Source organism: Rana temporaria, chromosome 5, assembly GCF_905171775.1.
Source record: "Rana temporaria chromosome 5, aRanTem1.1, whole genome shotgun sequence".
Classification (NCBI taxonomy): Eukaryota; Metazoa; Chordata; class Amphibia; order Anura; family Ranidae; genus Rana; species Rana temporaria.
The window spans coordinates 418,560,286-418,704,464 of NC_053493.1; the positions used below are offsets into that span (position 1 = coordinate 418,560,286).

The 144,179-nt window shown below is 47.8% G+C and overlaps 1 protein-coding gene across 1 annotated transcript; it reads left to right on the plus strand.

The window, feature by feature from the left end:
* The first annotated feature begins 3,674 nt into the window (after positions 1-3,674).
* Positions 3,675-116,499, plus strand: TMIE (transmembrane inner ear). Its single transcript, XM_040355212.1, has 4 exons — positions 3,675-3,929; positions 47,753-47,870; positions 92,134-92,283; positions 116,148-116,499. The coding sequence occupies exons 1-4, from the start codon at positions 3,816-3,818 to the stop codon at positions 116,255-116,257; spliced, it is 492 nt and encodes a 163-aa protein (XP_040211146.1). The 5' UTR covers positions 3,675-3,815; the 3' UTR covers positions 116,258-116,499.
* Positions 116,500-144,179: the final 27,680 nt, after the last annotated feature.

A 144,179-nucleotide genomic window follows, 5' to 3' on the forward strand; every position in this document is an offset into this window, starting at 1 on the left:
GTTTTTCAACGAACGGGCGAACACCCGATGTTCGAGTCTAACCTATGTTTGACCCGAACATCGAACTCATCCCTATTTATGGATAACTCGAATAACAATTCACCCCAGTGACCTACATGTACATTGCAAATGGTGTAAAAAAACAAAAAATGACAAATCTTATTAGGCTATTTTTCAAAGCTGGTCAAATGTTTTACATTGATTTAAAACAGAAATGACTACACTTGACCACTAGATGGCACTAAGTATCCTAGAAATTTCCTATAGTGTTTAACCCCATCTACTGTATTTTTCCGGTACAGTGTTTTTTTTTTGGAATGCAAAAGAAAAACAGATGTCAAATTCCAACGCACGGGATATAAACGGCAGTGTGGGCTGCCTCAAAAAGGCGGGGGGAGCACCGCCGGCAAGAAGCCATTCTTTGCAGACTCTTACAGGTTTTCTTCTAAGATTGTCCTGTATTTGTCTCCATCCATCTTCCCATCAACTCTGACCAGCTTCCCTGTCCCTGCTGAAGAAAAGAATCCCCACCACATGAAGCTGCCACCACCATGTTTCACGGTGGGGATGGTGTGTTCAGGGTGATGTGCAGTGTTAGTTGATAGTTAGTGTCAGTGTTCCCCTAGTAAGTCCCTTCCCCCCCTACAGTTAGAACACCCTGAGGGAACAAAGTTGACCCCTTGTGTTAACCCCTTCCCTGGCAGTGACATTTACACATTAATCGGTGCATTTTTATAGCACCGATCGCTGTATAAATGTCAATGGTCCCAAAAATGTGTCGAAAGTGTCCGAAGTTTCCGCCATAATATCGCCATTACTAGTAAAAAAATAAATAATAATAAAAATGCCGTAATTCTATCCCCTATTTTGTAGACGCTTTAACATTTGCGCAAACCAATCAATATACGCTTATTGCGTTTTTTTTTTTTTTTTACCAAAAATATGTAGAAGAATACGCATCGGCCTAAACTCAGGAAAAAAAATGTGGGATATTTATTAGAATAAAAAGTAAAATCGCTGATAACTGCCATTACTAGTAAAAAAATAAAAATAAAACTATCCTCTATTTTGTAGACGCTATGAGTTTTGCGCAAACCAATTATTGCGGTTTTTTTTACCAAAAATATGTAGAAGAACATATATTGGTCTAAACTGAGAAAACATTTTTTTTGGGGGGGAAATTTATTTTAGCAAAAAAGTAAAATATATTTTTTCAAAATTTACGCTCTTTTTTTGTTTATAGCTCAAAAAATAAAAACCGCAGAGGTGATCAAATACCACCAAAATAAAGCTCTATTTGCGACCGCGCAATTGGCAGTTAAAGTGACGCAGTGCCAAAACGCAAAAAATGGCAAGGTCATTGGGCAGCCAAATCTTCCGGGGCTGAAGTGGTTAATATGTTCAGGTGCTTTAAATAGCCTTGCAGGATTTAAATATAATTTTTGTATGTGTTGCGCTGTAATCTTCTGTTCTGTTTGTATGGTCTTATAGCAGCACCATCTTTAACCACTTCCCGTCCGGTCAATATACAATTGACGTCCGGGAAGTGGTTGTGAAATCCTGACTGGACGTCTATTGGCGTTGTGCAGGATTTCATGCCGGCGCGCGCCCATGGGGGCGCGCAGCGTAGCGATCGATGATGCGGGGTGTCAGTCTGACACCCTGCATCTCCGATCTCGGTAGTCCAATCACGGCTGATCACGATGTAAACAGGAAGAGCCGTTGATCGGCTCTTCCTCACTTGGGTCTGACAGACGCGAGTAGAGGAGAACCGATCGGCGGCTCTCCTGACAGGGGGGGGTTTGCGCTGATTGTTTATCAGCGCAGCCCCCCCTCGGATGCCAACACTGGACCACCAGGGAGTGCCCCCCGGTTGCCAAATGGAGCAAAACAAAAAAACAATAAAAAAATAAACGCAATCGATGCCAATGAGTGCCCACAAATGGGCACGGACTGGCAACATGGGCACTGACTGTAATGATGCCCAGCAATGCCATCAGTGCCACCCCTCAGTGTCCATCAGTGCCACCAAGTGTCCATCAGTACCACCTCTTAGTGCCCATCTATGCCCAGTGCCCATCTATCAGTGCCTATCTGTGCCACCCATAAGTACCCATCAGTGCCACCCATGAGTGCCCATCAGTGCCGCCTATGAGTGCCCATCAGTGCCGCCTATGAGTGCCCATCAGTGCCGCCTATGAGTGCCCATCAGTGCCGCCTATGAGTGCCCATCAGTCCTGCCTATGAATGCACATCAGTGCAGCATACCAGCGCCGCCTATCAGTGCCCATCAGTGCCGCCTATCGGTGCCCATCAGTGCCACCTCATCGGTGCCCATCAGTGCCGCCATATCAGTGCCATAATTGAAGAAGACAACTTACTTATTTACAAAAAAAATTAACAGAAAAAAATAAACTACATTTTTTTCAAAAATGTCGGTCGTTTTTTAGTTGTTGCGCAAAAAATAAAAATCGCAGAGGTGATCAAATACCACCAAAAGAAAGCTCTATTTGTGGGGAAAAATGATAAAAATTTCATTTGGGTACAGTGTAGCCCGACCGCGCAATTGTCATTCAAATTGCGACAGCGCTGAAAGCTGAAAATTGGCTTGGGCAGGAAGGTGAGTAAGTGCCTGGTATGGAAGTGGTTAATGTACAGTAAAACCTTGGTTTGAGAGTAACTTGGTTTGAGAGTGTTTTGCAAGACAAGCTACATTTTTAAATAAGTTTTGCCTTGATATACAAGCGACGTCTTGATATAAGAGTAGCGTCATGTCACCACTGAGTATAAAAGAGAAGAGAGGAGCCTCTAAGTGTAGCAATATGGTTACATTTAATGAAGGTGTAACATTTAGCAACTTATTGCTACACTTAGAGGCGCCTCTCTTCTCTTTTATATCCTGTAAAAAAAATGCTTTGATATACAAGAGCTTTGGATCAGGAATTATGGGGCCCCTTACACAGCTTCAGGCATGGGCCCCCTGGAGCGGGGGGGGGGGGTGCTGCCGCCTCAAATAGAGAAGCGGGGGGGAGGGGCTGCTGCGAATTGAGGAGCGGGTGGGTGCCACTGCTAATTGAGAAAATTGAGAAGCGTGGGGGGGGGGGGGGGGCTTTTCAAGAAAAGTAGTGTGTGTATATATATATATAAAAAAAGGGGGGGTTGCCATCCGGGGTCCTGGGGACCTCTGGGCCCTTTAATAAAAAAAAAAAAAAAGGGGGGTTGCCTCCGGGCCCCTTACAGGTGTTCTGCCTGTACCCCCCTGATGGCGGCCCTGCTTTGGATTACAAGCATGTTTCTGGAACGAATTATACTTGCAATCCAAGGTTTTAACAATGCATTTTAAAACGCAATCAGTCGCAACATCCGTAGGTGTGAATTACTTGAGCTGCATTCATTTGTGTCTTTTATATCTTCCCGGGATTCGGCTTCGCTCCATGCGCGGGTCTGACCAATGATCCTTCGCGGCGTCCTCCTCCTCGATGTAGAAGGTCTCGGGAAGTTGGCGGAATCTCCGAACACCTGAGAGATACTTTTCCGTCTTTACAGTAAGAATAGGGAAGAGCGCGCGTCTCTCCGGGAGGAGATCGGAGGGATGGCTCCTCGCCTGTATTGTGTCCTGGAATGTTCTCCACCCCCCCCCCACTCACCCCCCCCCCTCCAGCCAGTGTAAGTGACACTCATTAATAAGTGATCCCCCTGGGAAGGAAGCTCAGTCTGCAGGAGGCTGTGCTGGAGAAGGGAGGTTGGTGGCCATCAATCACCTGGCCTGGGAAGACAGAGAGGAGGAGGAGGAGAAGGTCCACAGAGCAGGGAACATGGCGAGGATGTGGGATCAGCAGCAGCAGCACACCATCCTCCCTGTACAGCTCCAGAGATTCCTATGTTTCCTCTCCGTCTCCATCAAATGTGCGCGCTGCCAGATGATACCGGTAAGTGCCGGAGGGGGGCCCTGGGGGCATGGATGCTCATGGAGTTATTTAATAAGGCAGTCCAAAGGGAAGGATTATGTGCAAAGGGCAATGATGACGTGCAAAAGGGTAATGAGCATGTGAAAAGGGCAATGGTGACAACGTGCAAAGGGCAATAGTGACGTGCAAAGGGCAATAGTGACGTGCAAAGGGCAATAGTGACGTGCAAAGGGCAATAGTGACGTGCAAAGGGCAATAGTGACGTGCAAAGGGCAATAGTGACGTGCAAAGGGCAATAGTGACGTGCAAAGGGCAATAGTGACGTGGAAAGGGCAATAGTGACGTGGAAAGGGCAATAGTGACGTGGAAAGGGCAATAGTGTCAGGACCATTAAGGTAAGTACTCACCGAGGCCGAGATGCTGAGGGCGGCTCACCTTTGCGACCCTGTGCAGACCACTCCCTGGAGTTAGAACAGAGGAGGGACGGCACAAGGAGGCACCGGTGCCGGGAACTGGTAGGCAGATTTGGTGCAGCTGACGAAAACAGGGCAGGTGCAGGGGACTGGAGACAGTCGTTGATCAGGCAGGAACAGGCAGGTAAGTCCAGAAGGGACCAACAGGAAACAAAGGCAAATCCGGGTCACAGGCCGTGGGTCAGGAGTTGGAGAGATCAGAGGAAGTCCGTGAGAGCAAGCCAAGGTCAAGGGGCAGGGGACAACAGCAAATCCGATAAGCAGGCAGGGGTCAAGTGTAGGAGATGGCAGAGAATCGTCAAGGTCCAATCCGGGTCAAGCAGGTCAGGGTATTCAGGTTTCAAGGTTCTCTCACAGGGTAAAGCTGACAACGAACCAGCAATTAGCAAAGGGGAAGGGGCTGGCTTAAATAGGCCGCACTGGCCACTGATTGGTCCACAGAAGTACAGGTTCAGAACCAGGCTCCAACGGACAGCAAGCAAAGTAACCCTTGAGCAGTGGCTCAGAGGCAAAGAGCTGGACTTGTAATGGATAGGTCCTAGGTTCAATTCCACCCAGAACCAACTGGGGAAATGTGACCGTAAAGGGCAGTGCCCTGACAAATAGTGACGTGGAAAGGGCAATAGTGACGTGCAAAGGGCAATAGTGACGTGGAAAGGGCAATAGTGACGTGCAAAGGGCAATGATGACGTGTAAAAGGGCAATGGTGACGTGAAAAGGGCGGTGACAATGTGCAAAGGGCAATAGTGACGTGGAAAGGGCAAGTACCTGGGCCCTGGAGGCATATACACACACAAGCAGTTGCTTGATAAGGAGGTGCAAGGTGCAGTAATGATGCACAAGGGGCGGTGACATGCGAAAGGGTTGTGATGACGTGAAAAGGTCAATGATGAGGTCGCAAGGGGCAATAGTAATGAATAAAAGGGTAACGAGCAGGTATTTTTTTTAGTGGGAACACGTGGGGGGGGGGGGGGGGGCGGGGACGTAGGTCCGGCACCTTCAGCGTGGAATTCATGTGATGGCGAGGGGGTACTAGAGTGTGCTGGAGGGTCTCTTGAGGCTGGTTGATGAGGGATCTACAGTCGCTGGGGGATCTATTGTTGTGTGGGGTGGCACTAGCGTTGCTGGAGAGGTTTATTGTTGCCGGTGGAGGATCTATTGTTGCTGGAGAGGTTTATTGTTGCTGGTGGAGGATCTATTGTTGCTGGAGGGGGGTTCATTCTTGCTGGAAGGGATCTACTGTTGAGAGAGGGGTCTATTATTACTGGCTGCTGTGAGATCTATTGTTGCTAGTGGGGGTTTATTGTTGCTTGTGTGTGTGTGTGGGGGGGGGTTGTGGCGGCTCTATTGTTGCTGGGTGAGTCTATTGTTGATAGGGGGTCCATTGTTGATAGGGGGTCCATTGTTGATACGGGGGTCTATTGTTGATGGTGGGGTTTAATGTTGTTGGCTGCAGGGGATCTATTTTATTGTTTTTTTTTATTAGTATCAAATTCCATACAAATTACTTGGTTCTGTATTCTCTACTGGAAGGTGTGGAGACAAGGGGTGGTGCTCAGAGGTGGGTAGGGGGTGGAGACAAGAGATGGTGCTCAGAGGTGGGTAGGGGTGGAGACAATGGTTGATGTTCAGAGGTGGGTAGGGGGTGGAGACAAGAGATGGTGCTCAGAGGTGGGTAGGGGGTGGAGGTAAGGGATGATGTTCAGAGGTGGGTAGAAGATGGAGACAAGGAATGGTGCTCAGAGGTGGGTAAGGGATGGAGACAGGAGATGATGCTCAGAAGTGGGTAGGGGATGGAGACAAGGGATGGTGCTCAGAGGTGGGTAGGGGATGGAAACAAGGGATGGTGCTCAGAGGTGGGTAGGGGATGGAGACAAGAAATGATGTTCAGAAGTGGGTAGGGGGTGGAGGCAAGGGATGATGTTCAGAGGTGGGTAGAAGATGGAGACAAGGGATGGGGCTCAGAAGTGGGTAGGGGATGGAGACAAGGGACAGTGCTCAGAGGTGGGTAGGGGATGGAGACAAGGGATGGTGCTCAGAGGTGGGTAGGGGATGGAGACAAGGGGTGATGTTCAGAGGTGGGTAGGAGATGGAGGCAAGGGATGGTGCTCAGAGGTGGGTAGGGGATGGAGACAAGGGATGGTGCTCAGAGGTGGGTAGGGGATGGAGACAAGGGATGGTGCTCAGAGGTGGGTAGGGGATGGAGACAAGGGATGGTGCTCAGAGGTGGGTATGGGATGGAGACAAGGGGTGATGTTCAGAGGTGGGTAGGGGATGGAGGCAAGGGATGGTGCTCAGAGGTGGGTAGGGGATGGAGACAAGGGATGGTACTCAGAGGTGGGTAGGGGATGGAGACAAGGGATGGTGCTCAGAGGTGGGTATGGGATGGAGACAAGGGGTGATGTTCAGAGGTGGGTAGGGGATGGAGGCAAGGGATGGTGCTCAGAGGTGGGTAGGGGTGGAGACAAGGGATGGTGCTCAGAGGTGGGTAGAGGTGGAGACAAGGGATGGTGCTCAGAGGTAGGTACGCGATGGAGACAAGGGATTGATGCTCACAGGTGGTGGAGACAAGGGATGGTGCTCAGAGGTAGGTACGCGATGGAGACAAGGGATTGATGCTCACAGGTGGGTAGGGGGTGGAGACAAGGAATAGTGCTCAGAGGTGGGTAGGGGATGGAGACAAGGGATTGATGCTCAGAGGTGGGTAGGGGTGGAGACAAGGGATGGTGCACAGAGGTGGGTAGGGGTGGAGACAAAGGGCAAGTGTTCTGGGGGTCCTGTTGGTATGGATGCTCATAGAGTTATGTAATATGGCAGCGTAAAGAGCAATTATGACATGCAAAGGGCAATGATGTGCAAAAGACAGCAATGATGTGCAATTGAGGGCATGCAAAGGGCAATGGGATGTGCAAAGGGCAATAATGATGTACAAAGTGCAATAGTGAAGTTCCAAATCAATAACCTCAGACATGGCATTGTGGGATGTGGGGTCCTGAATCTCAAGAAAGGCTAGGGGGGCACAGGGGTCACAGGAGCAAAAAAAAAACAAGCTGAGAGGGCACAAGGGTCTCAGGAATAAGATACAGGCTGGGGGGGGGGGGGGGGGCACAAACTCATATATTTGAATCTCTCTTCACATTCACCGCTGTGCACCCAAACATGTGACATCGATTCTGCTTACCGGAATGTTAGACCCCCAAAACATAAGAGGTCTAACAGTGCCTGCAAGTGAAAATCCATGCGCCCGGCCCCTAATCTACATGCAGGGCGTCGGACACATGGATTTCAATGTTTGTATTTGGTTTTTGAAGTACATGATTAGAGCCAGAGGCTCGGGGCGCAGAGCATTGTGCCCTGAGCCCGCCCAGTTGTGTGACAATAGCTGTGACGGGAGTCACTTTGGATGGGGGGCTTGTGGAGCACATGATTATAGCCAGAGGCTCGTGGCGCAGAGCATTGTGCCCTGAGCCCACCCAGTTGTGTGACAATAGCTGTGACGGGAGTCACTTTGGATGGGGGGCTTGGGGAGCACATGATTAGAGCCAGAGGCTCGGGGCGCAGAGCATTGTGCCCTGAGCCCACCCAGTTGTGTGACAATAGCTGTGACGGGAGTCACTTTGGATGGGGGGCTTGGGGAGCACATGATTAGAGCCAGAGGCTCGGGGAGCAGAGCATTGTGCCCTGAGCCCACCCAGTTGTGTGACAATAGCTGTGACAGGAGTCACTTTGGATGGGGGGCTTGGGGAGCACATGATTAGAGCCAGAGGCTCGGGGGGGAGCAGAGCATTGTGCCCTGAGCCCACCCAGTTGTGTGACAATAGCTGTGACGGGAGTCACTTTGGACGGGGGGCTTGGGGAGAACATGATTAGAGCCAGAGGCTCGGGGCGCAGAGCATTGTGCCCTGAGCCCACCCAGTTGTGTGACAATAGCTGTGACGGGAGTCACTTTGGATGGGGGGGCTTGGGGAGAACATGATTAGAGCCAGAGGCTCGGGGCGCAGAGCATTGTGCCCTGAGCCCACCCAGTTGTGTGACAATAGCTGTGACGGGAGTCACTTTGGGCGGGGGGCTTGGGGAGCACATGATTAGAGCCAGAGGCTCGGGGCACAGAGCACATGTGTAAGTCACCCTGTGTCTATTAGGGGCACAGGGTGACCGAGAACCCCAGTTGGGTCTGCCTAACCCAACTCGCCCTTCAACCCCCCCGGACTCATCGTTAACCTTTGACTCTGGCGTCCTGGATTCTGTGGGTGTGGCTTGTGCTGAAGGAATGAAGGGGCTTTTTCACTTTGGGCAGTAATATTCCCGAACAATATCCCACCACTGCCACCAATGTCATGGACCCCCCATGCTCAAGATGAGTCTGTTGTTTTACCCTACACTGATAGAGGCCGGGGCTCTGAGGAAGAAGGTAATCCTTCGAAACGCGTCGGCCGGCAATGGCCCTTGTCATTCTCTCTGTGACCATCTGGAGTTCATTTGGTTCTGACTAGGCTGGGGCGCCCTTTTTTTTCTTCTTCTCGTTTACCTGCTCACAAAGCAAGGTCCATAAAGACGTTTGAGGGGGAGGAACTTGACTGGCCTGCACAGAGTCCTGACTTCAACCCGATAGAACACCTTTGGGATGAATTAGAGCGGAGGCCTTCTCATCCAACATCAGCGCCTGACCTCACAAATGCTCTTCTGGAAGAACGGTCAGACATTCCCATAGACACCCTCCTAAACCTTGTGGACGGCCTTCCCAGAAGAGGTGAAGCTGTTGCAGTTACTACATTACCAAAAGTATTGGGACGCCTGCCGTAACACGCACATGAACTTTAACCACTTCCATACCGGGGGGCACTTATACTTATACACCTTCCTGCCCAGACCAATTTTCAGCTTTCAGCGCTGTTCCACTTTGACTGACAATTGCGCGGTCGTGCTGCACTGTACCCAAAATACATTTTTATCATTTTGTTCCCACAAATAGAGATTTCTTTTGATGGAATTTGATCACCTCTGCGATTTTTATTTTCTGCTAAAAAAAGACCGAAAATTTTGAAAAATAAAACATTTTTTTTTTGTGTTTTGTTTCAGTTACAAAACATTGTAAATAAGTAAGTTTTCTCCTTCACTGATGGGCACTGATGGTACTGCACTGATGGGCACTGATGGTACTGCGCTGATGGGCACTGATGGTACTGCGCTGATGGGCACTGATAAGGCGGCACTGATGGGCACCGGTGAGGTGGCACCAATGAGGTGGCACTGATGAGGTGGCATTGATGGGCACTAATATGCGGCACTGATAGGTTGCACTGATAGGCGGCACGGATGGGCACTGATAGGCAGGATAGATGGGCATGGATAGGCGGCATGGATGGGCACTGATAGGCGGCATGGATGGGCACGGATAGGCGACACGGATGGGTGTGGAGAGGCGGCATTGGTGGGCACTAATAGGTGGCATAGATGAGCACTGATAGGTGACACGGATGGGCACTGATAGGTGGCACGGATGGGCACTGATAGGTGGCATGGATGGGCACAGATAGGCGACACGGATGGGCGTGGAGAGGCGGCATGGATGGGCACTGATAGGTGGCATAGATGGGCACTGATAGGTGGCATGAATGGGCACTGATAGGTGGCACGGATGGGCATAGATGGGCACTGATAGCTAGCACTAATGTACTGCAATGTGTTGTACTAATGGATGCCAACCAGTGATGCCCATTGTGGGCACTGATTGGCATCCATTGTGGGCACTGATTGGCATCCATTATTCATTTTTGATCGTCATCCCTGGTGGTCTAGGGTGGCATACCTGTGGTGGGCATCCCTGGTGGTCGCCGGAGCCAAACGGCGGCGATCGGAGCCGTTCGCAAATGCTCGGAAAGGCACGGAAATACTCAGTTCGAGGTTTGCCAAGGTCAGCCGAGCTGTCGTCGGCCCTTTACGGCTGTTTCTAAGGTCCTCCGGCGCCCCCCACACCTCTGGCCACATACGGTATTTCATGCCATTGAAGTCAATGCAGAACAAATTATTTTTGTTTCCATTGACTTCAATGGGGAAACTCGCTTTGATATGCGAGTGCTTTGGATTACAAGCGTTCTCCTGGAACGGATTACCCTCGTGATCCCGAGGTTCCACTGTATTTGGTCCACGAGGTGCGAGAGCTGAACGGACTGAACGAGTTCTCTACAGAAACGAATTGAAGTGCATGAAATGAAGATGAGAATATTACTCCTCCCTCGGCTACAATGTATCAACATCTAATCTGTTACAATGTCATGTTTTTAGAGCTGCGCGGCCGTCCTCGTCTTTTTTCCAATCTTTATTGTCGCTCGGCGCTCCTATAATTGATGGCGCTATGAAGATCAGTGTCCTGTGACATCCCTGGAATTCCCCTCTGCGGCGTTCTCACCAGAACAGGCGGCGTAAATCTCCGGTGACACCGCTTAAGCGCCAAAAAAACTCTCTCCGGTTTGATCTGCTCTTATCCCCCTTGGCGCTCTCCTGCGAATCGCCATCATGGTGGAGCAGGAGTCCTGAGCGCTCTCCTGCGAATCGTCCATCGCGGTGGAGCAGAATCCAAGCACTCTCCTGCGAATCGCCATCACGGTGGAGCAGGTGTCGGAGGCGCTCTCCGCTTTTCTGCGTTTTATGACTTATTTTATCACAACAGACGCGGGTTCTGCATATTTAATCTCAGCCTATTAATAATGTTTATTTTACGGAGACATCTGCCGTGTCGCAGAGCCGGGGGTCTAATCAGAGAATGTTCAGAGAGGGGGGGCTCTTTGAGGAGAGATTTCTCACTCGCTGGATGTTTCTTCGGTATGGATGGGCATGACAAACCCCCCTCCATTAGTACAGCCCCTCCCTGGACAAACCACCCCCCTCCATTAGTACAGACCCCCAGAACAAACCACCCTCCCCCTCCATTAGTACAGACCCCCCCAGGACAAACCCCCCTCCATTATTAGTACAGACCCCCCCCCAGGACAAACTATCCACCTCCATTAGTACAGACCCCCAGAACAAACCACCCTCCCCCTCCATTAGTACAGACTCCATCCCCAGGACAAACCACCCCCCATCATTAGTACAGACCCCCCAGGACAAACCACCCCCCATCATTAGTACAGTCCCCCCAGGACAAACCCCCCTCCATTAGTACAGACCCCCAGAACAAACCACTTTCCCCCTCCATTAGTACAGACCCCCAGAACAAACCACCCTCCCCCTCCATTAGTACAGACCCCCAGAACAAACCACCCTCCCCCTCCATTAGTACAGACTCCATCCCCAGGACAAACCACCCCCCATCATTAGTACAGACCCCCCAGGACAAACCCCCCTCCATTAGTACAGACCCCCCCAGGACAAACTATCCACCTCCCTTAGTACAGACCCTCCCAGGACAAACCACCCCGCTCCATTAGTACAGACCCCCAGAACAAACCACCCTCCCCCTCCATTAGTACAGACTCCCTCCCCAGGACAAACCACCCCCCCATCGTTAGTACAGACCCCCCCAGGACAAACCATCCCCCTCCATTAGTACAGACCCCTCAGGACAAACCCCCCCTCTATTAGTACAGACCCTCCCAGGACAAACCACCCCCCTCCATTAGTACAGACCCCCAGAACAAACCACCCCCGCTCCATTAGTACAGACCCCCAGAACAAACCACCCTCCCCCTCCATTAGTACAGACTCCCTCCCCAGGACAAACCACCCTCCCCCTCCATTAGTACAGACCCCCAGAACAAACCGCCCTCCCCTCCATTAGTACAGACTCCACCCCAGGACAAACCACCCCCCCATCTTTAGCACAGACCCCCCCAGGACAAACCACCCCCCTCCATTAGTACAAACCCCCCCCCAGCAAAATCCAACCTCATCAGCAAGCCCTCCCCCGCCTGTTACAGCACAAGCTCAGGTGGCTCTGGTACATAAAAACATCCAGGCGGCAGCTGGAGAGGAGAGGACAGTGTGCAGGCTGGGTGGAGAGCAGATCGTGAGTGTGGCCTGGGCAGCAGGCAGGAGTGAGACACAGAGAGAAAGAGGAGAACACATGCCAGGCACGGCCACGTCACCCTCCGGATAGTGTTACCCGGGTGCGGACTGCACCCCCCCCCCCCTAGCGACGCCACTGGCTGATTGGTAACCATCCACAGCTGCACCAGATTCTGCACTCTGCAGTTTTAGTAAATCAAACCTAAATGGGTAATTAGAGATAGTAGGCCTGACTGGTGTGTGCCTAACTTTTACTTTATTCTCCGGATAGGGGCGTGCTGTGAATGTGAGTGATTCTTGCCTGTATTTATTTTATTTTTTAACCACTTCCCGTCCGGCCTATGGCCGATTTACGTCCGGGAAGTGGTTCTGAAATCCTGACAGGACGTCCATGAACGTCCTGCAGGATTTCATGCCGCGCGCGCCCGTGGGGGTGCGCAGCGCGGTGATCGGTGATGCGGGGTGTCAGTCTGACACCCTGCATCTCCGATCTCGGTAAAGAGCCTCCGGCGGAGACTCTTTACCACGTGATCAGCCGTGTCCAATCACGACTGATCACGATGTAAACAGGAAGAGCCGTTGATGGCTCTTCCTCACTCGCGTCTGACAGATGCGAGTATAGGAGAGCCGATTGGCGGCTCTCCTGGTAGGGGGGGTTCGCGCTGATTGTTTATCAGCGCAGCCCCCCCTCGGATCGCCACACTGGACCACCAGGGTGGACAAAAAAAAAAAAAAAAACATTGAAAAAAAAAAGTCTTAAAAAAAAAAAAAGATGCCAATCAGTGCCCACAAATGGGCACTGACTGGCAACATGGGTAGATCAGTGCTGCCCCACAATGTCCATCAGTGCCACCCCAAGTGTCCATCAGTGCCACCCCACAGTGTCCATCAGTGCCACCCCACAGTGTCCATCAGTGCCACCCCACAGTGTCCATCCATGCCCAGTGCCCACCTATCATTGCCCATCTGTGCCACCCATAAGTATCCATCAGTGCCACCCATAAGTGCCGCCCATGAGTGCCCATCTGTGCCACCTATGAGTGCCCATCAGTGCCGCCCATGAGTGCCCATCAGTGCCGCCCATGAGTGCCCATTAGTGCCGCTTATGTGTTCCCATCAGTGCCGCCTATGTGTGCCCATCAGTGCTGCCTATGTGTGCCCATCAGTGCCGCATACCAGCGCCGCCAATCAGTGCCTCCTCATCTGTCCCCGTCAGTACTACCTCATCGATGTCCATCAGTGCCATGTCATCGGTGCCCATCAGTGCCGCCATATCAGTGCCCGTAATTGAAAGAGAAAATTTACAAAAAAAATTACAGAAAAAAATAAAAACGTATTTTTTTTTCAAAATGTTGTTGCGCAAAAAAAAAAAAAATCGCAGAGGTGATCAAATACCACCAAAATAAATCTCTATTTGTGGGGAAAAAAGGACGTCAATTTTGTTTGGAAGCCACGTCGCACGACCGCGCAATTGTCATTCAAAGTGCGACAGTGCTGAAAGCTGAAAATTGGCTTGGGCGGGAAGGTGCGTAAGTGCCCTGTATGGAAGTGGTTAAACAATGTAGCCACCTGCTGTAACTTAACGGCAGCTGGATGGTCAAAAAAAAAAAGGTTTGCCATAAACAAGACAGCAGCTAAAAGGGACCCCAAAATTGGTTGATTTCCCAAAGAGCTAGCAATCAGAAATAAAGTACGGGTTTCGTAACTGACCCAAATCTCTCCCTATGAAGTTTGTTTCAGCTTTTCCTTCACACTGAGGCCTCGTACACACGACAGAGAAACTCGACGTGCTTGGCACGTCGAGTTCCTCGTCTCGTTTTGGGATGAAGCCGCCGAGGACCTCGGCGGGCCGCCTTCTCCTATAGAACAACGCGGCCAACGAGAAAATAGAGAACATGTTCTCTATTTCCTCGTCGAGCTCCTCGGCGGCTCCATCGAGCCAAAACTGTACAGACGACAGAGTTTCTCGGCAGAATCCGGGTTTTGACCGAGTTTCTCGGTGAATTCTGCCGAGAAACTCTGTCGTGTGTACGAGGCCTCACACTATGCATTGGCTGCCTAGAAATCTGCTGTGGATGGTGAATATCAAACCCATGGTGGTGGGGGGGACCTGAACCTCCTTAATGGGAACCCCGGGGGGGGGGGGGGAGGGGAGCTGTATTGGAGGAGGCTGTGCGCTCTGCGGCTCATCCAGCAGTCACCAGTGTATTTCTTCTCATTGAGTTTCCAAATCGAATTATTGTATCATTTCTGGTAATGATTAGGAAATGGCAATTATCTGTGAGCACAGCAAAGCATCTATGTTGTTTATTTTCCAAAAGGAGTAAAGATATTCCTCTGCATCCAGTAGCGGCTGGTGCTCCATTTTTTTTGGGGAGGGGGGGGGGGTGCAAACAAACTGAAAAAAAAAATCATCAATTGCAGCCACTGTGCCCGTCAAACGCAGCCAGCCAGCCACTGTACCCATAAATTGCTGCCACTGTGCCCACCAAACGCAGCTACTGTGCCCATCAAATGCAGCCACTGTGTCCATCAAATGCAGCCACTGTACCCATAAATTGCCGCCACTGTGCCATCAAGCGCAGCTACTGTGCCCATCAATTGCTGACACTGTGCCCATCAATTGCTACCAATGTGCCCATCAAACGCAGCAACTGTGCCCATCAAACGCTGCCACTGTGCTATCAAACGCCGCCACTGTGCCCATCAAACGCCGCCACTGTGCCCATCAATTGCCGCCACTGTGCCCATCAAAAGCAGCCACTGTGCCCATCAAATGCAGCCACTGTGCCCATCAATTACCGACATTGTGCGCATCAATTGTTGACACTGTACCCATCAATTTCTGCCAGTGTGCTCATCAATTGCCGTTACTGTATCATCAAACGCAGCTACTGCACCCATGAATTTCTGACACTGTGCCCATCAAACGCAGCTACTGTGCCCATCAAATGCAGCCACTGTGCCCATCAAATGCAGCCACTGTGCCATCAAGCGCAGCTACCGTGCCCATCAATTGCTGACACTGTGCCCATCAATTGCTACCAATGTGCCCATCAAATGCAGCCACTGTGCCCATCAAACGCAGCCACTGTGCCCATCAAACGCAGCCACTGTGCCCATCAAACGCAGCCACTGTGCCATCAATTGCCGCCACTGTGCCCATCAAACGCAGCCACTGTGCCATTAAACGCAGCCACTGTGCCCATCAATTGCTGACACTGTGCCCATCAATTTCTGGCACTGTGCCCATCAATTGCTGCCAGTGTGCCTATCAATTGCCGCTACTGTGCCCATCAATTGCTGCCACTGTGCACATCAAATGTAGCCACTGTTCCCATCAACTGCCGCTACTGTGCTCACCAGTTGCTGCCACTGTGCATCCCCCACCCGCCCGGCACTTACCTTGTCTTGGTGGGGCAGCGGGTCACGGCGATGTCCTCCATGCTCCTCATTGTCTTCTCTCGTCCTCTCTTTTCGTCCTCTGCTATGATTGGACACCTGATAGGCGGCGTCCAATCACAGTGCCTATCGTTTCAGCCAATCAGGTGACAGGTAACAGACCCGAGCATCCTGATTGGCGGAGAGGCGGTTCAGTGTTAGGAAAGTGATTCATTCGCTTTCCTAACACAACACTGAGTGAACAGCGAGCGCCCAGCATGGCGCCCGCTGTTTACCTTTTTGGATGCCTATTAGAGCCTATGGCTCTAATTAGGCACTTCCAAACAATAACTTACCGCTGTAATTCAGGTGCCCAAAAAGGGGCCGGCACAGGAATTGGGGGCGGCAAAGGCGACCATAGATAGATTCATGCAATGTTTGAATCTATCTATGGTGAGAGAGGTGGCAGGAGAAGGGGGCGGCGCCAGGGGCCCTTAATGGACGCACCGCCACTGTCTGCATCATTCTTCCCAAGAATCACAAGAAAACATATTATACATGACTTCTTCACTTTCTCTGTTTTCTATCATTCTGCTGGAGGACTCTGCTCCTTCCTCTACCTAACTTGTAAGCAGGCGCTACCTAAGAGGGTTCTAAAGGGTTAACATTTTTTTTTTTTGCTGCGCTCATGCCCTCAGGACTCTTACCTTCAATGGGATTGCTTTTTTTGTACTTTGCCATCTGCCTAAGGTACAGTCACTTTATGGGGCACTAGAGAGCTTTGCTTAGGAAAGTGTGTGGAAGATGTCTTTGAGAACTGTTACTTGCAACTACTTCAGATCTTTATCTGTTCATCTGAATTGCCTGATCTGAAGTCTCTAAAGCAGGGGGTCTCAAACTGGCGGTCCTCCAGCTGTTGCAGAACTACAAGTCCCCATGCGGCATTGCAAGGCTGACAGTTCTAGGCAGAGGCATGATGGGACTTGTAGTTCTGCAAGCAGCTGGAGGGCCGCCAGTTGGGACCCCTGCTCTAAAGGGGTGCGGCATGGATGGCGCATTAAATAAACACGGCTTACTACAGGGGGCAGAAGAGGGTAAAGAAGATACAGTACAGAGTTTAATGAGGAGAATGCTGTCCCAGCCAGGAGGAGAGAGAGAGAGAGAGAGAGAGAGAGGGAGAGAGAGAGAGAAGAGACAGAGAAGGAGAGACAGAGAAGGTACAGAAGAGGGCGCTATCATACTGGGACCACCTACAAAACAGCAGTCCCAACTCCTACCACCATCAAGCCTTACTGGACAGTAAGAACCAGTCCAAGCCGTGTGGCCTGCAACAACTCATCAACACCTTGTCTCCCCAAAACTCTCAACAATGCGGCCTGACAAAATCTCAAATAAAAATAATAATTTATAACTCCAAAGAAAAACATGTTGGAGAATGGAGACACGAAATAAAAAACTCCAAAAAACTAAAAATTTACCAGTCACTGCAGAGAGAATACAAACTGGCCCCGTACCTGGAGGTGCTACAAGACACCAAAGACAGACAGACAATGAGCCTGTACAGACTGAGCGCCCACAGCCTGGAAATGGAATTAGGGCGGCACAGACAGACCTACAAGCCTAGGGAGAGGAGACTGTGCCAGCAATGTGACCGGGGGGTCCCGGAAGATGAGGAACACTTCCTGCTACATTGCCCTAAGTACTCATCAGTGAGGCACACTTACTTCCAGAGACTCTCCGCTCTCATCCCGGACTTCAACTCTACAGAAGAGAAGAGGAAATTCCAAATTCTACTGGGAGAAGAGGAGCCAATGGTGAAGATAGCTGCCCAATATGTGACAGCGTGTCACAGACTGAGAGGGACATGAAAAACTGAGGACTTTCACAGACGTATGTCCTTTCCCCTTTATATTACCCCCCTTCCCCTTTATATTACCCCCCTTCCCCTTTATATTACCCCCTTCCCCTTTTCCTTGCTTTGGCAATGCTAACATGTATTTGGTCCTGCCAATAAAGCTTATTTGAATTGAATTTGAATTGAAGGAGAGAGAGAAGGAGAGAGAGGAGAGAGAGAAGGAGAGAGAGAGAGAGAGGAGAGAGAGAGAAGGAGAGAGAGAGAGAGAAGGAGAGAGAGAGAGGAGAGAAGGAGAGAGAGAGAGAAGGAGAGAGAGAGAAGGAGAGAGAGAGAGAGAGAGAGAGAGAAGGAGAGAGAGAGAGAGAGAGGAGAGAGAAGGAGAGAGAGAGAGATAGAGGGGAGAGAGAGAAAGAAGGAGAGAAGGGGAGAGAGAGAAGGAGAGAAGGGGAGAGAGAGAAGGAGAGAGAGAGAGAGAGGTGAATGGGAAAAGAACTGAACACTTCCGACAGGCCAGAGGAGTCAGACAGGGCTGCAGCCTAAGCCCAACCCTCTTCAACATCTACATCAATGAACTGGCGGCAGCTCTAGAATCCTCCCCAGCACCAGGACTGACTCTACATGACACCGAGGTGAAGTTCCTGCTGTATGCGGATGACCTCCTACTTCTGTCACCAACAGAGAAAGGCCTTCAAGACAGCCTGGAAGTTCTGGAGAAATATAGCGCCACATGGGCACTACCAATCAACTCCAGCAAAACAAAAACCATGGTGTTCCAAAAGAAAAATACAAAACAAACAAAGAGCCCTTCCTTCACAATAAACAACTGCACTGTGGATGAAACTAACAGCTACACATACCTTGGCCTAGACATTACCCAATCAGGAAGCTTCAAGGCAGCCATAGAAGCACTAAAAGACAAGGCATGCAGAGCCTACTATGCCATCAGGAGACGGCTGTACCACCTAAAACCACCCGTGAGAGTCTGGCTCAGAATATTTGATAGCGTCATCGCCCCAATTCTTCTTTATGGCAGTGAAGTTTGGGGTCCTATCACCTACCCAGACCAATCCAAATGGGACCCCAGCCCAACAGAAATATTCCATCTGGAATTTTGCAAGCACCTCCTCCAAGTCCATCGGAGCTCCTCCCACAGTGCTTGCCGGTCCGAGCTGGGCAGATTTCCCTTACTTCTTGCAGTACAGAAGAGGGCGCTATCATACTGGGACCACCTACAAAACAGCAGTCCCAACTCCTACCACCATCAAGCCTTACTGGACAGTAAGAACCAGTCCAAGCCGTGTGGCCTGCAACAACTCATCAACACCTTGTCTCCCCAAAACTCTCAACAATTCGGCCTGACAAAATCTCAAATAAAAATCATAACTTATAACTCCAAAGAAAAACATGTTGGAGAATGGAGACACGAAATAACAAACTCCAAAAAACTAACAATTTACCAGTCACTGCAGAGAGACTACAAACTGGCCCCGTACCTGGAGGTGCTACAAGACCCCAAAGAGAGACAGACAATGAGCCGTACAGACTGAGCGCCCACAGCCTGGAAATGGAATTAGGACGGCACAGACAGACCTACAAGCCCAGGGAGAGGAGACTGTGCCAGCAATGTAACCAGGGGGTCCTGGAGGATGAGGAACACTTCCTGTTGCATTGCCCTAAGTACTCATCAGTGAGGGACACTCACTTCCAGAGACTCTCCGCTCTCATCCCGGACTTCGACTCTGCAGAAGAGAAGAGGAAACTCCAAATTCTACTGGGAGAAGAGGAGCCAATGGTGAAGATAGCTGCCCAATATGTGACAGCGTGTCACAGACTGAGAGGGACATGAAAAACTGAGGACTTTCACAGTATATTACCCCCCCTTCCCCTTTATATTACCCCCCCCCCCCTTTATATTACCCCCTTCCCCTTTTCTTTGCTTTGGCAATGCTAACATGTATTTGGTCCTGCCAATAAAGCTTATTTGAATTGAATTGAATTGAATTGAATTGAGAGAGAGAGAAGGAGAGAGAGAGAGAGAGAAGGAGAGAAGGGGAGAGAGAGAGAGAAGGAGAGAGAGAGAGAGAGAGAGAGAGAGAGAGAAGGAGAATGAATGAATGAATGAATGAAAAATGTATATAGCGCGGCACATGCGAACTGAATCGCCTCTGGGCGCTAGTTGTTTGTGTCTCATGTCATCAGAAAAGCAGGGTTTTGATCTGCCCTCTGAAGGACAGGTGGTTTTGCTCCAACCGAATGCTGGTTGGTAAAGCATTCCAAAGCCTGGGGCCCTGGAAAGCAAACCTTCTTTCTCCTTTGGACTTGTATTTGGTTTTAGGAACCTTGACCAGATTTTGGTCAGTGGATCGCAGAATGCGGTTGCAATTGTGCGGTTTGATCTTGTCGCATAGATATTGCGGAGCCTTCCCATGGATGCACTTATGTGTCAGGCAGAGTGCTTTAAATACAATTCTGTCCTTTACTGGCAGCCAGTGAAGGGTTCTCAGTGAAGGTGAGATTGATTCCCATTTCTTTTTCCCAGTCACCAGTCTGGCGGCCGTATTCTGTACGACTTGAAGACGAGCGATTTGGTACTTTGGGAGCCCGAGGTAAAGGGCATTTGCATAGTCCAGTCTGGAATTCACGATTGTTCCCACCACGACTGCTACGTCTTCTTTGGGGATAAATGGAATAAGTCTGCGTAGTAGGCGCATCAAATGGTGCGCTCCGCTGACTACTGACCCTATTTGTGCGTCCATTGTCATGAAGGTGTCAAACGTGACTCCTAGACTTTTGACTTTGGAGCTAGGGGAGATGATTTGTCCCAGAATGGGCGATGGTGTCCAGTTTGAGAGAGAAGGAGAGAGAGAAGAGAGAGAAGGAGAGAGAGAGAGAGAGAGAGAGAGAGAGAGAAGGAGAGAGAGAGAGAGACATAAGGAGAGAGAGAGAGAAGGAGAGAGAGACGGAGAGAGAAGGAGAGAGAAGTAGAGAGAGAGAAGGAGAGAGAGAAGGGAGATAAGGGGAGAGAGAAGGAGAGAGAGAGAAGGAGAGAGAGAGAGAAGGAGAGAGAGAGAGAAGGGAGAGAAGGAGTAAGAGAGAGAAGGAGTAAGAGAGAGAAGGAGAGAGAGAGAAGGAGAGAGAGAGAAGGAGAGAGAGACAGAGAGAGAAGGAGAGAGAGAGAGACGGAGAGAGAGAAGGAGAGAGAAGGAGAGAGAGAGAGAAGGAGAGAGAGAGAGAAGGAGAGAGAGAGAAGGAGAGAGAGAGACGGAGAGAGAGAGACAGAGAGAGAGAAAGAGAGAGAGAGAAGGAGAGAGAGAAGGAGAGAGAGGAGAGAGAGAAGGAGAGAGAGAGAAGGAGAGAGAGAGAAGGAGAGAGAGAAGGAGAGAGAGAGAGAGAGAGAGAGGAGAGAGAGCGAAAAGGAGAGAGAGAGAAGGAAGGAGAGAGAAGGAGAAAAGGAGAGAGAAGGAGAGAGAGAATTGGAGAGAGAGAAGGAGGGAGAGAGAAGGAGGGAGAGAGAAGGAGAGAGAGACAGAGAAGGAGAGAGAGAAGGAGAAGGAGAGAGAGAGAGAAGGAGAGAGAGAGAGAAGGAGAGAAAGACAGAGAAGGAGAGAGAGAAGGAGAGAGAGAGAGAAGGAGAGAGAGAATGAGAGAGAGAGAAGGAGAGAAAGACAGAGAAGGAGAGAGAGAAGGAGAAGGAGAGAGAGAGAAGGATAGAGAGAGAGAGAGAGAGAGAGAGAGAGAGAGACGGAGAGAGAAGGAGAGAGAGAGAGAAGGAGAGAGAGAAGGAGAGAAGGAGAGAGAGAAGGAGAGAGAGAGAGACGGAGAGAAGGAGAGAGAGAGAGACGGAGAGAGAAGGAGAGAGAGAGAGAAGGAGAGAGAGAAGGAGAGAGAGAAGGAGAGAAGGAGAGAGAGAAGGAGAGAGAGAGAGACGGAGAGAAGGAGAGAGAGACAGAGAGAGAGAGACGGAGAGAAGGAGAGAGATACGGAGAGAGAGAGGAGAGAGAAGGAGAGAGAGAGAGAGAAGGAGAGAGGAGAGAGAAGGAGAGAGAGAGAGAGAGAGGAGAGAGAAGGAGAGAGAGAGAGAGAGAGAGAGATAAGGAGAGAGGAGAGAGAAGGAGAGAGAGAGGAGAGAGAGAGAGAAGGAGAGAGAGAGAGAGAGAGAGAGAGAAGAGGAGAGAGAAAGAGAGAGAGAATTAGAGAGAGAAGAGAGAGAGAATTGGAGGGAGAAGGAGAGAAGGAGGGAGAGAGAAGGAGAGAGAGAGAGAAGGAGGGAGAGAGAAGGAGAGAGAGAGAGAAGGAGGGAGAGAGAAGGAGAGAGATAGAAGGAGAGATAGAGAAGGAGAGAGATAGAAGGAGAGAGAGAGAAGGAGAGAGAGAGAGAGAGAGAGAGAGAGAGAGAGAGAGAGAGAGAAGGAGAGAGAGAGAGAGAGAGAAGGGGAGAGAGAGAAGGGGAGAGAGAGAAGGAGAGAGAGAGAAGGAGAGAGAGAGAGAAGGAGAGAGAGAGAAGGAGAGAGAGAGAAGGAGAGAGAGAAGGAGAGAGAGAGAAGGAGAGAGAGAAGGAGAGAGAGAGAAGGAGAGAGAGAGAGAGAGAGAGAGAGAGAGAGAAGGAGAGCCAGCCGGGCACTATTCTTCCCATTAACACCATTGGTGGAGCACTATTTCTTACACTGACACAAATGATGGGGCACTATTTCTCACACGGACACCAATGATGGGGCTTTGTTCCACTTACTTAAACCAATGATGGGGCACAATTCCTCATACTTACACCGATGATGGAGTACTATTCCTCCCACTCACAGAAATGATGGGACACTATTCCTCATACTTACACCAATGATAAGGCACTATTCCTCCCACTGATACCAATGATGGGACACTATTCCTCCCACTGACACCAATGATGGGACACTATTCCTCCCACTGACACCAATGATGGGACACTATTCCTCCCACTGACACCAATGATGGGGCACTATTCCTCCCACTGACACCAATGATGGGACATTATTCCTCCCACTGACACCAATGATGGGACACTATTCCTTCCACTGATACCAATGATGGGACATTATTCCTTCCACTGACACCAATGATGGGACACTATTCCCTCCCACTGACACCAATGATGGGACACTATTCCTCCCACTGACACCAATGATGGGGAGTTTAGTAAAAAAGTCAGTTGTCCTTTAAAACAAATGCCCATTAGGAGGTCCCCGGGGGAGTAATGGGATGACGGTGTTTAGTCTACATATGTACTGGAGAGTCTCCATTGTAATGTGCAGAAAGCACAGAATCTAATTACTTGACTCGCCTTCCCCTGATCATCTCCTCTATTCCTATCAGGATTATGGAGCATTTCTTCATCTCTGGCCGCTCTGCTGAAGATCACATGAAATATTCCTCCATCCAAATCACTCAGCACACAGCAAACGCCACACAAATACATTGTCATATTGTATCAGTTTCAGAAAAAATAAAATAAAAATATCTACAATTTTCCGGAAAACAAAATAGAGTTGATGTCATTCGCAAGAAACAAATGATCAGGGGATTGATTTATGAGCCGGAAGGGAGAAAATCAACAGAGGATCTCATACTGTAGACCAAAAAAGATTTTGCTGTAATGGGGGGCGGGGGGGAGTTGTTACATTTAAAGTGTGAAGTGTATCTACATTATAGAGAAAAGATTTCTATCTAGTGAAATCCTCATCACTCTACAGCAACATCACAAATACACCACTTAGTTACATAGTTACATAGTTACATAGTTAGTCAGGTTGAAAAAAGACACAAGTCCATCCAGTTCAACCACAAAAAACAAAATAAAAAAACACAGTAAAATCCTATACACCCAACTCCATACCCACAGTTGATCCAGAGGAAGGCAAAAAAACCCCAGCAGAGCATGATCCAATTTGCTACAGCAGGGGAAAAAATTCCTTCCTGATCCCCCGAGAGGCAATCGGATTTACCCTGGATCAACTATACCTACAAATCTTAGTACTCAGTTATATTCTGTACATTTAGGAAAGAATCCAGGCCTCTCTTAAAGCAATCTACTGAGCTGGCCAGAACCACCTCTGGAGGGAGTCTGTTCCACATTTTCACAGATCTTACTGTGAAAAAACCTTTCCGTATTTGGAGGTGAAATCTCTTTTCCTCTAGACGTAAAGAGCGCCCCCTTGTCCTCTGTGATGACCGTAAAGTGAATAACTCAACACCAAGTTCACTGTATGGACCTCTTATATATTTGTACATGTTGATCATATCCCCCCTTATTCTCCTCTTCTCAGGAGAGAATAAATTCAGTTCCTCTAATCTTTCCTCGTAGCTGAGCTCCTCCATGCCTCTTATCAGTTTGGTTGCCCTTCTCTGCACTTTCTCCAGTTCTCCGATATCCTTTTTGAGAACTGGTGTCCAAAACTGAACTGCATATTCCAGATGAGGTCTTACTAATGATTTGTACAGGGGGGGGGGGCAAAATGATATCTCTCTCTCTCTCTGGAGTCCATACCTCTCTTAATACAAGAAAGGACTTTGCTCGCTTTGGAAACCGCAGCTTGGCATTGCATGCCATTATTGAGCTTATGATCAACTAAAACCCCCAGATCCTTCTCCACTACAGACCCCCCCAGTTGTACTCCCCCTAGTATGTATGATGCATGCATATTCTTAGCCCCCAAGTGCATAACTTTACATTTATCTACATTAAACCTCATCTGCCACTTAGTCGCCCAATCAGACAGAGCATTGAGGTCGGCTTGTAAATTGGAGACATCCTGTAAGGACGTTATTCCACTGCATAGCTTGGTGTCATCTGCGAAGACAGAAATTTTACTTTTGATCTCAGACCCAATATCATTTATAAATATATTGAAAAGTAAGGGTCCCAGCACTGAACCTTGGGGTACACCACTGATAACATTGGACCATTCAGAGTAAGAATCATTAACCACGACTCTCTGAATTCTGTCTTTCAGCCAGTTTTCTATCCATTTACAAACTGATATATCCAATCCTGTAGACCTTACCTTACACATGAGCCGTGTGTGCGGAACTGTATCGAACTCTTTTGCAAAATCCAAATATATCACGTCCACAGCCACGCCTCTGTCCAGGGTTTTACTTACCTCTTCATAAAAGGAAATCAGGTTTGTCTGACAACTTCTGTCTTTCATGAATCCATGCTGTCTGCTGCTTAAATAGTTTGTTTCCAGCAAGAACTCATCTATGTGGTCTTTTATTAAACGTTCCAGTATCTTCCCAACTATAGAAGTTAAACTAACAGGTCTATAGTTACTTGGTAAAGACTTTGTTCCCTTTTTAAATATAGGCACCACATTGGCTCTACGCCAATCCAGTGGTACTATTCCTGTCTTTAATGAGTCCCTAAATATTAGATACAGTGGCTTTGAAATGACAGAGCTTAACTCACCTAGGATCCGTGGATGGATGCCATCAGGTCCAGGTGCTTTATCCACCTTTATTCTGTCTAAATATTTCTGGACCATATCACTTTTGAGCCATTGTGGATTTGGGGCTGTGTCACTCCCACCCCCATTTTGGACATGAGCTCCCCCATGCTCCATTGTATACACAGAGCTGAAGAAAGCATTTAATAAATTTGCCTTCTCTTTGTCACCAGTCACCCACTCTAGATTATTTTGTAAGGGGCCTACATGCTCAGACTTCACCTTTTTACTATTAATATATTTAAAGAATTTTTTGGGGTTTGTCCTACTATCTTTTGCAATCTGTCGTTCATTTTGAATTTTTGCATCCTTGATTTCCTTTTTACATATCCTGTTATATTCTTTGTAACATTTAAACAACACCAGTGTTCCTTCATTTTTATATTTTTTAAAAGCTACTTTCTTATTGTTTATAGCTTTTTTAACTTTGACCGTGAGCCACATAGGTTTTATTTTTAGCCTTTTAAACTTATTGCCCATGGGAACATACTTTGCAGTGAGGTTCCACACAGTCTTTTTGAAGAATTCCCATTTCTGTTCTGTGTTCATCTGTGCCAATAGTCCCTCCCAGTCCAAGTCCTGGAGAGCAGCCCTCATCCTTGGAAAATTTGCTCTCTATATTTATATAAAAGTATATCTGTGGCAGAAGACTATATATACTGTGTATGTATATATTATAAATAAATAAATATATACATATATACACATACACACATATACAGTACAGACCAAAAGTTTGGACACACCTTCTCATTCAAAGAGTTTTCTTTATTTTCATGACTATGAAAATTGTAGATTCACACTGAAGGCATCAAAACTAAATATAAAAATAAATAAAATATATTTCATATTCTAGGTTCTTCAAAGTAGCCACCTTTTGCTTTGATTACTGCTTGGCACACTCTTGGCATTCTCTTGATGAGCTTCAGTAGGTAGTCACCTGGCGCAGCACCCCATCACTCTCCTTCTTGGTCAAATAGCCCTTCCCCCGCCTGGAGGTGTGTTTGGGGTCATTGTCCTGATGAAAAATAAATGATAGTCCAACTAAACGCAAACCGGATGGAATAGCATGCAGCTGCAAGATGCTGTGGAGCCATGCTGGTTCAGTATTCCTTCAATTTTGATTAAATCCCCAACAGTGTCACCAGCAAAGCACCCCCACACCATCACACCTCCTCCTCCATGCTTCACGGTGGGAACCAGGCATGTAGAGTCCATCCGTTCACCTTTTCTGCGTCGCACAAAGACACGGGGCTTGGAACCAAAGATCTCAAGTTTGGACTCATCAGACCAAAGCACAGATTTCCACTGGTCTAATGTCCATTCCTTGTGTTCTTTACCCCAAACAAGTCTCTTCTGCTTGTTGCCTTTCTTTAGCAGTGGTTTCCTAGCAGATATTCTACCATGAAGGCCTGATTCACACAGTCTCCTCCTACCAGTTCTAGAGATGTGTCTGCTGCAAAAGGTGGAAGAACCTAGAATATGAAATATATTTTCAGTTGTTTCACACTTTTTTGTTATGTAGAATTCCACATGTGTTACTTCATAGTTTTCATGCCTTCAGTGTAAATTTACAATTTTCATAGTCATGAAAATAAAGAAAACTCTTTGAATGAGAAGGGGTGTCCAAACTTTTGGTCTGTACTGTATATATATACACACACACATATATATATATATATATATATATATATATACACCGTGATTTCCGGCGTATAAGACAACTTTTTAACCTATGAAATTGTTCTTAAAAGTCGGGGGTCGTCTTATACGCCAGTAACCTAACATGCAGACCGCGGCCGTCCATTTTTCAAAAGCCGCGCCTCCTCCTTCTTCTGTTCCGTGATTTTAACCTCATCGGTCCACAGAACTTGTTTCCAAAGTCTATATGTTCATTTGCAAAGTTCAAACGCTGATTTTTGTGGTGAGGACGTAGAAGAGGTTTTCTTCTGATGACTCTTCCATGAAGACCATATTTGTACAAGTATCTCTTTATAGTGGAATAGTGTACCACAACTCCAGTGTCTGCCAGATCTTTCTGGAGGGATGGTGCCATCACACGTGGGTTTTGAATTGCTTTTCTCACAATCCTGCGAGCTGTTCTGTCTGATATTTTTCTTGGTCTTCCAGATCTTGCTTTACCTTCCACTGTTCCTGATGACTGCCATTTCTTAATTACATTCCGAACAGAGGATATTGACATCTGAAAACGCTTTGCTATCTTCTTATAGCCTTCTCCAGCTTTGTGAGCGACAACTATTTTCACTTTCAGTTTTCTAGACAACTGCTTAGAAGAGCCCATGGTGCTGATTGTTGGGGGAGGGTCAGATGAGTCTGGGCATTTAAAACCTTTGGGATTGACATCACCTGGTCTTCCCAGACGATGATTGAGAACAATCCATGACACTGGCAGGTCTCAGCTTTGCAAAGGCCCCTTTCAGACTGGGGCGGGAGCTGCGGTGGCGGTATAACGCCGCTAAAAATAGCGGCGCTATACCGCCGGAATTGCCGCGGGTATCAGCCGCTAGCGGTACGGTATTAACCCCCGCTAGCGGCCGATAAAGAGTTAATACCGCCCGCAATGCGCCTCTATAGAGGCGCATTGCGGGCGGTATTGCCGCGGTTTCCCATTGTTTTCAATGGGAAGGAGCGGTGAAGGAGCGGTATACATGCCGCTCCTCTCACCGCTCCAAAGATGCTGCTGACAGGAGATTTTTTTGTCTCCCGCCAGCGCATCGCCTCAATGTGAAAGCCCTCGGGCTTTCACATTGAGTCTGCAGTGAAGGAGTTTTTCAGGCGCGATAGCAGCGCTATTTTTAGCGCTGTACCGCCTGAAAAACTCCTCAATGTGAAAGGGGCCAAAGGGGGCAGTGCATGCTAGAAATTCTGCAGGGTGCCCAAACTTTTGCTGACGCCATTTTTTTGTTTTCTGTCATTTTGAAAGTGTAAATGATGGAAATAAAATCTAACTTTTTTTTGACATATTATAAGAATGTCTAATCTGTAATTTGATGCCTTTTGGAGATTTTTCCATCTTTCCTTGGCTTCGTTATTCACATTAATACAAATTTTTACCTGGGTTGCCCAAACTTTCCATCCCCACTGTATATATACATACACACACATATATATATATATACCGTATTTTCCAGCATATAAGATGACTTTTTAACCTATGAAATTGTTCTTAAAAGTTGGGGGTCGTCTTATACGCCGGTAACCTAACATGCAGACCGCGGCCGTCCATTTTTCAAAAGCCGCGCCTCCTCCTTCTTCTGTTCTGTGATAGGTGGAACACTCAGCTTCCCAGCAGAGCCTCTGTTTAGTGTTCTGCCTATCACGGATGCCCTCTCGTCCTCGGTCTCGGGCGAGAGGGCATCCGTGATAGGCGGAACACTGAACACAGTGTCTCCTGGTTAGCTGAGTGTTCCGCCTATAATTGAACAGCACAAGGAGGAGGCGCGGCTTTTGAAAAATGGACGGCCGCGGTCTGACAGATTCTGCATGTCAGGGATAAGGTAAGGGATCGTCGAGACATGCAATGGCACAGTGAGGCATGTAATGGTGGCACAGTGAGGCATGTAATGGTGACACAGTGAGGCATGTAATGGAGGCACAGTGAGGCATGTAATGGCACAGTGAGGCATGTAATGGTGGCACAGTCTGGCATGTAATGGTGGCACAGTGTGGCCATGTAATGGTGGCACAGTCTGGCATGTGATGGCACAGTCTGGCATGTAATGGTGGCACAGTCTGGCATGTGATGGCACAGTCTGGCATGTGATGGCACAGTCTGGCATGTAATGGTGGCACAGTGTGGCATGTAATGGTGGCACAGTCTGGCATGTAATGGTGGCACAGTGTGGCCATGTAATGGTGGCACAGTCTGGCATGTGATGGCACAGTCTGGCATGTAATGGTGGCACAGTCTGGAATGTAATGGTGGCACAGTCTGGCATTTAATGGCACAGTGAGGTGAGGCATGACTAGTAGGAAGGAGTGTCTCCTGGGAAGCTGAGTGTTCCACCTATAATTGAACAGCACGAAAAGGAGGCGCGGCTTTTGAAAAATGGACGCCCGCGGTCTGACAGATTCTGCACGTCAGGGATAAGGTAAGAGATCGTCGAGACATGCAATGGCACAGTGAGGTATGCAGTGACATAGTGAGGCATGTAATGGCACAGTGAGGCATGTAATGGTGGCACAGTCTGGCATGTGATGGCACAGTGAGGCATGTAATGGCACAGTGGGGCATGTAATGGTGGCACAGTGAGGCATGTAATGGTGGCATTGTCTGGCATGCAATGGCACAGTGAGGCATGTAATGGTGGCACAGTCTGGCATGTAATGGTGGCACAGTCTGGCATGTAATGTTGGCACAGTCTGGCATGTAATGGCACAGTCTGGCATGTAATGTTGGCACAGTCTGGCATGTAATGGTGGCACAGTCTGGCATGTAATGTTGGCACAGTCTGGCATGTAATGGTGGCACAGTGAGGCATGTAATGGTGGCACAGTCTGGCATGTAATGGTGGCACAGTCTGGCATGTAATGGCACAGTGAGGCATGTAATGGCACAGTCTGGCATGTAATGTTGGCACAGTCTGGCATGTAATGGTGGCACAGTCTGGCATGTAATGTTGGCACAGTCTGGCATGTAATGTTGGCACAGTCTGGCATGTAATGGTGGCACAGTGAGGCATGTAATGGTGGCACAGTCTGGCATGTAATGGCACAGTGAGGCATGTAATGGCACAGTGAGGTGAGGCATGACTAGTAGGAAGGAGGTCGTCTTATACGCCGGCAAATACAGTATATACACACACATACACACAGTGTATATATATATACACATACATACACGCACACATATATACATACACACATACATACATACATACATACACACACACACACACACACACACACACACACACACACATATACATACATACACACATATATATTTACAGCGGAACCTCGGATTACGAGAATAATCCGTTCCAGGAGAATGCTTGTAATCCAAAGTACTCGCATATCAAAGCGAGTTTCCCCATAGAAGTCAATGGAAATGAAATACATTTGTTCCACATTGACTTCTATGGCAAGCAATACCGCATGTGGCCAGAGGTGGGGGGGGGGGCGCTGGAGAGTATTCGGAAATACTCAAAGACAGTTTAGCTGCATTCAAAAACCCTCAGAAAGGCTCAGAAACACTCGGGAACGGAGCATTTCCGAGTGCTCCCAAGTAATTCCCGAATGGCTCCGGCCAAATGCTCGTGTTGTGAAAACGTATTGCGAAACGCTTGTTTCTCGCAATCCGAGGTTCCACCTCCCTAGGGAACATTTAACCCCTTTCATCGCGAGATAAGTTGACATCGGATGGCGGAATCTTCGGGACTGTCGGCGACATTTCTTTGGCTGTCATGGGCTGGCCGTAGATCGATCATAGTGTGACTGGTTGGGTGATCAGTAGGGATCGGAGAAATTTCAATCGATCTTTGTCTGCTTCCATCTCAAACATGTTGGAACATTTTTTGCTCGATCCGCACATGCAGCCAATCAGCTGATCCAGAATAAAAATCAATCGTTTATGGTCAGTGTTAGCATTGCACTTACTGCCCCCTTCTGGTCACTCCGGCCAGCATTGAAATTAACTTCTTCACAACCGCACTATAGACAAATAACGGCGACAGTGCGGTCACACGTTGACGGGACGGCGTCTATTGATGTCTCCCGTGATTGTGCTTCTTGAGCGCCGCCCTGCAGCACACATCGGCAGACAAAACTGATTACAGATCGGGGTAAAGAGCCAATCAGTGTGAAAGGGGACATCTACACTGATAATCATTATCCTGATGATCAGTGCAGCCCCAAAAGTGACCACCAGTGCTGCCAATCAGTGCCCACCAGTGCCCACCAGTGCTGCCAATCAGTGCCCACCAGTGTTGCCAATAAGTTCCCACCAGTGCTGCCTCTCAGTGCCTATCAGTGATGCCTGTCAGTGCCGCCTATCATTGCCGCATATCAGTGCTCATCAGTGCCACTTAACAGTGCATATACTTGCCTTCTGTCAGTGCCCATCCGTGCTGCCTATCAGTGCCCACCAGTGCTGCCAGTGCCGATCAGTGATGCCTGTCAGTGCTGTCTATCGTTGCCCATTAGTGCCATCTATCAGTGCCCAGCAGTGATGACAAACAGTGGCCTGGATTCAGAGAGCAATTGCGCCTGCGTAACTATAGTTACGCAGCGCAATTGCTTACTTGCCCCGGCGTAACGAATGCTCCTGATTCAGGAACCTCGTTACGCCGACTGCAGCCTAAGATATGCGCGGCATAAGGCTCTTATGCCACGCATATCTTAGGCTGCATTCTTGCGATGGCCGCTAGGTGGCGTTCCCGTTGTGCTCTGCGTATAGTATGCAAATTGCATACTAACACCGATTCACAACGTTGCGCAAGCCCTGCGTACGCAGTTTACGTCGTTTGCGTACGGCGGTTTTCGCGTAAGGCTGCCCCCAGCAGGGGCAGCCAATGTTACGTATACCCGTCGTTCCCGCGTCGCAAAATTTAAAATTTACGTAGTTTGCGTAAGTGAATCGTGAATGGCGCTGGACGCCATTCACGTTCAATTTTAAGCAAATGACGTCCTTGCGACGTCATTTACTGCAATGCACGTCGGGAAAGTTTCCCGACGGAGCATGCGCTCTACGCTCGGCGCGGGAACGCGCCTAATTTAAATGATTCCCGCCCCCTACGGGATCATTTAAATTGCGCGCGCTTACGCCGGGCATTTTGCCGGAGCGCACACGCAATTTACAGAGCTACTGCTCCGTGAATCGCGGGTAGCGCAGAAAATTTGCGGGGGCGCAGGGCAAAAACGTTGCCCTGCGCCTCCGTGAAAAAAGCGCAAAAGGTACCTGAATCTAGCCCAGTGATGCTTATCATTGCCACCTATCAATGCCCATCAGTGCTGTCTATCAGTACCACCTCTCATTGCCGCCTATCAGTGCCCATCAGTATCTCCTATCAGTGAGGGCTGTCAGTTCCTATCGGTGATGCTTATCAGTGCCGTCTATCATTGCCGCATATCAGTGCTCATCAGTGCTGCCTAATAGTGCCGCCTTACAGTGCATATCATTGCTGTCTGTTAGTGCCCATCAGTGCTACCTATCAGTAACCATCCGTGATGCCTATCAGTGTCCACCAGTGAAGACCGGAGAAAAGACTGGACAGCCGCACCACGAAATTCTTAAAAAGTTGCTTTTAATGGTAAAAAATGGAGACAGCACTACAAATCACAGCAGACAGTGGGGTGGATAGCTAATAGTGCCCACCAGTGCTGCCAGTGCCCATCAATGATGCCTATCATTGCCCATCAGTGCCGTCTATCATTGCTGCCTATCATCTCCCACTAGTGCTGCCTATCAGTGCCCATTAGCGATGCCTGTCAGTGCTGCCTATCAGTAACCATCCGTGATGCCTATCAGTGCCCACCAGTGCTGCCAGTGCCCATCAATGATGCCTATCAGTGATGCCTATCATTGCCCATCAGTGCCGTCTATCATTGCTGCCTATCATTTCCCACTAGTGCTGCCTATCAGTGCCCATTGGTGATGCCTATCAGTGCTGCCTATCAGTGCCCATTAGTGATGCCTATCAGTGCTGCCTATCAGTACCACCTATCATTTCTGCCTATCAGTGCCCATCAGTGTTGTGTCACTCGTAGCCCATCCCCCACACAGTTAGAATCACTCCCTAGGACACACTTAACCCCTTCATCGCCCCCTAGTGGTTAACCCCTTCACTGCCAGTGTCATTTATACAGTAATCCTTGCATTTTTATAGCACCGATCGCTGTATAAATGTGAATGGTCCCAAAATAGCGTCAAAAGTGTCCGATGTGTCCGCCGTAATGTCGCAGTCACGATAAAAATCGCTGTTCGCCGCCATTTCTAGTAAAAAATAAATACATTTATACCCCCTATTTTGTAGACGCTATGGGGCAGATCCACTAAAGCATTACGCCGGCGTATGTCTTGATACGCCGGCGCAATTTTAAATTTCCCGCGTGGTATCTTTGTTTTGTATCCACAAAACAAGATACGGCGGCATCTGGGATCGATCCGACAGGCGTACGTCTTAGTACGCCATCGGATCTTAGATGCAATTTTTCGGCGGCCGCAAGGTGGCGTTTCCATCGAAATCCACGTCGAGTATGCAAATTAGCTATTTACGGCGATCCACAAACGTACGTCCGGCCGGCGCATTTTTTTACGTCGTTTGCATTCGGCTTTTTCCGGCGTATAGTTAAAGCTACTATTATGCGGCGTACTCAATGTTAAGTATGGCCGTCCTTCCCGCATAGAATTTTGAAATTTTTACGTCGTTTGTGTAAGTCGTTCGCGAATAGGGATTTGCGTAGAATGACGTCACCGTCGGAAGCATTGGCTTGTTCCGGGTTAATTTCGAGCATGTGCACTGGGATACCCCCACGGACGGCGCATGCGCAGTTAAAAAAAAAACGTTGTTTACGTCGAGTCATGACGTATTTACATAAAACACGCCCCCATTACATCCATTTGAATTAGGCGCCATTACGCCGGCAAAGATACACTACGCCGCCGTAACTTACGGCGCAGATTCTTTCAGGATTTGAAAAAAAAAAGTAAGTTACGGCGGCGTAGTGAATCTTAGATACGCTACGCCTGGCGCATAAATGCGCCGCTGTACGAGGATCTGCCCCTGTAACTTTTGCGCAAACCGATCGATAAACGCTTATTGAGATTTTTTTTACCAAAAATAGGTAGAAGAATACGTATCGGCCTAAACTGAGGGAAAAATAATTTTTATATATTTTTGAGGATATTTATTACAGCAAAAAGTAGAAAATATTGTTTTTTTTTTTAAATAATCGCTCTTCTTTTGTTTATAGCGCAAAAAATAAAAACCGCAGAGGTGATCAAATACCACCAAAAGAAAGCTCTATTTGTGGGGAAAAAAGGACGCCAATTTTGTTTGGGAGCCACGTCGCACGACCGCGCAATTGTCTGTTAAAGCGATGCAGTGCCCGAATCGCAAAAGTGCTCTGGTCAGCACCGTACTACCCGTCGTCTTTTAGATCTTTTCTATAGTAGTATTGTTACAGGTGCTACATTGAGAGGTCGCCTCAGGGGCCCCATTATAACTTTTCTATGGGGGGTCCCCCTGACCCCCGGGCCCGGCACGCGCGGCGTGTTCTCGGCCGTCGTACACGTTACAGGAGCTGTGAACAGCCGGCCCTCAGTTTTCCTCCATGAATAGAATTACTCAGATGCTGTCTTAAGATTCGCAGCCAAATAAAATCTGTATCGGCCGGCCGTGTTCTCCCGAAGAAAGGAACGCCTCTTGATTGGGGCCGGGGGGGGGGGGGGGGGCGCCAGGAAAAATAGCGGATAAACTCGCAGCCCCGCTGCACCACGTCACACCGCGGCCAAATCATAACAAGACCGACGCGTGACCCGTCGCCGGCCCGGTGTCACGCTCCAAAGGGGAGCGACTCCATCCTGGCAATGCCAGCCCTACGGGAGGGGAAGAAAGTCGGGTTTTCTACGTGGAGGACGTGAAAAAAAAAATCGGCTTGGATATGAAGCTTAACCGCTTCAGCCCCGGAAGATTTGGCTGCCCCATGACCGGGCCTTTTTTTTTTTTGCGATTCGGCGCTGCGTCGCTTTAACTGACAATTGCGCGGTCGTGCGACGTGGCTCCCAAACAAAATTGGCGTCCTTTTTTCCCCCACAAATAGAGCTTTCTTTTGGTGGTATTTGATCACCTCTGCGGTTTTTATTTTTTGCGCTATAAACAAAAATAGAGCGACAATTTAAAAAAATATATATATATTTTTTGTACTTTTTCTATAATATTTTTTTAATTTTTTTTTAAGTAATTTTTTCCCTCAGTTTAGGCCAGGAATGGGCAAACTACGGCCCGACAGACCTTTTTTTCGGCCCCCCCCCCCCCGCGATCTCGTCGAGCCGCGATCGCCGCCAATTGAGGCCGCGGCTTTGCGGCCTATGCTTCGAGGGGGCTGGAGCGAGGCGAGCGCAGATAGGCTGCGGGCGCTCCGACTCCGGCCGCCTCTCGCCCCGGGGGATTGGGGGAATTCCTCTGAGAGGGCGGTGCCACCAACGTCACTGCCACGGGGAGACAGAGGAAAGGAGCTGGCCGGAGGCTGCATCACACAGCGCACGAACAGCAGGATATGGTAAGAGAAGCCACCGTGCCCATCAATTGTCACCACTGTGCCATCAAAAGCAATCACTGTGCCATCAATTGTCACCACTGTGCCATGCCAAATGCAGCCACTGTGCCATGCCATCAAACACAGCCACTGTGCCATCAATTGTCACCACTGTGCCATGCCATCAATTGTCACCACTGTGCCATCAATTGTCACCACTGTGCCATCAATTGTCACCACTGTGCCATGCCATCAAACGCAGCCACTGTGCCATCAATTGTCATCACTGTGCCATGCCATCAAACACAGCCACTGTGCCATCAATTGTCACCACTGTGCCATGCCATCAAAAGCAATCACTGTGCCATCAATTGTCACCACTGTGCCATCAATTGTCATCACTGTGCCATCAATTGTCACCACTGTGCCATCAATTGTCATCACTGTGCCATCAATTGTCACCACTGTGCCATCAATTGTCATCACTGTGCCATCAATTGTCACCACTGTGCCATCAATTGTCATCACTGTGCCATGCCATCAAACGCAGCCACTGTGCCATTAATTGTCACCACTGTGCCATGCCATCAAAAGCAATCACTGTGCCATCAATTGTCATCACTGTGCCATCAATTGTCATCACTGTGCCATCAATTGTCATCACTGTGCCATCAATTGTCATCACTGTGCCATCAATTGTCACCACTGTGCCATCAATTGTCATCACTGTGCCATCAATTGTCACCACTGTGCCATCAATTGTCATCACTGTGCCATGCCATCAAACGCAGCCACTGTGCCATCAATTGTCACCACTGTGCCATGCCATCAAACGCAGCCACTGTGCCCATCAATTGTCACCACTGTGCCATGCCATTAAACGCAGCCACTGTGCCATCAATTGTCACCACTGTGCCATGCCATCAAACGCAGCCACTGTGCCATCAATTGTAGTTTTGTAAAATAACTATTTTTATGCTTTTCTATCTTAAATTAATCTAAACATTTAATGTTACAAATTTAAATTGAATTGATATTAATTCACACACCGTCCATCTACTCTTGGTCCGGCCCCCGGGTCCAATATATGAGCCTATTGCGGCCCTCGAGTCAAAACGTTTGCCCACCCCTGGTTTAGGCCGATACGTATTCTTCTACATATTTTTGGAAACAAAAAATCGCAACAAGCGTTTATCGATTGGTTTGCGCAAAAGTTATCGCGTCGATAAACTATGGGAAAGATTTTTGGCATTTTTTATTATTTTTTTTCTTTTACTAGTAAATCTGCGATTTTTTTTTTTTTAGTAGGACTGCGACATTGCGACAGACGGATCGGAGACTTTTGTGACACTTTTTTTAGACCATTTATACAGCAATCAGTGTTATAAAAAATGCACTGTTTACTGTGTAAATGTCACTGGCAGGGAAGGGGTTAATCACTAGGTGGCTCTGTGGGGGGGGGGGGGGGGGTTAACTGTGTCCTAGGGAGTGATTCTAACTGTGTGGGGATTTCATTTTTTGCGCTATGAACAAAAAAAGAGCAACAATTTGGGGGGAAAAAACGATATTTTTAACTTTTTGCTATAATAAATATCCCTAAAAGTTGTTTTATTAACCACTAAAATACCGCCTAACGCCGATATACGTCGGCAAAATGGCACGTACAGGGACGTCGCCTTTAAGAGCCCAGCCGTGGGTCGCAAGCGCTCGTGACCCGGTCCTAAGCTCTGTGACCGCGCCCACGGGACCCGCGGACCCGATCGCCGCCGGTGTCCCGCGATCGGTCCCCGGAGCTGAAGAACGGGGAGAGTTGTGGGTAAACACAGCTTCCCCGTTCTTCACTGTGGCTTGTCAATGATCGTCTGCTCCGTGATATAGGGAAACACGATCAGTGACGTCACACGTCCAGCCCCGCCCCCCTACAGTAAGAACCACTCCCTTAGGACACACTAAACCCCTACAGCGCCCCCTAGTGGTTAACTCCTTCACTGCCAGAGTCATTTTCACAGTAATCAGTGCATTTTTATAGCACTTTTCACTGTGAAAATGACAATGGTCCCAAAAATGTGTCAAAAGCGTCCGATGTGTCCGCCATAATGTCGCAGTCACGAAAAAAATCGCTGATCGCCACCATTAGTAGTAAAAAAAAAATAATTAATAAAAATGCAATAAAACTATCCCCTATTTTGTAAGCGCTATAACTTTTGCGCAAACCAACCGATAAACGCTTATTGCGATTTTTTTTTACTAAAAATATGTAGAAGAATACGTATCGTCCTAAACTGAGGAAAAAAAATGTTTTTTTATATATTTTTGGGGGATATTTATTATAGCAACAAGTGGGGTAGATTCAAAGAGCAATTGCGCCTGTGTAACCATAGTTAGGCAGCGCAATTGGTTACTTGCGCCGGCATATCGAATGCTCCTGATTCAGGAAGCTCGTTACGCCGACTGCAGCCTAAGAAATGACTGGCATAAGGCTCTTATGCCGTCATATCGTAGGCTGCATTCTTACGATGGCCGCTAGGTGGCGTTCCCGTTGTGGTCAGCGTATAGTATGCAAATTGCATACTAACGCCGATTCACAACCCTACGCGAGCCCTGCGTACGCAGTTTACGTCGTTTGCGTACGTCGGTTTTTGTGTAAGGCTGCCCCTGCTATTAGAATGGGCAGCCAATGCTACGTATACCCGTCGTTCCCGCGTCGCAAAATTTGAAATTTACGTTGTTTGCGTAAGTGCTTCGTGAATGGCGCTGGACGCCATTCACGTTCACTTTGAAGCAAATGAAGTCCTTGCGACGTCATTTACCGCAATGCACGTCGGGAAATTTTCCCGACGGAGCATGCGCACTACGCTCGGCGCGGGAACGCGCCTAATTTAAATGATCCACGCCCCCTACGGGATCATTTAAATTGCGTGCGCTTACGCTGGGCATTTTGCCAGAGCGTCCACGCAATTTACGGAGCTACTGCTCCGTGAATCAAGGGTAGCGCAGATCATTTGCGGGGGCGCAGGGCAAAAACGTTGCCCTGCGCCTACGTAAAAACTGCGCAAATCTACCTGAATCTACCCCATTGTTTTTTTTTTCGAAATTGTCGCTCTATTTTTGTTTATAGCGCAAAAAATAAAAACCGCAGAGGTGATCAAATACCACCAAAAGAAAGCTCTATTTGTGGGGGGAAAAAGGACGCGCAATTGTCTGTTAAAGCGACGCAGTGCCGAATCGCAAAAAGGGGCAAGGTCCTTTAGCTGCATATTGGTCCGGGGCTTAAGTGGTTAAAAAACTATTTTTTTTTTCTATCGTAGGAAGAAACGATAGGGCTCCTCTCCTTTGACAGCACAGGGATGAATTAGAGTGGAGACTGCGAGCCAGGCCTTCTCCTCCAACATCAGCCCCTGACCTCACAAATGCTCTTCTGGAAGAACGGTGAAACATTCCCATAGACACCCTCCTAAACCTTGTGGACAGCCTTCCCAGAAGAGGTGAAGCTGTTATAGCTGCAAAGGGCGGGGCCAACTCAATATTGAACCCTCCGGACTAAGACTGGGAGGCCATTAAAGTTCATGTGCGTGTAAAGGCAGGCGTCCCAATACTTTTGGAAATATAGGGTATATTCTTTCATCCAGGCAGAAACTACACCTGTCACCTGTTCCCCGCTGTCAGCGTCACCTCGGGCGTCTGGACGGGATCAATAGGCAGGGCGAGGAGCGTGACAGACTCGCTTTCCTCAGTCATTATTTATGAGTCTTGTTATCAAATTAAGTGATACCAGGGATGGGGGATGGGGGGGGGGGGGGGGCGCACAAATATGTTGTCTAGAAAATAAGCGCAAACCAGTGTCTGCAGTCTGTTCTCTGTCTATAGCCGGCAGGCTCTGCTCACTGTGCCCACCATTGCAGCCTCTGCTCACTGTGCCCACCATTGCAGCCCCTGCCCACTGTGCCCACCATTGTAGCCCCTGCTCACTGTGCCCACCATTGTAGCCTCTGCTCACTGTGCCCACCATTGCAGCCCCTGCCCACTGTGCCCACCATTGTAGCCCCTGCTCACTGTGCCCACCATTGCAGCCTCTGCTCACTGTGCCCACCATTGTAGCCTCTGCTCACTGTGCCCACCATTGCAGCCCCTGCTCACTGTGCCCACCATTGTAGCCTCTGCTCACTGTGCCCACCATTGCAGCCCCTGCTCACTGTGCCCATCATTGTAGCCGCTGCTTACTGTGCCCACCATTGTAGCCTCTGCTCACTGTGCCCATCATTGTAGCTTCTGCTCACTGTGCCCACCATTGTAGCCTCTGCTCACCTGTGCCCACCGTTGTAGCCTCTGCTCACTGTGCCCACCCTTGCAGCCTCTGCTCACTGTGCCCACCATTGTAGCCTCTGCTCACCTGTGCCCACCGTTGTAGCCTCTGCTCACTGTGCCCACCATTGCAGCCTCTGATCACTGTGCCCATCATTGTAGCCTCTGCTCACTGTGCCCACCATTGCAGCCCCTGCTCACTGTGCCCACCATTGCAGCCCCTGTGTACATGGGAGGAGCCTGTGATACTTATGTACATGGGAGGAGCCTGTGATACTTATGTACATGGGAGGAGCCTGTGATACCTATGTGCATGGGAGGAGCCTGTGATACTTATGTACATGGGAGGAGCCTGTGATACTTATGTACATGGGAGGAGTCTGTGATACTTATGTACATGGGAGGAGCCTGTGATACTTATGTACATGGGAGGAGCTTGTGATACTTATGTACATGGGAGGAGCTTGTGATACTTATGTACATGGGAGGAGCCTGTGATACTTATGTACATGGGAGGAGCTTGTGATACTTATGTACATGGGAGGAGCTTGTGATACTTATGTACATGGGAGGAGCTTGTGATACTTATGTACATGGGAGGAGCTTGTGATACTTATGTACATGGGAGGAGCCTGTGATACTTATGTACATGGGAGGAGTCTGTGATACTTATGTACATGGGAGGAGCCTGTGATACTTATGTACATGGGAGGAGCTTGTGATACTTATGTACATGGGAGGAGCTTGTGATACTTATGTACATGGGAGGAGCCTGTGATACTTATGTACATGGGAGGAGCTTGTGATACTTATGTACATGGGAGGAGCTTGTGATACTTATGTACATGGGAGGAGCTTGTGATACTTATGTACATGGGAGGAGCTTGTGATACTTATGTACATGGGAGGAGCCTGCGATAATTATGTACACGGGAGGAGTCTGTGATACTTGTGTACATGGGAGGAGCCTGTGATACTTGTGTATATGGGAGGAGCCTGTGATACTTGTGTATATGGGAGGGGCCTGTGATACTTGTGTACATGGGAGGAGTCTGTGATACTTGTGTATATGGGAGGAGCCTGTGATACTTATGTAGATGTTTTTTTTTTTTACTTTTCTATTTTTAATAAATTTGCAAAGATTTCAAACTTCTTTTACGTTGTCATTATGGGGGATTGTTTGTAGAATTTTAAGGAAAAGAATGAATTCAATCCATTTTGGAATAAGGCTGTAACATAACAAAATGTGGAAAAAGCGAAGCGCTGTGAATACTTTCCGGATGCGCTGCATATCGTGGCTCAACCCAACTCCGCCCCATGGCACAAAAGTGTGTTCAAAATGATTTATCCTTTTTTAGCCTGTCTATAGAGAAACAATGGGGTAGATTCAAAAATCAATTGCGTCTGTGTACCCATAGTTACGTAACGCAATTGCTTACTTGCGCCGGCATATCGAATGCTCCTGATTCAGGAACCTCGATACGCCGACTGCAGCCTAAGATATGCCTGGCATATCTTAGGCTGCATTCTTACGATGGCCGCTAGGTGGCGTTCCCGTAGTGGTCAGCGTAGAGTATGCAAATTGCATACTAACGCCGATTCACAACCGTATGCGCGCCCTGCGTACGCAGTTTGCGTATGTCGGTTTTTGTGTAAGGCTGCCCCTGCTATTAGCAGGGGCAGCCAATGCTACGTATACCCGTTGTTCCCGCGTCGCGTTTTCGAAAAATTATGTCGTTTGCGTAAGTGAATCGTGAATGGCGCTGGACGCCATTCACGTTCACTTTGAAGCAAATGACGTCCTTGCGACGTCATTTACCGCAATGCACGTCGGGAAAGTTTCCCGACGGAGCATGCGCACTACGTTTGGCGCGGGAACGCGCCTAATTTAAATGATCCACGCCCCCTACGGGGTTCATTTAAATTGCGCGCTCTTACGCCGGGCATTTTTCAGGAGCGCCCACGCAATTTACGGAGCTACTGCTCCGTGAATCAAGCGTAGCGCAGGAAATTTACGGAGGCGCAGCGTCAAAACGGTGCGCTGCGCCTCCGTAATAAATGGGCAAATGTACCTGAATCTACCCCAGTGTTGGAATATTTTCTCCCACCCTCTGATATTGTCTGTTATCGCACACAATGTTGCCTGTGGCTGTCATCTGATTTGTCTCCACCAGATGGCGCTGGCAGTCCAGTTATGATGATAAGAGAAAATTTTATTTTCGTATAATCATCGCAGCAAAATCAATCTCTATGATTAATCATGTTTGGAAGCGAAAACAAGAAAAAAAGCTATTTTCATTTCTTTTCTTTTTTTTTTTTTCTTGTCAAAAAGTGTCAAAGTTGCTCTTTTTCTTAATAACGGCGCCTGTGACTACAATCCTCCGTCTTCATTGGCGGCGGAATGTGGGGGGGGGGGGATTCACGTTTACTGGACCGCCGTAATTTGAAATCTGCGCCGGCGTATCGTTACGCCAAATCTCAAAAGCAGATACGCTTAAAAAATAGGCTTCCTCCGCCGACGTAACTTGAATGCGGCGGCGTATAATTGTGTGCAATATTATGTTGACCGCTAGGGGCGCTTCCGTTGTTTTCGGCGTAGAATATGCAAATTACCTAGTTACGTCGATTCACGAACGTACGTGCGCCCGGCGGTAGTTTTTTACGTCGTTTGCGTAAAGGCTTTTTCGGCGTAACGTTGCTCCTGCTATTAGGAGGCGCAGCCAATGTTAAGTATGGACGCCGTTCCCGCTTCGAAATTTTAATTTTTTTACGTCGTTTGCGTAAGTCGTTCGCGAATAGGGCTGGACGTAATTTACGTTCACGCAAAACCAATACGTCGTAGCGGCGTACTTGAGAGCAATGCACACTGGGATATGCACACGGACGGCGCATGCGCACACATTTGAATTACGCGGGCTTACGCTGGCCCCATTTACGCTGCGCCGCCGCAACTTACGGAGCAAGTGCTTTGTGAATACTGCACTTGCTCCTGTAAGTTGCGTCGACGTAGCGTCAATACAATACGCTGCGCCGCCGTAACTGGGCACGCAGGTACCTGAATCTGCCCCACAGTATACACTATATCAGTGGCGGTGCGCCCATAAAGGGCACAGGAGGGGCGCCCCCTCTCTCTCCTGCCACTTCCCTCTCGCCATAGTGACCTGATGACATCACACAGTTGCTGCAGATTTGTCTCTCATTCCACCACATCCCAAAGGGTCTCTATTGGATGAGATGTGGGGAGTGTGGAGCCCATTGGAGGACAGGGACCTCATTGTCCAGTGGTGAGATGATTGGAGATTTGTGACACGGTGACATCATCCTGCTGGGAGGAGCCATCAGAAGATGGGGGCACTGGAGTCATAAAGGGATGGTCATGGTCACCAACAATACTGTGGGGTATAAATGATGCTTAATTAGTACTACGGGGCCCACATGCACCCCTTGAGGAACCTTCACACCAGGCCCTAAGCAGAGTAAGCAACTTTACTGATCATTAGGCAGAACATTCACGATGGCCAACATTGTCCTTTCCTTAGTGGCTGCCCCAGGCTACCTGCGCAGGGAGGCATCTCTGGGAAAAAGTCCAAACTGGTGAAAACTCGAACCTAGAAGTTTACATTCTTGGGAGTATTCCGAGCTTCTTAAGGCATAGTTCGGAGTCTCCGTACGTGCATTCCGGACCCGTTCTAGGATCCCCACGTCCACCGTGCTCGGGTTTACCCCTCTTCCTCCAGGATACGGGCCTCTGAGTGGCGGTGCTTCCATAAGGGGCGCAGGAGTGCCACCCCCTCTCTCCTGCCACCGCTCTATCACCATAGATAGATTTATGCATTGCATGAACCTATCTATGGTCGCTGCTGCCACCCCCTATTCGGGTGCCCGGCCTCTTGTCGGGTGCCGGGCACCTAAATTACAGTGGCCGGGGTATTTTTTGGAAGCTCCTGATTAGAGCCGTAAATATGCACCCTAAGATACGACGGCGTAGGAGACTTACGCCGCTCGTATCTTAGCCTAATTTAAGCGTATCTGGTTTCCAGAATACGCTTAGATTTACGACGGCGTAGATTCAGAGTAATGACGGCGGGCTAGATTCAGATAGGTTAGCGGATCTTTAGATCCGCGTAACCTATCTGATTTACGTTACGCGGCCGCAATTTTTTGAGGCAAGTGCTTCATTCAGAAAGCACTTGCCTCTAAAGTTGCGGCGGCGTATCGTAAATTCCCCGGCGGAATTCAAATTCCGCGGCTAGGGGGCGTGTACAATTTAAATCAGGCGCGTCCCCCACGCCGATCGAACAGCGCATGCGCCGTCCGCAAATTTTCTCAGCGTGCATTGCTCCAAATGACGTTAACGTAAATTACGTCCGGCCGTATTCGCGAACGACTTACGCAAACGACGTAAAAAATTCAAAACTCTGCGCGGGAACCACGACCATACTTAACATAGGATACGCCGCACTTACCCCTCCTATAGCAGGGGTAACTTTCCGCCGGAAAAAAACGAACGCAAACGACGTAAAAAAAAAAGCGCCAGGCGGTCATTCGTTTCTGAATCGGCGTAAATGCTCATTTCCATATCCGACACGTAAAAGATATGGAAGCGCCACCTAGCGGCCGGCCTGGAATTGCAGCCTAAGATCCGACGGTGTAAGTCACTTACACCTGTCGGATCTTAGGCATATCTATGCGTAACCCAGAGGCGTTGCTAGGGGGGTGCGGGGGGTGCGGGCTGCCCCAGGTGACACCCACTAGAGGGGTGACACCATCCCGATTTAAAAAAATTGGGATGGTGGGGGGGGGGGGGGCCGGCTCCCCCCCCCCACGACTGCAGCGATGAGCGCCGTGGAATCGTAGCGCCGAGCGCCGCGGTACAAGAGGAGGGGGGTTGCGGGGTGACACCGCAGCACCATCCATCCCCTCCTCTCACAGCCACGGGCTGTTAGCGGTGGTCGGCAGTCGGCACACAGGCACAGCCCCCTCCTCTCTGTTTGTGTGTACAGAGGGGGAGGGGCCGAGGGGACCTTCTGTCCATGTGCCGTGGCGCTGCCTGCGATGATCTGAGGTACTGAATGGGGAGGGGGGGTGTTTGCACCTGGGGGGATTTCACTGAAGGGGTGGGGGGGATGTACTAAGGGGGTGTTTGCACTGAGGGGGTTTTCACTAAGGGGGGTTTGCACTGAGGGGGGGTTGTACTAAGGGGGGGGTGTTTGCACTGGGGGTTTGCACTGAGGGGGGGGTTTGAACTGAGGGGGGGTTGCACTAAGGGGGGGTGTCTGCACTGAGGGGGTGTCTGCACTGAAGGGGGGTCTGTGTAACATGCAGGGGTCCAGAGGTGCAGGTGGCTGTGTAATGTAAAAGGGGTGCAGTGATGCAGGGTGCTGTGTAATGTAAAGGGGTGCAGAGGGCTGTGTAGTGTAAAAGGGTCCAGAGGTGCAGGGGGCTATGTGATGTAAAGGGGTGCAGAGGTGCAGGCGGCTGTGTAATGTAAAAGGGGTGCAGTGATGCAGGGTGCTGTGCAATGTAAAAGGGTCCAGAGATGCAGGGTGCTGTGTAATGTAAAGGGGTCCCGTGATGCAGGGTGCTGTGTAATGTAAAGGGGTCCAGAGGTGCAGGGGGCTATGTGATGTAAAGGGGTCCAGTGGTGCAGGGGCTGTGTAATGTAAAGAGGTGCAGGGTGCTGTGTAATGTAAAGGGGCCCAGAGGTGCAGGGTGCTGTGTAATGTAAAAGGGTCCAGAGGTGAAGGGGGCTGTGAGATGTAGAGGGGTCCAGTGATGCAGGGTGCTGTGTAATTTTAAAGGGGTCCAGTGATGCAGGGGGCTGTGTAATGTAAAGGGGTCCAGTGATGCAGGGGGCTGTGTAATGTAAAGGGGTCCAGTGATGCAGGGGGCTGTGTAATGTAAAGGGGTCCATTGATGCAGGGTGCTGTGCAATGTAAAGGGGTCCAGAGGTGCAGGGTGCTGTGCAATGTAAAGGGGTCCAGAGGTGCAGGGTGCTGTGCAATGTAAAGGGGTGCAGGGTGCTGTGCAATGTAAAGGGGTCCAGAGGTGCAGTTGTGGAGAGGGGTACACAGTAGTAACAAAAAGATATTGAAGGATGCAGAGGTATGCAGGGGGCACAGTGGGGTGTTTTTACATTTTAACGTGTGGGGGGGGGGTGCCAGATATTGGATCCGCCCCGGGTGCCAAATGCTCTAGGTACGCCCCTGGCCTATAGGCTCCTGAGATGTGAATTCCGGTTCTGGAGAAAGAGAGGTGGGGGGAGGGGACAAAGAAAAATGGAGAGAAAGAAGAAGGGATAGAAGGAACAAGAAAGATGGATAGGAAGAGAGAGAAAAGGGGAAGAAAGGAGAACAGAGAGCAAACAGTAGGGTAAAAAATATTTGAAAAATGTTATTGGGGGGGGGGGGGTAACACCATATTTTACCGCACCAGGTGACACCAACCCTAGTGACGCCACTGGCGTAACCTGATTCTATGAATCAGGCGCATAGATACGACGGCCGGACTCAGAGATACGACGGCGTATCTTCTTTCTGAATCCGGCCCGGCGTATCTACTGATTCGCCGGCGTAACTCTCTATGAATCTAGCCCACTTTGAAGAGCCCAGTGGCTCAGGCTAGCCTGACAAACGAGGTTGCCCTCTGGTGGTTACCAGAGAATAGTGCATGCATGTCAGAGCAAAAGTTAAAATCGTCCAGATTCCATTTATTGCTAGTGTGCTAAAAAGACTTCCAACGCGTTTCAGGGAGTCAAAGGCATTGCCCCTTCATCTGCTGATAGAAATCACGGGGCCCTATACAGCCTACCTGACAGGGCCCCTTTCCCCTGGCCGAAAGTGACTGAGGACATACATTTATCAGTCCCTGTATATTCAGCTGCGTAGATACGTGAATAGGAAGCGCTCCGGGGTCTTCCTGCTCACTCACAAACTGATGCATAGTTGTGAATGGACACAGGAGTGATTGGCACTGATGACTCACTGTGTTCATTCAGGACTGGAAGGGGCCAGTAAACTACTACTTCAGTAAATCACTACCCCAGGCGCCGCTACCAGCTACATAGTCACCTATTGAAACTCAAGTGCTGTATAACAGAAGTAGTTGCCACCAAGCAAACAGACGCAATCCTCTGTATGAAGTCCAGGAGCCCCGCTTGCCGTGGCCAACCATGAGGCTCATCAGTGATGCCGGGAACCAAGAAGCGAGACCTGTCATAAAAATGTTGCTTAATAATGGTTTGCTAAATTCTCAGTCAGATCCCATCAGGGGGCAGATCCTCAGAGAGAGTACGCCGGCGTATCTACTGATACGCCGGCGTACTTCCAAATTTCCCGCGTCGTATCTTTAGTTTGAATCCTCAAACCAAGATACGACGGCATCTGGGTTAGATCCGACAGGCGTACGGCTTCGGAACGTAGATGCAATACTTCGGCGTCCGCTGGGTGGCGTCGTTTTCCGCGTCGGGTATGCAAATTAGCTATTTCCGACGATCCACGAACGTACGCGCGGCCGTCGCATTCCTTTACGTCGTCTCTAGTCGGCTTTTCCCGGCGTATAGTTAAACCTGCTATTTTGCGGCGTATAGTTAGACTTGCCATGTTAAGTATGGCCGTCGTTGCCGCGTCGAAATTTGAATATTTTTTTTTTTTTTTTTTTGCGTAAGTCGTCCCTGAATCGGAATGTACGTAAGTCCCGTCTTAGTTGAAAAAAATTACGTCCCAGCGACGTCATTTAGCGCAATGCACGCCGGGAAATTTCGGGACGACGCATGCGCAGTTCATTCGGCGCGGGGACGCGCTTCATTTAAATGAAACCCGCCCCCTAATCGCCGATTTGAATTTCGCCGCCAGATATACACTAAGCCGCCGTAACTTACGACGCAAATTCTTTGAGGATTCAAAGCAGCCAAAAGTAAGTTACAGCGGCGTAGCTTATCTCACATACGCTGTGCCGATCTATTTGTATGTGGATCTGGCCCAGAGAATCTATGGGGTGCGAGACGGGAAATCTGAGTTCTTCTTCTTCCTCTGTAGAAACGGAAATATGGATTTTAGTTAATTATCATTCCGAACGTATTTGTTTGTAAAGCGAAAAAAGCTAAAATGAATTTCTCTGATTTTTCCATTTTAGGCCCCCACAGATCCCCCGAAGCAGAAGCCGGACCCGGTGAACTCAGAGACGGTGGTGTTCTGGGGACTGCGGCTGTGGCAAGTGATCGGCGTCTTCTCCATCTTCGTCCTGGCCGTCAGTAAGTCCATCAGCCTGCTTCACTTTAACCCCTTCCATACCGGGCTTTTATACCCACTTCAATACCGGGCTTTTATAACCACCTCCATACCGCGCCTATTCTGGCACTTCTCTCCTACATGTACAAATCATCATTCTTTTGCTAGAAAATTACTCAGAACCCCCCAAACATTATATATGTTTTTTTTTAGCAGACACCCTAGGGAATAAAATTGCGGTCTTTTTTATCTTGCACCGTATTTGCGCAATAATTTTTCAAACGCCTTTTTTTGGAAAAAAAAAAGTTTTTTTTTTTATGAATTAAAAAATAACAAAACAGTAAAGTTAGCTCAATTTTTTTTGGTAAAATATGAAAGATGATGTTACACCGAGTAAATAGATACCTAACATGTCACACTTTAAAATTGCGCACACTCGTGGAATGGCGCCAAACTTTGTTACTTAAAAATCTCCATAGGCGACGCTTTGACATTTTTTACAGGTTACCAGTTTAGAGTTACAGAGGAGGTCTAGTGCTAGAATTGTTGCTGGCGCTCTAACGCACGCGGCGACACCTCACATTTGTGCTTTGAACGACGTTTACATATGTGGGCAGGACTTACGTGTGCGTTCGCTTCTGAGCGCGAGCTACCGGGGCGTTTTAATTTTTATTTTTGTTATTTGTTATTTTACTTATTTATTTATTTTTTACACTTTTTTAAAAAAATATTTTTTATCGCTTTTATTTCTATTACAGGGATTGCAAAAATCCCTTGTAATAGGAATGTGTGTGACAGGTCCTCTTTATGGAGAGAGGCGGGGTCAATAAGACCCCACATCTCTCCTCCAGGCTGGAAAGCATGAGATTGTGAAAAAAATTCACAGAACTCTTGCTTACTAGCCGCGATTGCGGATTTGTTTACTTACGGGTACCCGGGCGTGATGTCATCACATCGCGCCCGGGCCTCCGACGGTCATAGAGATGACTGGTGAACATCTGGTCACCAGTCATCTCTATGCTTCCTATACGGTACTGGGCGATCTTTTCTCCGGGCCCCCGATGGCACGGGAGAGCCCGTGAAGCACCGGATGGCGGTGGGAGGGGGGGGCGTCCCCTCCCGCCGCCTATAAGAACGATCAATCGGTGGAACCGCCGCTATGATCATTCTTATGGTGCGCAGGATCGCCGCCGGAACACAATGATATCTGAATGATGCCTGTAGCTGCACCCATCAGTCAGATATCACCGCACAAAGTCCAGGACGTCATATGACGTCCACCCGGGATAAGACACCCCCTCTGTGGACGTCATATGACGGTGTGCGGTATTGAAGTGGTTAAAGTGTAACTTCACTTTTCTTAACCACTTGCCGACTGCCGCATGTATATTTACGTCGGCAGAATGGCACGGCTGCGCAAAGGGACGTACCGGTACGCCCCTTTAAATTTGCCGCCCACGGCGCGCATGGGCCCCCGCCGCACGCTCAGTGAGCGTGCCCGTGGGTCCCGCAGACTCGATGTCCACGGTCGATTCACGGGAGCGGCAGAACGGGGAGATGACTATGTAAACAAGGTATTTCCCTGTTCTGCCTAGTGACAGGACACTGATCACTGCTCCATGTGATCGGTAGCAGTGATCACTGTCGTGTCACTGGTAGCCCATCCCCCACACAGTTAGAATCACTCCCTAGGACACACTTAACCTCTTGATTGCCCCCTAGTGTTTAACCCCTTCCCTGCCAGTGCAGTGATCTGTCGTGTCACTCGTAACCCAGCCCCCCCCCACAGTTAAAATCGCTCACTAGGACACACTTAACCCCTTCCTCGCCCCCTAGTGTTAACCCCTTCCCTGCCAGTGTCATTTACACAGCAATCAGTTCATTTTTATAGCACTGATCAATGTATAAATGACAATGGTCCCAAAATGGTGTCAAAAGTGTCCGATGTGTCCACCATAATGCCGCAGTCACGACAAAAAATCGCAGATCGCCGCCATTACTAATAAAAATGTTTTTTTTTTTATAAAAATGCCATAAAACTATCCCCTATTTTGTAGACGCTATAACTTTTCGCGCAAGCCAATCAATAAACGCTTATTGCGTTTTTTTTTTTATCAAAAATAGGTAGAAGAATACGTATCGGACTAAACTAAGGACATTTTTTGTTTTTTTATATATTTTTGGGGCATATTTATTATAGCAAAAAGTACAAAACATTGATTTTTTTTCAAAATTGTCGCTCTATTTTTGTTTATAGCGCAAAAAATAAAAACCGCAGAGGTGATCAAATACCACCAAAAGAAATCTCTATTTGTGGGAAAAAAGACGCCAATTTTGTTTGGGCACAGCGTCGCACGACCGCGCAATTGTCAGTTAAAGCCTTCCCTCCCCAACTCCATCAATGAGCCTTCCCTTCCCACCTCCATCAATGAGCCTTCCCTTCCCACCTCCATCAATGAGCCTTCCCTCCCCACCTCCATCAATGAGCCTTCCCTCCCCACCTCCATCAATGAGCCTTCCCTCCCCACCTCCATCAATGAGCCTTCCCTCCCCCACCTCCATCAATGAGCCTTCCCTCCCCATTTCCATCAATGAGCCTTCCCTCCCCACCTCCATCAATGAGCCTTCCCTCCCCACCTCCATCAATGAGCCTTCCCTCCCCACCTCCATCAATGAGCCTTCCCTCCTCCACCACCATCAATGAGCCTTCCCTCCCCACCTCCATCAATGAGCCTTCCCCCTACCCACCTCCATCAATGGGCCTTCACTCCCCCACCTCCATCAATGAGCCTTCCCTCCCCGCCTCCATCAATGAGCCTTCCCTCCCCCACCTCCATCAATGAGCCTTCCCTCCCCACCTCCATCAATGAGCCTTCCCTCCCCACCTCCATCAATGAGACTTCCCTCTCCCACCTCCATCAATGAGCCTTTCCTCCCCACCTCCATCAATGAGCCTTCCCTCCCCCCACCTCCATCAATGAGTCTTCCCTCCCCACCTCCATCAATGAGCCTTCCCTCCCCACCTCCATCAATGAGCCTTCCCTCCCCACCTCCATCAATGAGTCTTCCCTCCCCACCTCCATCAATGAGCCTTCCCTCCCCACCTCCATCAATGAGCCTTCCCTCCCCACCACCATGAATGAGCCTTCCCTCCCCACCTCCATCAATAAGCCTTCCCTCCCCACCTCCATCAATGAGCCTTCCCTCCCCACCTCCATCAATGAGCCTTCCCTCCCCACCTCCATCAATGAGCCTTCCCTCCCCACCTCCATCAATGAGCCTTCCCTCCCCACCTCCATCAATAAGCCTTCCCTCCCCACCTCCATCAATGAGCCTTCCCTCCCCACCTCCATCAATGAGCCTTCCCTCCCCACCTCCATCAATGAGCCTTCCCTTCCCACCCCTTATCAATGAGCCTTCCCTCCCCACCGCCATCAATGAGCCCCCCCCCCCCACCCCTTATCAATGAGCCTTCCCTCCCCACCGCCATCAATGAGCCCCCCCCCCCCCACATCTATCAATGGGCCTTGGTCATGACCCTGTTGCCGGTTTTCCTTCCTTTAGTGGATCTGGTCCACTTCTCTACCAGAAAAAGACTTGTGCAGGTACAGCCGGAGAGACTAGGGGCCAGATTCAGAAAGCATTTACGTTGGCGTATCTCCAGATACGCCGCTGTAATTTCAAATGCCGCCATAACTTAGGGCGCAAGTTCTTTCTGAATACGGTACTCGCCTCTCTAAGTTACGGCGGCGTAGCGTATATGAGATGCGCTACGCCCGCCGAAAGTTACGCCATTCTTTCTGAATCTGGCCCTAGGATTTATTTTTATGCGTGGAACCTGACCAAGTTGTCGGATGTTGGAGATTGTATTAATGCTTTTCTGATGCGGTAGCGTTCGGACTCTTCCTAACCGAATTCGAAGCTGCCTAACCCAAGATATGGCAAAAACAAGTCCACTCTCATTACAATTATTATTATTATTATTATTATTATTAATAATAATTATGAATTCTTTAATTATTACTCATTTTAATTCTATTAATTTCATTATTTTATGTTTTAGTTAATCATATTATTTAATTAATTGTTTTAATTTATCAAACCATTATCAATTATTTAAGTAATACATTAAGGGCCAAATTCTCAAAAGCGATACGACGGTGTATCTCTGTTTCTGAGCCCGGGTATCTATGCGAGTGATTCTTAGAGTCATTTACGCATAGATACGGCGTAAATCCGACTGGCGTAAGTCACTTACACCGTCGGATCTTAGATGTAATTCCACGCTGGCCGCAAGATGGCGTTTACGACGATTTCTCATTTGTCTATGCAAATGAGCCTGATACGCCGATTCCCGAACGATTTTGCGCCGCCTCGTCGTCGTTTACGTAGTTTACGTAAGGTTACCCCTGCTATATGAGGGGTAACCTTACGTCGGTCCGCCGTATGCCATGTTAAGTATGGCCGTCGGGACAGCGTCGGGTTTTTCCGTCGTTTACGTCGTTTACGTAAATCGTCGTGAATAGGGCTGTGCGTTAATTACGTTCACGTCGCAACCAATGTATTTGCGGCGTACTACGGAGCATGCGCAGTGGCCTACGTTTAAGGCCGGCGCATGCGCAGATCGTTCGGCACAGGGGCGCCCTTAATTTAAATACAAGCCGCCCCCTTTGATTTACGCGGGGATACGCCGGGCCATTTAGACTACGCCGCAAATTACGGAGCAAGTGCTTGGAGAATACGGCACTTGCTCCAGTAAGTTGCGGCGTAGTGTTAATGGCATACGCTACGCTACTCCGCAATGTACGAGAATCTGCCCCTATATATTTCTTTAATTATTAAAGATCAATAATTATTATTAATACTAGTTATTATTATTTAAGCTTTAAAACTTATAAAAAAAAAGAAGAAAAAAAAAAGGAACACCAAATTCTCTTTATGTCATTACAAAAAAAACAACAAATATTCCAATGTATAAAAAGAAGAAGAAAGGGGTGGCACATTACTTGCAGAACACATCCTTTATTCTTTATTTATTGGTCACAGAGCCGGATGTTCAATAAAATATTAATACCATTTAGGAACCGTGAATCTCACACCACCTATAGCTATCATCATAATACTGCAAACGTAATCATTTTCATGGCGCCCAACATATTCATACGCGGAAATATTTCTCATTAGGAGTGGTCTCCGTTCATCAATGAATGATCAGCTGTGTAAAGAGAAAAAGTAAAATTGCATAATCCATTCCAGGAGCACGAGGGACATAGGGATGTATTATTAAACATGCTGAGCTATTTATCCTACAAAACTGCCTGTACATTTGTACAGAAGCAATGCGCCGTCATTGAGTTGTTGATGAAGGTGGGGGGGGGGGGGGTGCAAGCTGTCTGACATCCACAGAAGGCTACAGAATGGTTACAGAGATGACACCTTTAATGAGCAATGTCTTGTCATTGGTGGCTTTTGTCAATGGTGTCATCTCCGTAACCATTCTGAAGCCTTCTGTGGATGCCGGACATCCTGCACCCGCCTCCTTCATCAACAACTCCGTGACAGCCAGGGGCGTTGCTAGGCTAGGTGCCAAAAAGACCAGGGGCTTCAGCCCGAAGCCAAGCCGGCACTGGGGGGGGGGGGGGGGGAGGGCAAGGTGGAGTGGCGCGGGGTGACCTACCTGACACACATACCCTGTTCTACGTGTGTAGAACACTGACCTGACCTCACTGACCTGTCCTACATACACTGACCTGACTTGCATACACTGACCTGACCTCACTGACCTGTCCTACATACACTGACCTGACCCACTGACCTGACCTACATACACTGACCTGACCCACTGACCTGACCTACATACACTGACCTGACCCACTGACCTGACCTACATACACTGACCTGACCTCACTGACCTGTCCTACATACACTGACCTGACCTCACTGACCTGTCCTACATACACTGACCTGACCTCACTGACCTGTCCTACATACACTGACCTGACCTCACTGACCTGTCCTACATACACTGACCTGACCTCACTGACCTGTCCTACATACACTGACCTGACTCACTGACCTACATACACTGACCTGACCTCACTGACCTGTCCTATATACACTGACCTGACCTCACTGACCTGTCCTACATACACTGACCTGACCTCACTGACCTGTCCTACATACACTGACCTGACCTCACTGACCTGTCCTACATACACTGACCTGACCTCACTGACCTGTCCTACATACACTGACCTGACCTCACTGACCTGTCCTACATACACTGACCTGACCCACTGACCTGACCTACATACACTGACCTGACCCACTGACCTGACCTACATACACTGACCTGACCTACATACGCTGACCTGACCCACTGACCTGACCTCAATGACCTGACCTCACTGACCTGTCCTACATACACTGACCTGACCTCACTGACCTGTCCTACATACACTGACCTGACCTCACTGACCTATCCTACATACACTGACCTGACCTCACTGACCTGTCCTACATACACTGACCTGACCTCACTGACCTGTCCTACATACACTGACCTGACCCACTGACCTGACCTACATACACTGACCTGACCCACTGACCTGACCTACATACATTGACCTGACCCACTGACCTGACCTACATACACTGACCTGACCCACTGACCTGACCTCAATGACCTGACCTCACTGACCTGTCCTACATACACTGACCTGACCTCACTGACCTGTCCTACATACACTGACCTGACCTCACTGACCTGTCCTACATACACTGACCTGACCTTACTGACCTGTCCTACATACACTGACCTGACCTCACTGACCTGTCCTACATACACTGACCTGACCTCACTGACCTGTCCTACATACACTGACCTGACCCACTGACCTGACCTCACTGACCTGACCTACATACATACACAATTACTGACGTCACCTACCTCAGCTGTTGATGCGGCGCCGGCACGCCCAATGTGCCCATCATAGCAATCATGGAGCCAAGGAGGAGAGACCCTGGAGAGCCGCCGAGCAGGGAGTGGAGATGTGGCGCGGCGGCCAGCCATGGTGTGCGTGTGCCCGTCATACATCTGCACACAGTCAGCCAGAGGAGGCTCAGGAGCCATGGAGACGCCTCCCCCCCCCCCCCCCAATGTAAGCAGTGCTGTCCTGGTAGTCAGGTCAGGGTACTCACTGGTGCTTAAAAAGCAGTCTGTAAACCTTCTAAAGCAGCCTTCAGAAGAAGGTCCATCTTCCATGTCTGCCCTTCGGAGGACGGGATGTAGGAGCCGCTCAGGTGACGCTCAGGCTCCCGGGATGCGGCTGTGTCTGAGGCTCTAGCTAGGAGAGAAGTGCAGCGAGTCCGGTGTATCTGAGTGTGCGGAGAGTCCTCCTCTCCGCTCTCCATCTCTGCCCACCACACTGTATGTCCCCCCAGAGCCTCCGAACCGAGCGGATAACGCATGGCGGCGCCGCATCGGGCGGCAGTGTAATTCCCGCTTTCTAAGCTTCCGGCGCCTATAATGGATGTCACACGTCACGCGGTCCCGGATTGGACAAGTGGAACGTCCATCATAGGCGCTGCGGACTCCAGAAGGCGGGACCTGCTGTGTCACTCGGCGGCGCTCGTAAATGAAATGGTCCCTGCTCGGCGGCACTCGGGGCTAATAGTTAAAGCGGAGTTCCGGCCACAATTTCACTTTTTAAATATAAATACCCCTGTAATACACAAGCTTAATGTATTCTAGTAAAGTTAGTCGGTAAACTAAGGTCCGTTTTGTTAGGTTGTTACAGCATTTAGACACTTTATAAAATAGAAATTGACTGGGGCCATCTTAAGTGTGGGCATCATGAAGCCAGACTGTATGACTTCCTGGATTTCAGCCTTGCAGATCTCGCACATGCTCAGTGCTGCACAAGCAGTGTCAGATCAGGTTTCAGCACCTGTGCTGTCCAAATCACATGATTCTTCGAGACTGGGGAGTGCACAGACTCCTGGAAAGTTACACCCACTACATTCCCAGGAGTCTGTGCGGTGCATTAAGCACCTAGGTGCAGGAAGTGGGAAGATTAACTATTCTGCCTAGCAACAACACTTTGAAGGCATCTAAAAAAAAAAAAAAAAATCGTAAAGAACTAATGACATTTTTTTAAAACTACTGATGTAATGTTATATTTATGGGTGGAACTCCACTTTAAATGCTTCATCGCCGAGACTCGGGGCTTTTCATCGACCGAATCGGGGCTCCAGCCTCCCCAGCCCACCCCTAACAACGCCCCTGGTGACAGCACATTGCTTCTGCTTGGAATCCATTAATTACATGCAGTGAAAAACAAAAAGAGTTACTATAGAGGAAGGGTTGCTCTACCAACATGTGTTAAACAATCTATGTAAGCTAATAAAAAAGTTATGTCCATTTTTGCATTACTTTCGGTCAGTACAGGGACAGGTTTGTCTTGCCCCAGGGCCAAGGACACCTCCCCCTTTGCTAATGCATGCTGTAGACTGGGTTTACTGCCCTGTGTCCATGTTCTGTCCCTTTGCTCAGCTGTGCTCAGGGCAGCTGTCCCTCCTGCCCACCCCTTGTCCTGGCTCTACTTTCAGTACAGCCCTTATATATATATATAAAATTACATTTTCCTAACTTTTCACTACATGTGCGGCGGACTCCCTTTCTATCACCAGTAACACCTTTCCTATAGCAGAACGATGGCTCGGAGGGGGTTCCATTGTTCTGACTGGACATCATATGACATCCTTAAGAACAAATCGCCCGTTCGCGCCCCCCGGGTGACTCGCCCAAACCCATTGCATATCCGATCACGTTAAAGAGCCTATGACATAGGCTCTTTACCACGTGATCAGCTGTGACCAATCACAGCTGATCACAGTATGAATAGGAAGTTCAAGTTATTGGCATTCCTCTATTCACGCTGACAGGGCTTGAGTAGAGGAGAGCCAATAAGAGGCTTTCCTGACAAGGGGGGGGGGGGATCTGCACAGATTAACAGTGCATTGATTATCATCAGTGCAGCCCCCTGAGCAATGCCCACCTGTGCCCACCAGTGATGCCAATCAGTGCCCATCCTGTTGCATTTCAGTGCCCGTATCTAGTGATTTACATATTCTACGCCGACCGCAATGGAAGCGCCACCTAGCGGCCAGCCTAAATATTGCACCCTAAGATAGGACGGCGAAGCCGTCGTATCTTAGCTAGGTTTAAGTGTATCTCTGTTTGAGAATACACTTTAAACTTAGGTCGGCGCAGATTCCGAGTTAGGTCGGCGTGTCTACTGATACGCCGACCTAACTCTATGTGAATCTAGCTAAGAAACTGTAAAAGAAAATGTGGCTTTTTTTTCCCCCTCCAGGTCTGTTATCCATTCATGAAGAATACTGTGAATCAGAAAAAATACCACCTTATGGTCACTAGATGGAGCTGACGATCATAGGAAAGAAATACTAATTTATTATGACCATCAGTTCCATCAATTGGTCATAATGTGTAATTTTCCTGATGCACTCCGATCTTTATGAATGAATAACATATCATGAGAACATAATAATACCATTACATTTTGCCCCCCCCCGTTTGCACAGGACGGATGTATAAAGATGAATAGCTCTGCATTTCTTTTATAAATACCTCTCTGTGTTTCCAATACTTCTGGAATTGATCATGCAATTATATTTGTCTCTGTAGCTGTTTTCTTATTAATGAACAAAGAAATCTGTCGGTGGGAAATCATCTTTCAGTGTATGAATGTATTGGATGCCATGAACGTGATACATATGTATTATTATGGTAATAGCTAAACATGTCCGGGGCGTGAGATTCATTGTTCCTAAATGGTTTTAATATTTTATTGAATGTGAAGCTCTGTGCGCAATACACAAAGAATAACGGATGTCATTCGCAGGTAATGGGTCTCCTTCGTTCTTTACATTTTTAATTTATTTTAAGTTTAATTTCAGCTGTAGTCACTTGGCTTTAGTGTTCCTTTGTTGCTGATTGATGGACTTACCCCTGTGACCCCCCCCCCCCCTACCAACATTGTGAGCAATTATAGTAATAATGGAATGGAAAAATATGTAATCATGAGTGCTCGTTGGAAGTAAATATGGTCGTTTAACCACTTAAGGACCGGACCAATATGCTGCTAAATGACCCAAGGGGTTTTTACAATTCGGCACTGCGTCGCTTTAACAGACAATTGTGCGGTCGTGCGACGTGGCTCCCAAACAAAATTGGCATCCTTCTTTCCCCACAAATAGAGCTTTCGTTTGGTGGTATTTGATCACCTCTGCGGTTTTTATTTTTTGCGCTATAAACAAAAATAGAGCGACAATTTTGAAAAAAATGCAATATTTTTTACTTTTTGCTATAATAAATATCCCCCAAAAACATATATAAAAAATTTGTTTTCCCTCAGTTTAGGCCGATACGTATTCTTCTACCTATTTTTGGTAAAAAAAAATCGCAATAAGCGTTTATCGATTGGTTTGCGCAAAATTTATAGCGTTTACAAAATAGGGGATAGTTTGTTTTTTTTTACTACTAATGGCGGCGATCAGCAATTTTTTTTCGTGACTGCGACATTATGGCGGACACTTGGGACAATTTTGACACATTTATGGGACCATTGTCATTTTCACAGCAAAAAATGCATTTAAATTGCATTGTTTATTGTGAAAATGACAGTTGCAGTTTGGGAGTTAACCACTGGGGGCGCTGTAGGAGTTAGGGTTCACCTAGTGTGTGTTTACAACTGTAGGGGGGTGTGGCTGTAGGTCTGACGTCATCGATCGAGTCTCCCTATAAAAGGGATCACTCGATCGATGCAGCGCCATAGTGAAGCACGGGAAATCCGTGTTTACATACGGCTCTCCCCGTTCTTCAGCTCCGGGTAGCGATCGCGAGGGGGCGGCTAGAAACGAATAGCCACGCCCTCGTCCCAGATCGCTCGGACAGCCACGGGAACCGCCGCATGTCCCGATCGGACCCCCGACCCAGGTCTACCATGCACTTCAACCTTCCAGAGTGCGCCCCCCCATTCCCCCAATAGCCCTCAGCTCCTACGGTGCTCTGACCTCCTGCAGTGGCCCTCGGCCCCCTGAAGTGCCCTTTAGCTTGTAGCAGAGCCTCCACTCCCTATAGTGCTCCCAACTAGGGATGAGCTTCGAGTTTGAGTCAAACTCATCTTCGACTCGAACATTACCTGTTCGGCGAACAACGAACAATTTGGGGTGTTCGCGGCGAATTCGAAAAGCCGCGGAACACCCTGTTAAAGTCTATGGGAGAAATCTAAAGTGCTAATTTTAAAGCGGGGGTTCACCCTATATAAAAATTTTTTTTTTTTTTTTTTTCCTCTAGCATTAAATTCGGCATAGTAGCGCGAGCTACAGTATGCCTGTCTGTATTTTTTTATCCCCGTACTCACTGTTATATCGTACATAGAAGATTCCGGGGAATGGGCGTTCCTATGGAGAGGGAAGGTGATTGACGGCCGGCCCTGGCACGTCACGCTTCCCCCGGAAATAGCCGAAATAGGCTTGGCTCTTCACGGCGCCTGCGCATAGCCTGTGCGCAGGCGCCGTGAAGAGCCGAGACCTACTCCGGCTGTCTTCGGGGAGCGTGACGTGCCAGAGCCGGCCGTCAATCATCCTCCCTCTCCATAGGCACGCCCATTCCCCGCGGGAGTCGGAATCTTCAACATACAATTGCACAGTGAGTACGGGGATAAAAAAATACAGACAGGCATACTGTAGCTCGCGCTACTATGCCGAATTTAATGCTAGACTGTTGTTAAGGAGGGTGAACCACCGCTTTAAAGGCTAATATGCAAGTTGCTGTCCTAAAAAGTGTTTGGGGACCCGGGTCCTGTCCCAGGGGACATGTATCAATGCAAAAAAAAGTTTTAAAAACGGACGTTTTTTCGGGAGCAGTGAATTTAATAATGCTAAAAGTGAAACAATAAAAGTGAAATATTCCTTTAAATTTTGTACCTAGGGGGGGGTGTAAAGTCAGCATGTGAAATAGTGCATGTTTCCCGTACATAGAACTGTCCCTGCACAAAGTGTCATTTCTGAAAGAAAAAAAGTAATTTAAAACCGGACTCGCGGCTATAATGAATTGTCGACTACCGGAAATCCAGAGAGGATTCATTCATAGAAAATAAAAAAAAGCGTGGGGTCCCCCCAAATTCAATTGCCAGGCCCTTCAGGTCTGGTATGGATATTAAGGGGAACCCCGCCATCAATTTAAAAAAAAATTATGTGGGGTTCTCCCCAAATATCCATTCCAGACCCTTCAGGTCTGGTGTGGATTTTAAGGGGAACTCCACCCCAATTTTTTTTTAAAAATGGCGTGGAGTTCCCCCAAAAATCCACACCAGACCCCTTATCCGAGCACGTTAACCTGGCCGGCCGCAGAAAAGAGGGGGGGACAGAGTGTGGCCCCCCCTCTCCTGAACCGTACCAGGCCACATGCCCTCAACATGTTGATGGGGACAAGGGCCTCAACCCCACAACCCTGGCCGGTGGTTGAATGAATGAACGAATGAATGAAAAACTTATATAGCGCGGCACATGCGAACTGAATCGCCTCTGGGCGCTTGACATTAAAATAGCAGAGTTTTAATCTGTCTTCTGAAGGCCAGGTGGTTTTCCTCCAACCGAATGCTGGTTGGTAAAGCGTTCCATAGTCTGGGACCTTGGAAAGCAAACCTTCTTTCTCCTTTGGACTTGTATCTTGCTTTGGGTACCTTGACCAGATTTTGGTTGGTGGATCGCAGAACGCGATTGGAATTGTGGGGTTCTATCTTGTCGCAAAGATATTGCGGAGCCTTCCCATGGATGCACTTATGGGTCAGACAGAGTGCTTTAAAAGCAATTCTGTCCTTTACTGGCAACCAGTGAAGGGTTCTCAACGAAGGTGAGATTGATTCCCATGTTTTTTTCCCAGTCACAAGTCTGGCGGCCGTATTCTGAACGACTTGCAGACAAGAGATTTGGTACTTTGGGAGTCCGAGGTAAAGGTCATTTGCATAGTCGAGTCTGGAGTTCACAATTGTTCCTACCACGACTGCTACGTCTTCTTTGGGGATAAATGGAATAAGTCTGCGTAGTAGGCGCAACAGATGGTGAGAACCGCTGACTACTGACCCTATTTGTGCATCCATTGTCATGTAGGTGTCAAAGATGACCCCGAGACTTTTGACTTTGGAGCTAGGGGTGATGATTTGGCCCAGAATGGGCGGGGGTGTCCAGGTTGTAGCCAGTTGAGTCTTGCGACTGGCATGAAACAGGAGAATTTCTGTTTTGGAACTGTTGAGTTTAAGATAACTCTTAGGCCGGGTACTCACGACCAAACATGTACGATGAAAGCGGTCCGTCGGACCGTTTTCACCGTACATGCCTGCCAGAGGGCTTCTGTACGATGGTTGTACACACCATCGTACAGAAGTCCGCGCGTAAACAATACGCGGGGCGTGTCCGCGTCGTCGCCGCGACGATGACGCGGCGATGACGCGGCGACGTGGGCGGGCCTGCAATTTAAAGGCTTCCACGCATGCGTCGGACATGTACGGTAGGTCTGTACTGACGACCATACATGTCCGAGCGGGCAGGATTCCAGCGGACGGTTTTAAAACACGTCCAGGAATATTTGTCCGCTGGGAAAAGGCCCGGCGGGCAAATGTTTGCTGGAATTCGGCCCGCTCGCGCCTACACACGAGCAAACATGTATGCTGAAACTGGTCCGCGGACCAGTTTCAGCATACATGTTTGCTCGTGTGTACCGGGCCTAAGTCATCCAGTTTTCTATCAAAGAGAGACATTTCTCTAAACTGAGATGATGATCCTTTTTGTTGCAGATGCGAAAATACAGTTGCGTGTCGTCTGCATATGAGTGATAGAGTAGTTTTTGGCTACTGATAATTTTAAAGAGAGGGCGAAGATAGATGTTGAAAAGCACCGGTGACAGGGGGGATCCTTGGGGGACTCCACATGACACCGTGCGCTTTTCAGACATGAAAGATCCCAGTTTAACTGTTTGTGATCGGTTTTCCAGGAAGGAGGAAAACCATGGTAAGTCCCCTTCTGCGACTCTGGCTACTTAAGCCAGTCGCATCAGTAACAGTTTGTGGTCTACCATGTCAAAGGCTGCGCTAAGGTCCAGCAGAGCCAGGAGACAGGATTCTCCTTCGTCTGCGGCCTCAAGGGCGTCGTCCCATATTTTGAGTAATGCTGTTTCTGTCCCGTGTCCGGGACGGAAACCTGATTGTAATGGATCAAGTAGATTATGGGTATCTAGATGCTGTTGCAGCTGTTGTACCACTGCTTTCTCCATTACCTTAGAGAGAACATTTAGGCCTGTTATGGGGCGGCGGTGAGTTGGGTCCTTGGGGTCGAGGGTGGGTTTTTTCAAGATGGGCTGGATTGTGCCCTCTTTCAGCAGGGAGGGCACTATGCCTTCCTTAAATGACTGGTTTATAAGCTGCGTGATGGGTGGTGCTAGGATGTCAACACATTCCTTCAGCAGTTTAGTGGGGATAATATCATTGGGCGCTGTGCTGTTTCGCAAAGTACCGATGATATTTTTTGTGGCATCGATGGAGATGGGTTCCAGAGTGAACTTTGTTGATTGTAGAAAATTTCTCTGGGTGTTATGTGGTTGATTGAGGGGGGGGGGGGGGGGCTGAGGGGGGTATTGGTTTGCAGAATGCTTTCCCGAATTCTCTCAATTTTGTTGATGAAGAAATCCGATAATTCATTGCAAAACTCTTGGGTGTCTGAATTCGGGGCTTCAAGACATCTTGGATTCATGGTCTGGGTGACCATCTTGAAGAGTTTGCGGGGGCGGTTTAGGGCGCTGTTAATAGCCATAGAAAAATTATGTTTCTTGGCTTTGAAGATTTCTTTATGATATTTTCTTGTTATTGCCTTGTAGATGATGAGGTTTTCCTCTGAAGCGTTTCTTTTCCAGGCGAGTTCCGCCCTTCTGCGCTCTTGCTTCAGTAGTGACAGCTGGTTGTTGAACCAGCCAGACTTTTTTTTATGGGTGCGGGCTTTGCGTTTCGGTGCTACTAAGTCGGCTGACTGTAGTAGGGCCGCATTTATGGCATCCAGTGTATCTGTGGCTGTTTGATGTGGATGGATTGTTTTGATTTTATTTCCCAAGGTAGATTTGAAGAGTTCTGAATGGGGCTTCTTCTGAGATCTGTCACCGGCTTGGGAGCTTTTATCAATGGGGGAATTTTGGAAATTATGAATTTAATTGCATGGTGATCTGTCCATGGCAATGGTTCATTTTCCAAAATGCTTATTTTCAGATTTTGTCTGAAAATTAGGTCGAGCGTGTGTCCTGAAGCATGTGTTGGCCCGCATATAAGTTGCTGTAGCCCTAATCCTTCCAGGTGGTCAATACAGGCGTCAGCAACGGGGTCCTGTGAGGAGTTGGGCCAGAGATTGAAGTCCCCCAGCAGCAAAAGGTGTTTGCTATTAAGGGTATAAGTGGAGATAAACTCCGTCAATGATGGTTGGAGCTACGATTTTGGTTGTGGAGGTCTGCGGGCGGGGGGCTTATCAGAATCTGGAAGACCCCTTTAACAAAGGGGACCCCCAGATCCTGGCCCCCAGATCCTGGCCCCCCCATGTGAATTGGTAATGGGGTACATTGTACCCCTACCATTTCACGAAGGAAGTGTAAATAGTTGTAAAAAACACACACACACACACCGTAGAAAAAAGTCGGGTCCCCAAACACTTTTTAGGACAATAACTTGCATATTAGCCTTTAAAATTAGCACAGGGTTCTAAAGTTCACACGAACAGTGTGTTCGCAGGTTCTGGTGTGAACCCAACAGGGGGGTGTTCGGCTCATCCTTACTCCCAAACTCCAACAGTGTCCCACAGTGCACTCCAGCCTACCACAGTGCCCATGGAATGCCCTCAGCTACTGGAGAAACCTAAAACTCCCCTTAAAAACCCTATTCTCCACAGTTGCTCTAAGCTCCCTCCGGGGAGCCCTCAGCCCCCACAGTGCCCCCCAACCTTCTGAAGTACCCCCACCCCCCTGCACCACCCCTAGCTTGCTGAAGAACCTAAATCCCCCTATAGTGCTTCCAACTTCCAACAGTGGCCCACAGTGCACACCAGTCTACCACCATGCCACTGGAAATCCCGCAGACTCCTGGAGAGATCCAATACATCCTCAAGAGACCATCTCCCACAATTGCACCTGGCTCCTTCTGGAGAGCTCTCAGTCCCCACCGTGCCCCCCAACTGCCCACAGTGCCCCTCACCCCCTGCAACACCTGCTAGCTTTCTGCAGAGACCCCGCCCCTTATAATGCTCCCAAAATCCAACATTGTCCCACAGTGCACTCCAGTCTACCACAGTACCCCTGGAAAGCCCCCAGCCTCCCAGGCAGACCTAAAGTCCCATCTAGAGACCCCATCCCCCACAATTGCCACTCCCTTCGGAGAGTGCTCAGCCCCCACAGTGCCCCCCAACCTCCCATAGAGCCCTCCAGCCCCCTTTAACACCCACTAGCTTGCTGCAGAGACTTTATCCCCCTATAGTACTTCCAACCATCAACAGAGTCCCACAGTGCACTCCAGTCTACCAAAGTGCCCTTGGAAATACCCCAGGAGAAACACAAAGCCCCCTCTAGAGACCTCCTTTCCTACTTTTGTCCCCAGATCCTTCCAGAGAGTCCTCAGCCCCCACAGTACCCCCAACCTCATGTAGTGCCCCCTACAGCAACCCCTAGTTTTCTGAAGATCCTCCAGCCCCCTTATAGAGCTTCCAACATAGTACCATAGTGCACTCCAGTCGACCACAGTGACCTTCAAAAGCCCTTACCTCTCTGAAGAGACCCTATCCTCCACAATTGCCACCATTTCTCTCCTGAGAGCCATCTGGTTCCACAGTGCCCCCCAACCTCCCATAGAGCCCCCCAGCCCCCTTTAACACCCCCTAGCTTGCTTTAGAGACTCTATCCCCCTATAGTATTTCCAACCTCCAACAGAGTCCCACAGTGCACTCCAGTCTACCCCCCCAGCTTCTTCCAGAGAGCCCTCAGCCCCCACAGTACCCCCAACCTGATGTAGTGCCCTCTACAGCACCCCCTAGCTTGCTGCAGAGCCTCCAGCCCCATTATAGAGCTTCCATTTCCAAACATTGTACCATAGTGCACGCTAGTCGACCACAGTGCCCCTCAAAAGCCCCCACCTCCCTTAAGAGACCCAAAGCCACCTCTAGGGACCCCACCCCCCACAGTTGCCACCAGCTTTCTCTTGAGAGCCCTCAGGTTCCATAGTGCCCCTCAAGCTGCAGCACTCACCTCATAGATTGCTGCAGAGCCTCAAGCCCCCTATAGTGCTTACAACCTCCAACAGTGTCCCACAGTGCCCACCAGTTTACCAATGTGCCCCTGGAAAGCCCCCAGGAGAGACCCCATCTCCTACAGTTGCCCCAAGCTTTCTCCAGACCACCCTCAGTGCCCCACAACCTCACAAAGTTCCCCCAGCTCCCTTAGCACCCACTAGCTTGCTGCAGAGCCCCCAGCCTCCTTATAGTGCCTCCAACCTTGAACAGTGTACCACAGTGCACTCCAGTCTACCACATCACCCACTAGCTTGCTGTAGAGCCCCAGCCCCCTTATAGTAGGGTGATCAGACATCCCCAGTTTCAGGGGACAGTCCCCTGATTGAGGACACTGTCCCCGGACCAAGACTGTCCCTGGTTTTGTCCCCAGATTGGATTTAATAGGGGCAGGGGCAATTTCAAAGACAGTCAGTGCAGAATTAAAATAAAACAATTTGAATTACACACCCTCGCTCGGCCTTGCCTACTAGAATAGGGGGGTTGTATTTTTTCCATTATCTGTGCCCCTTTCTGACGATCATGTGCTGGTCGGAGCGGAGGGAACATTTCTTTAGTTTCGGGCGCATGCCCATTCAGCTTCGCTCGCAATCCTTGGCTCAAATCCCGGCCAGCCACCTGCCTATCTCCCTGCCTTCCCTGGCGGAGTGATCTTCCTCCGCTCCCCATCCAGTAGTAGCCGGGGGCCTGAAGAGTGAGACTTGAGAGGCTGTGAGGCAGGCGGCAATGGCCAGAGAGTCGCTGATTGTTGCCATTACTAGTAAAGATAAAATATGTCCCCGGATTTCATTAAAAAAATCTTACCTTATAGTGCTTCTAACCTCCAACAACGTACCATCATGGAAAGCCCCCTGGAGAGACCCAGAACCCCCTCTAGAGACCCCATCCCCCACAGTTGCCCCCCGCTTCCTTCAGAATGCTGTACAGAACCACCAAGTCTGCTACAGAGTCCCCCAAAGCCCCTTCAGAACGTTTTTCTTTTTGTTGGAGCATGGAAGGTTTTGGAAGAATTTACTGGGCCCTGGTCTCAAAAACTTTGGAACCCCACATTTAAAACATGCTCTCAAATTTCATGTCAGTTTATATGATTCTTGGCCTCTAGATGGCAGGAGCGTAGCACGTCGCACAGTATTTACTTTCGAGCTGCAAGTTGAGCGACAGTTACTACGTTACATCAAATACTTTGTATAAATATTGTCATAGTTACTGTAGCCGGAGATATGTGTACTGAACCGACATCAAAACACACAAAGAATTAAACTGACAGTTTTGTAAACCTTACTATCCGTACACGACTGTCTTCCAGCCATCTTTTGTCCTTAGTTTTTTTATTTTATTATTTTTATTTTTTTATTTTATATAGGAGGTGCCTGTCACAGACTATTTAATTATTTTTGATGTGCCTCTGCAGAGGACAGGTGCCGTTTTTAGCTTTTTGGATAAGCAGTGTTTCGAATGATCGGACAGGAGGCTGGTTGAAAAGAGGAACACTAGAGGCTCTGTCCACCGATTGCAAAAAAAACAACACAGATCAATGTGAATTTGCTCCTTTTTGGCAATAAGGCCTGCAGAGTATTGCACCTGTGATCAGTGCGTTGTAGGTGCAATGCGGAGGCTTTTCCCCCAGCTTTAGGTCTGTAGGAAGGTATGGACCTGCTCAGGAGCCCTTGCAGGGCGCCAGGCTCATACGTTTGTATGAGTTTTTTTTTTGCAAGCTACATGATTACAGCTGGAGGCTCTAATTGGTTTGAAAAAGGTGGGGCACGGGGCGCGGTGAACCCACCCCCTTGTGACAATAGCGAAACAATATTCACTATCGTCTTCCAGCTTCTTCTCCCAGCCAATTAGGACAGGAGGTGGATCAGGTTGGCCGGGAGGAGAAGCCAAGGAAGCCGTTGAGGGGCCGAGTTCTGGGGACCATCACCGCAGAGGGGCCGAGTGCTGGGGACCCTCACCACGGAGGGGCCGAGTGCCGGGGACCGTCACCGTGGAGTGGCCGAGTGCCAGGGACTGTCACCGCGGAGGGCCCGAGTGCTGGGGACCATCACCACGGAGGGACGAAGTGTCACAGGCCGTCGCCGTGGAGGGGCGGAGTGTCGGGACCGTCGCCGTGGAGGGACCAAATGTCGGTGACCGTCGCTGGGGAGGGGCCGAGTGCTGGGGACTGTCACCATGGAGGGGCCGAGTGCCGGGGAGCGTCACCGCGGAGGGGCCAAGTGCCGGGGAGCTTCACCATGGAGGGGCCGAGTGCCTGGGACCGTCACCACGGAGGGGTCGAGTGCAGGGGACCGTCGCCATTGAGGGGCTGAGTGCCAGGGACCGTCACCACGGAGGGGCCGAGTGCCAGGGACCGTCACAGTGGAGGGGCCGAGTGCCCAGGACTGTCGCCGCCGATGGGCCGAGTGCCGGAGACCGTCACGTGGAGGGGACAAGTGCCGGGGACCGTCAGTGCGGAGGGGCAGAGTGGCGGGGACCATCACTGCGGAGGGCCCGAGTGCCGAGGACCGTAACTGTGGAGGGGCCGAGTGCTGGGTCACATTTTTAACTATGATGTGATTGCTGAATAAATATTTGGACCTGTTCTGGAGATCTTTGGTGGGCTGGTGACATACTTCTCGCTTCTACGGGGTCCATATAGGATTGGCACCCCCAGGGCCAGATTAAGAACATCATGGGCCTGGTGCTGAGGATTTTGGTGGGGCCTTTTAGGCTGCATTCACACCTCCGTGACAAGTAACGCCGCGTATTTTGCCGCGAATAGTGTAACTTTTTTTTTACAAATCCTTCCTATTGCTTTGTATGGCCGAACGCCAATGCTGCCTGAAAAAAAGGGTCCGGGACTTTTTTTCATGCCGCAGGTGTACGGCGTCTATGAGATGTGAACCATCTCATAGACAGCAATGGGAATTCTCCCCTCCAGCGGCACGAGCGGCCGGCGTCGGGCGTTTTGTCGCGGAGGTGTGAATGGGGTGTAATAAATAATAAATAAATGCGTGGGAATGACATGAACGCAGCCCAGCCAAGGCAAGTGACCAAAGGCACAGAACCCAGAAGGAAGACCGGGTGAAGATGGAAGTGTCCAGGCCCCGCCTGATTCATCGCAGCACTGGAGGGCTCAGTCTGAAAATGTAAGTGTACACTAATGTGCTAATATGCTGTGCATACTTGTACGTTGTGGCATAACCTACCCCAGGGCCTCTAAAAAGTAGTAATGTCAGGAAAGTTTACTACCGCTTTATTATCACAGGATCCCAGGAGCCTCTCATGGGGCCCCCTACTGACCCGGTGGACGGTGGCCCTTGGGCAGTGCCTAAGTGCACAGTTGCCAACATTTAAAAAATATTTTCAGGGCCACTTTTTTATATAAGTGCTATATTTAGAGTAGCAGAAACCCCCCGATGTTCCTCTATACATCATAGTAGTAATCACAAAATTAAATTAGTACTAATAATGGGGCAGAACAAATATGAGAACTGAGATTTCCTTTAGTTGAACTAACAAAAGTGTGTCCATTCTAGAGCTGGTAACATTGAGGATATTCAGTATAATTTTGTGGGTAAGCGACATAGGGGAGGAGTATGGACGGTATAGAAGTGGGAAGTATGTGCAGGTGAGGGAGAGGAATGTGGAGGGTCTAACAGTGGGCACTATGTACAGGAGAGGAGTACAAAGGGTACGGAAAAAAGCATTATGTACAGGAGAGGAGTGTGAAGGGTATGACAATGGGCAGTATGTACAGGAAGAGTGAGGGGGTATGACAGAGGGTAGTACGTACCAGAGAGAAGTGTGGAGGGTATGATGGGGCAGTATGTACAGGAGAGGAGTGTGGAGGGTATGACAGTGGGCAGTATGTACAGGAGAGGAATGTAGACGGTATGATAGTGGGCTCTATGTATAGGAGAGGAGTGTGGAGGGTATGACAGTGAACACTATGTATAGGAGAGGAGTGTGGAGGGTATGACAGTGGGCACTATGTATAGGAGAGGAGTGTGGAGGGTATGACAGTGAGCAGTATGTACAGGAGAGGAGTGTGGAGGGTGCGACAGTGGGCACTAAGTACAGGAGTACAAGTGAGAAAATATGTTGGAATGGGTGCGCTAGTTAGTAAATGTGATACATACTTGATAATAAAAATAAACAAATATATATAAAAACACCTGTAATTACTGAAGTAAAAAAAGTCCTATAATTACTGAGCTAAGTTACAGTGATGGGTAGCTCAGACTACTGTGCAAAACGGATTCAGAACTGTGATAGTAAAAACAAGTCTTATTAGTGTAGATGAACACTCAAGAGAAATTATTGCCAAATGAATCCTCAAGTGATAAAAAAGTTTTGCTTGGTGATAAATCAAATAAAGTGCTGCGTGCTGTGTGTTCAAATGAAGTGTTGTCTCCACCTTCACCTTTAAACTGTCACCAAAAGTGAATAAATTAGATGGCTTCTTACCAGATGGTAATGTCCCTTACTTTGATATCAAAAAAGGGAACATTACGGCTTGTAACAGGGTCACCTGTAAAGTTAGTATCGTCCTGGCAGTAATGCTTGCGATGATCGTTAAATGCCCGATTTATGCATGTAAAACAAGAGTGATGCGGAACATAGTGTAATATGTTTTTATTTGGATTAAAAGTAAGCAGAGGGAGCCAAGTGGCCGCCTACCGTTTGTGGTGCCTTGAACCCGGCACTGGGGCTAACTCGCGTGGTATCGAGAATGATCCTAGATGCTGTGAGCCGCGCTCGATGTCCGGGCGTGCGTTCCACCTCAGCAGTGTTTAGGAACCAGCAATGCAGGAAGTGACGGTATGCGTGCGTGGTTAGGTACCGCCCCGACGTACGTTTCGTTGTAAACGTCTTCAGGAGGCGTGCCTAACCACGCTAGTTTGATGTGTTTTATACGTCTGTCATAATGTATCCATCAGATTAGTCCACAATGTTAAAAACCCTGACTGGTAAATGCTATTAAAATAATTTTAAAATAGTTTTAAAATTGGGTAATAAACCAAAAGTATTCTCATATATACATTTGAATGGAATTACTATATAAACTCAACACTCTAATTAATAATTCGTGAGGAAGCAGTTCAAATCCAATTCGATGTTGAGGCCCTGCGGATGCATCGTCCCCAAACGATGGATCCACATGGTCTCACGCATACCGTCACTTCCTGCATTGCTGGTTCCTAAACACTGCTGAGGTGGAACGCACGCCCGGACATCGAGCGCGGCTCACAGCATCTAGGATCATTCTCGATACCACGTGAGTTAGCCCCAGTGCCGGGTTCAAGGCACCACAAACGGTAGGCGGCCACTTGGCTCCCTCTGCTTACTTTTAATCCAAATAAAAACATATTACACTATGTTCCGCATCACTCTTGTTTTACATGCATAAATCGGGCATTTAACGATCATCGCAAGCATTACTGCCAGGACGATACTAACTTTACAGGTGACCCTGTTACAAGCCGTAATGTTCCCTTTTTTGATATCAAAGTAAGGGACATTACCATCTGGTAAGAAGCCATCTAATTTATTCACTTTTGGTGACAGTTTAAAGGTGAAGGTGGAAACAACACTTCATTTGAACACACAGCACGCAGCACTTTATTTGATTTATCACCAAGCAAAACTTTTTTATCACTTGAGGATTCATTTGGCAATAATTTCTCTTGAGTGTTCATCTACACTAATAAGACTTGTTTTTACTATCACAGTTCTGAATCCGTTTTGCACAGTAGTCTGAGCTACCCATCACTGTAACTTAGCTCGGTAATTATAGGACTTTTTTTACTTCAGTAATTACAGGTGTTTTTATATATATTTGTTTATTTTTATTATCAAGTATGTATCACATTTACTAACTAGCGCACCCATTCCAACATATTTTCTCACTGCATAATCTTCTGATTATTACTGGGTAGCAGCTTAACACTTTTTATAAATTAAATTAATTTAATTTATTGGCGCGAGATACCACACATACAATTACAGGAGAGAAGTGTATGACAGCAGGCACTATGTACAGGAGAGGAGTGTGAAGGGTATGACAGTGGGCGCTATGTATAGGAGAGGAGTGTGGAGGGTATGACAGTGGGCACTATGTACAGGAGAGGAGTGTGTAGGATATGACAGTGGGTACTATGTATAGGAGAGAAGTGTGGAGAGTATGACAGTGGGCACTATGTACAGGAGAGGAGTGTGGAGGTTATGACAGTGAGCACTATGTACAGGAGTGGAAGGATAATTAGGGACTGAGTAGTGGTTAAACGGGTCATACATGGATTGAAATTACGCCAATTATGCAGAGACCAGCCATAGTCAATCTATGTATGGGCTAGCTGGTTTTACACAAGTCAATCTATTAATCAACTTGAGTACAACCAGCCTGTTTTTTTTTCTTAAAACAATCAGTGTTGCCAGCTAAAGTTAGCAACACTGATCATTGTACGCACTGGCAGAACACAATAACACTGCAGGAGTGATTCCCCCATCCACAGGTCAGCAGGTGAGAGGGTGTGTGGGGACAGGCTGGGGATAGATACTAGTCAGCAGGTGAGAGGGTGTGTGGGGACAGGTGAGAGGGTGTGTGGGGACAGGTGAGAGGGTGTGTGGGGACAGGCTGGGGAGAGATAATAGTCAGTGGCTGGGTAGGCACTGGTAGTATCAGAGCCAGATACACACAGGTTACATACGCCACGATCGTTAGAGCGAGAACAATAATTCTAGTACTAGACCTCCTCTGTAACTCTAAACATGTAACCTAAAAAAATTTAAAGCATCGCTTAGGATACCAAAAAAAATTGTGCTAACTTAACTAACTAACTGTTTTTTTAATGAATGAAACATTTTTTTCCAAAAAAACATGTTTGAAAAATTGCTGCGCAAATACCGTGCTAGAGCTGCACAATTAATCGTTAAAAAAATCGTGATCTCGATTCAACCCCCCTGACGATCTCCAATGCAGAGTTTGCTGATTCTTTCATATAACAAGTGGAGAGACTTTCAGCTGTCAAAAGAAAATATCTGGGCAGTCTGCCAAGTTTTTAACAGGAAACATTGTAACTAACCTTCCTTCTTAGATCAAAGGGATACACTTCTGTGTGTAAAGAAAAAATCTGGGCAGTCTGCGAAGTTTGTAAACAAAATGAAACATTGTAACTAACTAACATTGTAACTAAATGTAACCACTTAAAGTCCAACACTTGTTTCTTAAGTTAAAAAGCAATATTATTTGCTAGAAAATTACTTGGAACTGCCAAACATTATATATATTTTAGCAGAGACCCTGGGGAATACAATGGCTATTGCTGCAATATGTTATGTCACACTGCATTTTCCCACTTCAATGAATAATAAAAACCATAAAAACAAAACAGTGAAGTTAGCCCATTTTTTATTCTTTTTTGTTTTAATGTGAAAGATGATGTTACGCCGCAACAATCGTGAGAGAATCGGGATCTATCTTCTAAGCAAAAAAATTGCAATTCTCATTTTAGCCAGAATCATGCAGCTCTGTACCCTGCAACATAAAAAGTGCAAAGACCACCATAGAGTAATTTTCTAGCAAAAAACAAATGATGATTTTTACATGTAGTAGAGAAGTGTCAGAATTGGCCTGGGTGGCAAGGGGTTAATTACCATGAGTAATATACAAATAATTATTATAAGCACTGTGATCCTATCAGTCTGCTGTAGTGTGTCAGCTTGTATTTATATTGAAATAAACAAAAACCAAAAGGTTGACGCTGCGCTAAATTAAATATTGAATTATAAATGTAAATAGCTGCTAGCACTAAATTGTGTACAACAACTTGGTAACATAAAAAAGAAAAAAACAGTGCAGCGCTAGTGAGTGATATTGTGCTCATATAAATTAATAATAAACAAAAAAAGTCATTGTGGAATAAACTGAAAATTTAGCCAGAATTTTCAGTTTATTCTAGAATGACTTTTTTTGTTTATTATTAATTTATATGAGCACAATATCACTCACTAGCGCTGCACTGTTTTTTTCTTTTTTTCTTTTTTCTTTTTTTTCTTTTTTTTGTATTTATATTGGCCGCTCTGAATGTAGCTTCTGACAGGCTGCGCAAGCAGGCCCGTATCTCCGGAACTATAAATGATAGCCGTCCCATATTTTGACCAGTTGTGGGGTAGCTCTTCCCATGCCTACCCCCAAATGTGGGGTTTCTGTGACCTCTGGTCATCGAACTACAACCCCCCAAATTCGATCTTAGAAAAAAAAAAAATCTTAAAAAAAAAAAAAAAAAAAAATTTTTTTTTTTTTTTTTTTTTTTTGGGCAAATGGGCCTATCTTGAGAAAGGGGCCTGGAGCTGCAGCTCCATCAGCCCCATTGTTAATCCGGCCCTGGGCACCCCTGAAATGTTACTGTTGGATCATCGCCTGTGCAACGTGATAGTTGGGTCGGCACATGCACATGGTGGAATATTTAAAAAACCCACTTGGGACATAGGTGGAGACGGGTGTTTGTGGGGACAATAAGGTACTTACGTGGAATGTCCTATTGGAACAAAAACTGGTACTATCTATTTGTTAGGATGTTGGCGAACACATGCCTAGCCACCACCATCCCCTTGCTTTTAATTGGCTATCACATGGTATTTTGTTAATAATAGTGTAGCACCCCCCTGACACCCCAAAGGCAGGATGGCTCCTCCAGAGGCAGGGGCAGGCTAGCATTTCATCCAGTTACTTTTCACTTTTTACTTTTCACTTTTTAGAGTTTTATTGCAGAAAGGAAGTGAGGGTAAGGGTCCCAGATACCAAAGCAGATCACTTACAGATTCTCCAGATCAATGTCCAGCTTCACAGTGTCAGAAACTTTAAGGCGACCCGGCAACACTGTTAGCATGTTCCCAAATTTCAGCGCAACTTTCAAGTGAGTCACCGGGCCCTTCTGAGAAACCGGTCTGCCTCCTGGCTCTCTCTAGCAAGGGGCCTGCCCTGGGTCTCCTCCTTGGCACAGCTTCCTCCAGACCAGGCAGGACAGCTTCAGGACCACTTCAGCGCAAGTTATGCCTCAAACCAGGCTGTTAGGCCTAACAGCAGAGCTCCATCCAGTAGCACCCCCCTAGACCTCAGGAAGAGAGTACAAATATTTATACCTCCCCCCAGCATGCACCTAAACTTCCAAATGGATTGGCTCAAGAAAATATAAATATTCATAACTCAGTCTTGTTTATGAAATCTCATACTTTGACCAGTGACACCTACTGGCGACAGTAAAAATCACAACTCAACTGAAGCTTAGGGAAAAAACGGGTGAAGAACTACACAATTAGTCTAGGATGACTACCACCCAGCCAAAAACTAAAATTTAGCCTAATAGCCCCAGTTTAAGTTAAGGGGGCTACAATAGGTAGTAAGACTATGCTACAGGGAGGACTACTGGAATCTACTGACAGATTGCACCACATGTGTCTTTTTTTTTTTGCATTGACCCCAACGTTCCACTTTAACGGGTTATTATTTCCTTACAGTAATAATCAATTTTCTGCTATTATGAGAATGCAGATAACATAACTTTTCAAACTCTCCAATCACGGCACACAAAGCAGATTTATACCATAATTGCTGGGAAGCGGCGCGCCTGGATTTTGTTAGAAAAAACCTTCCTTGACAGGCGATTTGAAGGGGGTCGTGTGGCGGACGCGGCGCACACTTCCTCTGTTTCCTCTCATTTAAACTGATTACGGCATTTTTATTTATTCTAAAGTTCTGTTTCGCTGCTCTCTCTAATTGTCCTCCGTCTCGGCTACTTTGTAATACGATGACTCCGCTGCCATTTTTTTGTTCACCGGAGAAATGCACATTACTGCGCACGGAATAAACCCCACCCGACGCTTCACCTTGTTTGCGAAGCCCAAAAAAAAAAAAGAAACAGCTTTTCTGGTAATGAGCTCGCCTAATGGCCTCGGAGCGCCGCTCTCACACAGTGCCGGAGCCATCGCATCTCGCTAATGCTCACCGGTTGTAATATTGATTTTCAGATAAATTCTCCCAATGTTTCTCTAATGGGATGTTTAAATTGATATATTCAGGTTAAAATTGAATTTTTGGACTTTTTCCAGGTGCTGGCAGAGCAAAATTTCTGGAATTGTTCAGTTATTGGACTTTTGCATTAACTGATAGCGAGTCGAGGCGAACGCCGGGGAACGACATGTTGAAACATACACTTAAAGCAGTTTATTTTTGCTCTTTTGCCTTCTCTTGTCCCCCCCCCCCCCCCCGCGCCCTCATCAATATGCTAATGACATTTTTGAATAAACTCCTAGCTATTCCTCCCATTGGCTCCTCTACCCCAGTAGAATGTGGAGTTTCCTGTAGAAGTGAAGTCCGGGATGAGAGCGGAGAGACTCTGGAAGTGAGGGTCCCTCACTGATAAGTACTTAGGGCCCCATAGCAGGACGTGGTCCATATCCTCCAGAACCCCCTGGTCTCATTGCTGGCACAGTCTACTTTCCTTGGATTTATAGGTCTGTCTGTGCCATCCTAATTCGATTTCCGGGCTGTGGGCACTCAATGGCCCGGATTCACATACAGCGGCGCATATTAATGCCGCCGTACCGTATCTACTTTACGCTACGCCGACGCAGCTCAAAGAGGCAAGCACTGGATTCACAGAGCCAGTGCTGCCAAAACTGCGCTGTGTTTCCTAGGCGTAAGCCGGCGTATGTGGAAGTGGGCGTTAGCCATGCAAATGAGGCGTGACCATGCAAATGACGCATCCCAGTGCGCATGCTCACAATAACGTCGGAACTACTCCCTAAGATACGCCGGATCACTGCCTACGGCGTGAACGTAACCTACGCCTAGTCATATTCACGTCCTACGTAAACGACGTAAAATACGTCGGCTTGTGTTCCCTTTGCATTGATGCTGCTGAGTTACACCTCCTTTATGGGGCATAACTTTGCGCCGGACGTATGACTTTACGCGCACTGCGTCGGACGGACGTAAGTTCGTGAATCGGCGTATCTCCCTCATTTGCATATGTGAATAGAAAATCAATGGAAGCGCCAAATATGACCAGCGTAAATATGCGCCCACTCTACGCCGGCGTAGGCAAGTTACGTTGGTCGAATGAAGCCTATTTTCAGGCATATCTTAGTCTCTGTGTCAGGCGCACAGATACGACGGCGCATATTTGCACTTACGCGGCGTATCTCGAGATACGTCGGCGCAAGTGCTTTGTGAATCCGGGCCAATATGCACAGGCTCAGGGTAGGCCTATCTTTGGGGTCTTGTAGCACCTCCAGGTATGGGGCCAGTTTGTAATTCCTCTGCAGCGGCTGGTAAATGGTTAGCTTCTTGTTTATTTCATTTCTCCATTCACTGGCCCAGATTCAGGTAGATTCGCGCAATATTTGCGTGGGCAAAGAGCAAATATTTTTCTCTGCGCCCATGCAAATATTGCGCTTTGCCCGCGATTCACGGAGCAATTGCTCCGTAAATTGCGCGGGCGATATGTTAATCAGCCGTGCCTAAGGCTGCCTAATGTAAATGATCCCGCCGGGGGCGGGAATCATTTAAATTAGGCGCGCTCCCGCGCCGAGCGAACAGCGCATGCTCCGTCGGGAAACTTTCCCGACGTGCATTGCGGCAAATGACGTCGCAAGGACGTCATTTGCTTCTAAGTGAACGTGAATGGCGTCCAGCACCATTCACGGTTCACTTACATAAACGACGTTAAATTTGAACGTCGCGAGCGGGAAGCGCAGCTATACTTTAGCATTGGTTGCGCCTGCTATTAGCAGGAGCAGCCTTATGCTAAAGTCGCCGTACGTAAACTCCGTACCTTGCGTGCGCAGGGCCCGCGCAACTTTTGTGAATCGGTGGTAGTATGCAATTTGCATACTATACGCCGATCACAAAGGCCGCGCCCCCTAGCGGCCAACGCAAGAATGCAGCCTGGGATGTGAAGGCATAAGGAGGCTTATGTTTGTCACATCCTAGGCTGCAGTCGGTGTAACGAGGTTCCTGAATCAGGAGCACTCGTTACACCGGAGCAAGTAAGCCCTTGCGCCGCGCAATCTATGGTTGCGCGGGCGCAAGTGCTTCTTGAATCTGGCCCACTGTGTTTTTAATTTGAGGTTTTGTCAGGCCGAATTGTTGGGAGTTTGGGGTAGACAAGGTGCTCCTGAGTTGTTGAAGGAGACACGGCTTGGACTGGTCCTTGTTGGTCAGTAAGACTTTATGGTGGTATAAGTTGGGGGGGGCTGCTGCTGTGTAGGTGGTCCCAGTATGATAGCGCCCTCTTCTGCAGAAGTAAGGGAAATCTGCCCAACTCAGACTAGCAAACACTGTTGGAGGTGTTCCAATGCACTTGGAAGAGGTGCTTGTAGAATTCCAGATGAAATATTTCTGTTGGGTTGGTGTCCTATTTGAATTAGTCTGTGTAGGTGACAGGACCCCAAACTTTACTGCCACCAGGAAGGATTGGGGTGATGACACTGTCAACGACTCTAAGCCTCTCCTCCTTTTCTCTCTCCTCTCCTTATCTCTCTCTCCTCTCCTTCTCTTTCTCTCTCTCTCTCTCTCTCTCTCTCTCTCTCATCTTCTCTCTTTCTCTCCTCCCCTTCTCTCCTCTCCTCTCTCTCTCCTCTCCTTCTCTTTCTCTCCCTCTCTCTCTCATCTCATCTCTCCTCCCCTTCTTTCTTTCTCTCCTCCCCTTCTTTCTTTCTCTCCTCTCCTTATCTCTCTCTCTCCTCCCCTTCTCTCTTTCTCTCCTCCCCTTCTCTCTCTCTCTCTCTCTCTCTCTCTCTCTCTCCCCTTCTCTCTCTCTCTCTCTCCCCTTCTCTCTCTCTCTCTCTCTCTCTCTCTCCTCCCCTTCTCTCCCCTCTCCTTCTCTCTCTCTCCACCCTTCTCTTCCCTCTCTCACCTCTCCTTCTCTCTCCCCACCCCTTCTCTCCTTCTCTCTCTATTTCATTCTATCCTCTCTCCTTTCCTCTCTCTTCTCTCCTCCCCCTGTCCCTCTCTTCTCTTTTCTCCTCTCCTCACGTCTCCTCTCTCTCCCCTTCTTGCTCTTCTCTCCTCCTCCTTCTCTTCTCCTCCTCTCTCCACTCCATGTCCCTCTCTCCTCTCCATCTCTCTCCCCTCTCTCTGTCTTCCTCCTCTCCTTGTTTCTCTCTCCCTTTCTATTTTATCACTCTTATCTCTCTCCATTTCCCCCTCCTCTCTCTCTCTCTCTCCTTTCCTTTACTCCTCCTCCTTTCTCTCCTTTATGCCTCATTCACACGAGGCGGACTCCGTTGCTACGGAGTCCACCTGCTCCCGTCGGCTCAGCGGGAGATCAGTCCGCAGATCTCCGCTGAGCCGACGGATGACAAGCTCCTCTCTGCTCACTGAGCGGGGAGGGGCTTGTCGGGCACCGCTGTCTCCTATGGAGCGATCTGATGAAAACGGACAGCATGTCCGTTTTCATCAGATCTTACCCGATCCGATCCGCATGGGCGGATGGGGACGTGCCCCCCATACGTCTGTTTTTAGCGGATCGGATAGGGTCGGATGTCAGCGGACATGTCTCCACTGACATCCGACGCTCCATAGGGATGCATGGAGCGCCCGTTCAGGTCCGCCGTCAAAACTGAAAGGCGGACCCGAACGGTCCGTCCGTGTGAATGAGGCCTTACCCTCTATCTTTACCCCTCGCTCTGTTAATAATACAAGTTACCTTTATTTGCAGGACCAAATACAATTCAGCTTTGCCAAGGCCACTGAGGAGTTATGAAGGATTGGGAGTTTGAATGGAATGGGGGTGGGAAGAATAACTCCCAGGACATAATTCAAGGTTAAGAATAATATGAAGGGGGTATCGGGGGAAGTCCATGTAGAGGATTTATACGCCCCAAATTTCTCATGTCCTTCTTAGTCCTTTTACATTTTACAGCTATTCTCTCTCCTTCTATAACTGCTGTCTCCCGCCTTCTCTCTCTCGTCTTCTCTTCTTTCTCTCTCTCCTCTTTTCTCCTCTCCTCTCCCTTCTCTTCTCCCCTCTCCCTGTCCCTCTCTCCTCTCCATCTCACGCCCCTCTCCCTGTCTGCCTCCTTGTCTCTCTCCTTTCTCTCTCTTCTCTCTCTCTCCTTCTCTCTCTCTCTTGTCTTCTATTCTTTCTCTCTCTCCTCTTTTCTCCTATCCTCTCCCTTCTCTCCTCTCTCTTCTCTTCTCCCCTCTCCCTATCCCTCTCTCCTTTCCATCTCACTCCCCTCTCCCTTAGGTAGATTCACAAAGAGTTAGGCTGGCTTATCAGTAGATAAGCCGACCTAACTCTGAATCTACGCCGGCGTTTGTTTAAGCGTATGCTCAAACAGAGATACACTTAAACAAAGCTAAGATAGGCCGGCTTGCGCCGTTCTATCTTAGCTTGCAATGTTTCTGATGGCCGCTAGATGGCGCTTCCACTGCGGCCGGTGTAGATTATGTAAATGAGGGGATACGCTGATTCACAAACGTACGCCAGGCCTACGCCGTCGAATTACGTTGTTTCCGTAAGGGATAGGCCGCCTAAAGTTAGAGCTATGCTCTAGTAGTCTAGCCAATGTTAAGTATGGCCGCCGTTCCCGCCGCAAAATTCGAAATGTTAACGTCGTTTGCGTAAGTCGTCCGCGAATCGGGATTTACGTTGTTTACGTCCACGTCGAAATCAATAGGCCCGTACGGCGTACTTAGCCGCAATGCGCACTGGGAAATGTAGTCGCCTGGCGCATGCGCAGTGTCAAAAAACGTCAAAAAACTTGGTCAAGCCTCATTTCCATACAACACGCCCCCCTCCAACCAATTTGAATTAGGCGCCCTTACGCCCGCTCGTTTGAGGCTACACCGCCGTAGATTAGCAGGTAAGTAGATTGTGAATCACTACTAGCCTAGTTAATTTACGGCGGTGTAGCCTAAACAGGCTAGGCTACGCCGACCTTAATTTAATCCCATCTCTCTGAATCTACCTACCTGTCTCCCTCCTCGTCTCTCTCTCCCTCTTTCTTCCTTTCTCTCTCCCCCTCTCTCTTCTCTCTCTCTTCCTCTCTTTCCTGCATGCTCTCTCTCTCCTTCTCTCTCTCTCCCCTCCTTCTTTCTCCTTTTCTTTCTACCTCTCCTTTTCTCTCTCTCTCTCTCTCCCTTCCTTCTCTCTCTCCTCTTTTCTCCAGTCTTCTCCTCTCCTCTCCCCTCCCCCTCCTTTCTCTTCTCTCCCTGTCCCTCTCTCCTATCCATCTCTCCTCTCTCTCTGCCTTCTTCCTCTCCTAGCCTCCCTCTTCCTCTCCTTCTCTCTCCCTCTTTCTCCTTCTCTCTCCCTCTCCTCTCCCACCTTCTCTCTCTCACAATTTCTCTCTCCATTCTTCTCTCTCTCCCTCTGCTTCTATCTCTCCTTCTCTCTCTCCCCCCTTCTTCTATCTACCCTTCTCCTCTCTCTCCCCCCTCTCTTCTTCTCTCTCTCCTTCTCTCTATCCCTCCTTCTTTCTCCTTCTCTCTCTCTCCCCTCCCTCCTTCTCTCTCTCTCTCTACTCTCTCTTTCCATCTGTCTCTCCATCTCTCTCTCCCTCTTTCTTCCTTTCTCTCTCCCCTTCTCTCTTCTCTCCCTCTCTCTCCTGCATGCTCTCTCTCTCCCTCCCCTCCTTCTTTCTCCTTTTCTTTCTACCTCTCCTTTTCTTTCTCTCTCTCTCTCCTTTCCTTCTCTCTCTCCTTTTCTCCTGTCTTCTTCTCTCCTCTCCCTCTCTCCTATCCATCTCTCTCCTCTCTCTGCCTTCCTCCTTTCCTAGCCCCCCTCTACCTCTCCCTCTCTCCTCTCTCTCTCCCCCCTCTTTCTCCTTCTCTCTCCCTCTCCTCTCCCACCTTCTCTCTCTCTCTCACAATTTCTATCTACCCTTCTCCTCTCTCTCCCCTTCTCTCTATCCCTCCTTTCTCCTTCTCTCTCTCTCTCTCCCTCTCCTCTCCCTCCTTGTCTCTCTCTCTCTTTCCATCTGCCTCTCCCTCTCTCTCTCCCTCGGCCTCTATCTTTCCTTCTCTCTCTCTCTCTCCCCAATTCTTCTCTATCCCCTTCTCCCTCTCCCCTCCTCTCTCCTCTCTCTCCCCCTCTCTCCTTCTCCTCTCTCTCTCCCCAATTCTTCTCTATCCCTTTCTTCTTCTCCCTCTCCCCTCCTCTCTCCTCTCTCTCCCCCTCTCTCCTTCTCTCTCTCTCGCCTTATCTCTCCCCTTCTCCTTTTCTTTCTCCCCCTCTCTCTCCCTCTCTCTCTCTCATGGTCTCTGTGTCCCCCACTTTTACTCTCTCTTCCACTATCTATCTTTTTTGACACAATTTTTCACAGTCAGTCTCATGCTGGTATGTGGATATTGAGCGGTAATCTCTCTGCCTTACCAGCACAAGAAGCCGTCCTGCTCCTGCCTTCTCCGGGAGATCCCAGTTGAGTCCAGAGCTCCAGCCTTGGAATGCATGGTATGAGTATGGTAATGAAGTAATAAATGAGGAATCCTCCCTGGAATGGGACATTTATTAAAGGAGCTCATGGGAATGTATTGTAAGGAGGTGTAGCACATCAAATACACTTAGTATCAAACAAATCACGTAAATCATTTCATTTTCCAACAGTCTGAATTAGTAAAACTCTCTCACATTTATAGCGTGGGTCACTTCACTTGCAGACAAGGAATCAAGCAAAACACTTTTATTAAATAGCTGATAAATATTCAGATCTGCTGTTGCAATGGTTTCAGTAAAGCCGGAAACCATGTTTGCATCCACACTTGCACACACTCTATACCGGGGGGGGGGGGGGGGGGTCTATTGTTGCTGGGACGGGGCTGTATTTTGTTGCTGGGGAAGGGGGCCTATTGCTGGGATGGTCTTCTGTTGCTGGGGAGAATCTATTGTTGCTGGGGGATCTATTGTTGCTGGGGGATCTATTGTTGCTGGGGGTAGTCTATTGTTGCTGGAGTGGATCTATTGTTTTTGTGGGTGTTAATGTTGCTAGCTGCAAGGGATCTATTTTACTGCCTTTCTTGTTATCATGACCAAATTAGCACCACAAAATGATACTTGGTTCTGTATTCCCCTAAAATTGGCAGTACTGGGAGGTGGGTATGGGGTTGAAACAAGGGATAGTGCTCAGAGGTGGGTAGGTGGTGGAGACAAGGGATGGTGCTTAGAGGTGGGTAGGGGGTGTAGACAAGGGATGGTCCTCAGAAGTGGGTGGAGACAAGGGACAGTGCTCAGAGGTGGGTAGGGGGTGGAGACAAGGGATGATGCTCAGAGGTGGGTAGGTGGTGGAGACAAGGGATGGTGCTCAGAGGTGGGTAGAAAGTGGAGACGGATGGTGCTCAGAAGTGGGTAGGAAGTGGAGACAAGGGATGGTGCTAAGAGGTGGGTAGGGGGTGTAGACAAGGGATGGTCCTCAGAAGTGGGTGGAGACAAGGGACAGTGCTCAGAGGTGGGTAGGGGGTGGAGACAAGGAATGGTGCTCAGAGGTGGGTAGGTGGTGGAGACAATGGATGGTGCTCAGAGGTGGGTAGGGGGTGTAGACAAGAGATGGTCCTCAGAAGTGGGTGGAGACAAAGGGACAGTGCTCAGAGGTGGGTAGGGGTGGAGACAAGGGATGGTGTTCAGAGGTGGGTAGGTGGTGGAGACAAGGGATGGTTCTCAGAGGTGGGTAGGGTTGGAGACATGGGTTGGTGCTCAGAGGTGGGTAGGGGGTGGAGACAAGGGATGGTTCTCAGGGGTGGATAGGGGGTGGAGGCAAGGGATGGTGCTCAGAGGTGGGTAGGGGTTAAAAACAAAGAATGGTGCTCAGAGGTGGGTAGGCGGTGGAGACAAGGTATAATGCTCAGAGGTGGGTAGGGGGTGGAGACAATGTATGGCGCTCAGAAATAGGTAGGGGATGGAGACAAGGAATTGTGCCCAGAAGTAGGTAGGTAGTGAAAACAAGTAATGGTGCTCAGAGGCTGGTAACGGGTGGAGACAAGGGATGATGCTCAGAGGTGGGTAGTGGGTGGAGACAAGGGATGATGCTCAGAGGTGGGTAGAGGGTGGAGACAAGGAATGGTGCTCAGAGGTGGGTAGGGAGGTGGAGACAAGGGATGATGCTCAGAGATGGGTAGGTGTAGAGACAAGTGATGATGCTCAGAGTTGGGTAGGGGGTGGAGACAAGGAATGGTGCTCAGAGGTGGGTAGGGGGGTGGAGACAAGGGATGATGCTCAGAGGTGGGTAGGGGTAGAGACAAGGGATGGTGCTCAGAGGTGGGTAGGGAGGTGGAGACAAGGGATGATGCTCAGAGATGGGTAGGTGTAGAGACAAGGGATGGTGCTCAGAGGTGGGTAGGGAGGTGGAGGCAAGGGATGATGCTCAGAGGTGGGTAGGGAGGTGGAGACAAGGGATGATGCTCAGAGGTGGATAGGGGGTGGATACAAGGGATGGTGCTCAGGGGTGGGTAGGGGATGGAGGCAAGGCATTAATGCTCAGAGGTGGGTAGACGGTGGAGACAATGGATGGTGCTCAGAGGTGGGTAGGGGGTGGAGGCAAGGGATGGTGCTCAGAGGTGGGTAGGAGGTGGAGATGAGATGATACTCAGAGGTGGGTAGGGGGTGGAGACAAAGGGATTGATGCTCAGAGGTGGGTAGGAGGTGGAGACAAGGAATGGTGCTCAGAGGTGGGTAGGGGGTGGAGACAAAGGGATTGCGCTCAGAGGTGGGTATGGTTAGTGGAGACAAGGGGTGACTCGGGGAAGGCAGAAAACAACCTGCACCTGTTCTCTAAGAACAAAAAGCCCAGAGTGAAGCTAAGCCATGAGAATAAAGCCAATCCCATAATTGCACCAATAATACATTACAACTCACATTTTACAGCTACAACGTCTTGTTTTCAGTTGGAATAATTTGTGGAAGTTCTTATGCATGTAAAAGTGTGAAAGGGCCTGTACTCTCCATTAGAGGCTCATGTGATAGGGTGACTTGTGATAGGGTGACTTGTGATAGGGTGACTTGTGATAGGGTGACATGTGATAGGGTGACAAAGCAGGAGCAACATTGAGAGACAGCGAGAGAGCGTTGTTACCCTATAACAGGAAGTGGCCAAATGAAGGCTCTTCATGGCAGGATCACCCAGGGATTATATTATTCAATGCTTTCGCGTTCATAAGATTGAAAATAATTATTGAAAGGAAATTGTCAAAGCTTTTATGAGATTTTTAGTGATTTATTTTATTTTTTTCAACTTTAATACAACTTTCCTTTAAAGACGCAGTGGCGTCCTCCCCGATGGCGCTGTGTGTTTTCCTCATTGTCCTTCACTGACACGGCAATCAGGTCTCCGTTCTCTGCGATTATAGAGATTTGTTGGAGGTCACGGCGAGATGTGCGCCAATTATCCGCAACTAAAGGAAGTTAATGACTTACAAGATACCCAAGTCAAGTAACGAGATAGAAGTGGAGGAAATAATAATTAGCCGCTCTGGGTAGGAAGAGATACAAACTTTCAGGATTCCGAGTGGACTTCTGATTGTGAGTAGAAGGTTTGGGGTATCTAATAAGATCGATCACCCAGCTAAATGATTAGTATAAAATATTGATTGATTAGGAATAGCCGGGGGGGGGGAGGGCTAAGGATTCTCCCTTCTTCATGACTTAAAGTGATACTAAATGTTATACACATCCACTACCTAATGGCTCTCTAATCTATTTTTCATGAAACTGGTGATCTTGTGCACGTGCTATGGGGGGCAGAGACATGCGGGCTGGATCCCGAGCATGGCTGTGTGCGTCCATTGACACACACAGTGCAGCTTGATCCCGCCCTTGCTCCCTGTTCACAGGATTTGATTGACAGCAGCAGGAGCCAATGACTCCCGCTGCTCTCAGCCAGGCATGTGAGAGCGGGGAGAGGGAGGAGAAGACCAGCACACGGGCATAAGAATTTTAGTGGGGAGGGGTGGGGAGGTCACAGCAAACAGCAAAAGTTTTTTAATCTAACGCAAGGTAGAATCACTTTAAGCTGGGGGGGGGGGGGGAGATTAGGGGGCCCTAAATATGCAGACAAAAAAATCACTAAAAATGCACAAAATATGCACAAAAAAAAATCAAAAAACTCCACAAAAAATGCACTAAAATTTAACAATAGTAATACAATATAAAAATATTTAGTATAAACAATCCCATTTAATGTTAAGTTAAATAATGTGTATGCTATTCTAAATAATATTTTACAAAATGTATATCTAAATATAAAAAAAAAAAATCATCTAGATGTCATGGCACATGTTTTTGATACATTGTTTATTATATAAAGGATGCAGGGCTCAGCAAAGTGTTTAATTGTTTTTAATAAAATTGTGTTATGTGAAATAAAAGTATGTTTTTTTAAAATGTATATAGATATAAATGTTGTATTAATATTTAGAATATCATTAATATTATTTAATCTGTATGCCAACATTAAAGATGAGTAAATCCATATTAAAAAATAAGAATAATAATGATAAGTATTGTTATATTAATTTTAAATATGAATATACAGTTTGTATTAATATTTATATTCTCTCTCTCTCTCTCTCTATAAGTACACACACTATATATATATATAAATAAAACTATAGCTGCCTATGTAAAATGCTTTATGTGAGGTAATAGTATTTTTTACTTTCTTATGTACATATACATTTTATGTTAGTAGAGTTTTTAGTGTGTGTGTGTGTGTGTGTGTATATATATATATAATGGTATTTTTTATTTCCTTATGTAGATATACATTTTGTGTTAGTAGAGCTTAATATATAATGATATTTTACATTATTAGAAATATTTTATTTAAACATTATATATATATATTCTAAACTCTACTAACACAAAATGAATATCTACATAAGAAAATAAAAAATACAGTCCTATTATTTCACATAAAGCATCTCACATAGGAAGCTACATTTATCTATACACAGTAGTATATATGTGTATATCGTAAATATTTAAATAAAATGTAAATTTGCATGTAATATATTTAAATAAAATATTTTTTTAATATAATAATACTGATATAATAATAATATTTAACATTATTAGAACTATTGTATCAATATTATTAGACGAGCAAATGCTGTATTCTCAAAGCACTTGCTCCGTAAGTTGCGGCGGCGTAGTGTAAATAGACCGGCGTAAGCCCGCCTAATTCAAATTTGGAACAGGGGGGCTTGTTTTATGTAAAATACGTCGAAAAACGCCTACGCAAAGGTGTGAATGCAGCCTAAAGGCCCTAAATATTTTTTTCAATGTTTGCCAATGTGCAGGTAGACTATATATAATTTGTTTACAGTATATACACATTTTTTTTTGCATGCCATATCCTAAGCAACGTGATTTTCTGCTTCATATGCAAATGACGGGCTAATGGTATTTTTCTGTTAATTACACGGCATTTAAGTGGATAATACAGAATTAGGATATATCGCCGTGCGCTATTTAGAGGCACGGACTAATGACTGGCGGCTGTACTGTACCGCTGGAGAGGGTCTGACTTTAATTCACTCTTTCTATTGCGATGTAATTGCTGATTTGATCTCCATTCCGCTGCTGATTGTGTTCTTTGTTTGGCTGAGCGTCCACCTCGCTCTGTTAATTTTATGGTCGGTCGTATATATATATATATATATGGGACGCGAATAGTAATGGGATCTGTGATTCTACATCTCATTAGGACTCCCACATCCTGGACTGTGCAGTTAGCCAAGTTTTAAATGGAAAAGTAGAGAAATTTGGTCAATGAGGGCACCCGGGATTCCCAGCGGTGGGAGGCCGCCGTTTATCAGCGGGGGGCGCGGTGTGTACAGATCGGCGGGCGACGAGTCATCGGGAATGAGGTGGATTATCTCGCTGGATGCCATGATTGATGTTGGGTTTACTTTTGGGGTCATCAATAAACTTTATTAAACATTTTTAGAATTCTAACTCTTTGTGGGAATGTACCCCAGTACTCATTCTTTTGGGTAAGGGGTTCTAATGTACCTCTGGGCAACGGGTTGTAATGTACCCCTATTTTCAATCCCCCGGGTAAGGTGTTGTAATATACCCCTGTACTGATTTCCCTAGGTAAGCATTAGTACCCTAGGGGTTCTAATGTACCTCTGTACTCATTCCCCTATGTGAGGGGTTCTAATGTACCCCAGGTAAGGGGTTCTAATGTACCTCTTTACTCATCATTCCTCTGGGCAAGGGGTTGTAATGTACCCCTATTTTCAATCCCCCGGGTAAAGTGTTGTAATATACCCCTGTACTGATTTCCCTAGGTAAGCATTAGTACCCTAGGGGTTCTAATGTACCTCTGTACTCATTCCCCTGTGTTAAGGGTTCTAATGTACCCCAGTATTCATTCCCGCAAGTAAGTGGTTCTAATGTACCTCTGTACTCATTCCCCCAGGGTAAGGAGTTCTAATGTACCCCTGTATTCATTCCCGCAAGTAAGTGGTTCTAATGTACCTCTGTACTCATTCCCCCAGGGTAAGGGGTTGTAACATATCCCTGTACTCATTCCCCTGGGGAAATGGTTCTAATGTACCTCTTAGCTCATTCCCCCAAGTAAGGGATTCTAATGTACCTCTGTACTCATTCCCCTGTGTAAAGGGTTCTAATGTACTCCTCAGGCCATAGGGCAGACTCTGCATTTGCCCGGTGGGCCGGGGGCCGCCAGGGCTGCCTGCTCCGTGGTCTGATGGTGATCAGGCCGCACAGCGGGAGGTAAGCGGCGCCCGCGGCCTGTTCAGGGTTAACAGAGGTCGTGGCCGCCACTCATCTACCGCCATGCGGCTGTGCCTGTGTCATCTCCGGGCTCTGACGCAACTTCAAAGGATGTTAGCGGCTGATTGGCTGAGCTGTGTGTCTCTCACACACAGCTCAGCCTCAGAGCCGACATTGACAGTTCTGCTCTCTGCTCGGACACTGCTCCTTCCGCCTCTCTACTCCTGTCTGCCCCGCCCACGCCCCTGTTTATGCCCTGCCCACACCCCCTGTGTTTGCCTTGGGACATGTAAAGGAAAGCAAGATTGGAACACAAGATAAAATCTGCAGACAGCCTGCCCCTGAGCCTCCATACTGGGGTGAGTAAGCTCCCCCTCTCTCCTGCCTCCCAGTGTGTATATATATATATATATAAAACAAATTTAGGGGGGTCTGTGTGGACTCTGATGTAAGGGGGGTCTGTACTGACTCTGATGTAAGGGGGGGTCTGTGTGGACTCTGATGTAAGGGGGTTTTGTGCGGACTCCGATGTAAGGAGCCCTTTTTATTTATACCCCCCCGACCTAATTTTTGTCTCAGTCTGGGCCTCATACCCCTGTATTCATTCCCCCAGGTAAGGGGTTCTAATGTACCCCTGTACTCATTCCTCTGGGCAAGGAATTGTTATGTACCTCTGTACTCCTTCCCCTGTGTAAATGGTTCTAATGTACCCCTGTACTTATTCCCATGGGTAAGGGGTTTTAATGTACCCCTGTACTCATTCCTTTGGGCAAGGGATCTAATGTACCCCTGTACTGATTTCCCGAGGTAAGGGGTTCTAATGTTCCCCTGTACTCATTCCCCCAGGTAAGGGGTCCTAATATACCTCTGTATGCATCCCCCTGTGTAAAGGGTTCTAATGTACCCCTGTATTCATTCCCCTGCGTAAGGGGTTCTAATGTACCCCTGTACTCATTCCTCTGGGCAAGGGGTTGTAATGTACCCCTGTACTCATTCCTCTGGGCAAGGGGTTGTAATGTACCCCTGTACTCATTCCCCCAGGTAAGGGGTCCTAATGTACCTCTGTACTCATTTCTCTGGGCAAGGGGATGTAATGTACCCCTGTACTCATTCCCCCAGGTAAGGGGTCCTAATATACCTCTGTACTCATTCCCCTGTTTAAAGGGTTCTAATGTATCCCTGTACTTATTCCCCTGGGTAATGGGTTTCAATGTACCCCTATACTCTTTTTTTTGGGCAAGGGGGTTCTAATGTACCTCTGTACTCATTCCTCTGTGTAAAGGGGTAGTACCCCTGTACTGATTTCCTTAGGTTAGGGGTTCCAATGTACTCATTCCTCTGGGTAAGGGGTTCTAATGCATCCCTGCACTCACTTCTCTGGTTAGGGGGTTCTATTGTACCCAGGTAAGGAGTGTTAATGTACCCCTATATTCAATCCCCCAGGTAAATGGTTCTAATGTATCCCTGAACTCATTCCTCTGGGTAGGGGGTTCCAATGTACCCCTATACTCATTTCCTTTGGAGGGAGTGGATACCTGGTCACCCCCTTATTATAAAGGGTGCATCCAGATCCCTCCATAAGTCACCCCTATTTTATTATTTCCTCCACTTCCTTTTTCTGTGAACACAGACATGGGGACGATGCTGAGGGCAGGGTACTTTGCAAGGGGGGAACGTCACCTTTGCCACCCCCCCCTTTCAGAGTACCCTATTGAAGGGTATACGGCCTGGGTACACAGGGCACACACATGCTCACTGTCCTCCCCTTTCCAGGCCACCCAGGTTGTATGTCTGGATAAATGTGTGTGTATGGAGTACTAAGGGGGGCAATTCTCTGTTCTCCCCCTTTGGAAATACAGTATGGGGATATCTAGGTCAAGGGGCAGAGGTTGCAGGGTCAGTAGGACAGTGTATTAGTGCCACCTATCAGTGCAGCCTCATCAGTGCCCACCAGTGCTGGCTCATCAATGCCGCCTCATCAGTGCGCATCAATGCTGCCTCATCAGTGCCTATCAATACTAGCTCATCAATGCCGCCTCATCAGTGCACCTCAATGCCGCCTCATCAGTGCCCACCAGTGCTAGCTCATCAATGCCGCCTCATCAGTGCACATCAATGCCGCCTCATCAGTGCCCACCAGTGCTAGCTCATCAATGCCGCCTCATCAGTGCACATCAATGCCGCCTCATCAGTCCACATCAATGCCGCCTCATCAGTGCCCACCAGTGCTAGCTCAACGGTGCCGCCTCATCAGTGCACATCAATGCTGCCTCATCAGTGCCCACCAGTGCTAGCTCATCAATGCCGCCTCATCAGTGCACATCAATGCTCATAGGTGCCGCCTCATCAGTGCAGCCTATCAGTGCACATCAGTCCCGTCTCATCAGTGCCCATCAGTGAAGGTAGAAAAATTACCTCTTTGCAACATTTTATAACAAACTATGAAAACATTTTTTTTCAAAGTTTTCGGAATTTATTTGTTTATTGAACAAAAAAAAAAAAAACCCCAGCAGTGATTAAATACCACCAAAAGAAAACTCTATTTGTGTGAAAAAAATGATAAAAATGTCATTTGTGTACAGTGTTACATGACCGTCATTCAAAGTGTGACAGTGCTGAAGGCTGAAAACTAGCCTGGGCAGGAAGGGGGTTAAAGTGCCCTGTAGGAATATGGGTTCATTTGTAGGGCAGTGTACACTGGGTTATCAAGGCAATGTACAGGGGTTAGCAGGGTAGAGGATAGCAGGGGAGTGTACATGAGGTCAGTTGGGCAGAGGACAGGGATCAGAAGGGCAGAGGATTAGAGATTAGGTGGGCAGTGTACAAATCAGCAGGGCAGAGGATAGGGGTCAGTAGATCAGAGATAATGAGAGGTTAGGTGGGGAGTGTACAAATCAGCAGGGCAGATGATAGGGGTCAGTAGGGCAGAGGATAGGAAGTCAGTAGGGGAGTTTACAGGGGGTCAGAAGGGCAGAGGATAGGGGTCAGTAGGGGAGTTTACAGGGGGTCAGTAGGGGAGTTTACAGGTGGTCAGAAGGGCAGAGGATAGGGGTCAGTAGGGCAGAGAATAGGGGTCAGTAGGGCAGAGGATAGGGGTCAGTAGGGGAGTTTACAGGGGGTCAGTAGGGCAGAGAATAGGGGTCAGTAGGTCAGAGGATAAGGGTCAGTAGGGCAGAGAATAGGGGTCAGTAGGACAGAGGATAGGAAGTCAGTAGGGGAGTTTACAGGGGGTCAGAAGGGCAGAGGATAGGGGTCAGCAGGGTCAAAAGAGCAGATCACAGGGTTAAGCAGGGCAGAGAACAGGTGTTATTAGGGCAGAAGATAGAAGTTAGTAGGGCAAAGGAAAGGGGGTCAGCAGGGCACAGGATGCAATGTTAGTAGGGAAGTGTACAAGAGTCAGTAAGGCAGAGAATAGGGGTCAGCAGGGCAAAGGACAGGGGACAACAGAGCAGATGACAGGAGTCAGCAGGGTGGAGAACAGGAGTTATCAGGGCAGAAGACGGAGGTCAGTAGGGCAGAGAAAAAAGGGTCAGCAGGTCAAAGGACAGAGAGTTAAAGCTGTTATAGCTGCAAAGGGCGGGGCCAACTCAATATTGAACCCTACGGACTAAGACTGGGATGCCATTAAAGTTGATGTGCGTGTAAAGTCAGGCGTCCCAATACTTTTGGTAATGTAATATATTGTGTGTATATATATCATATTTGTGGACATAAGAATCCTGTGTGTCACGATTGTACAAAGATATACAATGTTCTTGTAGGGTATAGCCGCACTTTACGCCTAATGCGGCACCTTTTTGTGTGGAGGAGTTTTTTTCTTCTATTCTTCCACTTAGTCGCCGATAACAGTCCTCGCCTTCCGCCAATTTATTATCCTCTCCTATCTGACACATTTGTTTGTATGGAATGCGCCCGGGATACATTTTATTTGCTTTATAACCAGACAGATTGCTTCTTTAATTCACCGATTTGTGAGCCGCGTTCTTCTAAAGAGAACCAATTAAGCGCGCGTTCCGGGGCGCGCTCTTCACACAGCCGTTTTGCGAGTAAAATGATGTAATTAATGGTTGTTTGTATTCGTTTTTCTTCTTCTTCTTTTTTTTTGTTGGCCTCGCTGACAGTATAATAACTAATTCCATGTTTTCTTCTGTTCCCTTCCCCCGGGAAGTCATCACGCTGTGCTGCATTTTCAAGTGTCGCATCCCCCGGACCAAGAAAGAGATCGAGGCGCGATACGCGCAGCGCCAAGCTGGGAAGGAGTACGCGGACAAGCTGGAGACGGTTCCGCCATTAAATGAGCTCACCGACGTTCCCGGAGGTAATGTTCCTTCATATCTGATAACTCATGATGAAAGAAGTTACATAGGAGAGTGATATACGCTGTATACAGTGCCTTGAAAAAGTATTCATACCCCTTGAAATTTCCCACATGTTCTCAGGTTACAACCAAAAACGTAAATGTATTTTATTGGGATTTTATGTGATAGACCAACACAAAGTGTCACATAATTGTGAAGTGCAAGGAAAATGATAAATGATACAAATAAATATGTGAAAAGTGTGTGGGGGGGGGGGGCATTTGTATTCAGCCCCCTTTACTCTGATAACTAAAATCTAGTGGAACCAATTTCCTTCAGAAGTCACCTAATTAGTAAATAGAGCCCCCCTGTGTGTCATTTAATCTCAATATAAATACGGCTGTTCTGTGAAGCCCTCAGATCTTTGTTAGAGAGCCTTAGTGAACAAACAGCATCATGAAGGCCAAGGAACACACCAGACAGGTCAGGGATAAAGTTGTGGAGAAGTATAAAGCAGGGTTAGGTTATAAAAAAAAATCTCCCAAGCTTTGAAGATCTCACGGAGCTTCTGTTCAATCCATCATCGGAAAATGGAAAGAGTATGGCGCAACCGCAAACCTACCAAGACACGGCCGTCCACCAAAACTGACCGGGCCGGGCAAGGAGAGCATTCATCAGTAGTGTTGAGCGGAATACGCCATATTCGATTTCGCGATATATCACGAATATATAGACGAATATTCGTGAAATATTCGCTAAAATCGAATATTCGTGATATTTTATCAAAAAAAAATTTTGTGGTAGGAGAACTCCGATTGGCTCTGATGCAAAAGAAGGGCGGAGAAAGTATTCGCGAATATTCGTGATATTTTATCGAAATTTCGCTAATGCGAATGCGAAATTGATTGCGAAATTTTGACAACTGTGGTAGGAGAACTCTGATTGGCTCTGATGCAAAAGAAGGGCGGAGAAAGTATTCGCGAATATTCGGAAATCGAATATTCGCGATTGCGAATATTCGGCAACATAAAAGAATCGCCTCAGCTTAGCTACTCGGCCCAGGGTCTCTAATCATACCAGCAATGCTTTTAGACGTCGATAGGATGTGATCTGTTTTAAAAATAAATTTGAAAAAATACGAATATTCGGAATAGCGAATTTTGGCCGCGAAATTCGAGTTATTCGCGAATATTAGAATATGCCATATTCGTAACGAATATTCGCAATGCGAATATTCGTGAGCAACACTATTCATCAGAGAAGCAGCCAAGAGGTCCATGGTAACTCTGGAGGAGCTGCAGAGATCCACAACTCAGGGGGGGAGAATCTGTCCACAGGACAACTATTAGTGGTCTCTCCACAAATCTGCCCTTTATGGAAGAGTGACAAGAAGAAAGACATTGGAGAAAGAAAGACATAAGAAGTCCTGTTTGTAGTTTGTGAGAAGCCATGTGGGGGAGGGGACACAGCAAACATGTGGAAGAAGGGGCTCTGGTCACATGACACCAAAATTCAACTTTTTGGCCACTGTGTGTGGGGAAAACTAACACTGCCCATCACCCTGAACACACCATCCCCACTGTGAAACATGGTGGTGGCAGCATCATGTGGTGGGGATGCTTTTCTTCAGCAGGGACAGGGAAGCTGGTCAGAGTTGATGGGAAGATGGATGGAGACAAATACAGGACAATCTTAGAAGAAAACCTGTTAGAGTCTTCAGAAGACATGAGACCGGGGCGGAGGTTCACCTTCCAGCAGGACAACGACCCAAAAGTACAGCCAGAGCTACAATGGAATGGTTTAAATCAAAGCCTATTCATGTGTTAGAATGGCCCAGTCACAGTCCAGACCCAAATCACATTGAGAATCTGTGGCAAGACTTGAAAATTGCTGATCACAGACGCTCTCCATCCAATCTGACAGAACTTGAGATATTTTACAAAGAAGAAGAATGGGCAGAAATGTTCCTCTCTAGATGTGCAAAGCTGGTAGAGACACCCCCAAAAAGACTTGTAGAGAAAGGGGGTTCTACAAAGTATTGACTCCGGGGGGCGCCATAAAAATGCCCCTCCTCCCACACTTTTCACATATTTATTTGTATCATTTATCATTTTCCTTCCACAATGATGTGACACTTTGTGTCTCTCACATAAAATCCCAATAAAATACATTTACGTTTTTTGGGTGTAACATGAGAAAATGTGGAAGATTTCAAGGGGTATGAATACTTTTTCAAGGCAGTGATTGTCACTTCAGGGTTAAAGTGTTAATAAACTATCTTCCTGCAAGAAACATTGTAACATTTAATTTCCTATATTAACCACTTCAGCTCCAGACTTCTTTTTTTTACACTTTTGTTTACATGTAAAATGTATCCCAACATTGTGATCATAATATCAGTATTAATATTATATAGTAATTAAAAAATATATATTAATAATATCCATAGGTGTGCGCACCCCAAAGCTCAAACATATTTGCATGTGTATATACAGTATACTGATGGTGTCAGTAGAGCGGTGGACGGTGTCAGTAGGGCAGAGGATAGTGTCAGTAGTTTTTTATATTTATTGAATTTTTTTTTTAGGAGCCCCATTAGGGAGCTTTGGTGAAATATTGGGGGTATATTTCTGTGCATTACTGCATGTTTAACCAGTTAGCAACCGCCCTATAGACGAAATACGTCTACAAGGCGGTTGCTTAACTCTGGGAGGGCGTCAATGTACGTCCTCCCAGAATCGCGCTCCCGCGCGCCCTGTGGGGCGCGCACACGGGAGTCTCCGTGACCGCCGGGTCCTCCGGACCCGGCTGATCACGGATCACGGTAAATCGCCGCTGATAGCGGCGATTTACCACGTGATCGCTCCGTCCAATGACGGAGCGATCACTAGTAAAGAAACCGGCGTCATGTGATGACGCCGGTTCCTCCCTCTCCTCTCTGTACCGAACGGTACAGTGTGAGAGAGGAGAGGGGAGAGAGCGCATGCAGCAGCAGCTGCTGCGGGCTGCATCTGTGACACATGCAGTCACAGATCCAGCCATCCCTCCCTGTGCAATACTCTGCAATAAAATCAACACTCTGAAATAACCCCCCATACTCTGCAATTATGCCCCCATACTCTGCAATTATGCCCCCATACTCTGCAATTATGCCCCCATACTCTGCAATTATGCCCCCATACTCTGCAATTATGCCCCAAAATACTCTGCAATGCCCCAAAATACTCTGCAATGCCCCGCAATACTCCGCAATGCCCCGCAATACTCCGCAATGCCCCGCAATACTCCGCAATGCCCCGCAATACTACGCAATGCCCCGCAATACTCCGCAATGCCCCGCAATACCCTGCAATACCCCACAATACCCCGCAATACCCCACAATACCCCGCAATACCCCACAATACCCCGCAATACTCCGCAATACCCTGCAATACCACACAATACTCTACAATACCCCACAATACCCCACAATACTCTGCAATACCCCACAATACCCTGCAACGTCGTCTATGGGGATTTTTAAGTAGCAAAGTTTGGCGCCATTCCACAAGCGTGTGCAATTTTGAAGGGTGACATGTTGGGTATCTATTTACTCGGCGTAACTTCATCTTTCACATTTAAGCAAAAGAATGAAGAAAAAATACTAAATTTGCCAAATTTTATAACAGAAACAAAGAAAAATTATTATTTTTTACAGAATTTTCAGTCTTTTTTCTCTTATAGCGCAAAAAATAAAAAACCCAACGGTGATTTAAATACCACCAAAAGAAAGCTCTATTTGTGTGAAAAAAAAGGACGAAAATTTCATTTGGGTACAGTGTTGTTTGACTGAGTAATTGTCATTCAAATTGTGAGAGCACCGAAAGCTGAAAATTGGTCTGGTTATTAAGGGGGTTTACGTGCCCAGTGGTCAAGTGGTTAACGCAGTATATTCCAGTGTGTTACTGCACGTTTAATGCAGCATATTTCTGTGCATTAGTGCATGTTTAAAGTAGTATATTTTGGTGTGTTATGTGCCGTTTAATGCGGTATTTCTCTGTGCGTTAGTGCCAGTTTAATGTAGTATTTTTCGGTACAATGTGCACCACACAGGGTGATTAGGGTGTGCCCAGGCACACCTGGCACACCCTGTGCGCACGCCTATGAATAATATCATATATTAAAAATGTTAGGATAATAATGTTAAGGATATTATAATACTATTGATATTGCCTGATATTATATTATTGATACAGTCCACAAGGTTTAGGAGGGTGTCTATGGGAATGTTTGACCATTCTTCCAGAAGCGCATTTGTGAGGAGAAGGCCTGACTCGCAGTCTCCTCTCTAATTCATCCCAAAGGTGTTCTATCGGGTTGAGGTCAGGACTCTGTGCAGGCCAGTCAAGTTCCTCCATCCCAAACTTGCTCATCCATGTCTTTATGGACCTTGCTTTTTTTTATTAAAAAAAAATACAGGAGGGGGCGCCAGCCGGGCCCCTGGGGACCATCGGGTCCCTTATAGGTGTAATGCAAAAAGAAAAAAATATATAAAAAAAAAATACAGGAGGGGGGGGGGGCAGCCGGGCCCCTTACAGGTGTAATGCAAAAAAAAATAATAATAACCTAAAAAAAGAAAAAAAGAAAAATGGGAGGGGACCGGCCAGACCCCTTACAGGTGTAATGCAAAAAATAAATAAAAAATAACATAAAAAAAAAGGGAGGGGACCATCGGGCCCCTTACAGGTATATTGCCTGTACCCCCCTGATGGCGGCTCTAACTGTCAGCCTTGCATTGCCTCATGGGACTTGTAGTTTTGCAACAACTGGAGGGTCCGCCAGTTTGAGACCCCCCTGACTTAGACCCTCAGGCCCGGATTCTCAGTGGAGATACGCCGTCGTATCTCTGCGTTGTGCCATCGTATCTATGCGCCTGATTCTTAGAATCAGTTACGCATAGATATCTATTAGATCCAACAGGCGTAAGTCTCTTACGCCGTCGGATCGTAACTGCATATTTACGCTGGCCGCTAGGGGCGTGTACGCTGATTTACGCGTCAAAATATGTAAATCAGTGTAATCAGTCTTCTAAATGTATTGTTAGAATTTTTTTTTAGGGGGAACCTCCCCTTTAAGAGCCTTTGACAACCTTAACATTAATGTTGCACTCGGGGCAGCCGGCCCTCCTGCCCACCCCTTCACTCAGCCCTGGTAGCAGTGAACCTGGACCTCGTCCCTTACTAATGATATGGCGGTGGCTTCTCGGCTGGCCTCGGAGTCTGACTACCCTTAAAGATTTGATTTTTGGCCTCCTTAACATTAATGTTGCACTCAGGGCAGTTTTCCCTCCTCCCCGCCCCTTGTCCCAGCACTGGCAGCACTGAACCTGTACTTCGTCCTTACTAATGATATGGCGGTGGCTTCTCGGCTGGCTTCGGAGTCAGACTGCAGTACATTTACGAAATCTGCCCATTCATTATATCCGTATGAGGCTTGGCCAACCTTAAGATTAATGTTGCACTCAGGGCAGCTGTCCCTGCTGCCCACCCCTTGTCCCAGTGAACAAGGACCTCATTCCTTACTAATAACCTGGCGGTGGCTCCTGGGCTGGCCTCTGATTCGAACTGCAGTACTTTTTATGTAATTTGCTCATTCCTTATATCCGTAAGAGCCTTTGACAACTTTAACATTAATGTTGCACTCGGGGCAGCCGACCCTCCTGCCCACCCCTTCTCCCAGCCCTGGCAGCAGTGAACCCGGACCTCGTCCCTTACTAATGATATGTTGGTGGCTCCTCTGCTGGCCTCGGACTCTGACTTCGGTACTTTTACGGAATTTGCTCATTCCCATGGGCGTCCGCTGAAATTTTTTTCAGGGGGGGGGGGGGGGCGCTTCCGCAGCGGCGATACACAGTCGCATTTAACCCTTTCTTCAAACGCTAGCAGGGATTAAAAGCACCCTGCTAGCGGCCAAACAGCGCAGCTAAAACAATGGTAAAGCAGCGCCAGCTGGCAGTGTGAAATAGCTCTTGAGTTAATTCAGCTTCACTCCATGCCCATATAAATATAGCCTAGAGAATGTACAGACCCCCCTTCAGCACAGATGGACCCCGCTTCAGCACAGACCCCCCATTCTGCACAAACTCCTCCATTCAGCACAGATGGACCCCCCTTCAGCAAAGCCCCCCCCCCCCATTCAGCACAGAAGGACCCCCCATTCAGCACAAACCTCCCCTTCAGCTCAGACCCACCCCCCCTCCCCCATTCAGTACCTCAGATCAGCCATCAGCACGGCATGGGCACAGCAGGTTCCCTCCCCCTGTGTACACATAAACACTGGAGGGGGAGGCGGCTTCACTCTGCTCGCTGTGTCTGTGTGACATCCGGCCCAGGTCCACAGCCACGAGACTCTTCAACACCTTTCTCGATTTTCCAGGGGGGGTCAATTGCCCCCCTTTGCCCTATGGAGCGGACGCCCATGCTCATTCCGTATATTCTTAAGAGCCTTTGACAACCTTACCATTAATGTGCAAAGCCGCCTACAGAATATGACTTGCAGCCCCATGGCGATTCTTTCTTTTATTGTGGGTGGAAGTAATGAAAGGAGCTTTTAGGTCAACACTTTAGAGTTGTTAGATTAAGGTTATATAAAAAGATCCGTTTGCTGCGATAAGTGTGTCTCTGTGTGGCTCCATTACTTGCTTTTAGCTAGATTCAGAAAGAGTTAAGCCGGCGTATCAGTAGATACGCCGTCGTAACTCCGAATCTGCGCCGTCGTACATTTAAGTGTATTCTCAAATTGAGATACACTTAAATGTAGCTAAGATACGACGGCCTGCGCCGTCGTATTTTAGCTGTCTAGTTCCGCCGGCCGCTAGGGGCGTGAACTCTGATTTACGCCTAGAATGCGTAAATCAGCGAGATACGCCTATTCACGAACGTACGCTTGCCCATCGCAGTAAAGATACTCCGTTTACGTAAGGCGTTTTCAGGCGTAAAGTTATTCCACCAAAAAGCTGGCCTAGCCAATGTTTGGACGTCGTTCCCGCGTCAAATTTTGAAAATTTTACGTCGTTTGCGTAAGTCGTCCGTGAATGGGGCTGGACGTAATTTACGTTCACGTCGAAACCAATAAGTCCTTGCGGCGTACTTTGGAGCAATGCACACTGGCATATGTCCACGGACGGCGCATGCGCCGTTCGTTAAAAACGTCAATCACGTTGGGTCATGGTTTATTTACATGAAACACGCCCACGCCGCCGTAACTTAGGAGGCAAGTGCTTTGTGAATACAGCACTTGCCTCTCTGACTTACGGCGGCGTATCGTAAATACGATACGCTGGCTCAAACATACGCCGCCCTACGTGAATCCAGCTATATCATTTTATATATTTCTAGTCTTCTTTGCTGAACTGAAAAAATTTCTGAGTAGTCAGAAAACAACCCGACCGACTTGAAATCTCAACTGGCCCTTCCCGTGGCCCTCCCTATTATTAGTGTCAGTGGGAGGAATAGTGACCCATCATTGGTGTCAGTGGGAGGAATAGTGTCCCATCATTGGTGTCATTGGGAGGAATAGTGCCCCATCATTGGTGTCAGTGGGAGGAATAGTGTCCCATCATTGGTGTCATTGGGAGGAATAGTGCCCCATCATTGGTATCAGTGGGAGGAATAGTGTCCCATCATTGGTGTCAGTGGGAGGAATAGTGCCCCATCATTGGTGTCAGTGGGAGGAGTAGTGTCCCATCATTGGTGTCAGTGGGAGGAATAGTGACCCATCATTGGTGTCAGTGGGAGGAATAGTGACCCATCATTGGTGTCAGTGGGAGGAATAGTGCCCCATCATTGGTGTCAGTGGGAGGAATAGTGCCCCATCATTGGTGTCAGTGGGAGGAATAGTGCCCCATCATTGGTGTCAGTGGGAGGAATAGTGCCCCATCATTGGTGTCAGTGGGAGGAATAGTTGTGCATGCACGGTGTGCTTTTCTGTTTATTTTTGTTCTTATTCTGTCTCTCACTGTTATAATAAGCCGACCATTAAAATGATAGACTGATCGTTTCTTTGTCAGTGGGGAAACGTACAAAATCAGCAGGGGGTCAAATACTTTTTCCCCTCCCTGTATACCCAGAGTTCATCTATGGTGAAAAGAACCTTACGTTATAGTCTTCTGCTCCTGGATGTGAACGGTCCACCATGTGTATCTTTCTTGTATGTATAAATGTGGTGTTCGGTTCTTACATTATTCACGTTCTGTTTCTTTCTTATAGTTTTGTTCCATCATCATCTTCATCTTCCTTCTCATGAATACATTTGAGCTTGTGACTGCTGAGGAGCTGAATAGTACATGTACGTCATCTTCATCCTTTACTTTTCTTATCTATTTCGCACTTGCCAACAATTCCAGGCCAAGCCCCGGGAAGGGTGGCTCGCAACCCCTGGGAAAAGATGGGTCACAAGCCCCGGGAAGGGTGGCTCACAAGCCCCAGAAAGGGTGGCTCACAAGCCCCGGGAAGGGTGGCTCACAAGCCAAGGGAAGGGTGGCTCACAAGCCAAGGGAAGGGTGGCTCACAAGCCAAGGGAAGGGTGGCTCACAAGCCCTGGGAAGGGTGGCTCACAAGCCCAGGGAAAAGATGTCTCACAAGCCCCAGGAAGGGTGGCTCACATGCCCTGGGAAGGATGGCTCACAAGCCATAGGAAGGATGGCTCACAAGCCCTGGGAAGGATGGCTCACAAGCCCAGGGAAGGGTGGCTCACAAGCCACGGGAAGGGTGGCTCACAAGCCCAGGGAAGGGTGGCTCACAAGCCCCGGGAAGGGTGGCTCACAAGCCCGGGGAAGGGTGGCTCACAAGCCGCGGGAAGGGTGGCTCACAAGCCCAGGGAAGGGTGGCTCACAAGCCCTGGGAAGGGTGGCTCACAAGCCCTGGGAAGGGTGGCTCACAAGCCTCGGGAAGGGTGGCTCACAAGCCACGGGAAGGGTGGCTCGCAAGCCCTGGGAAGGGTGGCTCACAAGCCCTGGGAAGGGTGGCTCACAAGCTCCAGGAAGGGTGGCTCACAAGCCCTGGGAAAAGATGGCTCACACGCCCCGGGAAGGGTTGAGCAGATGAAAAAATAGATGGACAGCCGCACTCCAGGAAGTCTTTATGGGAAAAGACGTGCTCTTTATTTTAAAAGGAAAAAATGCACAGCATACAACAGCATACAGTGGGATGAACAGCTGACGCGTTTCGCATTAACAATTAATGCTTAGTCATAGCTACTATGACTACTATAGCTACTATGACTACCATAGCTACCGGGAAGGGTGGCTCACAAGCCCCGGATTGGGTAGCTCAAAAGCCCCGGGAAGGGTGTCTCACAAGCCCTGGAAAAGATGGCTCACACGCCCCGGGAAGGGTGGCTCACAAGCCCCAGGAAGGGTGGCTCACAAGCCTCAGGAAGGATGGCTCACAAGCCCTGGGAAGGGTGTCTTGCAAGCCCTGGGAAGGATGGCTCGCAAGCCCCAGAAAAGATGGCTCACAAGCCCTGGGAAGGGTGGCTCACAAGCCCTGGGAAAAGATGTCTCACAAGGCCCAGGAAAGGTGGTTTACAAGCCCTGGGAAAAGATGGCTCACAAGCCCCGGGAAGGATGGCTCACAAGCCCCAGGAAGGGTGTCTCGCAAGCCCCAAAAAAGATGGCTCACAAGCCCCGGGAAGGTTGGGTCACAAGCCCCGGGAAGGTTGTCTCACAATCCCCAGGAAGGGTGGCTCACATGCCCTGGGAAGGGTGGCTCACAAGCCCCAGGAGGGGGGGCTCGCATGCCCTGGGAAGGGTGGCTCACATGCCCCAGAAAACATGGTTCACAACCCACGGGAAGGGTGGCTCACAAGCCGTGGGAAGGGTAGCTCACAAGCCGTGGGAAGGGTGGCTCACAAGCCCCGGGAAGGGTGGCTCACAAGACCCGGGAAGGGTGGCTCACAAGACCCGGGAAGGGTGGCTCACAAGACCCGGGAAGGGTGGCTCACAAGACCCGGGAAGGGTGGCTCACAAGACCCGGGAAGGGTGGCTCACAAGCCCTGGGAAGGGTGGTTCACAAGCCGTGGGAAGGGTGGCTCACAAGCCCCGGGAAGGGTGGCTCACAAGCCCCGGGAAGGGTGGCTCACAAGCCCCGGGAAGGGTGGCTCACAAGCCCCGGGAAGGGTGGCTCACAAGCCTTGGGAAGGGTGGCTCACAAGCTCCAGGAAGGGTGGCTCACAAGCCCTGGGAAGGGTGGCTCACAAGCCCAATCTCTACATGCCACCTGGAAGGGGCCAAAATATTGTCCACAAAATGTCCAAACTCTGACCATTTTTTTGACAAATTCTGATCCTTACCGGAAGAGAATTGTAAAATCTGGAATTTTTGGCAAGAACGCAAAATCATGACCATTACATGGAGCTCAGGTGGATCAAACACAGTAACAGCAGAAGTCTATAGGGCCGACATAGATGGGTTTTGTATATAAACGCTGTGCTATTAAAATGCATGCATTTAAAATGAAAGCACATTTGCTTTGCCCAGACTGCAAATCGAATTTAAGAAGAAATGATGTGAAGCGGATCAAAAGGTGACCAAAGAACAGTCAACCACACTACACAATTACACAACATTTACCCAGCCGTCACACAAATTCTGACCATGTTTTGCTTAATAGAACAATTTCCTATGATCATCAGCTCCATCCAGTGGCCACAATGTGATATTTTTCCTGAAATACCTCATACAGGAAAATACTGCATTATGGCCACTAGATGGAGCTGACGATCGTGGGAAATTCAGGCATTAACCACTACCCGACGGCCGTACGACTTTATACGGCCGCGGGGTGGTTCTCAATCTCTAACAGGCCGTAAAAAGACAGCCTGCGCGCGCATCCAGCTGAGATGCCGATGCGAGTGCCTGGCGGCCGTGATGTCCGCAAGGCACTCGGGATCGGCGGCTACAGGGACAAGACGTGGAGCTCTGAGTGTGTAAACACAGAGCTCCACGTCCTGTCAGGGGAGAGAGGAGACCGATCTGTGTCCCTTGTATATAGGTACATAGATCGGTCACCTCCCCCAGTCACCCACCCTCCACCTACAGTTAGAACACAATTTAGGGTACACATTTAACCCCTTCCTCACCCCCTAGTGTTAACCCCTTCAATGCCAGTCACATTTATACAGTAATTAGTGCATTTTTATAGCACTGATCGCTGTATAAATGTGAATGGCGCCAAAAATGTGTCAAAAGTGTCCGATGTGTCCGCCATAATGTCGCAGTCACGAAAAAAATGCTGATCGCCGCCATTAGTAGTAAAAAAAAATTATAAAAAATAATAATAATTCTGTCCCCTATTTTGTAAGCGCAATAACTTTTGCGCAAACCAGACGCTTCTTGCGATTTTTTTTATTTTTTTCCTCCAAAAATATGTAAAAGAATACGTATCGCCTAGACTGAGAAAAAAAAAGTTTAAAAAAAAAAATTGGGCTATTTATTATAGCAACAAGTAAAAAATATTGTTTTTTTTTTCAAAATTGTCGCTCTATTTTTGTTTATAGCGCAAAAAATAAAAATCGCAGAGGTGATCAAATACCACCAAAAGAAAGCTCTATTTGTGGGAAAAAAAGGACGTCAATTTTGTTTGGGAGCCACGTCACACGACCGCGCAATTGTCAGTTAAAGTGACGCAGTGCCACAAGCTGAAATTTCACCTGGTCAGGAGGGGGTATATGTGCCCAGTAAAGAAGTGGTTAAAGTGACACTAATAGCTAGATTCAGAGGGCCAGATTCAGATAGATTAGCGGATCTTTAGATCCGCGTAATCTATCTGATTTACGATCCGCCGGTCCAATTTAGCGAGGCTAGTGCATGATTCACCAAGCACTTACCTCGAAAATTGCACCGTCGGATCGTAACTCCCCCGGCGGAATTCAAATTCCGCGGCTTGGGGGAGTGTACAATTTAAATCAGGCGCGTTCCTGCGCCGATTTAACTGCGCATGCGTCGCCGGCGAAATTTGCCAGTGCGCATGCTCCAAATGACGTCGCTAGGACGTCAATGTTTTCGGCGGCTAAGTAAATTCCGGCCATCCGTATTCCTGATCGACTTACGCAAACAACGTAAAAATTTGAATCTCGCCGCGGGAACGACGGCCATACTTAACATTAGCTACCCCTCATATAGCAGGGGTAACTATCCGCCAGAAAAAGCCACGGGCGGGCGTTTGGTCTTGAATTGGCGGTTCTCCTCATTTGCATATCCGACGCGTAGAAAACTGCGACGACACCTAGCGGCCGGCGGTAGATTGCAGCCTAAGATCCGACTGGTGTAAGTCACTTACACCTGTTGGATCTAAGGGAGATCTATGCGGAACTGATTCTTATGAATCAGTCGCATAGATCCGACCGGCTGGACTCAGAGATCCGCCGTCGTATCCCCTTGATGAATCTGCCCCAGAGAGATTTAGGCGGGCGTAGCGTATCTCGGATACACTACGCCGCCATAAGTTAGAGCAGCAGGTCCTGTATTTACAAAGAAGTTGCGCTCTAACTTACGGCGGCGTAGTGTAACTGGGCCGGCGTAAGCCCGCCTAATTCAAATGTGGAATATGTGGGCGTGTTGTATGTAAACCCATTGTGACCCCACGTAAATGACGTTTTTTACTAACGACGCATGCGCCGTCCGTGGACGCATCCCAGTGCGCATGCTCCAAATTACGCCACAAAGACTTATTGGTTTCGACGTGAACGTAACTTCCGCCCAGCCCCATTCACGAACGACTTACGCAAATGACGTAAAACGTGAAAAATTTGACGCCTGTCCCGACGTCCATACTTAACATTGGCTGCGCCATCTTTTTGGTGGTTTATCTTTACGCCTGAAAACGCCTTACGTAAACGACGTATCTTTACTGCGACGGCCGGGCGTACGTTCGTGAATAGGCGTATCTTGCTGATTTACATATTCTAGACGTAAATCAGCGTACACGCCCCTAGCAGCCAGCGTAAATAGACAGCTAAGATACGATGGTGTAGGAGACTTACGCCGGTCGTATCTTAGCAATATTTAAGCGTATCTCGGTTTGAGAATACGCTTAAATATACGACGGCGGGGATTCGGACTTACGACGGCTTATCTACTTATACGCCCGTCGTAAGTCTACCTGAATCTAGCCCTAAAGGTTCACTTTAAAAAAAAATAAAAAAATAAACATGTTGGGCTAGATTCATGTATCTGGGCGCATCTTTGTGCGGGCGTAGCGTATCCTATTTACGCTACGCCGCCGCAATTTAGACAGGCAAGTCTAAATTCCATAAGTTGCGGCAGCTTAGCGTAAATAGGCCGGCGTAAAGCCCGCGTAATTCAAAGTAGGCTGGTAGGGCGCGTGTTGTATGGAAATGAATCGTGACCCCACGTAAATGACGCGCCTAACGAACGGGCGCATGCTCAGTATCATGTTGAATTTTCTCCCTAAGTTACGCCGGCTCAATGCTTAGTCGACGTAAACGTAACCTACGCCCATCCCCATTCACGTACGACTTACGCAAACGACGTAAAATACGACGCTGTTCCGACGTCCATACCTTAACATGACTTACCCCTGCTTTATGAGGGGTAAAGTTACGCCGGTCGTAAGCCTTGCGGAAACAGTGGGGCAGATTCAGATAGAGAAAGGACGGTGTATCTCCTGATACGCCGTCTTATCTCTGAGTTCCGTCGGTCGGATCTACGCGCCTGATTCATAGAATCAGGTTCCGCATAAATCTCCCTTAGATCCGACAGGTGTAAGTGACTTACACCATCGGATCTTAGGCTGCAATCTCCCGCTGGCCGCTAGGTGGCGCTTCCGTTTGTATAGGCGAGTAATATGCAAATGAGGAGATCCGCCGATTCAGAAACGAACGCCTGGTGCTTTTTTTTTACGTCGTTTGCGTTCGGCATTTTCCGGCGGATAGTTACCCCTTCTATATGCAGCATATCCTATGTTAAGTATGGCCGTCGTTCCCGCGCCAAGTTTTGAATTTTTTACATTGTTTGCGTAAGTCGTCTGCGAATACGGATGGACGTAATTTACGTACACGTCGAAACCAATGATGTCCTAGCGACGTCATTTGGAGCAATGCACGCTGGGAAATGTAGCCGGCGTCGCATGCGCAGTACGATCGGCGCGGGGACGCGCCTGATTTAAATTGTAAACTCCCCCTAGCCGCGGAATTTGAATTCCGCCGGGGGATTTACGATCCGCAGGCGCAACTTTAGCGGCAAGTGCTTTCTGAATACAGCACTTGCCTCAAAAACTTGCGCTGGCGGATCGTAAATAAGATAGATTACGCGGATCTACAGATCCGCTGATCTATCTGAATCTACCCCAGTGTATTTGAATACGCCGGGCGTAAGTACGTTCGTGAATCGGCGTATCTAGCTCATTTGTATATTCAACGCGGAAATATACGGAAGCGCCCCTAGCGGACAGCGTAAATATGCACCTAAAATACGACGGCGTAAGAGATTTACGTCAGTCGTATCTTAGACAAATTCTGGCGTATCTGATTCTTTGAATCAGATGCCGAGATACGACGCCTCACATTCGGACTTACGACGGCGTATCTGGAGATACGCCGTCGTAAATCCTTTCTGAATCTGACCCGTTTTACTTACCTCCACTGTGCAGTTCGTTTTGTACGGATCCTCCTCTTCTAAAGTCCCACGGCAGCTCTCGTGGCTCCTCCCCATAATAGATAACCCCCTCTGGGAAGCTATTGCTATCTCTCTCTCTCTCTCTCTCTCCTTCTCTCTCCTTCTCTCTCTCTCTCTCTCTCTCTCTCTCTCTCTCTCTCTCTCTCTCTCTCTCTCTCTCGGGGGGGGGGGGGTTACCTTGTGGGCGCGCTCCCGTATCATACACTTTTTTTTATTCTGCACTGACTGGGGTAGATTCAGGTAGCTACGCTATAAGTTACGGCGGCGCAGCGTATTGTATTTATGCTACGCCTCCGCAACTTACAGGAGCAAGTGCAGTATTCACAAAGCACTTTCTCCGTAAGTCACGGCGGCGTAGCGTAAATGGGGCCGGCGTAAGGGCGCGTAATTCAAATGGGGAAGGGGGGGCGTGTTTTATGGTAATATTTGATGACCTGACGTGATTGACAAACGGCGCATGCGCCGTCCGTGTACATATCCCAGTGTGCATTGCTTCCAAGTACGGCGTAACGACGTATTGGTTTCGACGTGAACGTAAATTACGTCCAGCCCTATTCGCGAACGACTTACGCAAACAAAGTAAATAATTCAAATTTCGAAGCGGGAACGACGTCCATACTTAACATTGGCTGCGCCTGCTAATAGCAGGAGCAACGTTACGCCGAAAAAGCCTTAACGCAAACGACATAAAAAACGAACGCCGGGCGCACGTACGTTTGTGAATCGGCGTATCTAGGAAATTAGCATATTCTACGCCAACAACAACGGAAGCGCGCCTAGCGGCCAAAGTTATATTGCACACAATTCTACGCCGCCGCAATCAAGTTACGTCGGTGGAGGAAGCCTATTTTTTCAGCGTAACTGCCTTTGTGAATCGGCGTAATGCTACGCGGGCGCGGAATTCAAATTACGGCGGCGTATCTGGAGATACGCCGCCGCAAAAGGTATGTGAATCTACCCCACAGTCTTTGAAATTGCCCAGGCCCCTGTTCAAATCCAATCCGGGGACATAACCGGGGACAGATTTGGTCGGGGGACAGTGTCCTCAATCCGGAGACTGTCCCCGTAAACCGGGGATGTCTGGTCCCCCTAATGTAGGGGATGTCCTCCTTCCTATTATGAGGGAACTGAAGGCCATTCACCATGACTTCATTTTCCCGGCAGGACCTCTTTTTGTTCAGCTGATCTCCTCTCTCGTTTCCATGGAAGGATATGAAGCACGACTGCCAACTCATCCATTAAATTAGCGCCGTATCTACGCGTTTTACACGTTCCTTAGATAATGATATTCTGTCGGTGCTTCGCACACCTCTCAGTTTAATCAGAACTTGTTTATTTCATATGTGTCATCAATAAAAAGGAGGATTTGGCAACCGTCCAATCTGCTGAACCTCCCTACATGCGAGGGACGGCATGAAAATCCACCCTCAGTCTTATTACCAAAGTGCAAATATAAATCTGTGCGCCCGATGTATATTCATGAGATCTTCTTGTCTCACATGAAGGATGGATGACTTCAAAAATCTATCCAACCCTTAACCACTTCAATACCGGGCACCTACGCCCCCTTCCTGCCCAGGACAGCTTTCAGCGCTGTCGCACTTTGAATGACAATTGCGCGGTCATGCAACGCTGTACCCAAACTACATTTTTTATCATTTTTTGCCCAAAAAAATAAAAAATTATTTTGGTGGTATTTGATCACCTCTGCGGTTTTTTATTTTTTGCTAAACAAACTAAAAAAGTTTTCGTTTCTGTCATAAAATTTTGTTTTCCCATTCAATGATGGGCACGGATGAGTTGGCACTGATGGATGCTAATGAGGAGGCACTGATATGTAGAATTGATGGGCACTGATAGGCAGCACTAATATGCAGCACTGATGGACACTGATGAGTTGGCACTGATATGTAGAATTGATGGGCACCAATAGGCGGCACTGGTGGACACTGATGAGTTGGCACTGATAAAGTGGCACTGATAAGGAGGCACTGATATGTAGAATTGATGGGCACCAATAGGCGGCACTGATATGCAGTACTGATGGACACTTGTGAGTTGGGACTGATAAAGTGGCACTGATAAGGGGGCACTAATATGTAGAATTGATGGGCACCAATAGGTGGCACTGATATGCAGCCTGATGGGCACTGATAGGCGGCACTGATGGGCACTGACAGGTGGCACTGATAGGCGGTACTGATTGGCACTGACAGGTGGCACTGATGGGCAGCACTGATGATGAGGTACTGATAAGTACTGGCAGGTGTTACTGCTGGGCAGTGATTGGCACTGTGGTGGGCACTGGCAGAATGTAATGTTTGTACATTGCTGGGCACTGGTTGGCAGGTGATTGGTACATCTGAGGGGGCTGTGCTGATAATCAATGTAGTGATTATCAGCACAAATCAAACCCCCCCGCCCCCCCCCCCCCCCCCCGACAGAGAGAGCTGCCGATCGGCTCTCCCTGTCAGCGAAATCCGAGGAATGACGTTTACCGGCACTTCCTGGTTCACGCGATAATCAGCTGTGATAGGTCACAGCTGGGAGTTCCCAGGTTTGTACACCTGATGTGCCCATTATGAGGAGTTCCCATCATCCCTGTGCTGAGTTCCCGGGTCTGTACATCCGCTGTGCCCATTATGAGGGGTTCCCACCATCCCTGTGCTGAGTTCCCGGGTCTCTACACCCGCTGTGCCCATTATGAGGGGATCCCACCATCCCTGTATGGAGTTCCTGGGTCTGTACACCCGCTGTGCCCATTATGAGGGGTTAATTTTGTTTATTGAAAAAATCTTACAAACAACAACGTATATACAATAAAACAAAATAATTGAATATGACTATACAAAACAGAAACAAACACAAGAACATAATAAATAATAAACCAAATTGCGCACAACATAATCCCTACGGGATAGCCAGACTAAAGAGCATCACCATGCATGTCACCTTTTATATAAAGTGAGTGGGAACTGCCATTAAGGTGGCTGAGGCTGTTTCTCAGCCTGGCTACTCCCTCTCCCTGGAGAACCAGCGCGCTTCGTTGCACCCTGGCACTCTTCATCCATAGAGGATGCAGAACTGAACGAGTCCCATTCATAGTCATCCTCAGACAGTACCGTAAATTTATTCGCCAAAGGCAAAACCTCAGGACTTAAGGTAACTGTACCTCCTTTTTTCCCCTTCTTTTTGCCTCTCCTCCTTTTATCCTCCAACCACTCCATATCATCCTTGGACAACCCGGAGTCAGCAGCCTCCCCACACCCTTCACCCCCCTCCCCCCCATACTCCCTTCCCTTATCTACCCCCAGGCCAGCCTCTTCACCATCCTCCCCACTCCTCTGCACCCCACGATCCTTAACAGGAACCCTGCAGCATCGAGGGAGGGTGACTGGCACCGCACCTGATGCACCAGCACCTCTTGCTGCCTCTGCAATTTTAGAAGACACAGAAGGATTGGACACATTCTCTGCAACTGACACCTTACTTACAGACTGGGAAGACACTGACACATTGGGAATTGGCACAGTCTGGGGCACCACGGACACATTGGGAATTGGCACAGTCTGGGGCACCACGGACACATTGGGAATTGGCACAGTCTGGGGCACCACGGACACATTGGGAATTGGCACAGACTCAGATGGACTCACAGGCCCTCCAGCTGTTGAGCTCCGAGCATCCTCCATGTCCAGGCGGAAGAACTCCCTCATGAGCTCAGGCCTATTGTGCACTGCCTCAGGACACTGGCTATAAGGATGTCCCACCGCATTGCACAGATTGCACCTTATGAGGTTACAATCCTTAGCCAGATGTCCTATACCCTGGCACAGAGAGCACTTCATCACTGGACAGGAGGACGCAAGGTGACTCTTGTCTCCACACTTATTGCAGAGCTTTGGCTGGCCCGGATAGAAGATGGTCAGCCTGTCCCTCCCCAGGAAAGCTGAGGACGGCAGATGCTGGACGACATGGTCAATGACTTTTAGTTTCAACTGAACAGACCATCCCCCTGTCCATATTCCCCGGTCATCCAGAATCTTCTTTAGGGGGCCCAGGACGTCTCCATACCTCCTCAGCCATATACATAGATCCCCCGGTGGTATGGACTCATTACGGACCAGAATCGTGACCACTTTAATGAGTGGCTGGCGGGAGACAAGTTTGGGCATGAGCCCCTTCCAGTCCGGCAGGCCCCTACACACGTGTTCATATTTCTCCCAAAAAATGTCCAAAGACTCCAGACGGAGAAAGGACAAATCATACTCATAGGAACCTGCCGGACTGATCAGGGCGAAGATATCTGCGGGCGTGAACCCCATCTGCAGAATCTTATCCACCACCGCCCTCCTATGTGGGGGGATTCCACCGCCTTCCCACCTCAGCTGCACAACATTCCTCCTTTTAAACAGGGAGGAAGACAACCCATTCCCATGCTCCTTCCCTGCTTGTTCCCCCTTCCCAGATCCTGCAGCAGCAACACCAGCATAGGATTTCCTTCCACCCCCAGTACTTGCAGTCCTGTCCTTAGACACATTCACACCTGCCGGCAAAGCGTCTGATTCAGCTGGGATTGTATTAGCAGAGGCAGGACCCACCCCCTCCCCCCGCTCTGTACACACAGCTCCAGTCCTGTCCAATGCAGACTTCTGCTGAGTTGTGGCACCACTGCCCCCAGCATCACCTCTATCATTCGCAGGTACAGCCGCTGTGCCTGGTCCAGGCAAAGTCACTGTATTGTCCATGGACCTCTCCGCAGACTGGCAGTTTTTATCAGGTGTATGCTGTACATTGTCTATGGGCTGACTGCCTGCAGCACTATAACTCTCAGCAAGCTTATTGTCAATAATAAAGTTCCCACCACCATCTTGCACACACACTGTACCTGCTTGCTGGGTTGTTACCTGTGCGACTTTATGGCTGGGATCAGAGCTTCCCTCAGCTGCTGCAGACTCCATGGTGGATCTTGCTCTCTCCACAGGACTAGAAACGGCATCCATCTTGACATCACCATCCGGGGAAGCCGCACCTGGAGGGGATTCCAACTTGGTTATGAAATCCAGCATGGCAGGACCGTCACCCTCCTGAGATGTGCCACATTGCTGGGGTGTGAAGGGGGCAGAGGGCTCAGCGAATGTCAGAGGTGCCTGCATCTCCTCGCTGGCTTCCCCATCCTCCATGCATGAAGCGGCTCCTCTTCTCATGCGATTAAATCGCTCCTCATTCTTATATATTTTTTTAAATATTCCGCTCTTCTCCTTCAGAGAATACAGCAAATCATTCTGTTTCCTCACAGCTTGTTCCAGGTCCTTCAGCTCAGGCCTCAGAGCCGGTCTTTTCTTACTGTATACTTTAGCACAGATCTGTTTTTTCTTTCTGAACTCGGCCATCAAAACCATCAATTTCTCCTCCTCCTTCTCAATCCGCTTCAACTTACTGACAGTCCTCTGTCTGAAGGCTGACAGGGTCTCATCTTTCCTTTGGGTAGGCCCAGAATCTTCCACAGGCCTATCCAGGGGGGCCCCGCCCGGCTCCTCCCCAGGATCCAGCATCCCTCCTGGGGAAGAGAAGTCACTCCAGCCCCTGGTCTCTGGAGCACAGGAGCAAAGGAACCAGCAACCACACCCTTCACTGACAAGGAGTGGAATGGCAGTTTCCCACCATCCCTGTGCTGAGTTCCCGGGTCTGTACACCTGATGTGCCCATTATGAGGGGGTTCCCATCATCCCTGTGCTGAGTTCCCGGGTCTGTACACTATGATGTCTTCTCCACTACTCAAACAACTCAACCCTTCCGCCTAATTGCCTTAAATACTACCCGGGAAAACCGGATTGAAAGGCATATCAGGCTCCCTAGCAACGTACTGAAGGAGCTCTCCCATAAAAGGGGGCTTACACCCTGTTACATTCCCTTTTGATTGGGGATTGTGGAGAGGCAGATATATTCAATCCCATCCAAAATTTGAGCATTTGCCCACATAAAGCTCCCACCTTTATTTATCTTCTATTATAGATGACAGTGATCTCATTGATACTTCATGTATGGGTGAAGATTGGAAGAAATTATGCACCGTCTCTGCCGACGTATTTCGCCTCTTTATATCACAACTGATCTTCATTCCTGGAAATCCTGAAAGGAAGATTTATACATTCTACTTTCCTCCTTGTAGTTGTCTGGGGACGTCCCTCTGGCAAAGCGAGAAGAAATAACTTTGATATAACATTCTACATGCAAATTGATGTCGACGATTATGACTTATAGGGGGGGCACCCAAGGGATACGTGTACAACCCCCCATATATAGGATACAATCTATGAGGATATACAGGGGGGGGGGGATAATGATTGTCTCCCCTGTAGATTGTGTGTTACAAAGAAATGGAGGGTCTGTAATTTTAATCATAGGTGTATATTAAATGATAGAGACAAAAAATCCAGAAAAAACACAATACAAATGTTACAAATTGAGTTGCAGTTCAGTGAGTAAAATAAGTATTTGATCCCCGACCAACCAACAAGAATTCTCCCCCCACAGACTGGCTACAGGGGGCGCTCATGTGGTACACAGATCAGTCCTGTCAATGTAAGAAGGTTCTCCTAATGACAACTCGTTATGTGTATAAAAGACACCCGTCCACAGAATCTCTTCCATTCAAACCTCGCCATCATGGGCAAGACCAATGAGACCCCTACCCTGTGGACTTTTAGATACCCCCAGAGTCCCCACAGATCACACCTTCAGATCCCCCCACAGATCACACCCCAGATTCCCCCCACAGATCACACCCCCAGATCCCCCCCACATATCACACCCCCAGATCCCCCCCACAGATCACACCCCCAGACCCCCCCGCAGATCACACCCCCAGACCCCCCCGCAGATCACACCCCCAGACCCCCCACAGATCACACCCCCAGATCCCCCACAGATCCCACCCCCAGATCCCACCCCCAGATCACACTCCCCGATCATATCCCCAGATCCCCCCACAGATCACACCTTCAGATCCCCCTACAGATCACACCCCCAGATCCCCCCCACATATCACACCCCCAGATCCCCCCACAGATCACACGCCCAGATCCCCCCCACAGATCACACCCCAGATCCCCCCCACAGATCACACCCCCAGATCCCCCCACAGATCACACCCCCAGATCCCCCCCACAGATCACACCCCCAGATTCCCCCCACAGATTGCACCCCTAGATCCCCCACAGATCACACCCCTAGATCCCCCCACAGATCACACCCCCAGATCCCCCACAGATCACACCCCCAGATCCCCCCACAGATCACACCTTCAGATCCCCCCACAGATCACAGCCCCAGATCCCCCCACAGATCACACCACCAGATACCCCCACCCTGACCACACCCCCAGATCCCCCCACGGATCACACTCCCAGATCCCCCACAGATCACACCCCCAGATCCCCCCCACAGATCACACCTTCAGATTCCCCCACAGATCACACCGCCAGATCCCCCCCACAGATCACACCCCCAGATCCCCCACAGATCACACCACCAGATACCCCCACCCTGACCACACCCCCAGATTCCCCCAGATCCCACCAGATTCCTCCACTCTGATCAAACCCTTTAGATACCCCCACCCTGATCACACCACCCAGATACCCCCACCCTGATCACACCCCAAGGTCCCCCCAGATCACACCCCCAGGTCCCCCCAGATCACACCCCCAGATCCCCCCCACAGATCACACCTTCAGATTCCCCCACAGATCACACCGCCAGATCCCCCCCACAGATCACACCCCCAGATCCCCCTACAGATCACACCACCAGATACCCCCACCCTGACCACACCCCCAGATTCCCCCAGATCCCACCAGATTCCTCCACTCTGATCAAACCCTTCAGATACCCCCACCCTGATCACACCCCAAGGTCCCCCCAGATCACACCCCCAGGTCCCCCCAGATCACACCCCCAGATCCCCCAACAGATCACACCATCAGATACTCCCACCCTGACCCCACCCCCAGATTCCTCCTCTCTGATCAAACCCCTCAGATATGTAGCTAGAACAGTCAATGTGAAAGGTGTACCCATACCTCCCAACTGTCCCTGATTTCGAGGGCCTGTCCCTGATTCTGAGAAATGTCCCTCTTTCTCCTCATTTGTCCCTCATTTTGATCTGATCCATATAGTTGTATATAAAAAAGCCGATATAAAGGAATAGTAGTGGCAAAAAAATGCCCTTGTGGATTTAATGAACCTTTATTTTTTTTGGTTAATTCTCCTTTAAGGGGGTGTGGCAGAGGGGCGTGTCTTATGCCTACATACATTTGCTAGCAGGTGTCCCTCATTCCGATCTCAAAATGTTGGGAGGTGTGGTGTACCTAGCTGCCAAATAATGATGTCATAGTTCGTAGGAACTTCGGGCCAGATCCACAGAGCGAGTACGCCGGTGTATCTACTGATACGGCGGCGTACTTTCAAATTTCCTGCGCCGTTTCTTTAGTTTGAATCCTCAAACCAAGATACGACGGCATCTGGGTTTGATCCGACAGGCGTACGGCTTCGTAGGTGCAATACTTTGGCATCCGCTGGGTGGAGTTTGCGTCGTTTTACCACGTCGGGTATGCAAATTAGCTATTTCCGACGATCCACGAACGTACGCACGGCCGTCGCATTCTCTTACGTCGCCTCTAGTCGGCTTTTTCCGGCGTATAGTTAAAGCTGCTTTTTTTGCGGCGTATAGTTAGATTTGCCATGTTAAGTATGGGCGTCGTTCCCGCGTCAAAATTTTAATTTTTTCTTTTTTTTTGCGTAAGTCGTCTGTGAATCGGGATGGACGTCTAAGTTTAAAAAATGACGTCCTTGCGACGTCATTTTGCGCAATGCACGGCGGGAAATTTAGAAACGGAGCATGCGCAGTTCATTCGGCGCGGGGACGCGCTTCATTTAAATGAATCACGCCCCCTAATCGCCGATTTGAATTCCGCCTTTTTGAATTTGAAAAAAAAAAAGTAAGTTACGGCGGCGTAGCGTATCTTAGATACGCTGCGCCGGTGCCGATCGATGTGGATCTGGCCCTCCATGTTTATGGATGTAGTCATGAAATGTCTTCTGTATTAGAAACAGGTCCTCTTTGATCCCTATCACTGTGATATGCTCCTCCCTTTCCTCCTCCTGATGACTCTCTTGTCTCCTCCTTGCTCTCTCTGATCTTCCAGGTTCCTCTAGCAGTCTGCAGACCCTCTCTGGTCAGATCCAATCACGGGCTCCCCGGGCTCTCGCTGTCGTCAAAGAGGAAGACGAGATGGTCCTTCAAGGGAATCAATGACCCCGCCTCTTCTTCTCTTCCCAGATCCCTCTCTCTTCTTCTCTTCCCAGATCCCTCTCTCTTTTTCAATCTTTTATTTCTACTGTTCGTAACATTATTATTATTTTATTGGTGCCAAATCTCTTACTTTTTTTTTTTTAAATGATATTTGTTTCAAATCGAATGAATATTGATGTAAATTCCAAACCTATATTTGTATGTCTGGTTCACGTATAAAGATCTGGATGGTGATTTGAAAAATAAAATTTCGCGCCTTTTTATTTTTGAAGCCAAGGAAAACCATTTTAACATATATGTATCTGCATGAACTTAACCACTTCAGCCCCGGACCATTTGGCGGGCCAAAGACCGGGCCACTTTTTTGCGATTCGGCACTGCGTCGCTTTACCTGACAATTGCGCGGTCACGCGACGTGGCCCCCAAACATCGTTTTTTCCCCACAAATAGAGCTTTCTTTCGGTGGTATTTGATCACATCTGTGGTTTTTATTTTTTGCGCTATAAACAAAAATAGAGCGACAATTTAAAAAAAAAAGCAATATTTTTTACTTTTTGCTGTAATAAATATCCCCAAAATATATATATAAAAAAAAAATTCTTCAGTTTAGGCCGATACGTATTCTTCTACATATTTTTGGTAAAAAAATCGCAATAAGCGTTTATTTATTGGTTTGCGCAAAAGTTATATAGCTAGATTCAGAGACAGTTACGCCGGCGTATCAGTAGATACGCCGTCGTAACTCTGAATCTACGCCGTCGTAAATTTAAGCGTATTCTGGAAACCAGATACGCTTAAATTAGGCTAAGATACGAGCGGCGTAAGTCTCCTACGCCGTTGTATCTTAGGGTGCAATATTTACGCTGGCCGCTAGGTGGCGCTACCGTTGAGTTCGGCGTAGAATATGCAAATGACTAGATACGCCGATTCAGAAACGTACGTGCGCCCGGCACATTTTTTTATGTCGTTTACGTACGCCTTTTTCTGGCGTAAAGTTAGTCGAACAAATAGCTGGCCTAGCCAATGTTAAGTATGGCCGTCGTTCCCGCGTCGAAATTTGAAAATTTTAAGTCGTTTGCGTAAGTCGTCCGTGAATGGGGCTGGACGCAATTTACGTTCACGTCGAAACCAATACGCCCTTGCGGCGTACTTTGGAGCAATGCACACTGGAATATGTCCATGGACGGCGCATGCGCCGTTCGTGAAAAACGTCAATCACGTCGGGTCACAAGTTATTTACATAAAACACGCCCCCCTGTTCCAAATTTGAATTAGGTGGGCTTACGCCGGCCTATTTACGCTACGCCGTCGCACTTTACGGAGCAAGTGCTTTGAGAATACAGCACTTGCCCGTCTAAGTTACGGAGGCGTAGCGTAAATAGGATACGCTACGCCAGAAAAAAGATACGCCGATCTAAGACAATCTGGCCCATAGCGTCTACAAAATAGGGGATATATTTATGGCATTTGAATTTTTTACTAGTAATGGTGGAGAACAGCGATTTTTATCGTGACTGCGACATTATGGCGGACACATCGGACACTTTTGACGCTATTTTTGGGACCATCGTCATTGATACAGCGATCAGTGCTATAAAAATGCACCGATTACTGTAAAAATAGCACTGACAGGGAAGAGATTAACCACTAGGGGGTCCTGAAGGGGTTAAGTGTGTCCTAGGGATGTGTTCTAACTGTAGGGGGGATGGGCTATGTGTGACACGACAGTGATTACCGCTCCCGATTACAGGAAGCTGTGATCAGTGTCCTGTCACTAGGAAGAATGGGGAAATGCTTGTTTACATCAGCATTTCCCCGTTCTTCCTCTCTATGAGACGATCGAAGGTACCCCTGCGGACATCAAGTCCGCGGGACCCGCGGTCGGACTTACAGCGTCTCCCCGCAGGGATGTAGTCCCAAGGGAGGGGGCGAGCATGCTGACTAACCCCCAGACAGAACGGCTCGGATGATGCGGGCAAGCTTACAGGAAGTGAGAAAAAACATTTAGAATGGAAATGGAAGGAAAAGGTAAGTGAATCAACAATGCACTCGCTTAAAGGAACCTATTTAGAAAATAAAAAACGAACCTTTACAACCTCTTTAATCTTCAGCTGCCAGGATGCTGCACCTGTGATCAGTTATAACACCAGCCATTGGATGGTTTGGCAGATTGGTTGAAAGCACAACCAATGTGCAGTTAGCATTCCCGGCATGCCGGGAATGTAACTGTTTTTTGAAAATGTTACATCAATGGATTTACTTCCACTTTAAGTCCGGTCAATAAAATAAAATAAAAATCCAGGGTGATCAGAGTGAGGGTATCTGGGGGAGTAATCAGGTTGGAGGAAGAATCTAGGGGGGTATGATCAGGGTGAGGGTATCTGGGGTGTGTGATCAAAGTGGGGTGTGTGATCAGGGTGGGGTGTGTGATCAGGGTGAAGGTATCTAGGGTGGGTGTGATCAGCGTGGAGAAATCTAGGGGTGTGATCAAGGTGGAGGTATCTGGGGGGTGTTATGAGAGTGGGGTGGAGGAATCTAGGGGGGTGTGATCAGGGTGGAGGTATCTGGGGGGAGTGATCAGAGTGGGGTGGAGGAATCTAGGGGGGTGTGATCAGGTTGAGGGGTGTGATCAGAGTGGGATGGGGGTATCTGGGGTGGGTGTGATCAGCGTGGAGGAATCTAGGGGGTGTGATCAAGGTGGAGGTATCTGGGGGGGAGTGATCAGAGTGGGGTGGAGGAATCTAGGGGGGTGTGATGAGGGTGAGGGGTGTTATCAGAGTGGGGTGTGGGTATCTGGGGGTGTGATCAGCGTGGAGGAATCTAGGGGGTGTGATCAGGGTGGAGGTATCTAGTGGGGTGTGATCAGGGTGGAGGTATCTGAGGGGGTGTGATGAGAGTGGGGTGGAGGAATCTAGGGGGGGTGTGATCAGGGTGGAGGTATCGGGGGGGGGGGGTGTGATCAGTGTGGGGTGGAGGAATCTAGGAGGATGTGATCAAGGTTGAGGTACCTGGGGGGGAGTGATCAGAGTGGGGTGCAGGAATTCAGGGGGGTGTGATCAGGGTGAGATCAGAGTGGGGTGGAGGAATCTAGGGGGGTGTGATCAGAGTGGGGTGGGGGGGGTATCAGGGGGGTGTAATCAGGGTGAGATCAGAGTGGGGTGGAGGAATCTAGGGTGTGTGATCAGAGTGGGGTGGGGGTATCTGGGGGTGTGATCAGGGTGGAGGTATCTGGGGAATGTAATCAGAGTGGGGTGGAGGAGGAATCTAGGGGGGTGTGGTCAGGATGAGGGGTGTGATCAGAGTGGGGTGGGGGTATCTGGGGGTGTGATCAGGGTGGAGGTATCTGGGGAATGTGATCAGAGTGGGGTGGAGGAATCTAGGGGTGTGTGGTCAGGGTGAGGGGTGTGATCAGAGTGGGGTGGAGGAATCTAGGGGTGTGTGGTCAGGGTGAGGGGTGTGATCAGAGTGGGGTGGAGGAATCTAGGGGTGTGTGGTCAGGGTGAGGGGTATGATCAGAGTGGGGTGGGGGTATCTGGGGGTGTAATCAGGGTGGAGGTATCTGGGGAATGTGATCAGAGTGGGGTGGAGGAATCTAGGGGGGTCTGATCAGAGTGGGGTGGGGGTATCTGGGGGTGTGATCAGGGTGGAGGTATCTGGGGAATGTGATCAGAGTGGGGTGGAGGAATCTAGGGGGGTGTGGTCAGGGTGAGGGGTGTGATCAGAGTGGGGTGGGGGTATCTGTGGGTGTGATCAGGGTGGAGGTATCTGGGGAATGTGATCAGAGTGGGGTGGAGGAGGAATCTAGGGGGGTGTGGTCAGGATGAGGGGTGTGATCAGAGTAGGGTGGGGGTATCTGGGGGTGTGATCAGGGTGGAGGTATCTGGGGAATGTAATCAGAGTGGGGTGGAGGAGGAATCTAGGGGGGTGTGGTCAGGATGAGGGGTGTGATCAGAGTGGGGTGGGGGTATCTGGGGGTGTGATCAGGGTGGAGGTATCTGGGGAATGTGATCAGAGTGGGGTGGAGGAATCTAGGGGTGTGCGATCAGGGTGAGGGGTGTGATCAGAGTGGGGTGGGGGTATCTGGGGGTGTGATCGTGGTGGAGGTATCTGGGGAATTTGGAGAATGTGATGGGGTGGAGGAATCTAGGGGGGTCTGATCAGAGTCGGTGGGGGTATCTGGGGGTGTGATCAGGGTGGAGGAATCTGGGGAATGTGATCAGAGTGGGGTGGAGGAATCTAGGGGGGTGTGGTCAGGGAGAGGGGTGTGATCAGAGTGGGGTGGAGGAATCTAGGGGTGTGTGGTCAGGGTGAGGGGTGTGATCAGAGTGAGTGGGGGTATCTGTGGGTGTGATCATGGTGGTGGTATCAGGGGGGTGTTATCAGAGTGGGGTGGGGGTATCTGGGGGGGGTTATCAGGATGGGGGTAGCTAAAAGTCCATGGGTTAGGGGGGCACAAATGACTTGCCCCAAGCGCTGACCACCCATGCTACGCCACTGAGCCAACAACAAATTAAAAAGTATTAAAGAAGGTTCTCTGTGGAGAAAAGACGTTCTCTCTCCCCGTCCTCACTCCTCTCCTTAACTTAACACTTATGGCGCTTAAAAAATGTATCTGACACTCTTCTGTGGTCCCTTCACTACTTGCGGCACACAGGACTACATGGGGGCACTTAGGGACAGATAAGTACAATATATCTTATATAGAGTCATACATTTTCATTTTGTGACAGGGTCACTTTATTTGTGGGGGGATCACGTAGTACGTTGTCCCGGGGGAACACCAAGGATCGAATGGTAATACGAAGGTTCTCATTTGGTTTCTTGGCTCCAGCAGACACTGACCAACTTCTGCCATTCCTTTCTCTTTGGTATTAGTGGGAGGAATAGTGCCCAATAGTGCACAAAGCAAGGCCCATAAAGACACGGATGAGCGAGTTTGGGGTGGAGGAACTTGACTGGCCTGCACAGAGTCCTGACCTCAACTCGATAGAACACCTTTGGAATGGCTTGTTGTGCGGTCACCAAAACATTTTCTATGCCTTTATAGCATGCTTTGAGTCAGGACGGGCTCGGTTCCAGCCTTTCACTTTAGCAGAACCCATTTAGGATTTTTGTACTTACCATAAAATTATATTCTTGGAATCCATTGAGGAGTACAGGAGTGTATACATTTTTTTTTTAGAAATGTGGGTTATACTGCCACCTTCAGGAGGTCGGGATTTTCACATTTCCTTGGCTCTGCCTTGTCTGACTCCTTGTAGCTTGATTTCCTCATAAGTGGTATATCTCAGTAACTGTTGACCACCCCTCATTTGGATGGTCCACGTGTCTAAGAATTTACTACCCTCCTGTGCCCCTTGGTGAACAATAAAATAAATGGAGTAGATTCAGGAAGCTGCGCTTTAGCTTACGGCGGCGCAGCGTATCGTATTTACGCTACGCCGCCGCAACTTACAGAAGCAAGTGCAGTATTCACAAAGCACTTGCTCCGTAAGTTGCGGCGGCGTAGCGTAAATGGGGTTCTCTTTGAGTGGTTACCCACTCTCTCATTTTGGAGATCCTTGGTGATGCTTGGTGATCCTTGGAGATGCTTGGTGACCCTTGGTGATCTTTGGAGATGCTTGGTGAACCTTGGAGATGCTTGGAGATCCTTGGTGATGCTTGGTTATCTTTAGAGATCCTTGGAGATCGGTGGGGGGGGGGGGCATGGCCTAGATGGAGTGAGTTGAGGCTGCTACCATTTCTCTGACATAGGGCTTGGGATGGTGTGCGGTCACTAGAACATTTTCTATGCCTTTATACTACAGTATGCTTTGAGTTGGAGAGGGCTCCGTTCCAGCCTGCACTCTTCTGCAGAATCAACCAACAGGTTTTAGTGATCCTTGGTGATGCTTGGTGATCCTTGGAGATGCTTGGTGATCTTTGGAGATGCTTGGTGAACATTGGAGATCCCTGGTGATGCTTGGTGATCCTTGGTGATGCTTGGTGATCTTTGGAGATGCTTGGTGAACATTGGAGATCCTTGGTGATGCTTGGTTATCCTTAGAGAACCTTGGAGATTGGGGGGGGGGGCATGGCCTAGATGGAGTGAGTTGAGGCTGCTACCATTTCTCTGACATAGGGCTTGGGATGGTGTGCGGTCACTAGGACATTTTCTATGCCTTTATACTACAGTATGCTTTGAGTTGGAGAGGGCTCCGTTCCAGCCTGCACTCTTCTGCAGAATCAACCAACAGGTTTTAGTGATCCTTGGTGATGCTTGGTGATGCTGGGTGATGCTTGGTGATGCTTGGAGATCCTTGGTGATGCTTGAAGATCCTTGGTGATCCTTGGAGATTCTCAGTGATGCTTGGTGATCCTTGGAGATGCTTGGTGATCATTGGAGATCCTTGGTGATGCTTGGTGATCCTTGGTGATGCTTGGTGATCCTTGGAGATCCTTGGTGATCCTTGGAGATCCTTGGAGATCATTGATGATCTTGTTGATCCTTGGCGATGCTTGATAAAGCTTGGAGATCCTTGGAGATCCTTGGTGATCATTGGTGATCCTTGAAGATCATTGGAGAGCCTTGGTGATGCTTGGTGACGCTTGGAGATCCTTGGTGATGCTTGGTGTTCCTTGGTGATGCTTGGTGATCCTTGGTGATCCTTGGTGATGCTTGGTGATGCTTGGTGATGCTTGGTGATGCTTGGAGATCCTTGGTGATGCTTGAAGATTCTTGGTGATGCTTGGTGATCCTAGGTAGGAGATCCTTGGTGATCCTAGGAGATCCTTGGTGGTGCTTGGTGATCCTTGGTGATGCTTGGTGATCCTTGAAGATTCTTGGTGATCCTTGGGGAGATCCTTGGAGATCAGAGATCCTTGGTGATGCTTAGTGATCATTGGTGATCCTTGGAGATCCTTGGTGATGCTTGGTGATCCTTGGTAATGCTTGGTGATCCTTGGAGATCCTTTGAGATCCTTGGCGATCCTTGTTCATCCTTGGCAATGCTTGATGATGCTTGAAGATCCTTGGAGATCCTTGGTGATCATTGGTGATCCTTGAAGATCATTGGAGAGCCTTGGTGATGCTTGGTGTTCCTTGGAGATCCTTGGTGATGCTTGGTGATGCTTAAAGATACTTGGAGATACTCGTACTTACCATACAAAAATCTTGCTTTAGTTTTTAATTTCTGACCGGAATTATAATTATAACCAAAAAAATAAAAATAAAATGATCACTTCGATCCAAAAACAACTGTACAAAGCAACACTTTGGCTGGAGTTGACATTTAAGCCAGTTAAACACAATAGAAGTATTTCATTTTTATTAGTCTTGGATCTGCAGCTTGTCATAATAATGTAAAAACTTTAAAATAGCCGTAAAAATTGTAAAATAGCTGTAAAAACGTAAAAATAGCTTTCCCCTAACATTAAACATTCGCTCGTCTTACAACCGGCCGTGCCGCAGTGAGGTCACGCGTTTTAATTCCATGCATTCATGCAAGCCTAATTCCTATATCTTTTCAGTTCTTCAGCAGTAAGCCAAAGCCGTGTTCATCTCTCGGAGGTTAATGGAACGGCCCCATTTAATAACCATTTTACTGTAACTAATTTTTCTGATAAATTGTTCATTTTGACAATTTCTATACATTTTAATTCACTTAACCTGAATTAATGTTAATGGATTGGCGGATGATACCGGCGGAGTAAAGGCCGTCTCTTCGATATGCTGATGGAAAATTGTTTTATTGAGTCTTTTTTATGACTTTATTAATGTCCGGCGTACGTTTCGTATTTTTTTCCTGTAAGAAAGAAATTCAATTTAAAGAGACCCTGTCAGGTTTAAATTACATTTAGATTGTAGTTTCTTGTGGCAGAAGAGTTTTTTTTTAATTATTCTCCGGTGGCCAATGTCTTCCACCTTCATCCACCTTCATCCAGTGCATCCGGTATTCCACCTTTCAGGATTGTCAGATGTCTGTGACTGGGGGGCTTCCCACTGTGGCTCCTTCCTTCAGCCCCTATATCCGCTTGGCTGATGATGTGGCTTTCCTGAGCTGGATTACATACCTACAGAGGCGTTGCTAGGGGGGTGCGGGGGGTGCGGTACGCACCGGGTGACACCCGCTAGAGGGGTGACACATCCCGTTTTTTTTTTTTTAGCTGACATGCCCAGCAAGCCCTGTGCAATCCAAGCCTACCGTGTACCACCCCAGCCTGCTCTGTGCCATCCCAGCCTGCCCTGTACCACCCCAGCCTGCCCTGTACCCCCCCCCCAAACAGCCCTGTACCACCCAGCCTGCCCTGTGCCACCACAGCCTGCCCTGTACCACCCCAGCCTGCCCTGTACCACCCCAAACTTTCCCATGCCACCCCAACTTGCCCTGTGCCACCCTAACTTGCCCCGTACCACCCCAATCTGCCCTATGCCACCATAACTTGCCCTATACCACCCCAACCTGCCCAATGCCACCCTAACTTGCCCTGTACCACCCCAACCTTTCCCATGCCATCCCAACTTGCCCTATGCCACCCTAACTTGCACTATACCACCTCAACCTGCCCTGTACCACCCCAACCTGCCCTTTGCAACCCTAACTTGCCCTATACCACCCCAAACTACACTATATCACCCCAACATGCCCCATACCACCTTAACCTGTCCTATACCACCCCACTACAGCAACCTGCCACTATGCCACTCTATACTACCCTAACCTGCCACTATACTGCCCTATACTATCATTTACAGGGGCTGGTTTGGGGTGCGCCCCGTGCCCGTGCGCTGCCTGCCTGGTGCTGGGCAGCCTAGACAGAGGGGGGTGACACCATGTTTTACCGCACCGGGTGACACCAACCCTAGTGACGCCACTGCATACCTAGTACGTGATCTGGCACTTCTGGGCATGGGGGGGGGGGGGGGGGCCCCACCGGCGCTGATGCACAAACCAACTAATATACACTCATTGGGATTTTCTTTACCAAAAATATGTAGCAGAATACATATTGGAATAAACTGACGAAGAAATTCGATTTCTTTTTATGTTTTAATTTATTTTATAGCAGAATGTAAACTATATATATATATATATTTTTTTTTTTTTTTTTTTTTTACATGTTTTTTTCGTTTATGGCACAAAAAAAGAAAAAATGCAGCGGTGATCGAATACCACCTGAAAAAAAAAACTCTGTTTGTGGGAAACAAATGACATCAATTCGATTTGGGTACAGCGTCGCATGACCACGCAATTGTCAATTAAAATAACGCAGTGCTGTATAGCCCAAAAATGGCCTGGTCATTAAGGAGGGGGGGGGGGTTGGATCAAGAGGAAGATACACCCCATGTCCAGAGAATTGAAGAGAATAAACATAAATAAATGATATAATAAACATAAGTGAAGAGATAATATCATAAGCATAAATAGTTACATGATATAATAAATATAAATAAGGAATAAAATAAACATAAATGATATAATAAACATAACTAAATAGATAATATAATAAACATAACTCAATAAATGATATAATAAACATAACTAAATAGATAATATAATAAACATAACTAAATAAATGATATAATAAACATAAATACATAATTAATAAAATAAACATAAATAAATGATATAATAAACATAAATGAATGGATAATATAATAAACATAAATAATACAATAAACATAAATAAATTATAAAATAAACATAACTAAATAGATAAAATAATAAATGTAAATAAATAATAAAATAAACATAAATAAATGATATAATCAACATAATAATTTAGAAAAAATAATAAGCATAAATAATAGTTAATAAAATAAATGATATAATAAACATAAATGAATGGATAATATAATAAACATAAATAATACAATAAACATAAATAAATTATAAAATAAACATAACTAAATAGATAAAATAATAAATGTAAATAATTAACAAAATAAACATAAATAAATAATAAAAAAAACATAAATAAATGATATAATCAACATAATAATATAGAAAAAATAATAAGCATAAATAATAGTTAATAAAATAAACATAACTAAATAAATAGATAATATAATAAACATAAATAAATAAATAAGTAATTAAAAAATAATAATAGAAGAATCCGCTCACTGTGTACTAAAGCGGATAAGCTCCTAACAGTGTCATGGCACTTGGCACCGTAAAAGCTTAAATCTTCCGGGGGGCAAGTGGTTCATTTGGATTAAAAGGAAGATACACCCCATGTCCAAAGAATTGCAGAGAAAAAAACATAAATAAATTATATAATAAACATAAATGAAGAGATAATATAATAAGGTAAATAATTAGATAATATATTACATATAAATAAAGAATAAAATAAATATAAATAAATGATATAATAAACATAACTAAATAGATAATATAATAAACATAAATACATGTTATAATAAATATAATGAAATAGATAAAATAATAAACAAAATAAACATAAATAATAAAATAAATATAAATAAATGATATAATAAACATAACTAAATAGATAAATTATTTAACATAAATAATAAAATGAACATAAATACATGTTATAATAAACATAAATAATAAAATAAACATAAATGTTATAATAAACATAAATGAATAGATAATATAATTGTAACGGTCAGGGGTTAACACCGTTTACGATCTTCCATTCCACCAACCCAAGACAGCTTATCCGACACTCCACAATCCAGCAGACACGATCCATAAGAATTCCCCCCCAGAAAGACGAGACACACGCTCTGTTCTCTCTGGTTCAAATGAATGAATACTTTAATGGTACACTCAGCTTGTTATATACAGTTGAAACTAAGAGTGGACAATGACTTAACTCCACCCACCACTTTACACATTCTTTTAGATAATGACATTCAGGTGAGTTAATTACTACTCATTACCCAGACGGTCTGGCTCTGCGACAAGTTATCCTCACCTGTTACACAAAACACATTCCTTTCCTAAACATAATTGACATACTAATTCCCTACCCCTGAAAGGTCAGACGTTCTGGCACAGAATCTAGGGGAGTTAATTACTACAGCTGACAAGTCACATTCCACATCTATTATCAATAGTATCTTCACACAAAACAGTGTCATTAGCATACACAATGAAATATCTTAGGAGCAGACACAATGGACAACAGGATGCAATCACAGCAAGCCCCATCACCACAGCCAGGTGGACTTAATTAGCCTCTCAACAGTCTATGTTACGCATTGAATGAATCACACTCTATTGGCCTGTTGAGGTCAGAATAAACAACCTGTAATATTCCTGCAATACATGAATTATCATTAATGTCCCATCTCATGTAATCCGAGATATCAGTTCTCAGTCATCCTATGCCCAAAAGGGACATAGGATGACCCTAGACCCAAGAGTCATTAGTGAAGCTGGCACAGGAGTACCCCACATCCTTCAAAAGTCTCTGGGTATCACGGGCCATTCCGTTACATTTCTCCCCTTTCAGTGGGAGACTAACACAGGGGGGGACACCAAACGGGTTGACTCTGAAGTTAGTCCATAGTTCCAGTCCTCCAATGCTGGTATCCATACTGTACCCCAAATAAATTGCTCCAAACAGAGCATTACTCACCCAGCCAACCTCTGCCTCTCTCATAGAACATGCCTGCCGCTGGGGAGAGGCCTGGACTGGCCCTTCTGCCTGGAGTCCTTTCAGCCGCTGGAGAGAAGACAGGGTGACTGGGCTCAGTTCATCATGCTGTTGGGGATCTGGGCCAACTGCCCCCCATCCCTGGGGTATACAAGTGGAAACTGAAGTCCCATCCACTACCACAGGAACTCCCTCTCCTGCTAGTTGAGAGCAGAGGCTTGTGGCACTCTGCTCTGTTGCCAGCTCTTCTGCTGGGTTGATGTGAGTGGAGACCACAGTCCCATGCCCCGATATCCGCTCAAGCTGCAGTGGTGTGCAGCGGTCAGCAGCATCCTTCCCTGCTGCCAGTGATTCAGCTGGGAGTAAAAGCTTTACAACCTCAGCCTGTTGCTGGAGAGAGGGGCCAACTGCCCCAGCTCCCTGGAACTCCACATCATCTGCTTCGGCTTTAGGGATGGCAATCTCCCTATTTTCCACTGCCGATTCATCAGCCAGGATTGCAGAGTTGTCATCTGAAATTTCCTTATAGTACCAGGCAACGGGAGCCCCACCCTGCTGCTGAGCAGAGTCTAGAAGCTGTCTGTAGGCGATTTCCAGCTCCCATTCCTGAATGGCCAGAAACTCCAAATCTTCCTGTAACCAGTGCCCTTCCGAGACATTACATTTTTGCTCTCTGTGCTCCATTACTTCCTCCAAGCGCCACTCCCGATGTTCCCCGAAGTCAGGATCACTGGACATCCTCCAATACAATAATCCCAGGCCATCATAGTCAAAGCCTTCCGTGGGGCTGTCATCCGCTGACCACGGGCACTCTTGGGCTACATACCACAGGAGGGCTCTGTAGCTTTCGTCCAACTGCTTCTCTGCCCGGATTAGCCTGCTTAACTCGGCTGTCCACTCCTGCTTCGGTTGTTCCCCCAACAACGGCATTCGTACATCATACTCCGGCCGGCCAGTACCTTACTTGGATGGAGGGGAGGACCTTTACCTGGTGTTGCTGCTCAAGAGCTAGCGCTTCCTTCCAGAGTTGGCAACGAATCAAACCAGACCATCCCAGCAGGGCCTCCTCTGATACTGGTCCTCTGTGCTGTATCCGAATCTCTTGTAACCTCCTTCTGACTTCCTCTTCCATGGCGACTGGTATCTGCACCTCCCCTTCTCTTTTCAGTTGGTGCTGCTGTGACTTCTGCTGCTGCAGCACCTCTTTGATGTAGCCAAGTGGCATCCACAGCCACTATAACCAGGTCTATGATCTCCGGTGGAGGATTAGGACCACACTGTGCCAGTCCTCATTCAACAGCCCAATCAAAACTTTCTTCCTCGGGTGTCCTGTCTGTTACGCAGGGCCTTTCAGCTCTATCCATTTCGACAAGTTCTGCGATAATGTCCCATTTCTTGCGGTTGCTGGCCGGTCTGCCCCGGCTCTCCAGTAAGTCCTTGAGGGAAGAGAGCTTCAGCGGTTCATACTGTGTCTCCATTGTCCTGTGTCCTCTTGTAGCTGTTCTTCTGGCAATGGAATCATCCCACTGCTAGCCAACAATTGTAACGGTCAGGGGTTAACACCGTTTACGATCTTCCATTCCACCAACCCAAGACAGCTTATCCGACACTCCACAATCCAGCAGACACGATCCATAAGAATTCCCTCCCAGAAAGACGAGACACACGCTCTGTTCTCTGGTTCAAACAAATGAATACTTTAATGGTACACTCAGCTTGTTATATACAGTTGAAACTAAGAGTGGACAATGACTCAACTCCACCCACCACTTTACACATTCTTTTAGATAATGACATGCAGGTGAGTTAATTACTACTTTTTACCCAGACGGTCTGGCTCTGCGACAAGTTATCCTCACCTGTTACACAAAACACATTCCTTTCCTAAACATAATTGACATGCTAATTCCCTACCCCTGAAAGGTCAGACTTTCTGGCACAGAATCTAGGTGAGGTAATTACTACAGCTGACAAGCCACATTCCACATCTATTATCAATAGTATCTTCACACAAAACAGTGTCATTAGCATACACAATTAAATATTTTAGGAGCAGACTAAATTAGCACAATGGACAACAGGATGCAATCACAGCAAGCCCCATCACCACAGCCAGGTGGACTTAATTAGCATCTCAACAGTCTATGTTACACATTGAATGAATCACACTCTATTGGCCTGTTGAGGTCAGAATAAATAACCTGTAATATTCCTGCAATACATGAATTATCATTAATGTCCCATCTCATGTAATCCGAGATATCAGTTCTCAGTCATCCTATGCCCAAAAGGGACATAGGATGACCCTAGACCCAAGAGTCATTAGTGAAGCTGGCACAGGAGTACCCCACATCCTTCAAAAGTCTCTGGGTATCACGGGCCATTCCGTTACAATAATAAACATAAATCATAAAATAACCTTAAATTATATAATAAACATAACTAAATAGACAACGAAATAATTGATACAATAAACAGACCTAATCAAATAGATAATATAATAAACATAAATAAATAATTAATAAAATAAACAAAACTAAATAAATAGATAATGTAATAAACATAAAAAAATAAGTAATTAAAAAATAATAGAAGAATCCGCTCACTGTGTAATAAAGCTGAACAAGCTCCTAGCAGTGACATGGCACTTGGCAACGTATAAAGCTTCAATTACTTTTTTGGAGGAACACCAGACCACAAATTTAGAACACCAAATGCGGACGACCAGCACCGTCTCACCGTATACTGCAGAACGCGCCTAAAAAGAACTCAGTTTTTCGCACAGAATTCAGCTCTCTCGGTCGGAGACGATTGGGAATGAATGTGTGACTTGGATGGCGGCAACTGCAGATCTCTCCGGGCCAAAGTCAACGTTTTAAAAAATATGATTGTTTTGTTTGCCGTAAAAACAAGGAAGAGAATCGGAATACACTTCCCCCGTCATAGAAGGTTCCTTATTATGGGATGTTTAGTTTAGGCAAACAAGGAAATCTTAACATTTCTGGTCAAAAAAAAAAAGAAAAGAAAAAGGGGAATGTTATAGTGGAACTCAATATTGATGTAAAATGTCGGAATCAAAAGAAGATTGACGGGAAGATGGTTTTTTATTTACAGTAATAGGCAATTCACACCTCAATAGCCGAACCGCAAGTCCCAGCATGCATTGCATGTTGTATTTTTTGGGAAGCTGGAATGTCTCTTGGCAAATCGGGACCCTAGTACGGGCCTAAGTATCTTAACCCTTCATGACCAAGGTCAAAACAAACCTCAGCAACCAAACCCAATTTTGCAAATTGGACATGTTAGTAAATCTGCACATGACATCACAATGACTTTGTGGCTCCAAGATAAATTGGGCTTTTATTTGGTGGTTAATGTTAATGGATATCTCCAGATTTTGTGTCACTATCAGAGGACAACTCTCCCAAAATAGCAAAAAAGGTAAATTGTATGCCATTACCATCCATGACGCACCACCAAAAAAACTGCAAAACAAATTCTTCTTCTTCTTCTGACGGTCGTGGCCATACCAAGCATGTGTGCATTATTTGTTCTCTGTACCTGTAGTAGGGCCAAGAAAGAATAGTACACATTTTAGGAGGAGGGCTAGGGGCAGCTGGAGGAGGGCAGCAAAACGGCTGAAGGAAGACTGGAGGAGGGCAGGAGAAGGGCTAGGGGGTGGCTGGAAGAGGGCTAGGGAGTGGCTGGAGGAGGGCAGGAGGAGGGCTAGGGGCAGCTGGAGGAGGGCAGCAAAACGGCTGAAGGAAGACTGGAGTAAGGCAGAAGGATAGCTGAAGGACAGTTGGAGGAGGGCAGGAGGAGGGCTAGGGGGTGGCTGGAAGAGGGCTAGGGAGTGGCTGGAGAGGGGCTAGGGGGGTGGCTGGAAGAGGGCTAGGGAGTGGCTGGAGGAGGGCAAGAGGAGGGCTAGGGAACAGCAGGAAGAAGGCAGGACGACGGCTGGAGGGGTCAGGCATGCAGTGCGGCTCAAAGGATATTCAAAGCCAATCCAAGACTCGCTTTCCAAAACCCCTGAATTTACCCTGATTTTTGTCACACCGCCTGTCCCTTCACAGGATCCTCTGCCAAACTCCACTAAGTTAGCTTATGAAGGAGGGCAGGAATAATGCTAGGGAGCAGCTGGAGGAGGACAGGAGGAATGCTAGGGAGCAGCTGGAGGAGGGCAGGAGGAATGCTAGGGAGCAGCTGGAGGAGGGCAGGAGGAATGCTAGGGAGCCGCTGGAGGAGGACAGGAGGAATGCTAGGGAGCAGCTGAAGAAGGGCAGGACAAGGGCTAGGGGGCAGCTGGAGGGGGACTAGGGGGCGGCTGGAGTAGGGTACTACCACTAACTGCCACTAGTTCTGACACTAACGGATGGCTGAAATAGGGCTGGAGGAGGGCAGGAGGAGGGCTAGGAGATGGCTGGAAGATGGCTGGAGGATGGCCGGAGTAGGGCAAAAGTAGAGAATGAGGATTGCTGGATGAGGAGGGCTAAAGGGGCGGCTGAAAGAGGACAGGAGGAATGCTAGGGTGCAGCTGGAGGAGGGCAGGAGGAGAGCTAGGGGCAGCTGGAGAAGGGCAGAAGGAGGGTTAGGGGGAAGCTGGAGGAGGGCTAGGGGGTAGCTGGACGAGGGCAGGAGGATGGCTGGAGCAGGGCAGGTTGATGGCTAGGGGGCAACTGGAGGTGGGCAGAAGGAGGACTAGGGGGTGGCTGGAAGAGGGCTAGGGGGTGGCTGAAGGAGGGCAGGAGGAGGACTAGGGGACAGCAGGAAGAAGGCAGGAGGATGGCTAGAGAAGGTCAGGCACACGGTGCGGCTCTAAGAATATTTAAAGCCAATCAAAGACTCGCTTTCCAAAACCCCTGAATTTCCCCTGATTTTTGCCACACCGGCCGTCTCTTCAAAGAATCCTCTGCCAAACTCCACTAAGTTAGTTTATGAAGGAGGGCAGGAGGAATGCTAGGCGGTAGCTGGAGGAGGGCAGGAGGAGAGCTAGAGGGCAGCAGAAGGAGGGCTAGGGGGCAGCTGGAGAAGGGCAGGAGAAGGGCTAGGGGGCAGGAGGAGAGCTAGGGGGCAGCTGGAGGGGGACTAGGGGGCGTCTGGAGGAGGGTACTATCACTAACTGACACTAGTACTAACACTAAAGGACGGCTGAAATAGGGCTGGAGAAGGGCAGGAATAGGGCTAGGGGATGGCTGTAAGAGGGCTGGAGGATGGCCAGAGGAGGGCAAAAGTGGGACATGAGGATTGCTGGAGGACAACTGGGGGATGACAGGAGGAGGGCTCGAGGGGGCGGCTGAAGGAGGGCAGGAGGAATGCTAGGGGGCAGCTGGAGGAGGGCAGTAGGAGCGGTAGGGGGCAGCTGGAAGAGGGCTAGGGGGCAGCTGGAAGAGGGCAGGAGGAGGTTGGCTGGGGGAGGGCAGATGGATGGCTAGGGGGCGACTGGAGGTGGTCAGAAGGAGGGCTAGGTGGTGGCTGGAGGAGGGCTAGTGGATGGCTGGAAGAGGGCTAGGGGGTGGCTGGAGGAGGGCAGGAGGAGGATTAGGGTACAGCAGGAAGAAGGCTGGAGGAGGTCAGGCACACGGTGTGGCTCAAAGGATATTCAAAGCCAATCAAAGACTCGCTTTCCAAAACCCCTGAATTTCCCCTGATTTTTGTCACAGCGGTCGTCCCTTCACAGGATCCTCTGCCAAACTCTGCTAAGTTTGTTTATGAAGATATACAGCAAATGTCAGACTAAAAATACCTTCCGATGGTCAATGGGTCCTCTTGTCTCTTCTATAAATATATTTGGGGGGGGGGGGGGGCAGATTAATTGGCCTTAGAATCTTCATTGCACAAGGAATCCCAGTAGAAGCAAAGGACTGGATTTGGCGAGAGTTGGAAGCAAGCTCCAGGCCAGCGGATTTAAAAAACAAAAATCTTAGCTACACAAAATATTGTGTAACTTAAATGGCAAATCCACCAAAACTGATATTTCCCCAAAGTCTCCAAAAGTGAGATCTCCTTACCATAACGCCTATCCACTAAAAGCTTTAGGTGTGCCCACCCTATTTTATTGTATTTTATTAAATGTATTATTATTATTTTTTACTATAAATTTTTATTAATTTTATTACTGTTTTTTTTATCCAATAAACTAAACTAAACTACTAAACTATTTTTTTTATTGGATACTTTAGGCGCGTCTATCCTATTTTATTTTATTTTATTAAATGTATTATTATAATTTTGTATTAATCATTTTTATTAATTTTATTACTATTAGTACAATTTTTTTTATTGGATGCTTTAGGCGCGCCCATCCTATTTTATTAAATGTATTATTATTAATTTTTATTATACATTTTTATAAATTTTATTACTATTACTACTATTTTTTTTTTTTATGGGGGGGAAAAAAAGGTGTATGGGCGTGGAGAAATCCCCCAGCTTTCCACGTCTGTACATTTGGACTAGATCCTGACCACACTGGTCATGGACTCTTTGTACAAGAACCAAGGGGTCCAAGTTTTGAACTATTTTTCTGTTTGGTTTTTCAACCCTGCTGTTAGTTGCTCCATTAACTTTATGTAGTGCGCCCCCTTAAGGGCCAAAAGAAAATGGGATCCCCCACTATGCACAGCCAAGCACACCAGATTTTCACAGGCACTCCAGGGTCAGGGGATTCTTCCAGCACCCATACCCCAGCCCCGAGGTCCTCCCCCCCTAGAATAGAGGGTGCCCTGCAAGGGCCTCAGACAGCCTCCTCAATACTCCATCTTTATCTTCCACCTGACTGCCTCTGCTGGCATGGCCCATGTCTATTCATGAGGTGGCCTGCCCCCTTCCAGACCCTTTCTGCTGGGGATTTGTTGAGGACCCTTATAATTATGCATGGCGACCCCTCCTTACTTCCACCCTCCAGCTCTGAACATTCTACCAACTTCCAGACCAGGGGGAAGTGCCAGAGAGAGCTGCCAGATAAGTCATCCAGCCCCTGAGTAACTAAACCCTGACCAAGATTCACAACCTAAGCCTGGCCCTCAGATAAGCTAATTTTTTCTTACACTAACAACTAACCTATTTTTATCTAGCACACTAGAGGGTGCTACATGTATGTGACAGACTCACCCTGGACAGAGGCATTTGGAGGTGACCGAATGCCAGCCTCTTGCCTACCGATCATGGGCCCTGGCATTTGGGGGACCGGTGCTCTTTGTGAGCTGTATGCCTGGGGACCCTTGAGGTGTTGTTACTTTGGATTCAGGTCCACGTCCCCCAAGACACATAGACTCTGGGAACCCTGTATATGTCTTATTAGAAATAGTGACTGATTTATAATGTTGGGGCACATACTGTTAGGAGATGCTGATGTCATCAGCTCCAGCCACCTGTCTGTCTGTTGTCTTCTATAATGTAAATGAGTCTAGTACGGCTTGCCACAGCTTCTAAGAGTCTTTCACCCATTGTTGTTTGTGCTAATTGACCCTGCAATTGTATGAAGGAGTTCTGTGTTGATATGTATGATAATGTGTATTGTAGTTAGGGAGTCACATCGGCTGCTTTAGGGGATTAGTTATTTTGTTTTATTTGTTTTGTTAATTTATGTTTCTGGCTACAAGTGTATTGTTAGCGTAATATGAGCAGGAGGGGGGAACCTCCTCCTCAACTGTATATAAGACTTGTATTCTGGTTCTAATAAACAGTCCATGTTCAGCAACCAAACGAGTATGGTCTTGTTTTGTGCTTGTGAGCGGTTGGAATATCTGATATCTATATTCAGACTGGGAGGAAGCGGTATATGACAAAGGCACTCAAGCGGAGTGTGAGACGTTTCGTTACAATGTAAGGGCCAGATCCAGAGAGAGAGTACACCGGCGTATCTACTGATACGCCGGCGTACTTTCAAATTACCCGCGTCGTATCTTTAGTTTGAATCCTCAAACCAAGATACGACGGCATCTGGGTTCGATCCGACAGGCGTACGGCTTCGTACGCCTTCGGACCATAGATGCAATACTTTGGCGTCCGCTGGGTGGAGTTTGCGTCGTTTTCCGTGTCGAGTATGCAAATTTGCTTTTTCCGACGATCCACGAACGTACGAGCGGCCGTCGCATTCTCTTACGTCGTCTCTAGTTGGCTTTTTCCGGCGTATAGTTAAAGCTGCTATTTTGCGGCGTATAGACTTGCCATGTTAAGTATGGCCTTCGTTCCCGCGTCGAAATTAGATATTTTTTTTTGCGTAAGTCGTCCGTGAATAGGGATGGACGTAAGTCACGTCTAAGTTCAAAAAATGACGTCGTACACACAATCGGACTTTCCGACGTGAAAAGTTTGATGTGAGCTTTTCGTCGGAAATTCCAACCGTGTGTAGGCTCCATCGGACTTTTCCTGTCGGAGTTTCCGACCCACAAAAATTTGAGAGCTGGTTCTCATTTTTTCAGACGGGAAAAGTTCCCATCGGAAATTTTGATCGTCTGTATGCAATTTCCGACGCACACAAAAAACATGCATGCTCAGAATCAAGCAGAAGAGCCTAACTGCCTATCGAACTTCATTGATCTCGGCTCGTCGTACGTGTTGTACATCACCACGTTCTGGACGTTTGGAATTTCTGACAAGATTTGTGTGACCGTGTGTATGCAACACAAGTTTGAGTGAAATTCCGTCGGAAAAAACATCCAAGGTTTTTTTTTTCGACGGAAATTCCGATCGTGTGTACGCGGCATAACACTGGAGAACCATCTCAGATCTTTTTCAATTAGTTCACTCTCACACCGGAGAACAATATCAAGTCCTTTTCACATCATTTAATCTTACACTGGAGAACCATATTAAGTCCTTTTCACCTAGTTGAAAAGGACTTAATATGCCAAAGCAGTTTTCAGCGGATGCCCATGGCTATGTGCCCAGCTTTGGTACATCAGATGTAAAAGAGAGAAGTGATTCCTGCCACATCTCAGCAGGTAACACATTGGGCCAGATTGACATTGGTTAGCGAATCTTTAGATCCGCGTAACCTACGTGATTTAAGATCCGCCGCCGCAAGTTTTTGAGGCAAGTGGGTAATTCACAAACCACTTACCTCCAAACTTGCAGCGGCGGATCCTAAATCCCCCGGACGGAATTCAAATTCCGCGGCTAGGGGGAGTGTACTATTCAAATCAGGCGCGTTCCCGCGCCGATTTAAATGCGCATGCGCCGTCCGGGGAATTTCCCGGCGTGCATTGCTCCCACTGACGTCACTAGGACGTCAGTGGTTTCGACGTGAGCGGGACTTGCGACGCGCGTGTTCGTGAATCGGCGTACGCAAACGACGTTGGAAAATTCAAATTCGACGCGGGAACGCCAGCTATACTTAACATTGGCTGCGCCTGCTAAAAACAGGGGTAAGTATACGATGGGAAAACCGCTACGGAAACAACGTAAGAACACTGCGACGGGTCCGCATACGTTCGTGAATTTGCATATCTCGCTGATTTACATATTATTTATCGTAAATCAGCGGGAACGCCCCCGGCGCCATTTTTAAATTGAAAAAAAGATCCGACAGTGTAACACAGTGTAACACTGTCAGATCTTAGCCCTATCTATGCGTATCTGATTCTATGAATCAGGCGCATAGATAGGACCAGTGTAAGTCAGAGATACGATGGTGTATCTGTAGATACACCGTCGTATCTCTTTGTGAATCTGGCCCCATGAATCAGGCGCATAGATACGACCGACGCAACTCAGAGATACGACGGCGTATCTCTATGTGAATCTGGCCCGTTACCTCTGAGAATATTTTGCACAGTTGCAATTGGCAATTAGCATTTTACAAAGTGTAAAATGTTTTAGCAGGTTTGGTGTTGGAGTTAATTATCACATGCTGATAATTACGCCTCGTGTTATTTTATCCCCTCCCCCTCCTTGGATCTTGTAGGCAGAATAACACAACAATTAATTAACATTCATTTACTTGCTGGTGTTTCTCAATGAACATTTCACACCGTCAGTGATTTAATAATTGTTTCTTCTCCCACACCGAGTGTTAAGTCTTCGCTAATTGCACAAAGTGAGTGACGAGAACGAGGCTTTAAACCGCTAAATTATAATGTTTCTTTCTGAAAACTTCCCACACATTTAGGAAGGCGAAAGGATACGTTTCCCTCCCCCTTCTCCGCCAGATTCTCCCTGCAAGTGTTTGTTATCGGCATTTCTAAAAGGTCAATTACATGTGTCAAAAATGCTTTCCACCCTCCGTCACTAAGAGCCCATTCACACCTTGGCGTTTTGTCGCCTGTAGCGCGACGCGCACAAACGCCAGAGGGACCAAAATACATGTAAGGCTATGGGCATGGTTCACATCTGAACGCCGATGCGCCTGACGCGCATCGCATGTAGTCAATAAAAGTTCCGGACCCTTTTTTGTCGCGCATATCGCGCGATATGCGCGTATTTGAGCGTTTCCATTTCCCATAGAAAGTAATGGAAACGCTCGATTCAAGCGACTTGCGCGACAACGGGCGTTTTGCTACGGGCGTTTCGTCAATAGAACTTGTCGCCCAGGCAGAAGATTAAAAAAATCTACCAACATAGCAACAAGTGATGAAAAGATGATAGTTTTTCCTATTGGCTAAAAAAAAAACGTCAAAGTACAAAAACGTCGGACAACGCTGTATGCAAACGCGCATTCTAGCATGAATATGCGCGACAAAACGCCGGAAAAAAACGCCGGAAAACGCCGCTATTGCCTACGCCTAGGTGTGAATGCAGCCTTAGACCCCATTCACACCTTCGCGTTTTGTCGCATGTAGCGCAACGCGAACAAACGCCAGAGGGACGAAAAGCAATGAAAGTCAATGGGGATGGTTCACATCTGCACGCTGATGCGCCTGACGCGCATCGCCTGTAGTCAAAAGAAGTTCCGGACCCTTTTTTGTCGCGCAATACGCGCGATATGCGCGTATTTGAGCGTTTTTGGTTTTCCATTGAAATCAATGTAAAACGCCAGATACGCGCGTATTGCGCGACAACAAGCGTTTGCTACGGGCGTTTTGTCAATAGAACTTGTCGCCCAGGCAGAAGATTAAAAAAATCTACCAACATAGCAATAAGTGATGAAAAGATGATAGTTTTTCCTATTGGCTAAAAAAAAAACGTCTAAGTACAAAAACGTCGGACAACGCTGTATGCAAACGCACATATTAGCATGAATACGCGCGAAAAAACCGCCGGAAAACGCCGCTATTGCCTACGCCTAGGTGTGAATGCAGCCTTAGACGAAAAATCGGTGCAACCCCAAGGGCCAGATCCACAAAGAACTTACGCCGGCGTATCTCTTGATACGCCGCGTAAGTTCTACGATGCCCCGTCGTATCTTTGTTTTGTATCCACAAAACAAGATACGCCTGAATCTGGGCTCGACCCGACCGACGTACGTCTTAGTACGCCGTCGGATCTTAGGTGCATATTTACGCTGGGCGCTAGGTGGCGCTTCCGTTGATTTCCGCCTAGAGTATGCAAATTAGCTAGATACTCCGATTCTCAAACGTACGTCCGCCCGGCGCATTTTTTTTTACGTCGTTTACGTAAGGCTTTTTTCGGCGTAACGTTACCCCTGCCTCTATGAGGCGTACGCAATGTTAGGTATGGAAGTCGGGACAGCGTCGAATTTTCCGTCGTTTGCGTAAATCGTTCGCGAATAGGGCTTTGCCTAAGTTACGTTTACGTCGTCTAGGCATTGAGCGGGCGTAATTTAATTTGAAAATTCGACGTGATACTGAGCATGCGCGCCGTTCGAAAAAAGCGTCATTTACGTGGGGTCAAGCTTAGTTTACATAAAACACGCCCCCATGTTCCTCATTTGATTTAGGGCCGCTTACGCCGGCACATTTACGCTACGCCGCCGTAACTTACAGCGCAAATTGTTTCTGGATAAGGAAACTACGCTCTAAGTTACGACGGCGTAGTGTATCTGAGATACGCTACGCCCGCCTAAAGATAGGCAGTTCTTTGTGGATCTGGCCCCAACTGCTTTAACCACTTAAGACCCGGACATTTAGGCAGGTAAAGGACCTGGCCAGTTTTTGCGATTAGGCACTGCGTCGCTTTAACTGACAATTGCGCGGTCGTGCGACGTGGCTCCCAAACAAAATTGGCGTCCCTTTTCCCCCACAAATAGAGCTTTCTTTTGGTGGTATTTGATCACCTCTGCGGTTTTTATTTTTTGCGCTATAAACAGAAATAAAGCGACAATTTTTAAAAAAATGCAATATTTTTTACTTTTTGCTATAATAAATATCCCCCAAAAAAGATATAAAAAAAAAAATTTTCCCTCAGTTTAGGCCGATACGTATTCTTCTACATACAAAATTGCAATAAGCGTTTATCGGTTAATTTGCGCAAAATTTATAGCGTCTACAAAATAGGGGATAGTTTTATAGCATTTTTATCATTTTTTTTTTTTACTACTAATGGCGGCGATCAGCGATTTTTTTTCGTGACTGCGACATTATGGCGGCGGACACTTCGGACAATTTTGACACATTTTTGGGACCATTGTCATTTTCACAGCAAAAAATGCATTTAAATTGCATTGTTTATTGTGAAAATGACAGTTGCAGTTTGGGAGTTAACCACAGGGGGCGCTGTAGGAGTTAGGGTTCACCTAGTGTGTGTTTACTAGTGTAGGGGGGTGTGGCTGTAGGTCTGATGTCATCGATCGTGTCTCCCCTATAAAGGGAATGACGCGATCGATGCGCCGACACAGTGAAGCACGGGGAAGCTGTGTTTACACACGGCTCTCCCCGTTCTTCAGCTCCGGGGAGCGATCGCAACGGAGCGGCTATAAACGAATAGCCGCGCCGTCGTCCCGGATCGCTCCTGAAGCCACGGGGACCGCCGCATGTACTGGGGGGTGGGGTCCCGATCGGACCCCCGACCCACGTCAAGCAGGGCACGTATATATACGTACATGTGCCTGCCTGTGCCATTCTGCTGACGTATATGTACATGAGGCGGTCCTTAAGTGGTTAACACATGTAACGAACCTAACTTAACGAAATTAATTAAATAACGAATTAAAACTAAACAAAATTTTCCCTTTTGCACATGCCTACTCCGGGGACCGATCGCGGGACTCCAGCGGCCGCGGAGCTTCGGACCGGGTCGCGGGCGCGCGCCCACAGCTGGGCACTTAAAGAGGACGTACCTGTACGTGCTTGTGCCCAGCCGTGCCATTCTGCCGGCGTATATGTGCAGGAGGCGGTCCTTAGGTGGTTAATAAGTCATGGTTGGCAGAGGTACCGCCCATCAAATGTGACATACAGAGCCTTGAAAAAGTATTCATACCCCTTAAAATTTCCCACATGTTGTCATGTTACAACATTCTGCCCATTCTTCTTCTTCGTAAAATATCCCAAGCTCTGTCAGATTGGATGGAGAGCGTCTGTGATCAGCAATTTTCAGGTCTTGTCACAGATTCTCCATGGGATTTAGGTCTGGACTGTGACTGGGCCATTCTAACACATGAATAGGCTTTGATGTAAACCATTCCATTGTAGCTCTGGCTGTACTTTAGGGTCGTTGTCCTGCTGGAAGGTGAACCCCCCCCCCCCCCCCCCCCCCCCCAGTCTCAAGTCTTTTGCAGATTCTAACAGGTTTTCTTCTAAGATTGTCCTGTATTTGTCTCCATCCATCTTCCCATCAACTCCGACCAGCTTCCCTGTCCCTGCTGAAGAAAAGCATCCCCACCACATGAAGCTGCCACCACCATGTTTCACGGTGGGGATGGTGTGTTCAGGGTGATGGGCGGTGTTAGTTTTCCGCCACACACATAACGTTTTGCTTTTAGGCCAAAAAGTTGAATTTTGGTGTCATGTGACCAGAGCCCCTTCTTCCACATGTTTGCTGTGTCCCCTCCCCCACATGTTTGCTGTGTCCCCTCCCCCACATGTTTGCTGTGTCCCCTCCCCCACATGGCTTCTCACAAACTACAAACAGGACTTCTTATGTCTTTCTTTCTCCAATGTCTTTCTTCTTGTCACTCTTCCATAAAGGACAAGCAGGATTAAAGTCAATGGGGTGTACAGTACCGCATTTGGCCAGAGGTGTGGGGGGCGGCGCCAGTGACACTTGGAACGGTTTGGAGCTGTTCAGAAATACTCGGAAACACTCAGAAATACTTGGAAATACTCCATTCCCGAGTGTCTCTGAGGGTTTCCGAGTTCAGCCCAGTTTTTTCGAGGCTCTCCGGTGCCCCCCCCCCACCTCTGGCCACATGGGGTATTGCATGCAATAGAAGTCAATGCGGAACTAATTATCTTTGTTTCCATTGACTTCTATGGGGAAACTCGCTTTGATATGCGAGTGCTTTGGATTACAAGCATTCTCCTGGAACGGATTATGCTCGTGATCTAAGGTTCCCACTGTATGCCATTTGACCTGGAGAGAAAATAGCCCAACCACATTCATTTTTTACATTCATTCTTATGGAACCAATGTGAAAAATGTTTACTCTGCTTGTCAGCTCCACCTAGTGGCCAAAATGCAGTGTATTCCTGAGCCACGCTATTCTGTATGAAGAATAGTGTTGCTCACGAATATTCGTATTGCGAATATTCGGCTCGAATATGGCATATTCGAGTATTCGCGATATATTTCGAATTTCGCGGTGAATATTCGCTATTCCGAATATTCGATTTTTTTCAATTTTATTTTTAGAACAGATCACATCCTAGAGATCTCCATCGACGTCTAAAAGCATTGCTGGTATGATTAGAGACCTTGGGCCGAGTAGCTGAAGCGATCATTTTATCTTGCCGAAAAATCGCAATGCGATTATTCGGCAATCGGAATATCGCGCGATTATTTTCTCCGCCCTTCTTTTGCATCAGAGCAAAGTTGTCACAGTTGTCAAAATTCCGCAATAAATATCGCATTCGCATTTTGCGAAATTTCGATAAAATATCACGAATATTCTGAGCCAATCAGAGGGCTCCTACCGCAGTTGTCGAAATTCCGCAATAAATATCGCATTCGCATTTTGCGAAATTTCGATAAAATATCACGAATATTCTGAGCCAATCAGAGGGCTCCTACCGCAGTTGTCGAAATTCCGCAATAAATATCGCATTCGCATTTTGCGAAATTTCGATAAAATATCACGAATATTCTGAGCCAATCAGAGGGCTCCTACCGCAGTTGTCGAAATTCCGCAATAAATATCGCATTCGCATTTTGCGAAATTTCGATAAAATATCACGAATATTCTGAGCCAATCAGAGTGCTCCTACCGCAGTTGTCGAAATTTCGCAATTATTTTCGCATTCGCAATAGCGAAATTTCGCAAACATTTCATTTCGATAAAATATCACGAATTTTCGAATTTAGCGAATATTTCTCGAATATTTGTGATATATCGCAAAATCGAATATGGCGTATTCTGCTCAACACTAATGAAGAATGCCATTTGACCTGGAGAGGAAATAACCCAATCACATTCATATTATAATTCTTATGGAACCAATGTGCAAAATGTTTCTAATTACACCCCTTACTAACAGAACCCATAAAAACACCCAAATTTAATGCCCCACATAAATGATATTTATCATGTTTGGGGGCGTTCTAAATAATTTTCTAGCAAAAAAAAAAAAAAGATTTTCACATGGAAACAAAGGGCCAGATTCTCGTAGAATGGAGTAAAACTGTGCGGGCGTAACGTATCTCATTTACGTTACGCGGCCGCAAGTTTTACGGGCAAGTGCTTGATTCACAAAGCACTTGCCTGTAAAGTTGCGGCGGCGTAGCGTAAATCCCCCGCCTAATTCAAATGATCCAGGTAGGGGGCGTGGTTCATTTAAATTAGGCGCGTTCCCGCGCCGATCGTACTGCGCATGAGCCGTCCCTAAAATTTCCCAACGTGCATAGCGCTAAATGACGTCGCAAGGACGTCATTGGTTTCGACGTCAACGTAAATGGCGTCCAGCGCCATTCACGGACGACTTACGCAAACGACGTACATTTTTAAATTTCGACGCGGGAACGACGGCCATACTTAACATTGGTTGCCCCTCATACAGCAGGGGCAACTTTACGCGTCGCAAATGCTACGGAAACGTTGTAAATTCACTGCGTCGACCGCGCGTACGTTCGGGAATCTCGCGTAAATAGCTAATTTGCATAGACGGCGGGGAAAACGACGTCTGCGACACCTAGCGGCGGGAAAAAAAATGCATCTAAGATCTGACAGCGTAAGATCTAATGGATATCTATGCGTAACTGATTCTAAGAATCAGTTGCATAGATACGCCGGGCCAGATTAGGATTTACGACGGCGCACATG

Coding starts and splice junctions, on each gene's coding strand:
- TMIE (XM_040355212.1), top strand. CDS start 3,816: ATGGCGAGGATGTGGGATCAGCAGCAGCAGCACACCATCCTCCCTGTA. Junction 3,930..47,752: donor CGCGCTGCCAGATGATACCG/GTAAGTGCCGGA, acceptor TTTCCATTTTAG/GCCCCCACAGATCCCCCGAA. Junction 92,284..116,147: donor GCTCACCGACGTTCCCGGAG/GTAATGTTCCTT, acceptor CTGATCTTCCAG/GTTCCTCTAGCAGTCTGCAG.